The following is a 144,179-nucleotide window of genomic DNA, read 5'->3' on the forward strand; positions in this document are numbered from 1 at the left end:
AGAATGTGGTCTTTTCTTTGTCTGTCTCGTTCATCGGAATTTACCAATATCCTGATCGAAGATCAATGCTGGAGAAATGCTCCGCCCCTTGTAGTGTGTCCAAAGCGTCGTCAATTCGACGTACCGGATATACGTCCTTGCGTGTGATCCTATTGAGCGCTCGATATTCGACACAAAAGCAAACGGAGCCATCTTTTTTCTTTACCAGGACCACGGGATACGCCCATGGGCAAGATGAAGACCGTATTCCGCGCAAGCTTGTCAGCAACCTGTTGTTCAATGACCTTTCGTTCGGACGGCGATACAGGATAGGGGAGTCGTCGTATTATAGCGGAACCATCGGTTTCGATGCGGTGTGTAGCCGGAGGAGTTTGGCTCAACACAGGGGAACAGCTATCGAAACAGGCTGTGTGCTTTGCCAAGACCACCAGTAAGGCTTCGGACTGCGCGGCTGTTAGGTCAGAACCCAGAACGGCTGGGGGAGGGAGAGAATCATCCAAACCTGATGTTGGTGCTGGCGATGAAGAAGGGCAAGGTGTGACTATAGAGATAGGTTGAGTGTCGGTGAGGGTTGCCACAGTCATCCCTTTGGGCAGCATCACAGGATCTGGGGTCGTGTTGCAAGCAGACAGAAGGGCGCGGCCACGTGAAAAGCGGACGAGATAAGTAACAATGAGAATTCCGCCAGAAGTACAGCAGGATGAAGGGGCGACTAGGGCGTCTCCGTAGGCGATCTGACTGGATTTTACGGCTACAACGTCTTCGTGACCAGGATGCAGGACGTAGTCTGTAACGATGGCCAAGTTCACGCATGAAAGTGAAGAGTCCGTAACAGGTGCAAGCGCTGTATCCGTGATATGGACAACTTCTTCGCTACATGAAAGGACGGCTGAAGCAGAATGTAGGAAGTCCCAACCCAGTATAAGTTCATGGGTATACGTTGGAAGGATGATAAACTGAATGTGGTGGCGTATGCCGTCGATGAGAACACGAGCAGTACACTGTCCGTCGGTGTGAATGAATGTATTATTAGCACCACGCAAAATAGGTCCAAGATAAGGCGTTTTTACATTCTGGAGCCGTGAACAGAGATCATTAAGAAGAACAGAAACGGCAGCGCCGGTATCGATAAGAGCTGACGCGGGAACACCTTCAACAGTTACAGAAAGCATGCTAGCCGGGCAAACATAAGGAATTTTTGAAGACTTATAGGAAGCAGTTTCCCCTCCAAAAACGGCAACAGTTAGTTTTCCGAGTGCTGGTCGACAATATATAGGTGATGTAGAGCGCCGGTAAGGCAAAGGAGAACGATGTCTGGCCAAACGGGAACTATGAGGCAGATTGGGAGCAGCTGGAGGAGACGGAGAACACTGTTGAGGGAACGAGTACGATCCGGGATTGTAGGCGTCTGGTCGGTGAGCGCGGTCTGTCTTGTGCTCAACATAGCCTGGTCTTTCATCCTGCTGGTGACGGCGGCAGAAGCGAGATACATGGCCGCGTAAACCACAGTAAAAACAAACCGGACGAGGTGGACGCTACTGAGGGTAGGATGGCGCAGCAAGTGCTCTGGTTCCTATCGAAGCCAAATGGTCATAGGAAATGTCAGTAGGCACGGAGGTCACGGTAGGGGTGGGTAGCAAAGCAACATCTTCGTAGGTAGGTGTGGGGCGCGCTACCGGAGGAAGATGCATCGTGGGTGTAGTCATCGCGGTCAACTCTTGCTTTACGACCGCGCGCCAGTCAAAGGTGGGGGTTGCGGCGCATGCAGCAGGTGGACTCCTTAGGTCTTGTATTTGAAGCTCTTCGCGAATGATGGTTCGTATAAGAGCACGTAGATCTGGAGAATGGGGAACCTGAGGATCGCTGCTGTCATATTGAAGACATAGACTGCAGCTACTCTAGGCGTTGACACGTCAAAGTGGTGTCTTGGACAGAAGCCGGATTTTGCACTATTCAGGCGTTAAACGTGACAGACCCAATGCCTTTTAATATGCGGCGAACGCGTTCGGCTTCCATCATGCTAGGGTTAGCACGGCGGCACAGAGCCAAGACATCCGCTTAGTACGAGGTGCAAGACTCTTGTGGAAGTTGGAGGCGTGTTCCCAGCTACTGTTTGGCGACTTCTGCACGGCCAGACGATGAAGCGAAGATTTGCCCCAGCTTGAAACTAAACGTGGACCAAGCCGCGATGTCGGATTCGTGGTTGAAATACCACGTCTTTTCAACACCGGTCAAGTAGAATGCGAAAGGCCTCAATTTCTGGTACGGTTCCACTTATGTCAAGAACTCACGCAGTCGTAGTGGTCGATCCGTTCGTCGACGTAATCACCGCGGAGTCCCGCAAAGACAGGGTGATCGCGCTGAGGGCTCTTCACAGTCCAAGAGGGCGCCGCAGGCGAGGTCGTCTGTGTGGTAGGGTTACAGGCACCGGAAGGGCCGGGGTTGGAAGTGTCCATCGTTGTGGGGGTAGCCGGGCTCAGGCGGCGACCGGTACGTAGCTCCAGGGAGGATGGGAAAGCGAGAGTACGTCGGGGTCTTGACGTATTTCCACCACTTTATACTACCGAGACCGACCAAGTTGTCCAGCGCTGTTTATACCAAAATAGGCAGCGCTCCAGCTCATATCCGAAGAAGTAGAAGAACAGGGCAGATGAAGATCGGTATGTACAAATGAAAACGACGAAATACGTTAATAGTGCTTACAATATATATATATATATAAGAATGTTGGCCTGTGTCAGTACGCCATCATTGTCCTTTCAAGATCAAGGTATAAAGGTGAAGGTAGAAAGACCTAAGCTTTCTCTAGGACACCTAAATTTCTTCAAATAGTAGATGTAGATGTACATAAACATGAGGCAATACGCGCATACATTTATCAAGAGTCTTGAATTGTGCTATAAAGTCGTCTTTCCTGTGCGAAATACAATCGGTGGGAATTGAGCCCCCCTCTTGTTTTTTGCGTTCTTCGTCCTCGTTGCAATGCGCTGAAAAGTTGGCTTTATTCAAGAATATAGATTGACCTTTTTTTTCTAATAACTACGGCTTACAATCGACCTTCGTCTTAAACGCCGGTGATTTTTCACCGGTTTATACTGTTTCTTTTTTCATTCTTTTTGAATTAGGTATTATAGGGTCAAGGTATATTCCGGTACGGCCTATAATCTGGTATTTACGGCAAATTAGATCTTCAGACAAGGAGTCAATGGCGCATAATTAATATCTTCATAGAGGCACTATGAATATGAGTGCTGCGTTTCAAACAAAATGTAGCGATATGTCACCACTTCTATTTAAATATGAAATCATGGACACACCATTTGCTACTGTATGGCTACATCCTCATACAAAAAATATGCATCAAGATATGCAATTTCCGTCTCTGCCTCTGAATGTTTCATATATTGAAGAGCTGGGTGCACTAATACGCAGGGGGCGTAATAAATATGAGATATTTTATCATTTCCGGTAATGAGTTCCAGCCACCTCAACAAAAAAAAAATCTGCAGTTCAACACTAAAAAAAGTGGGAATTTGTCAGCGCTAAGCACTAACAATATCGTTGCCTAATGTTGGTGTGGATTCAACAGTCAAGGATTATTTCTTCAAAAGGCTTTAAATAAACAAGGCTGAAAGCTTACGTGTAAAAATGTCACTAAACAAGCTTCTTGACGATCTTTGCGCTGTAGTAAATTCAGGCTAAAGCAACCCACATAGCGTAGAATAATGAGCCAAAATGCTTGCCACTGAGTACATTTTGTCATGCGGGACAAAATATATTTATATATATGTAATATCTTAATGTAATAAAATAATAAAATACATGTAATACAATATTGTATACAGTGTCGCGCGGGGCTCCTAATTTGAACTTCACACTATAATGAGTGACAATAAAATTTCAAATATGTAAAATACCTTAACGTCTGCAACACAAGCAAAGTGTGACAGATCAGTGCGAGTGTTTAAAAATAAACATTACCCTACAGCCGTGGCTATGGTTCGGAGACATGTTCCTCAAGCAATTTGCACATTCGGGGAGCAGACAATAACCAGTGCACAGTCGCGCCTTCATCGCAAATAGTGTTTTAAAGAAGGTGTATTTGAAATCATGAAGAAAATAAATTTTGTGATAGGTTGGTTTTTGGAATCAAATACGTGTTTGGGTACAGTTTCGCATCACATCACCAAGAAATCAAAGCAAGACTTAGAATACCAACTGCCCGGCTACCCAATCAAAAATTCCATCAGGCTATCGGCTTATACGTGAGTGGCTAGCCATAATGTGGGACCTTGATGGTCTACAAGCTTGTCGGCATACAAGACTATCGGTCTACAAGTCAATGGGCGTATAAGTCTATCGGCATACAAGTCTATCGGCTTAAAAGACTATCGGTCTATGGCCTACAAGCCTACTAGTCTGACGTAATAACCTGCTGTTCTGCTCTTTGTCGTTATGCCATTGTAGCGGCAAGACCACTGTTCACAAATGTGTATTGTATATTGAATTGATGAATCTTCATTTTGACTGTCATTACCGTAATTCAGTCTTAACTAGAATACATTCAGTGGCTTTGAACACATTAGTATGCCAGTCGGTACTTACGATGGCTCACTTCATAATAAGTACGCTCAGCATTCCGTTAAAAATTTTAGCCATGGTATCTGACACCTATCTTCATTACATTGACAACATACTTATATTATGGGAACACGACAGAAGCGCGTTATGCGACTTAATTAGCTATTTCAGTCGCTTGCACCCGAGTATTAAGATTACTGCTCACCACTCTCTTAGTGAGATCAACTTCCTCGACACGACGGTCTCATAGAAAGCGGAAAACTGAGAATCACACTTTGCCGGAAGCCTACGGATAGCCAGCAATATTTAGACTACAACAGTCATCACCCGTGACACTGCACGCAAGGAATTTTCATTGGAAAAGCACAACGAATAAGAAGAATCTTCAGCGAAGACCGCGATTATATCCACCACCTAAATGACCTTAAAACAACGCTAGCAGAAAGAAACTATCCGCAAGTTGCTCTCGATAGAGTTTATGATGTCACGTCAAGATTGTAGAGACAATAGGAATTAGCGAACAAACAGCCTACACCAGAATCTGACAGACCGCCAGCCTTTATAACAAAATATTCTAATGCACTCCCAAACAAAAACAACATCCTACGAAAATACCACCCAATATTATAAAGTAACGAGCGTCTGAGAAAAGCGTTCCCAGATGTACCAAGGGTTACCTACCGCCACAACATGAACTTTAAAGACATGTTAGTGCACGCAAAAGTCAGCCAATATCATTCACCCGTAAAAAGAGCATGTTGTCACCCTAGGTGCAAAACTTGCAAGCACCTTGAAAGGGACATTAAAATTAAAAGCACGACAAATAGGTATACACACGAACTCAAATCTAGCTGCACATGTATAAATTCGCATGTGCTTTATATGCTTCAATGTTCTTTCTGTGAGAAACAATATGTCGGTGAAACAGGACAATCAATGAACCAAGGTTTGGGTGCGGGCTAGTTGATATTCAAAGAGTCAAAGAGTCAAAGAGTTTATTCAGACAACGTATGGTACAGTTGCCTAGGGCGCAGACCAAAATGCAAGTGGATGCCTGACAAGGAGTCTGCGCCCTTCTTGCTCCCATTCGAGAGCACAAGACATTCAGCGCATAAAATGAACGCTAAACGAGATGGAAATACAAAGTAGTTGGTCAACATTGAAACGGGAGGTATTTCATATTGAAGTTGTAGTAAACCGGCAGGAGGGGATGCCGAGCGGTTGCGGTGCTGACATGACGCATAAGAGGCAATCTATTTGGTCACAGTTGTGGATAGGCCAGGCTAGAAGCAGCGGGTTTTTATGCGGTCGTAAGTGTTGTGGAAGCCTAAGTGTCCAGCCGATATCTCGTCCTGAAATGCCTCTAATACTCGCAGGCAAAGGCAGCGAGGTAAAACTGGGACCCACCGGTGACCTGTTGGGTGGTAAACGTAGCGGTGTGGCACGCCACCTTGAAGGCGGAATTGTTGAAGTTCGCGTCGCAAGCGGCTGTTGCGTGGTTCGGCAAACACACTAAGGCGATCAATGAGAGCTCGACAGTAGGATTCAGCCCGCTGAAGCACGACGAAGTCAGAGCATTATGAAAGCGTAACTTGGTCCAGGGGCGCTATCGAGAGCTGGTGTGAGCCAGGCGTAGCATCGGAACGGCGTGGTGGGGAAGAGGACAGCGCGTTACCGGGAGAGATCGAGAGTGGGCAGCGAGACAATGCGTCATGGTGACTTTTTCCAGACTTGTACAATATAGCACAGTCACATTCCTGCAAGCGGAGTATCCAGCGTGCTAAGCATCCTGACATGTTTTTCATTGATGGCAGCCAACACAGAGCATGATGGTCGGTGACGATGGTGAAGTCGCGGCCGTAAAGGTATGGGCGGAACTTCCGAATCGATCAAACGATAGACAGGCATTCGTGCTCTGTAATGGTGTAGTTCCACTCAGCTGGAGAAAGTGTTCGGCTGACGTATGCTATGACTTGCTCTTTAGAGGCTGCATTACGCTGCAGAAGTACTGCGCCAATAACTCGTGCGCTTGCGTCAGTAAGGGGTATGGTGGGGGCTCGTTTATCGAAGTGGCGAAGCACTGGTCCGGAAGTAAGATGCCGCTTAAGAGCTTCAAAAGCCTACTCGCAGTCGCTGGTCCATGTGAAAGATGCACCGGTAACCAGTAGCTTGTGTGGAGGAGCTGCTTTTACAGCGAAGTTGCGTATAAATCGACGAAAATATGGCGCCAAGCTGAGGAAACTGCGTAGATCTTTATGTTGCAGGGAGCGAGCGAACTGGAGAACAGCACTAATCTTTTTGGGGTGTGGCTGGATGCCATCTTTTTAGACGACGTGGCCCAAGACTTTTATTGTCTTGCTTGCAAATTTGCATTTTTTTTGTAATAATATGGGGACCAGCATTTGCAAGGCAATTGAGAACTTCGTCTAATCGATGAAGATGTTGGCTGAAGTCAGACGAAAAGATGACAATATGGTCCAGAGGTGAGAGGCAGGCCTTCCATTTTAGACCACGAAGTACGTTCTCTAACATGCGCTCAAATGTGGCAGGAGCGTTACAAAGGCCAAAAGGCATCACGTTAAATTCATTAAGTCCGTCTGGTGTAGAGAATGTGGTCTTTTCTTTGTCTGTCTCGTTCATCGGAATTTACCAATATCCTGATCGAAGATCAATGCTGGAGAAATGCTCCGCCCCTTGTAGTGTGTCCAAAGCGTCGTCAATTCGACGTACCGGATATACGTCCTTGCGTGTGATCCTATTGAGCGCTCGATATTCGACACAAAAGCAAACGGAGCCATCTTTTTTCTTTACCAGGACCACGGGATACGCCCATGGGCAAGATGAAGACCGTATTCCGCGCAAGCTTGTCAGCAACCTGTTGTTCAATGACCTTTCGTTCGGACGGCGATACAGGATAGGGGAGTCGTCGTATTATAGCGGAACCATCGGTTTCGATGCGGTGTGTAGCCGGAGGAGTTTGGCTCAACACAGGGGAACAGCTATCGAAACAGGCTGTGTGCTTTGCCAAGACCACCAGTAAGGCTTCGGACTGCGCGGCTGTTAGGTCAGAACCCAGAACGGCTGGGGGAGGGAGAGAATCATCCAAACCTGATGTTGGTGCTGGCGATGAAGAAGGGCAAGGTGTGACTATAGAGATAGGTTGAGTGTCGGTGAGGGTTGCCACAGTCATCCCTTTGGGCAGCATCACAGGATCTGGGGTCGTGTTGCAAGCAGACAGAAGGGCGCGGCCACGTGAAAAGCGGACGAGATAAGTAACAATGAGAATTCCGCCAGAAGTACAGCAGGATGAAGGGGCGACTAGGGCGTCTCCGTAGGCGATCTGACTGGATTTTACGGCTACAACGTCTTCGTGACCAGGATGCAGGACGTAGTCTGTAACGATGGCCAAGTTCACGCATGAAAGTGAAGAGTCCGTAACAGGTGCAAGCGCTGTATCCGTGATATGGACAACTTCTTCGCTACATGAAAGGACGGCTGAAGCAGAATGTAGGAAGTCCCAACCCAGTATAAGTTCATGGGTATACGTTGGAAGGATGATAAACTGAATGTGGTGGCGTATGCCGTCGATGAGAACACGAGCAGTACACTGTCCGTCGGTGTGAATGAATGTATTATTAGCACCACGCAAAATAGGTCCAAGATAAGGCGTTTTTACATTCTGGAGCCGTGAACAGAGATCATTAAGAAGAACAGAAACGGCAGCGCCGGTATCGATAAGAGCTGACGCGGGAACACCTTCAACAGTTACAGAAAGCATGCTAGCCGGGCAAACATAAGGAATTTTTGAAGACTTATAGGAAGCAGTTTCCCCTCCAAAAACGGCAACAGTTAGTTTTCCGAGTGCTGGTCGACAATATATAGGTGATGTAGAGCGCCGGTAAGGCAAAGGAGAACGATGTCTGGCCAAACGGGAACTATGAGGCAGATTGGGAGCAGCTGGAGGAGACGGAGAACACTGTTGAGGGAACGAGTACGATCCGGGATTGTAGGCGTCTGGTCGGTGAGCGCGGTCTGTCTTGTGCTCAACATAGCCTGGTCTTTCATCCTGCTGGTGACGGCGGCAGAAGCGAGATACATGGCCGCGTAAACCACAGTAAAAACAAACCGGACGAGGTGGACGCTACTGAGGGTAGGATGGCGCAGCAAGTGCTCTGGTTCCTATCGAAGCCAAATGGTCATAGGAAATGTCAGTAGGCACGGAGGTCACGGTAGGGGTGGGTAGCAAAGCAACATCTTCGTAGGTAGGTGTGGGGCGCGCTACCGGAGGAAGATGCATCGTGGGTGTAGTCATCGCGGTCAACTCTTGCTTTACGACCGCGCGCCAGTCAAAGGTGGGGGTTGCGGCGCATGCAGCAGGTGGACTCCTTAGGTCTTGTATTTGAAGCTCTTCGCGAATGATGGTTCGTATAAGAGCACGTAGATCTGGAGAATGGGGAACCTGAGGATCGCTGCTGTCATATTGAAGACATAGACTGCAGCTACTCTAGGCGTTGACACGTCAAAGTGGTGTCTTGGACAGAAGCCGGATTTTGCACTATTCAGGCGTTAAACGTGACAGACCCAATGCCTTTTAATATGCGGCGAACGCGTTCGGCTTCCATCATGCTAGGGTTAGCACGGCGGCACAGAGCCAAGACATCCGCTTAGTACGAGGTGCAAGACTCTTGTGGAAGTTGGAGGCGTGTTCCCAGCTACTGTTTGGCGACTTCTGCACGGCCAGACGATGAAGCGAAGATTTGCCCCAGCTTGAAACTAAACGTGGACCAAGCCGCGATGTCGGATTCGTGGTTGAAATACCACGTCTTTTCAACACCGGTCAAGTAGAATGCGAAAGGCCTCAATTTCTGGTACGGTTCCACTTATGTCAAGAACTCACGCAGTCGTAGTGGTCGATCCGTTCGTCGACGTAATCACCGCGGAGTCCCGCAAAGACAGGGTGATCGCGCTGAGGGCTCTTCACAGTCCAAGAGGGCGCCGCAGGCGAGGTCGTCTGTGTGGTAGGGTTACAGGCACCGGAAGGGCCGGGGTTGGAAGTGTCCATCTTTGTGGGGGTAGCCGGGCTCAGGCGGCGACCGGTACGTAGCTCCAGGGAGGACGGGAAAGCGAGAGTACGTCGGGGTCTTGACGTATTTCCACCACTTTATACTACCGAGACCGACCAAGTTGTCCAGCGCTGTTTATACCAAAATAGGCAGCGCTCCAGCTCATATCCGAAGAAGTAGAAGAACAGGGCAGATGAAGATCGGTATGTACAAATGAAAACGACGAAATACGTTAATAGTGCTTACAATATATATATATATATATAAGAATGTTGGCCTGTGTCAGTACGCCATCATTGTCCTTTCAAGATCAAGGTATAAAGGTGAAGGTAGAAAGACCTAAGCTTTCTCTAGGACACCTAAATTTCTTCAAATAGTAGATGTAGATGTACATAAACATGAGGCAATACGCGCATACATTTATCAAGAGTCTTGAATTGTGCTATAAAGTCGTCTTTCCTGTGCGAAATACAATCGGTGGGAATTGAGCCCCCCTCTTGTTTTTTGCGTTCTTCGTCCTCGTTGCAATGCGCTGAAAAGTTGGCTTTATTCAAGAATATAGATTGACCTTTTTTTTCTAATAACTACGGCTTACAATCGACCTTCGTCTTAAACGCCGGTGATTTTTCACCGGTTTATACTGTTTCTTTTTTCATTCTTTTTGAATTAGGTATTATAGGGTCAAGGTATATTCCGCTACGGCCTATAATCTGGTATTTACGGCAAATTAGATCTTCAGACAAGGAGTCAATGGCGCATAATTAATATCTTCATAGAGGCACTATGAATATGAGTGCTGCGTTTCAAACAAAATGTAGCGATATGTCACCACTTCTATTTAAATATGAAATCATGGACACACCATTTGCTACTGTATGGCTACATCCTCATACAAAAAATATGCATCAAGATATGCAATTTCCGTCTCTGCCTCTGAATGTTTCATATATTGAAGAGCTGGGTGCACTAATACGCAGGGGGCGTAATAAATATGAGATATTTTATCATTTCCGGTAATGAGTTCCAGCCACCTCAACAAAAAAAAAATCTGCAGTTCAACACTAAAAAAAGTGGGAATTTGTCAGCGCTAAGCACTAACAATATCGTTGCCTAATGTTGGTGTGGATTCAACAGTCAAGGATTATTTCTTCAAAAGGCTTTAAATAAACAAGGCTGAAAGCTTACGTGTAAAAATGTCACTAAACAAGCTTCTTGACGATCTTTGCGCTGTAGTAAATTCAGGCTAAAGCAACCCACATAGCGTAGAATAATGAGCCAAAATGCTTGCCACTGAGTACATTTTGTCATGCGGGACAAAATATATTTATATATATGTAATATCTTAATGTAATAAAATAATAAAATACATGTAATACAATATTGTATACAGTGTCGCGCGGGGCTCCTAATTTGAACTTCACACTATAATGAGTGACAATAAAATTTCAAATATGTAAAATACCTTAACGTCTGCAACACAAGCAAAGTGTGACAGATCAGTGCGAGTGTTTAAAAATAAACATTACCCTACAGCCGTGGCTATGGTTCGGAGACATGTTCCTCAAGCAATTTGCACATTCGGGGAGCAGACAATAACCAGTGCACAGTCGCGCCTTCATCGCAAATAGTGTTTTAAAGAAGGTGTATTTGAAATCATGAAGAAAATAAATTTTGTGATAGGTTGGTTTTTGGAATCAAATACGTGTTTGGGTACAGTTTCGCATCACATCACCAAGAAATCAAAGCAAGACTTAGAATACCAACTGCCCGGCTACCCAATCAAAAATTCCATCAGGCTATCGGCTTATACGTGAGTGGCTAGCCATAATGTGGGACCTTGATGGTCTACAAGCTTGTCGGCATACAAGACTATCGGTCTACAAGTCAATGGGCGTATAAGTCTATCGGCATACAAGTCTATCGGCTTAAAAGACTATCGGTCTATGGCCTACAAGCCTACTAGTCTGACGTAATAACCTGCTGTTCTGCTCTTTGTCGTTATGCCATTGTAGCGGCAAGACCACTGTTCACAAATGTGTATTGTATATTGAATTGATGAATCTTCATTTTGACTGTCATTACCGTAATTCAGTCTTAACTAGAATACATTCAGTGGCTTTGAACACATTAGTATGCCAGTCGGTACTTACGATGGCTCACTTCATAATAAGTACGCTCAGCATTCCGTTAAAAATTTTAGCCATGGTATCTGACACCTATCTTCATTACATTGACAACATACTTATATTATGGGAACACGACAGAAGCGCGTTATGCGACTTAATTAGCTATTTCAGTCGCTTGCACCCGAGTATTAAGATTACTGCTCACCACTCTCTTAGTGAGATCAACTTCCTCGACACGACGGTCTCATAGAAAGCGGAAAACTGAGAATCACACTTTGCCGGAAGCCTACGGATAGCCAGCAATATTTAGACTACAACAGTCATCACCCGTGACACTGCACGCAAGGAATTTTCATTGGAAAAGCACAACGAATAAGAAGAATCTTCAGCGAAGACCGCGATTATATCCACCACCTAAATGACCTTAAAACAACGCTAGCAGAAAGAAACTATCCGCAAGTTGCTCTCGATAGAGTTTATGATGTCACGTCAAGATTGTAGAGACAATAGGAATTAGCGAACAAACAGCCTACACCAGAATCTGACAGACCGCCAGCCTTTATAACAAAATATTCTAATGCACTCCCAAACAAAAACAACATCCTACGAAAATACCACCCAATATTATAAAGTAACGAGCGTCTGAGAAAAGCGTTCCCAGATGTACCAAGGGTTACCTACCGCCACAACATGAACTTTAAAGACATGTTAGTGCACGCAAAAGTCAGCCAATATCATTCACCCGTAAAAAGAGCATGTTGTCACCCTAGGTGCAAAACTTGCAAGCACCTTGAAAGGGACATTAAAATTAAAAGCACGACAAATAGGTATACACACGAACTCAAATCTAGCTGCACATGTATAAATTCGCATGTGCTTTATATGCTTCAATGTTCTTTCTGTGAGAAACAATATGTCGGTGAAACAGGACAATCAATGAACCAAGGTTTGGGTGCGGGCTAGTTGATATTCAAAGAGTCAAAGAGTCAAAGAGTTTATTCAGACAACGTATGGTACAGTTGCCTAGGGCGCAGACCAAAATGCAAGTGGATGCCTGACAAGGAGTCTGCGCCCTTCTTGCTCCCATTCGAGAGCACAAGACATTCAGCGCATAAAATGAACGCTAAACGAGATGGAAATACAAAGTAGTTGGTCAACATTGAAACGGGAGGTATTTCATATTGAAGTTGTAGTAAACCGGCAGGAGGGGATGCCGAGCGGTTGCGGTGCTGACATGACGCATAAGAGGCAATCTATTTGGTCACAGTTGTGGATAGGCCAGGCTAGAAGCAGCGGGTTTTTATGCGGTCGTAAGTGTTGTGGAAGCCTAAGTGTCCAGCCGATATCTCGTCCTGAAATGCCTCTAATACTCGCAGGCAAAGGCAGCGAGGTAAAACTGGGACCCACCGGTGACCTGTTGGGTGGTAAACGTAGCGGTGTAGCACGCCACCTTGAAGGCGGAATTGTTGAAGTTCGCGTCGCAAGCGGCTGTTGCGTGGTTCGGCAAACACACTAAGGCGATCAATGAGAGCTCGACAGTAGGATTCAGCCCGCTGAAGCACGACGAAGTCAGAGCATTATGAAAGCGTAACTTGGTCCAGGGGCGCTATCGAGAGCTGGTGTGAGCCAGGCGTAGCATCGGAACGGCGTGGTGGGGAAGAGGACAGCGCGTTACCGGGAGAGATCGAGAGTGGGCAGCGAGACAATGCGTCATGGTGACTTTTTCCAGACTTGTACAATATAGCACAGTCACATTCCTGCAAGCGGAGTATCCAGCGTGCTAAGCATCCTGACATGTTTTTCATTGATGGCAGCCAACACAGAGCATGATGGTCGGTGACGATGGTGAAGTCGCGGCCGTAAAGGTATGGGCGGAACTTCCGAATCGATCAAACGATAGACAGGCATTCGTGCTCTGTAATGGTGTAGTTCCACTCAGCTGGAGAAAGTGTTCGGCTGACGTATGCTATGACTTGCTCTTTAGAGGCTGCATTACGCTGCAGAAGTACTGCGCCAATAACTCGTGCGCTTGCGTCAGTAAGGGGTATGGTGGGGGCTCGTTTATCGAAGTGGCGAAGCACTGGTCCGGAAGTAAGATGCCGCTTAAGAGCTTCAAAAGCCTACTCGCAGTCGCTGGTCCATGTGAAAGATGCACCGGTAACCAGTAGCTTGTGTGGAGGAGCTGCTTTTACAGCGAAGTTGCGTATAAATCGACGAAAATATGGCGCCAAGCTGAGGAAACTGCGTAGATCTTTATGTTGCAGGGAGCGAGCGAACTGGAGAACAGCACTAATCTTTTTGGGGTGTGGCTGGATGCCATCTTTTTAGACGACGTGGCCCAAGACTTTTATTGTCTTGCTTGCAAATTTGCATTTTTTTTGTAATAATATGGGGACCAGCATTTGCAAGGCAATTGAGAACTTCGTCTAATCGATGAAGATGTTGGCTGAAGTCAGACGAAAAGATGACAATATGGTCCAGAGGTGAGAGGCAGGCCTTCCATTTTAGACCACGAAGTACGTTCTCTAACATGCGCTCAAATGTGGCAGGAGCGTTACAAAGGCCAAAAGGCATCACGTTAAATTCATTAAGTCCGTCTGGTGTAGAGAATGTGGTCTTTTCTTTGTCTGTCTCGTTCATCGGAATTTACCAATATCCTGATCGAAGATCAATGCTGGAGAAATGCTCCGCCCCTTGTAGTGTGTCCAAAGCGTCGTCAATTCGACGTACCGGATATACGTCCTTGCGTGTGATCCTATTGAGCGCTCGATATTCGACACAAAAGCAAACGGAGCCATCTTTTTTCTTTACCAGGACCACGGGATACGCCCATGGGCAAGATGAAGACCGTATTCCGCGCAAGCTTGTCAGCAACCTGTTGTTCAATGACCTTTCGTTCGGACGGCGATACAGGATAGGGGAGTCGTCGTATTATAGCGGAACCATCGGTTTCGATGCGGTGTGTAGCCGGAGGAGTTTGGCTCAACACAGGGGAACAGCTATCGAAACAGGCTGTGTGCTTTGCCAAGACCACCAGTAAGGCTTCGGACTGCGCGGCTGTTAGGTCAGAACCCAGAACGGCTGGGGGAGGGAGAGAATCATCCAAACCTGATGTTGGTGCTGGCGATGAAGAAGGGCAAGGTGTGACTATAGAGATAGGTTGAGTGTCGGTGAGGGTTGCCACAGTCATCCCTTTGGGCAGCATCACAGGATCTGGGGTCGTGTTGCAAGCAGACAGAAGGGCGCGGCCACGTGAAAAGCGGACGAGATAAGTAACAATGAGAATTCCGCCAGAAGTACAGCAGGATGAAGGGGCGACTAGGGCGTCTCCGTAGGCGATCTGACTGGATTTTACGGCTACAACGTCTTCGTGACCAGGATGCAGGACGTAGTCTGTAACGATGGCCAAGTTCACGCATGAAAGTGAAGAGTCCGTAACAGGTGCAAGCGCTGTATCCGTGATATGGACAACTTCTTCGCTACATGAAAGGACGGCTGAAGCAGAATGTAGGAAGTCCCAACCCAGTATAAGTTCATGGGTATACGTTGGAAGGATGATAAACTGAATGTGGTGGCGTATGCCGTCGATGAGAACACGAGCAGTACACTGTCCGTCGGTGTGAATGAATGTATTATTAGCACCACGCAAAATAGGTCCAAGATAAGGCGTTTTTACATTCTGGAGCCGTGAACAGAGATCATTAAGAAGAACAGAAACGGCAGCGCCGGTATCGATAAGAGCTGACGCGGGAACACCTTCAACAGTTACAGAAAGCATGCTAGCCGGGCAAACATAAGGAATTTTTGAAGACTTATAGGAAGCAGTTTCCCCTCCAAAAACGGCAACAGTTAGTTTTCCGAGTGCTGGTCGACAATATATAGGTGATGTAGAGCGCCGGTAAGGCAAAGGAGAACGATGTCTGGCCAAACGGGAACTATGAGGCAGATTGGGAGCAGCTGGAGGAGACGGAGAACACTGTTGAGGGAACGAGTACGATCCGGGATTGTAGGCGTCTGGTCGGTGAGCGCGGTCTGTCTTGTGCTCAACATAGCCTGGTCTTTCATCCTGCTGGTGACGGCGGCAGAAGCGAGATACATGGCCGCGTAAACCACAGTAAAAACAAACCGGACGAGGTGGACGCTACTGAGGGTAGGATGGCGCAGCAAGTGCTCTGGTTCCTATCGAAGCCAAATGGTCATAGGAAATGTCAGTAGGCACGGAGGTCACGGTAGGGGTGGGTAGCAAAGCAACATCTTCGTAGGTAGGTGTGGGGCGCGCTACCGGAGGAAGATGCATCGTGGGTGTAGTCATCGCGGTCAACTCTTGCTTTACGACCGCGCGCCAGTCAAAGGTGGGGGTTGCGGCGCATGCAGCAGGTGGACTCCTTAGGTCTTGTATTTGAAGCTCTTCGCGAATGATGGTTCGTATAAGAGCACGTAGATCTGGAGAATGGGGAACCTGAGGATCGCTGCTGTCATATTGAAGACATAGACTGCAGCTACTCTAGGCGTTGACACGTCAAAGTGGTGTCTTGGACAGAAGCCGGATTTTGCACTATTCAGGCGTTAAACGTGACAGACCCAATGCCTTTTAATATGCGGCGAACGCGTTCGGCTTCCATCATGCTAGGGTTAGCACGGCGGCACAGAGCCAAGACATCCGCTTAGTACGAGGTGCAAGACTCTTGTGGAAGTTGGAGGCGTGTTCCCAGCTACTGTTTGGCGACTTCTGCACGGCCAGACGATGAAGCGAAGATTTGCCCCAGCTTGAAACTAAACGTGGACCAAGCCGCGATGTCGGATTCGTGGTTGAAATACCACGTCTTTTCAACACCGGTCAAGTAGAATGCGAAAGGCCTCAATTTCTGGTACGGTTCCACTTATGTCAAGAACTCACGCAGTCGTAGTGGTCGATCCGTTCGTCGACGTAATCACCGCGGAGTCCCGCAAAGACAGGGTGATCGCGCTGAGGGCTCTTCACAGTCCAAGAGGGCGCCGCAGGCGAGGTCGTCTGTGTGGTAGGGTTACAGGCACCGGAAGGGCCGGGGTTGGAAGTGTCCATCGTTGTGGGGGTAGCCGGGCTCAGGCGGCGACCGGTACGTAGCTCCAGGGAGGACGGGAAAGCGAGAGTACGTCGGGGTCTTGACGTATTTCCACCACTTTATACTACCGAGACCGACCAAGTTGTCCAGCGCTGTTTATACCAAAATAGGCAGCGCTCCAGCTCATATCCGAAGAAGTAGAAGAACAGGGCAGATGAAGATCGGTATGTACAAATGAAAACGACGAAATACGTTAATAGTGCTTACAATATATATATATATATAAGAATGTTGGCCTGTGTCAGTACGCCATCATTGTCCTTTCAAGATCAAGGTATAAAGGTGAAGGTAGAAAGACCTAAGCTTTCTCTAGGACACCTAAATTTCTTCAAATAGTAGATGTAGATGTACATAAACATGAGGCAATACGCGCATACATTTATCAAGAGTCTTGAATTGTGCTATAAAGTCGTCTTTCCTGTGCGAAATACAATCGGTGGGAATTGAGCCCCCCTCTTGTTTTTTGCGTTCTTCGTCCTCGTTGCAATGCGCTGAAAAGTAGGCTTTATTCAAGAATATAGATTGACCTTTTTTTTCTAATAACTACGGCTTACAATCGACCTTCGTCTTAAACGCCGGTGATTTTTCACCGGTTTATACTGTTTCTTTTTTCATTCTTTTTGAATTAGGTATTATAGGGTCAAGGTATATTCCGGTACGGCCTATAATCTGGTATTTACGGCAAATTAGATCTTCAGACAAGGAGTCAATGGCGCATAATTAATATCTTCATAGAGGCACTATGAATATGAGTGCTGCGTTTCAAACAAAATGTAGCGATATGTCACCACTTCTATTTAAATATGAAATCATGGACACACCATTTGCTACTGTATGGCTACATCCTCATACAAAAAATATGCATCAAGATATGCAATTTCCGTCTCTGCCTCTGAATGTTTCATATATTGAAGAGCTGGGTGCACTAATACGCAGGGGGCGTAATAAATATGAGATATTTTATCATTTCCGGTAATGAGTTCCAGCCACCTCAACAAAAAAAAAATCTGCAGTTCAACACTAAAAAAAGTGGGAATTTGTCAGCGCTAAGCACTAACAATATCGTTGCCTAATGTTGGTGTGGATTCAACAGTCAAGGATTATTTCTTCAAAAGGCTTTAAATAAACAAGGCTGAAAGCTTACGTGTAAAAATGTCACTAAACAAGCTTCTTGACGATCTTTGCGCTGTAGTAAATTCAGGCTAAAGCAACCCACATAGCGTAGAATAATGAGCCAAAATGCTTGCCACTGAGTACATTTTGTCATGCGGGACAAAATATATTTATATATATGTAATATCTTAATGTAATAAAATAATAAAATACATGTAATACAATATTGTATACAGTGTCGCGCGGGGCTCCTAATTTGAACTTCACACTATAATGAGTGACAATAAAATTTCAAATATGTAAAATACCTTAACGTCTGCAACACAAGCAAAGTGTGACAGATCAGTGCGAGTGTTTAAAAATAAACATTACCCTACAGCCGTGGCTATGGTTCGGAGACATGTTCCTCAAGCAATTTGCACATTCGGGGAGCAGACAATAACCAGTGCACAGTCGCGCCTTCATCGCAAATAGTGTTTTAAAGAAGGTGTATTTGAAATCATGAAGAAAATAAATTTTGTGATAGGTTGGTTTTTGGAATCAAATACGTGTTTGGGTACAGTTTCGCATCACATCACCAAGAAATCAAAGCAAGACTTAGAATACCAACTGCCCGGCTACCCAATCAAAAATTCCATCAGGCTATCGGCTTATACGTGAGTGGCTAGCCATAATGTGGGACCTTGATGGTCTACAAGCTTGTCGGCATACAAGACTATCGGTCTACAAGTCAATGGGCGTATAAGTCTATCGGCATACAAGTCTATCGGCTTAAAAGACTATCGGTCTATGGCCTACAAGCCTACTAGTCTGACGTAATAACGTGCTGTTCTGCTCTTTGTCGTTATGCCATTGTAGCGGCAAGACCACTGTTCACAAATGTGTATTGTATATTGAATTGATGAATCTTCATTTTGACTGTCATTACCGTAATTCAGTCTTAACTAGAATACATTCAGTGGCTTTGAACACATTAGTATGCCAGTCGGTACTTACGATGGCTCACTTCATAATAAGTACGCTCAGCATTCCGTTAAAAATTTTAGCCATGGTATCTGACACCTATCTTCATTACATTGACAACATACTTATATTATGGGAACATGACAGAAGCGCGTTATGCGACTTAATTAGCTATTTCAGTCGCTTGCACCCGAGTATTAAGATTACTGCTCACCACTCTCTTAGTGAGATCAACTTCCTCGACACGACGGTCTCATAGAAAGCGGAAAACTGAGAATCACACTTTGCCGGAAGCCTACGGATAGCCAGCAATATTTAGACTACAACAGTCATCACCCGTGACACTGCACGCAAGGAATTTTCATTGGAAAAGCACAACGAATAAGAAGAATCTTCAGCGAAGACCGCGATTATATCCACCACCTAAATGACCTTAAAACAACGCTAGCAGAAAGAAACTATCCGCAAGTTGCTCTCGATAGAGTTTATGATGTCACGTCAAGATTGTAGAGACAATAGGAATTAGCGAACAAACAGCCTACACCAGAATCTGACAGACCGCCAGCCTTTATAACAAAATATTCTAATGCACTCCCAAACAAAAACAACATCCTACGAAAATACCACCCAATATTATAAAGTAACGAGCGTCTGAGAAAAGCGTTCCCAGATGTACCAAGGGTTACCTACCGCCACAACATGAACTTTAAAGACATGTTAGTGCACGCAAAAGTCAGCCAATATCATTCACCCAAAAAAAGAGCATGTTGTCACCCTAGGTGCAAAACTTGCAAGCACCTTGAAAGGGACATTAAAATTAAAAGCACGACAAATAGGTATACACACGAACTCAAATCTAGCTGCACATGTATAAATTCGCATGTGCTTTATATGCTTCAATGTTCTTTCTGTGAGAAACAATGTGTCGGTGAAACAGGACAATCAATGAACCAAGGTTTGGGTGCGGGCTAGTTGATATTCAAAGAGTCAAAGAGTCAAAGAGTTTATTCAGACAACGTATGGTACAGTTGCCTAGGGCGCAGACCAAAATGCAAGTGGATGCCTGACAAGGAGTCTGCGCCCTTCTTGCTCCCATTCGAGAGCACAAGACATTCAGCGCATAAAATGAACGCTAAACGAGATGGAAATACAAAGTAGTTGGTCAACATTGAAACGGGAGGTATTTCATATTGAACATTTATGTACAATTAGGAAAATGCTGTTAGAAACAACAGAAAAAAAAGGAGTGGTCATGCCTGCAGTGACAATCGGTACATAGTGATGTTATTTTTGAAAGCTTTGAATGATTTACTTTCCTGGATAATGTTTACAGCAGGATGGTGATCGTTTAAATAACTGTAAATTCTGTAGCTAAGTTTCTGGGTGCCGTAGCTCGTACGTATTTTTTTCCTTATTGTAACATATGTGCCGGGAGTTGTAGGTGTGTGTTTTTGTTAGATACTGATGAAAAAAAGCCGTAGGATCGCAATGCATTTGTAGGTAACTAGCTAACGCTATCTTTTTCTTTACAACATTCCACAGTGTAAGCAGCTAATGTTTTCTAAACAATGGGGCAGTGTGGCTAAGGTATGATGCATTATCTATTAGGTGCAAAAATTTCTTTTGTAATGAATTTATGTTTTCTATGCTTGTTTTAGGTGCTGTGCCCCAGACAAGAAGGCAATAGTGGAAACGCGAATGTACCAGTGTGTAGTATAGTTCTTTCTTTGGCCAGGTAGGCAAAAGGTTCTTTATTTTATACATGATACCAATGGAACTAGATATACCAGTGCGAACTTTTTCAATGTGAGGTGGCCAGTCAAGAAGCTCGTGAAATATGACACCAAGATATTGATGTGTTGCTGCACGTTCGATAGATTCATCGCGAAATTGGATAAGTATTTGTTGTTTTATACACTTGTTACGAGCGCGGAATATAATGTACTTAGTTCTTTTAGTGTTTAACTCTAGTTCATTACCGTGGAGCCACGTCGACAAATTTTCCAGCCATACATTGGTTTCTACTTGGACGGCTTCTAGGTTTTGTCCGCAGATGAATAGAATGGTATCATCAGCGTACAGTATTATTTATGGTGTAGAAGGCACGGTAATTATATCATTTGTATAAAGCAGAAATAACAGCGTCCAAAGGATTGATCCTTGTGGAACTCCATAATGTATCTGACCTAAGCTGGACTTTGCATTCGTAATATTTGTGTACTGGTGACGATTTAAGAGGTAATTCTTTAGTAATGTGAGAGCCGTTCCTCTAATGCCGTATTTATATAACTTGTACAATAATATAGGGTGCTTAATTGAGTCGAATGCCTTTTTAAAGCCTAGAAAAGCACCTACTGTATATATATTCTGCTCAAAGTTGTCTATTATCTTGTCCTTAATTTTTATTAGCGCCATTTCAGTGGATTTCTCTTTCTGGAATCCGTGTTGCTACTCGGCGATGATATCGCTTCGCTTGCAGAAGTTTAGTAGCCTGATCTTTATAACTTGTTCAACTACTTTCGAGAGGATTGGTGGGACTGAAATTGGCCTATAATTATTTGCGTCATTTCTATCACCTCCCTTGTGTATGACAGAGATTTTAACAATATTTAATTTGTCTGGAAATTTTCCTGTACTCAAAATCAGGTTACATATATGCGTAGGGGCTGACTAATCATGTGACTGATGGATTTTATAGGTTAAACTTTAATGTCATCACCACCCCATGCACTGTTATTTTTTAGCTTTTTCATTACTGTGCAGATTTCTAATTCTGTAGTTGGAAACATGAAGATTGAGTTTGGGATGTTTGACGTGATAGACGTTGTAAATTCACAATTACTTGCCTGAGATTTACTTGAAGCCCCTGGTATATGCCCTTGTGTAAGGCACTCCATTTATAACGAGTTCAGAGATGCCGTCTCTTTTGTTGTTGGAGATTAGCTTGTTTACTCGTAAGCGCCCCCTACAAAGCACGCTTAAATTGTAGGGGGCGCTTTTGTCTTCGTGTCCCACTATATATATGTATGTTTCTCATAATAAAAATCAGTTGGAAGTCGGCACTTGTCTTCGTCATCCTTTTTGGTCCCTCGTCTATGTATGCGCTGTAAGTGACGATTGATACCAATCAATGAACATCACATTAAACGAACATCGCGCAGACGCCTTTAAAAAGTTTCCCAAAGGCGTCGCCGAGCATTTCAACCAACCAGGTCCTAACTTTGATGAACTTAATCTCTACATCTTGCAGTCAAATTTCTGTTCTGAACGAGAAAGAAAATACAGAGAATCATGCCTTATCCATAAGTTCAAAACGTTGCAACCAATTGGCGTAAAAGTTTGAAAGGGAGCGTTAGAATCTATTAGTTATGCTCAACTGCAAGGTACAGGCAACAACACTTAGTTTGGTTTCCTAGCGTTTTTTTTTTGTCTCCTTCTTGTTTCTGTTTTCTCCCCTTTTATTTATTTATTTATTATAAATTAATTTATTCCATTTCAGTATTTCCTTTCTTTCTTTTCTTTACGAGCACCTGCTTCTACCGCTCATTCTATCATCTGTGTCAGAGACACCATAGCCCACAACAACCAGCGAAACAGATACACTGTAAAAAAAAAAAATTGCCTTACTTTACATAAAATCGGCTGGTAATTTGTGACCGAACACTCTTCCGTAAATAAAGAACGGTCATTTCCGTAGAACGGACATCTGTTAAAGAGAGACCGTAATACAAGATACGTGTGCTTCTGTATCTAGAAAACGGAAGACTCTGTAGTCTGGATCTGTACTAAAACCTAAAGTACAGTGTTTCTCGTATTCAGAAAACAGAACACACCGTATGCTGAATCTTCTATAACCGTTAAAATACAGGTGCTTGCCGTATTTAGACAACGAAAGACTCCGTATGCTGAATCTGTACTATATCGGTTAAAGTACGGGTGGTTCCCGTTGTTCGTCCTGCAGAGCACATCCATTGTTCGGAGAATGTGCCATCGGGGAGAAAATCGCCCTGGACGCGCGAGAGTCGACCGAGATTTATTCGTGCACTATTCACTGGGATCAGCCGTGCTAACATCTACGTTCGGAATGTGCATACGTGACCCACTGTTTTCAGTGGTCTTGAACAGAAATGCAATTTGGTCGATGCTCGCACTTCCAGGGTACTTGCTCCTAATGTATTTAGTAAAGCTCTTAAGACGTGCAAGGAAAAGTTTCTATCCTATCAATTGCCCATCGGATTCCTTGAAGGGAAGGGTTTAATAATATTAATATGGGATACTTTTGTAGCTGCAGACGCTTTTCTTATTCCCTTCCATGACGATAAATTTCTTTGTTGTGAAGTATTATGACATGGAAATTACTTGTAGCAAGTACACACTCCCATGCTAGTCATGCTGTCCTGTATACGTAATGCAAGGGGCTGCAATATGTCAACAATGAAAACAATCTTATCATGGCTAAAGCTAAAGAGATTAGAATTTTAAAACAGTGCAAAAACAAATGCAGTCTGAGGGGCAGAGAAATGAACACGACTGTGTCAAGCGCTCCATTGACTGTGTTTTTCCATGCTGCTTTCAATCTTTCAATATTTCGGTGTTCTTGGATGCTAATGCGGTGTGAGATCGTCGACACTGAACATTTCAACTGCATAAATCCACCGCCGAGGTGGTGTAGCGCTAGAGCATGTGCCTTGTATAGGAGAAGTACTGAGTTCAAATTCTGGAACCGCCAGAAACCATCCGTTTCTTTCTAATGGGTAGAGATGTTCCCCGGCCTGGTCTTCAGCTTCTTGTGTGGCTTCAGATCTCATAAGGGGGCCCAAATGGAGATTTCATGCGTCGTGTCTGGGCACCTCTTGCCCAACCACAGATGGCCTTGTTGAAGAGCATCCGCTGCGTCTGTGGGAGGGAAGTGCTGCCACCAGGTACCTACCGATGAAATACCGAGAAAAAAGCGTGCTCCCAGCCTGGTGCTCGGCCATTATGGCACCTCGGTGCTTGGAAAGGGGTCTTTGTCCGCAATGTTAAAGTGTCCTCATCTGAATAAGTGCATTTGGGGCGCCACGTGGAAAATTGCTGCAGTGGAGGTGGCCCAAATCTACTTTTTGTGCTCACAAGCGTTTTTACTGCAACTCAGAGCGCAGGCTCCTTTCTCAAGCATATCACGCCTAATATAATGTTTCACTAGGCTGATACAAGCCATTCTATTCAATAGAATAGAAAAAATGCCGCAATGCACTCAAGAGGATATTTCTCTGCCATTTTAGCTTAGCCCCAATGTGCACCCTCGAAGAACGGGATCCGTTTTGCATCTGTAAGGTCCCACTCTTTTAGCCAATCAGCACGCTCGCCTAGCGAGTTGCGAACTCTATTGTTTTAACAACAAGAAAATTTGCTACACAACTTTTCCGAAAAAATGTGTCTCCCTGAAAGACCAGTTGCAACTTTCATCGTTACCTAGACGGAATAGGATTCCAGGTGCAGTTCTTGTTCTTCATTGATTTTATGAACTATTTGGACCTGAAGAAGGACATTACTTGAACTATGAATATTTCTTCAACTTTGTCAGGCCAGTTGCATTTTCGGTGGTTCTCATTAGTTGGCGGCAGCAGCTTCCTTATAGGGGGCTTACTTCCGGAATCTATAGCGTGACACCTAACCAGGTCGTCCCTACCGTTTCGAGTGTTTGTCAGACCCGGTGGATATTTGTGACAAAAAGATGGACACCAGACGCCAGAGCGTGCATGCGTGACTAACATGATTGAGTAACGAAAACAGTATTGTTCGCTCTTTTGCTACCCAGGGATCATTATAATTGGACGAAAACTGCTCGTTCCTATGCAAGAATGGCACGTCGCCAAGATCAAAAAATACTGCGGCCCTTCTTTATGTATATACCGTATCGCTCAGGCGTTCTTGTTATGGCGCGGATGAGTGCACTGGAATGGTAGCAGTAAAGCCAGTGAGAAAGAAAGCGCTCTCAGTCACGTTCCACAGCTGCAGAGCATTTGAGAGTTGCAAAGTTGCACAGCTGCAAAGGATTCAGTGCACAAACACGCACAACTGCTCACATTCAGGCGAAGCTGTATTGCATAATGTGTCCAAGTTTACCGGAATGCTGCAAGTACTGCTCTCAGGAAAGGAAGGCTTTAGGCATCATCGCAGGCTTCCGAAATAAAAAAAAAAGAAGCTAGGATAATTATTCATTACAATTTCTGTATAAAACGTGAACTGCAGCAAAACACTCAAGTTCAGGACCCCGAAGAAAGCATCAAGTTTCAGGTAGATACAGAATAAACTCTATGCTGGATTTTATATTTGAAATACCAGTGGATGAGTCACGAATGGCTTGCGAATATATAGGCTTTTCATATCAAAAATGAAAAACAATATCGCCAACAATATTACGCACCGGAAGTAACGCTTGACTGAGAACGTGGCGCGCATCCGCAAGACCGCAGACATGAGGAGGAAAAAAATGTATACATTTAATTTATATTACTGTATATTTGTGTGCCTTTTGTGTACTTATACTATTTTGCTTCAATGAACTTCAATTGTTAGTATTGCTCTTGGCCGTTTCTCAAACCATGAATCTGCGTCTTCTTTTTCTCGCTTTTTATGTTTTCAAATATACGGAGTCTCGGGAAACTATGACCACCTCGTATTGCAGCTATAACTGATTCTTCTCGTTGCAAGTCAGTCGCAGAAGAATAATCGCGCTTTATGTCTCTAATAGGATGCCTTTCGTATTTGTTATGATGAACAAACGGTCTGCCTTCTGCAACGCCTTTGACCACTGTATTTATTTTGCAATATCATTGACATCCTAAAAAAAGCACCACTAAGATTAGTAGAAGGCGGAATGAAGCGTGTTGCATCAAATTGATGCGTGTGGCTTAATTAACCTGTTTATAAGGTCTTCTAAATGTATTGAACATTTCCTCTAAGATAAAGTGTGCTCTATGTGAAATACATAAACAGTGTCTCATGAACAACAGGTCATGACTTTGCTTATTTTCTGTGGTTTAAGTGAGAGCGCTGGTACCTCGAACACCATACCCGCCGAAAATTTGTTCTATATGGAGTGTAAAGCTCACACAAGAAGTCGGCTACGATCGAAAACGAAAAAATAATATTACTTGCACCAGGAATAACATGCTCTGTGCATCACGTAACCGCAAAGAAAATTAGAAGCATGAGGCAAGCGATCTAAGCTGCAGTGGTGCGCGAAAGGTGGAACGCAACAATAAAAACCAGCCTATTCAGAGGATGACATACGGCAACCCATTGTTACACCAGAACAACGGAGGTAACGGACAAGCGCGAAGCAGCGTTTCCTTGCGCTAGCGCATTTCTTGCACTTACGGGAACACGACGAAGAAGTCAAACTTCAACACCATGAAGCTCCTTCGCAGCATAGCGCTAATTTTCTGCATAACCACGGTAACGCATGCAAATTGGGAGAGAGTGAGGCGTGTGAAGCCTCAATTAGTGGGAGGATGGAGGGAGCACAAATTTCCGTCGGCATCGAACAAGTTTATCAAGCTTGCCTATCAAGCCTTCTCTGCCGCTCTTGGAGAACCTCACCTTCACGGAGTAAATTTAAGAGTTTCGAAAGCTGCCACACAGGTAATTACATTTATTTCTTGCTTGTGAAACAGTGCTAACTATTTCGTTTCAACAGAAGTACTGCTTGTTTGCCTGCGTTGTGTGGCAATAGTAGAAGCAGTAGCAGTAAACGACCTTATTGGGGTCTTGAGGAGCTAGGCCTGCTAGGTCGGTCCCTACCCAGCCATTGGCTAGCCCGATGTCAGAACAAAGAGGCCATACCTCTCGGCTCGTTCACGGGCCCTGTGGACAGCCAGGTGCTTGACGTCTTGTTTCGAGCCTGTGATGGCCTTCGTCCAGTCTCCATCTAGGTTAAAATCCTGCAACACATATTTTTTTTTTCATAATGCAGAGTGTCTCAGATAACTTCGGCCAAGTATAAAAAAAAATATACATAGGTGCTACCCATGTCGCATTCCCGCAGTACGGTTCTGCACCATACGAAGCACGTCGTGATAACTTTTTCAATCTGACAAGTTGGGTAAGTAACAAAAATTGTTTATTTAACTTTTGAAAAATTAACTCTAGCGAAAGGTCTTCTATACAAAAGTTGTAGCTCATGTCGAGAAACATCAGATAATTTCATTTATGCTTAAATAACTGCATTGTTTAATTTTTCTCATGCCTTGCCTTTATAAAAGTGCGCAAAATATTAAAGAATACCACGTGACTGTGGGTTAACACGCCGCGCTTTTAATGCCCTCAAATGTAAGTTGAACGTATTGAACTCATCACCACTATCAAGAGCTATTGCATATTGGAACAGTCTCTCGGGTCACATTGCATCCATCTCCAATCGTGAATGATTCCGTGATAACCTGAATCTGTTGCCTATTAATATTGTATAAGGATGCTGCACTTCGCTATGTTTGTCATGTAAGTACTGTTGCCCCCTTTACTCAATGCCCTTCTATGGGCCTGTAAGGAAATGTGAATAAATAAATAAATAAATTAGCAGAGGCTGCTCCACACACTAAGATCGATGCAACAGGCTGTCGATGAGTGCGATGTACTGCGATGAGCCTTAGACTGCATGAATTTTATCTCCGTCTGTCATCAGACTATCACCAACGCCTATCTCCATCGTCTTTGTTCGCTGATCGGAAAAGAACAGAAAAAATGCCTGGGTGGCGTCAGATGCCGCGTCCTGTACCATATCGTATCGCATTCGCATGTGTTGGCTGCTGTTTCGTTGATTAATTTTTTTTTGAACGGTATGCCAGTTTTGTCGCTTATCGTCCATTGTAGTCACCAACAGCTTGTTAAGTCGATCTCTCTGCATGGAGCAAGTTTGTTAATCCATTCAACTAACATTTGAGCGCATTAAAAGCGAGACACGTTAGCCGGCAGTCACGTGGTATTTCTAAAATTTAGCGCATAATATTGAAAGGAGAAAAAATTAAGCAGTGTAGTTATCTTACTTAGCATCCGACGTCTGTTAACAAGCGCTATAACTCTTGTATTGATCTTTCACTAGAGTTCAAGTTTAAACAGTTTTTTAAGCAATCTTTATTAGTTTCCTGGCTTGGCGGATTTAAAAATCTATGGCGTGCTCCGTATCACTGCGAACAATAATGTGGCAATTCGACATGCTTAGCGCCAATGTTCCTTCTTTTAATGCTTTGCCTAAGATGAAACACTCGATGAGCTCTCATTGGACTGCATTGATGGCGTGGTTGCAGAGACGTGTGCTTTAAGGAATGTGGGGGGGAGGCGACGACGGGGCGGAGCCAAGCACTCAAATCCGGAGAAAGAATCCACCCACGTTTGGCCGGTTTTGTAAGGTTCAGTGGCGCCACTTTCGACAAATGCTCGAACTGACGTGAAACAGGTTGATATATTCCTCCGCAGATGGCGCCACCGGCAACAAGCGCCTGTGAGATTTATTATTTATTGGAAATCATTTCTTTAAAGCCCTGTTTAGTAAAACTAGTGAGTGGTAGCAATTACAAGGCGTTGTATAGCTCTACTAATGTGCAGCACTCATTGTGAATCGGCATGAACATGAACAAAAAAAGTCAATTTGAAGAAGTCAAAATTTCAGAGTTCCAGCTGCAATTGGTTTGCATATTCCTCAGTAGTAATACGTGACCAAGTATAGCCGTAAATTGCGGATTTTAAGTAATTATAACTCGCGAACTGTTTATCAGAGCATACAACAACTTTCTACACATGATAGGTGCAGTGATGCCTAGAAAACCAAAATATTGTTGTTCGGCGTTGAAGAGAAGAAACGGTATAAATTCATAAACTTTTATAGTTTTCTTTTTCATTTTTATTAGTGCCCATATAAAGGTTTTACGCGTAATAGCTCTTCATAAAAATCTTCTACAACATTTCATTTACTGGTATAGCAAACTTTATTTTGTTATCTTGAACAGTTCTGCCGGAAACGCAATACAAAGAAGGCTAGTGCAGCAAGAACGCAGTTTTTTGCTCACACTGTTTCGATTGCGATCAGGTAACGCGTCAGGCTATGCGATTATACTCAGTGTCATTGAAAAGCACAGAGAGTAAGCTTCATAATTAAATGTAATTAAAATTTGTACAATGGACGCAGAAACCACAGTGCGTCCGCAAAGAATGACGAAAATTCGGAGCGCGTGCTGCCGCAGTAGAACTGCCACCTTAACGCCTAGGCTCAAAGAATTTTTTCAAGCAGGGTGCTATATGATCATTTGGACGGGATAGGTTATTCGTAATTTGCACTAAGTATCTGTCCGCCATGCACACTACGCACAGCGGCTACTCAGCATGAGGACCAAGTTACAGAGGTCGCCTGCGATCTGAAAACCGTGCGTAGCTTGAGCGTCCTTTGGACATGGGTCTTCGAACATGTCCGCAGCACTTCTCATTGATGGTAGTATTTGTTCTTGTGAGACTAGTAGAAAAAGCGCGTTGCTTAGGTTGCAAATTTAACACCACGATTTTACAACGACTGAAAACATCATATCTAAGGGCGTAGTGCAGCAACGTAATACATGTAAGTTAGCGAACAGATCTGCACGAGCATGAAAAATACCAATCTGTCTTTTGCCACTTAGCGAAGCAATGTAGGGTGTGACAACTATGTAAGCTTAATAGACTATGGAGTAAAAAAAATTACAGTTGAAATTACCTGTTTTGGTGAGTTACTGAAATCAGGGTGCAACAAAGTTAAATATTCTGTTAGGGGGAAAGCCTTAGATGGCTCGTTGCAATCGTTGATACCAGTAAACAGCGACGTCTAATCCCGTGAGACAAAAATATCATCATCAGGAATGGCTCCGACCCCCGTAAGCAAGCAAAGATGTGTAGCGACCATCCGTCACTGTGATTCGTCCCTCGTTTCTGTGAAATTAAATTACCTCGCCTGGCCTCTCCGCGCCCATGGGCGTCACTGCCCCCCGATCTTTCTTGGGATGTGAGGTGGCTGCCCGACAGGGGCGCCACCACTACCACATGGCAGACCTGTTTTACTGCGTCTACCCTTCCTTCTCAACATGTCAGAAAGTGCATTACTTGCCTCCGCTGAACCGAGCGCCCAACAAGGGGTGACCCAAGACATTTACGCTTTTTTTTTTAACACTGCCATGGACGAGGCTGCTCCTACTCCTGCTAATCAAAAAGACGCCACGATTACGTCTCCTGTTATCGCCGCAAAGCGTCAGCTTCCCAAATTTTGGCAGAAGAAACCTAGAGTTTGGTTTATACAAGCAGAGGCCCCTTTTCAACTCTGGCGCATTAGTTAGCAGACAGTAAGGTACCTACAAGTCGTCGCCGCGCTACCGTCCGACATTTCCGATGCCATAGACGACTTGCTAAGAAAGACGACTTCGGCCACAGCATACGACGACCCAAAGCACATGGTCCTGCAGCGCCTCGATCCATTGCAACAGAGTAGGCTTCAACAGCTCCTCTCCGAGGAACTCGGCGACCAACGACTGTCACAACTCCGGCAGCGGTTGCGTCAGCTGCTGGGTGGCCAATCCGTAAACGAAAACCAGCCTCGACCTACACCCCCACGTATCGCACGTTGACAGCTCGTCTGTAGCTTTTCGACAATGGAAACAACAACGCATGTCTTTGTGCGGGACGCCTCCATAAAGCCAACGTTGACTCCTTCCTATGAAGGTCCCAACCACGTGTTTTCGCATTCAGAGCATTCAGAGAAAACTTTGAAGATTGACGTACGCGGCAAAGAAGAGACAATGTCGTGCGACCGAGTGAAACTAGCCAATTTTACACATAACGCTTCATTCCTCCTGCCATTCACACCCAAGCCTCCGGAATTCTAGGGGGAGGGGGGGAGCCCTTGCAGCGGCCATCTGTCACCCTGCTCTCTCTTGGGATGGGAGGTGGCTGCCCGCAGGGGCGCCGTCACTGCCACTCGGCAAACCTGTTTCACTGTGGAATAAAGCCAATATAATCTTCGTTCTCAACCTGTCAAAACGCGTATTAGTGGCTTCCGCTGAACTTAGCTCCCAACAAATGCAATGACTGATTTTCAATTAGCAATCTTAGCTACTCGCATGTCCTGTTGAGAACGTAAACCTACGACGCCATACGTTCGCTTCACACTGCGGCTAGTTATGACTTGAAAGAAGTCTTACCCATTCAGTTGTATAAATAAATGCATTACTAAGTTGCAAGAGGCTTTCGCCATCACGTGTTATAGGCGTGTAACATGCTGCCGAACTTTTTTCATGTGCTTATTAAAAAAGTGAAACGAAAATAAAATAAGATTCAGCTTGCTTCCAGAGCTTCATGAACGGTTAACCACGCAGGCGCTGCTCTGGCGATTGAGCTACGGCGCCGGCTGAGGCGCTAGCCCCTAAGTGCCGCTAAATAAGAACTCAACAGTCGTCTGTGAGGAGTTTGAATACAAGAAATTTTAAGTTCTTAATGGTAAAACTGGCCTCAAAACTTTCGGAACGTGTGTATAGTGAAAATGCCAAATTTCAGCTCAGGTCTTACGCAGTGCCTATAAAATGACAAAAGTAGATATTTGAAACTTTACATTACAAGGAACCCATTCGAATATAAAGACAGGTGTCGAAGCTCAGACCATATATTTTGTCAATATTCGCGTTCTATAAACACATGCTAGGGAAGAGTTATTCGACTGGTTACTTTGAGCGCTTTGGCGACCGAACTTTACATATGTCTACACAGAACCGGACGCACCATACGTATTAGCCAGGCTCAGTCAGATCGCTTAGTGGAAGTTCCGTTGTATAGACGCTTCGTAGCAGCCAGTCTTTGCAAGTGAAATGCAGTGGGACCAGCGGCGCGCCGCGCAATAGGAATATACGTGGCCTTGGATGCGAAAACAAAAGTATCATCGCTGCATGGTGAAACCGTAGCCAATGGTGACTGGCATGCGTCGTTTGCTGAACGCAGTGTGCTGTCCTGCTACGTGGAACTTTATTCTGAACAATGTGGGGATTTAGAGAAAAAAACTTGACCCCTTGATCAGGTGCGAAAACCGTGATAGAGACACCAATCAGTGGAATACATCAGTGTGTGCAATGCACAGGCCGCTGCTGCATCAAGACTGCCCTTGCCCGAGCATGTTTCTGAATGGGCTTTCGATGTAGTTGCATTGCCTTGATCATTTTTTGCAGACCACTGAAACAAGGCACAAACATTTCCGTGCGCTGTGGTAATGAAAAGAAGTGCAATTACGCAAGAGAATCCTTATTTACTCCTCGAAATATTGGCGGATGTTCCAAAGGACTAGAATAACATGCAAGGTACAGTCAAATATGAAACTGATCATTTCAATTACTTAATTATAGTTTTACGGAGACAATATTTCATAAATACTGAATGGCTTACTAAGCTAGTTCTCATCTCCTATGAAGACTTTGAATGGTCGAAACAGGAGCTCTTATTTACTAGGCGCTTCAGTTGGAGCCAAAGTTATGCCCCTGTCACATAGTTACTTTAAATCGTGATCAAGCCTCGATAGGGCTCATATTTTTGATCGCGATCAAAAATGATCGCTACTTCACAGTCCAAGGATCGGTGTCGTGTTGGTTGGGCTCTAACGCTTAATGTGTAAATTTTAAAGTCGGAAGGAAATAATAAACCTACCCAATAGGTAGTAAGGGTAGTCAGAAAACTGAGTTTCTCATTCGTTGTATAAGGTGAAAGACGTGCTAGGCGTACCGGTTCTGATAATCTGGAATTCTCAGAACTACGTGGATGGTGTCAACTCTAAAAACAGAGATTTGCAACATGGACGTAAATATAAGTGCTTAGGTCTTGCACTGTTGGCCAAAGAAGGCTTTTGACCCTGTTATTTCTGCGGTTCACTTTCTTTCTCGTTGTACCTTGTTGACTGACACACCGGGCTCTAAGCTGCTTACCTCGCTCTCCAATTGCAATTGGGCAGTTGCCTGACGCGGCGCATATCACCACCGACTGGATTCAGATCGACGTGCTATCGCGATCGAAGGCTACTGTGTAGCAGCACTCAATCTGTATCGGTTCGATAGTTATTGTGACAGAAGTATTACTCTGAAACACCCCCCGTTTGGTGGCATTTAGTCAGTACATCAAAAAAAAAAAACTGCAGCTTTGAAGTCAACACCGCGAAACTAATGCGTCCCCAACACACTGGTGAATTCCGCAAAGATAACTGCACAAATTCAGGCAAATGCTTACCATAACGTATGCGGTAATCTAAAATGCAAGCGAGCGAGATAGGAATACACAAGCAGACATGATTTCTGACTCGGCGGTCAAGCACGCACATTTGTGGCCATCAACAAAAAACGAATGGTAGGGCAACAACTTCAAGTCAATCTTTGTGTAAATAAACCGCACTAAGCATACCCACAAAAAAAGAAATGTAAGTGATGAGGGAAATGTCGTGAACGGAGCGCGACACACCTTCATGAGCTTGAATCGCTTGGCACGGAAAAGGGACGCGTGTGTCTATGATCGAGTGCCTGAATACTCCAGCGTAGGCGCATGCAACGGTGAAACACCAAAAATGGTTCACTTCCATGTTTCTTGGACCATGGTGCAGCGCTTTGCGTCGCGGATCCAGCCGCTGTCCATCCCTACAGCGCGTACGGCCGCTTCACTGGCCTTCTGTTCAAACTTAAATCACACGACGCGATCACGTGGTCAAACATTGCAGCATCCGTGCGCCGCTGCTGAAAACTTTCTATATAAAACTTGGCGGTACTCTCACCATGGTCATGGGTGCGCTACCAATACCTATGCAATTTTCTTTCACGCGGATAGTCAAACTTCTGTTTTGGGTTGTTCCCTTATGAGGGCCACTGCAGGTGGAGTCCTGTGTGAACTGTTCTTGGCGTCCCGGGAGCAGGATCAGTGCTGATGTGATTCAATTCCTGGACCTCCAAATATCGGCGTATGTCTAAACATTACGCTGAGGCTTGCTTTCGGTCGCCTCAATTACTAGCGCACTCGCATCGTTGCAATACGAGTTAAAATGGGGTAGGAACCAACCTTATGGTATCAAAAGATTGTTGCAGGTGTTTGTTCCGACACAGTCCTCAATACTTTGGTAAATTATACCGGAATATATATTATTGCACAATTAAAAGCCAGTGGGCCGCACTGTACAATGAACTGTACAGTGCGGCCTGTACAACCCCATTGTACAGAACCGTACAATGGGGCTAACAAGAAATGTGAACTTGGTGAGCGTTTGCACGCTTTAGTTAAGATTTTTAGCAATATGTTGAGGTGACTGAACGTTGCAGAAAATTTGGCTTTGAATAAACATCTAAACTGGCCATTCACTCCTGTATTTCGGCCTTCCTGCCTACTCTTTGTTGTGTAAATGTTGCAAAATGAACATTTTTATCTCGAACACACGGTAACCACGCACCTTTAGTCATGAAGCCCTAAAGTGCGTAAACAATACCTTATGCAAACTCACGTAAAACTGTCTACAGTACTTGAACCTTCAATTATTATACAATTGGGGAACATGGTCTAAAGAAATTACTGCAACTGTCATAACAAAATTAAAGAAGCAGTTCTGGTAATGTGTTTTCAGATAAATAGATTGTAAGTGTCCTTATTGAGACAAAGCTGGACTTTGTTATGAAACGAATGAAAGGTTACTTCACAATAATCGTTTCTTAATTATGGCTAAAGCAGAGCAAGATGCAGTTCTGTGATGAGAATACCATTAGCTCAATAACAATGATATGTATCCGACATGCTGTGCGAAAAATTAAAGAAAGTTTCCCGAGTTATTGATTAGCTGCAGTGGCGCTAGCACTCACTCAGCACAGTGTTAGTACATCACCCCCCTACCGCCCCACTACGCGTGTCATCTACACTCCACCAGCAGGCCCACAATTACTTCGCTGTTGGCGTCAACCAGTTGCTAGTAGTAGTTCTCCTGTCTTCCTCCTCGTTTCGCCGCCACTAATTTCTCCTCAACACGCTCACCCTTCTTTGGAATGTTCGGTTATCAGCACCCAATTCCACCAGTCCACAGCCTCAAAACCTGTCGGAGGCCACAAATAAAGCCCATCAGGACTTTAGCAGTAACAAAGTTCAAACCGGTACCATCACCGTCAATAGCCGTTGAATGCTGGGGTTGCGTGGCAAAATCGTGATTTGATTATTAGGCATAGGATAGTGGGGGACTCCGGATAGATTTTGATCATTGGGGTATCTTTAAGATGCCCCTAATGCACTGGACACGCTTGTTTTAATAGTTCTATGTTGAGCCTTCGCGGCCCGGTGTCGCGCAGGAGGGCAAGTTCCAGAGCTCACCACCAAAGGGTGCGCCAAGCACGGTAGCGGCAAAGCCCCTGAATAAGAAAGTGACAACTTCTTCTGAACTTTGTCACTTTTTCTGTCGCCTGCCGCGCCTCCGGAGAGTGGACCCTCCTGTTGGTCGAAGCGGCGAGGTCACGTGCTAGCGCGCGCTTTTTTGGTGCGTAGCACTAATTTTTGGTCTCGGTATCGAAATCGTGCTTCGGTTGGTTTCGGGCGGGGGAGCTTTGGCGGGCAGCGTTACGCTAGCGCTGGCACCGTTAGCGTATTGCGGCACTGCCTAGCCTATGTTGTGCTTATGGGTGTCAAAACCGAGGAGGAGAGGAGAAAACATTTTTCGTTATTCCATCCGCAATGCGCCGAAAGGTTTGGCTGCGCAGGATCGCCAGAGCAAACTTTGAAAATGCGCGGGGCCCATGCCTTTGTGAGGGAAGTGGCCGTTCATCAGAAGCTATTCGTATTGTTTCGGACGATCTGGTGAGAAGTGCGAGCGCCTGCAGCCTTCGTTTGCACTAAATAACGTTCGGCACGGATGCATTTGTAAACGTTCACTAACTGCTGCGAAAGCCGTGCTTCATGTTGTCTGAGCCTCGCCGTTAACGCTTCTGGCTTCGAAGGCTTCATTATGATGTTGCGTACATTCCTTGGCGCACTCGTTTCGTTGTAGTTGAAACCGTTGCTGGGCTCACAGATGAAAGTTGCGCTTCATGCGTTACTTCGGCCTGTCGTTCAGTGGCACGTATTGCATACTGATGTGACGCGCATTGCTTGACGTATCTTCTTTTTTTTTTGAGTGGGACTCCACTGAGTAATTCGAGACTAAAACGGCCGTTCTCACCGCTTGAGCCCCCGCTGTTCATGCTACTCATGCGGCAGGTCTAGCTTTTATGCAACGCGCATTGGTTCATGTATTTGTATTTGCGGGGTTGTTCACAGACATCGCTAAACACAGCCGAAATTCGATTGGGGTCAAAGATGTCGTGCAAATCTCAGCTGGTTAAAATATTTTTAACGCCGATAGGTCGGGTAAAAGAAACCTCTAAAGTAGAGCGCACAATGACCCACCCCATTTCCGACGTTCAGCGTTGATAAAATTGTTATGGCCACACACACGTCTGGTTGACATAGCAATAGTTCTTATTTTCTAAATAATTTGTGAAGTATTGCAGAATATATTTTGTTCCGTGCCTTGTATCATTTTTCTAGAAGTTGTACCATATCAAATCTTAGCTTATTCATCTTAGGATCACTTCAATAGAGAACAATATGAAAGTCAAATCCTTCGGAATCAGGGCATCAAGAAATCAAATTCCTATGGATTACCAAGCCTTTGTGTATTACGGGCAAACGCTCCTTTGCCAGAACATATTATGGAAGTCTACACCACCATCGGCTCATATAAAGCCTGGACCCCACGTCTGTGTTTTGTAGAAGTAAAAGGTAAACAACCACATACAAAGTGCTTGATGTTCCAATTTCTCTTGGCGGCGTTGAAGTTCAAATGAAGCTGATCAAAAGGCGCCATTCGAGAAAAAAAAAAGACACTCCTTTAGCTCGCTTGCGCACACCACCTCCACCGTTGACACCACAATCGAAGTGATCACAGTGGAAGGAACTTCGATAAAGCAGTACAATGTGGATACCGACAGTTATTGTAATAACACATTTATGAACCTGTCCTGTCATAAGCTCACAATCAAATCCTTCAGGCGCACAGCGCGCTGCGCGCCAAAGGAGCGAACGTTGGGAGCGTCTGGTAGCTTTACCCGGCCTAGGTGCCGCCAGTGTTGACGCCCGGGAGGAGTCGAGAGAAACAACACCGGCATAGGAGAAGGAGAGAGGAGATGTCGTTACTTTAAGATCACTAAGGGGCTTTAAGGAGCGGGCGCCGCGGGGCCAGGAGTGGACCAATCAGACGGCGCGCCGGGGTGCGGGGAGGAGCCGACCAATCAGAGCGTGTGCGAGGGGAGGGGGAAGAGATGGCTATAGGAGTAGGTGTATCGCCGTTGCGCGCCCTTTCGGCCTACGAGTTCCGCTAGGCGCGAGCGGCACCGCGTGCTCTCACGAGAGCGGCAGTGCCGACGTAGCGCAAATCCCGAGGTTCGAGATCGAAAAGCGCAAGCAAAGCGCTTGCAGAGGGAAGCCGCTATCGCCGCTTTAACCCACCACTTTAAAGAAAAGGCAACCCAAGCCAAGCGCCAACAGAGGCAAGCTAACGCCCAACTTCGACAGTAGGAGGCCGAGCAGACGTGGGCGCAGTGAGATTCCTCCCACGCAGCTTGCGGATGGACAGTACAAGTGGGAAGTTCTTGACCGCGGTTGCGGCCACAGCTGCAAGGTATGTGATAGACTGTGGTTTGATCACAAGCTCACACAACTGAAGTGTGTGCGCAATCCGGAACCGAAACTCGAATATAGCAAAATAACGACAACTAGAGAAAAGACTCATGAAAATCGCGCTGAACAAGGGCGCTATAACGTAAACTTATTCCAAACATTTCTATTCCAATTCTGCAGTCAGACCTCCGCCACTGGTCACAAAATTTTCTGAACCACGCCCCAATCCGCGTGTGTGTCACATGGCGTCACGAAAACCGCGATAGCTCCACATCTGATATGACGTGAACACACTCATTATGCATGACTGAAAAGAACAAAATAAGCATATTTGTTTATTTTTCGACGCCTTTTTGCCATTAGCGCTCGGCTATTCACCAAAAGTTTTAAGGCGACACCGACTTCACCTGCCTGTCGCGCGATGTCACAAACCGCAAGAACTCACTACGTCAAAGTGACATGTACGCCTTAAAGATACATTATGGTGCCGAAAAAAACCCTGCCCCGTTCCGAAAGGAATAAAAGATGGCTGCCGCCGATGGCTCAGGCACTGGCTACTCGCACCAGCCGGAGAGCATGGGATTATTTGCATACAATAAAGCTTTTTGCGTGGCCACCTAAAGTTTTAAAACACTTTCGCCATGTTTACAACCTCGCCCTGCCAGCTGTTCTTTGCTGAGGATCTGTTTTAGCGGCATTCTTAACCTTGCGCTGCATGGCGTCGCGATTTTCGACTAGCCACCGCAAATAAGTAAGGGAAAGCGGACCAATCACACACGTCGGCACCACCATCTTCATCCGGTTATTTTCAGTGCAGTGACTCGGCCCCATTGAATCCCTCTCCACTTGAGCGTGCTCCTCGCCTCTTATCAGCCAATTAGATGAGAGAAGCCGCTCTGTGTAGGCAATGTTATTCGTTTTTATAGCAAACAATAGGCACCTCCTATAAACGAAGAGAGCGTTCGATTGGTGTATTCAGAAAACCCTGTGGGTCAACGCCCGATGCTTGCGCCTGCGGTTGCGCAAATTTGACGTCAGGAGTTTGGAACAAAAACATATTGGAGTAGTTATTGGATTGACCACTACGACCGCGTGAGTTCGCGCAATAAGTGGAACGACACCCAGAAAATGAGGCACGTCGCCTTCTACTTGACCGGTGTTGCAAAGACGGTATTTCAACCACGAATCCGACATCGCGGATTGGCCCACATTTACCTCCAAGCAGCGGCAAATCTTCGCTTCCTCGTCTGGCCGTGCAGAAGTCACCAAACAGAAGCTGGGAACGCGCCGCCAACTTCCACAAGAGTCTTACACATCATACATAGAGGATGTCTTGGCTCTATGTCGCCGTGCGAATCCTAGCATGACGGAAGCCGAACGCGTTCACCACATCTTAAAAGGCATTGGGTCTGTCGCGTTCAACGCCTTAATCGTGCAAAATCCGGCTTCTGTCCAAGACATCACTTCAACGTGTCAACGCCTAGACGAGCTGCAGTCTATTCGTCTTCCTCATGACAGCAGCGATCCTCAGGTTCCTCATTCTCCAGACCTACGTGCTCTTATCCGCACCATCATCCGCGAAGAGCTTCAACTACAAAACCTAAGGCGTCCACCTGCTGCCTGCGCCCCAACCCCCACCTTCGACTTGCGCGAGGTTGTAAAGCAAGAGTTGACAGCGATGACTACACCTACGACGCATGTTGCTCCGGTAGCGCGCCCAACACCTACCTACGCGGATGTTGCTTCGCTACCCCCCCCTATCGTGACCTCCGTGCCTACTGACGTTTCCTATGACCATTTGGCTTCGATGGGAACCAGAGCACTTGCTGCACCATCGTACCCTCAGTGGCGTCCACCTCATCCGGTTTGTTTTTACTGTGGTATACGCGGCCATATATCTCGCTTCTGGCGCCGTCGCCAGAAGGATGAAAGACGAGGCTATGCTGAGCACGAGAGAGACCGCACTCGTCGATTAGACGCCTACTATCCCGGATCGTACTCGTTCCCTCAACAGCGTTCTCTGTCTTCTCCAGCTGCTCCCAATCTGCCTCATAGTTCCCGTTCGGCCAGACGTCGTTCTCCATCGCCTTACCGGCGCTCTACATCACCATTTCGCCCCACTTCCCATCTTGTCGACCAGCACTCGGAAAACTAACTGTTGCAGTTTTTGGAGGGGAAACTGTTTCTGATCTGTCTTCACAAATTCCTCCTGTTCGCCCGGCCAACATGCTTTCTGTAACTGTCGAAGGTGTTCCCGCGTCAGCTCTCATCGATACCAGTGCCGCCGTTTCTGTTCTTCGTAGTGATCTGTGTTCCCGGCTCCGGAAAGTAAAAACGCCTTATCTTGGACCTATTTTGCGTGGTGCTAATAATGCATTCATTTACCACGACGGACAGTGTACTGCTCGTGTTCTCATCGACGGCATACGCCACCACATTGAGTTTATCATCCTTCCAACGTGTATCCATGAACCTATACTGGGTTGGGTCTTCCTACATTCTGCTTCAGCCGTCATTTCATGTAGAGAGGAAGTTGTCCATATCACGGATACAGCGCTTGCACCTGTTAGGCAATCTTCACTTTCGTGTGCGAACTTGGCCATCGCTGCAGACTACGTCCTGCGTCCTGGTCACGAAGACGCTGTAGCCGTAACATCCAGTCAGGTCGCCGACGGAGACGCCCTAGTCGCCCCTTCTTCCCGCTGTACTTCTCGCGGAATTCTCATTGCCACCTGTCTCGTCCGGTTTTGACGTGGCCGCTCCCTTCTGTCTGCTTGCAACACGACCCCAGATCCTGTGATGCTGCCCAAAGGGATGACTGTGGCAACCCTCGCCGACACTCAACCTATCTCTGTAGTCACGCTTTGCCCTTCTTCATCGCCAGCACCAACCTCAGGTTTGGATGATTCTTTCCATACTCCAGCCGTTCTTGGCTCTGACCTAACAGCCGCGCAGTCCGAAGCCTTAATGGTGGTCTTGGCAAAGCACAAAGCCTGTTTCGATAGCTGTTCCCCTGTGTTGAGCCAAACTCCTGCGGCTACACACAGCATCGAAACTGATGGTTCCGCTAGAATACGACGACGCCCCTATCGTGTATCACCATCCGAACGGAAGGTCATTGAACAACAGGTTGCTGACATGCTTGCGCGGAAGATAATACGGCCTTCATCTAGCCCATGGGCTTCTCCGTGGTCCTGGTAAAGAAAAAAGATGGCTCTGTTCGCTTTTGCGTCGATTATCGAGCGCTCAATAAGATCACACGCAAGGACGTGTATCCAATGCCTCGAATTGACGACGCTTTGGACACACTACAAGGGGCGGAGCATTTCTCCAGCCTTGATCTTCGATCAGGATATTGGTAAACTCTGATGAACGAGACTGACAAAGAAAGACCGCATTCTTTACACCAGACGGACTTAATGAATTTAACGTGATGCCTTTTGGCCTTTGTAACGCTTCTGCCACATTTGAGCGCATGTTAGACAACGTACTTCGTGGTCGTAAATGGAAGGCCTGCCTCTCTTCTCTGAACGATATTGTCATCTTTTCGTCTGACTTCAACCAACATCTTCATCAATTAGACGAAGTTCTCAAGTGCCTTGCAGATGCTGGTCTCCAGATCAATGCAAAAAAATGCAAATTTGCAAGCAAGTCTATAAGAGTATTGGGTCACGTCGTCTCAAAAGGTGGCATACAGCCGGGCCCCGAAAAGATTGGTGCAGTTCTCCAGTTTCCTCGTCCCCAACAACAGAAATATCTCCGTAGTTTCCTCGGCTTGGTGTCGTATTTTCGTCGATTTATACGCAACTTCGCAGCAATAGCAGCTCCTCTACACAAGCTACTGGTTACCGGTGCCTCTTTCACATGGACTAGCGACTGCGAGTCGGCTTTTCAAGATCTTAAGCGGCATCTTACTTCCGCACCAGTGCTTCGCCACTTCGATAATCGAGCCCCCACCGTACTCCATACTGACGCAAGCGCACATGGTATTGGCGCAGTAATTCTGCAACGTATTGCAGCCGCTAAGAGCAAGTCATAGCATATGCCAGCCGCACACTTTCTCCAGCTGAGCGGAACTACACCATTAAAGAGCAAGAGTGTCTGGCTATCGTTTGGTCGATTCAGAAATTTCGTCCATACCTTTGCGGCCGCCACTTTACCATCGTCAGCGACCATCATGCTCTGTGTTGGCTGTCATCAATGAAAAACATGTCAGGACGCTTAGGACGCTGGTTACTCCACTTGCAGGAATATGACTTTACTATAACGTACAAGTCTGGAAAAAGTCATCATGATGCAGACGCATTGTCTCGCTGCCTACTCTCACTCCCTCCCGGTAACGCGCCGTCGTCTTCCCCACCAAGTCGTTCCGATGCTATGCCTGCCTCACACCAGCTCTCGATAACGCCCCTGGACCAAGTTACGCCTTCATCACGCTCTGATTTCGCCTCGCTACAGCGGCCCGACTCCTACTGTCGAGCTCTATGGATCGTCTTAGTGGGTTCGCCGAACCACCCAACAGCCGCTTGCGACGCCAACTTCGACAATTCCGCCTTCAAGGTGGCGTGCTTCACCGCTACGTTTACCACCCAACAGGTCACCGATGGGTCCCAGTTCTACCTCGCTGCCTTCGCCTGCGGGTATTAGAGGCCCTTCACGACGACGTATCGGCTGGCCACAAGACTTACCACCGCATAAAGACCCGCTGCTTCTGGCCTGGCCTATCCACAACGGTGGCCAAATGCATTGCCTCTTGTGCGTCATGTCAGCACCGCAAATGCTCGACATCCCCTCCTGCCGGTTTACTACAACCTCTCCCTTGCCCGGACGCACCTTTTGAATTTGTTGGTATTGATTTATATGGTCTCTTGCCGTTCACACCCTCCGGCCACCGTTGGATTGTCACTTCGGTCGACCATTTAACAAGATATGCTGAGACTGCCCCTCTGTCATCCGGTACCGCTTCTGAGGTGTCCGACTTTTTCTTGCCCTCCATCGTCTTGCGCCACGGGGCTCCTCGCGTTCTTCCCAGTGACCGTGGCAAGGCGTTCATTTCACAAGTTCTCGAGGAAGTTCTTCGGGCCACTAATACCGTCCACAAATCTACTTCTACCTATCATCCGCAAACCACACTGATTGGGATAAAATTCTTCCTTTTGTGACATTCGCATACAATACTGCTATTCAACGGACTACCGGCTACAGCCCTTTCTTCCTTGTATATGGCCGATCTCCTTCCCCCATATTAGACAGAGAACTCGTTTTCGCACCATTTTCGCCTAACGCGTCGCTTCCAGAAGATTTTGCTGCCCGAGTTGCACATTGCCGTCGAACCACCCAGCAAAGCACAGCAGCTACCCAAGCTGAGCGCAAGCGTCACTGCGACAACAAACGCCGTGACCTACGTTTTCGCCCTGGAGACCAAGTCCTGCTTTGGACTCCAGTCCGCACTCCAGGCCTCTGTGAAAAGTTCCTTCCACACTACATTGGCCCATACACCGTTGTGCAGCAAACATCTGCAGTGAACTACCTCGTCCGCCCAGTACACTCCGTCTTCGACCGCCGCCGCCGGAATGCCGAAATTGTTCACGTCTTGCGGATGAAGCCCTTCACTCCCCGTTTAGATAATCTCTAATCCGCGGCGAGGCTGGCCGCTTCCATGACGGGGCGAAGTTAGTGTAAGCACTATTAACGTACTTCGTCGTTTTCATTTGTACATAGCCATCATCATCTTCCCTATTCTTCTTCTTCTTCGCTCGTGAGCTGGGGCGTTGCCTTCTTTTGGAATAAACAGCGCTGGACAACTTGATCGGTCTCGGTATTATAATATTGATATATATATATATATATATATATATATATATATATATATATATATATATATATGTATAGAGATATTTGCTTTTCACCCGCGATGGAAGTTGGCCGCCGAGAACAGAATTTGGTCCCGCGATCTCGTGGTTAGCAGCGCAACAGCATAGGCGCTAAGCCACTGTGACGGGTGTGTCAGTACCCATTGCACTCTCGAAAGAAAGTTTTTCTGTAATAAATGCTGGCATCATTGGGTAAGTATGCTTTTATTTATTCATAAAGTTACTTCATAAGCAACACTACGGGGGTGCGTCGATAAAAAAAATGTTTTGTCGTAGTTTTTTTCGAAGGTATGAGCCACCGTGCACTTTTTGTGCTGCCGGGCCCACGGCGCTTTTGTTCCATTGTGTGTGATTGTGCGCATATGCTGTTAAAACTTCTCATGCTAGCTGGTGATATCGAATCTAACCCCGGCCCCGACAAAGAGATTCTTAATGCATTGAAAGAACTGCAATCTGGACAGACGGTAATGCTTGAACAGCTAAAGTCTATTGAAAAAAAAACTAGTCGATCATGATAAAACGTTCAGGGAAATGAAAACACGGCTAGACAAAATTGAGACAGCCTGTGCTGGTATCGATGACATGCAAAGTGAATTAGGCAGACTACATGAGATAAGCACTGAAAATACGGCACAGATAGGTGTACTGTCTGCCCGGATAAACGATGCTGAAAATAGATCTAGAAGAAATAACCTTGTTTTTTACAGCATCGCCGATAAACCTAAAGAATCGTGGTCTGATTCTGAGAAACTTATTATTGCACATTGTTCACAATATTTAGATGTACAAATAGAACCGCGGGATATTGAACGTGCACATCGCATTGGGTCTTTCCAAACTGGAAAGTCCAGGCCTATAATTGTGAGGTTCACTCACTTTAAAAGCAAAGATCTTGTCCTTTCTTCGGCTCGTAAATTCAAAGGTACGTGCTATGCCGTTGCGCAAGATCTCGCCCCAAGCACGCGCCTTGCCCAGAAACGCCTCATCGAGTTTGGAAGGACCCGTAAACTGCGGTTCAAGTTGCGACATGAAAAGCTTATAGTAGGTGACAAAACCTACTACTTCGACCACACTACTAACCAGGTCATTGAGGAACACCTTTAGCCATCATTGAGACCAAAATGTACACCGCAACCACAGAATAGTCAGCCTTTATCATTCCTGCTCGCTAACATTCGAAGTGTTGTTCCCAAGCGTGATGCACTGTGCAGTCTAATAGGCTCATCTTCTTGCGATGTCTTACTACTAACAGAAACATGGCTTAACACATCAATCGATGATACCGAAATTCTCCCTTACCTCTCGCATTTTGACATTTTTCGGAAAGATAGACCTGATAACTCACGCGGTGGGGGTGTATTAATCGCCACTAAGCGTAACCTACATTGTTCACTTGTAAACCTCTCTTCACAACTGGAAATGATTTGGATTCGATGCACTGCTACACACCCGCACATTCTGATTGGTATTTGCTATCGGTCTCCTAGTACCGACAGTTCTTTCACGCCTTCACTTCATGAAGCCTTAAATACGTTGACAAAAACATATCCTAACAGTCCTGTCCTTCTGTTTGGCGATTTTAATTTTCCAACTATTGATTGGTCCGATCCTGCCTCTACATTATCTAAAAGCAGCCCCGCTAGTGACTTCTTAAACACGTGTATAACATTCGGCTTAACGCAGCTTGTCACTGACTCAACACGCGTCACTGCTCACTCGTCCAACGTTTTAGATCTTGTATTAACGACTCACCCTGATAACTTTACCCCTGTCACCTTATTGCGCGGTTTGAGCGACCACCTGACAGTACATATTTCGTTTCGTTGCAACGTACTAAAGAAACAAAAAAATCGGAAAACACTTACACTCTATGATAAAGGGGACTATGTCAGCATGAACCGAGAATTATCTGAGTACTTCGATACGTTCGTCGCTAACTTTCAACTAAATTCTCTCGAGTCGAACTGGCTGCTTTTCAAAGCAGAGATGCATCGCCTTATACGTCTTTACATCCCCACCATTACAATAACAGAAAGAACAACATCGCCATGGTTTAATGTATCCCTCAAACGACTAAATAATAAGAAAAAACGGTTGTTTCGATCAGCCAAACGATCTAATTCTTCTTGCACATGGCAGAAGTATTACGCAGTCGAGAAAGAATATGACAAGTTAACCTCTCAAGCTAAACACAAGTTTCTTTCTACCACTTTACCAGCTATGCTACAAACTAACCCGAAGCGATTTTGGAAAACTATTAATCCTAATCAGCGGAATGAGATATCACTTATCAATAACTCCGGGCTTCCGATCCCCGAGACTGAGGCTGCGGATCTTCTTAACATAACATTTAGTTCAGTTTTTACTAATGAATTACTTGATGGCTTGCCCAATCCACCATACTTCGCATATCCGCTCATGCAAAATATCACATTCGATCCCATCGGCATTGTCAAAGTAATTGGATCATTGAAGAACTCGTCATCTACAGCAGTAGACGGTATCAATGCCAAAGTTCTAAAAAATACTAAACATGTGTGTAGCCTGTTTTTATCACTCACATTCCAGGAATCACTTAACAGCGCCTCAATTCCACATGACTGGCAGGTGGGCAAGGTCATCCCAGTCTTCAAGAAAGGAAGCCGATCATCACCGTGTAACTACCGCCCTATTTCCATAACAAGTGTGTCTTGTAAAATAATGGAACATATTTTATATTCGCATATTGCTAACTTCCTAACATCCGTCAATTTTTTTCACCCAAGTCAACACGGTTTCCGCAAAAATTATTCCTGTGACACTCAACTTGCTCTTTTCTTGCACGACTTACATTTAAACCTAGATCGTAACATCCCAACTGACACAATATTTTTAGATTTCGAAAAAGCATTCGATAAGGTCCCTCACGGTCGTCTCTTAATAAAGTTATCGCGTCTTAACATTCATCCTTGTGTTCTAAGCTGGATTCGAGGGTTTTTAACTAACCGTGAGCAATTCGTATACGCTAACTCACAGTCTTCATCCTTAACACCCGTGCTTTCAGGCGTACCTCAAAGTACCGTTCTTGGTCCCCTCCTTTTCTTAATATACATCAAAGACCTACCTTGTAATATTTCTTCTCATATCCGACTCTTCGCTGATGATTGTGTGATTTACCGAGCAGTTACTAACCCCAGCGACCATTTGGCGTTACAAAATGACCTATCGCTCATACAAAACTGGTGTACCACTTGGCTCATGTCATTAAATGTAGCTAAAACCGTGTTAATGTCTATTCATCGTCGTCGTAATTACGATATCCCTAATTATAGCATCAATAACACGCAGATTGCAACAACGGGTTCATTCAAATATCTTGGTGTGTACATCTCGCGTGACTTAACTTGGACCTGTCATGTTAACCACATAATAAACTCTGCTAATCGTACTCTAGGTTATCTACGCCGTAACCTTTACCTCGCTCCTCCCTCTATTAAACAACTTGCTTTTCTAACCTTTGTGCGGCCCAAGCTTGAGTATGCCGAAGCTATTTTTGACCCCCACCACAATAACCTTATTAATGCCCTCGAGTCGGTTCAGAACCGCGCGACACGATTTATCCTGTCAACTTATTCATATAATTCAAGTATCTCGGCACTAAAAGCCCAAATAAACCTACCCTCTCTAGCCTCACGCCGTAGAATAGCCCGTCTTAAGCTTTTTCATAAATTCTTTCATTCCTTGCCTTTTGACAACCCGTACATAAAAAGAGCACATCGCATTGCCCGCACCAGTCACTCTAATACAGTATATCCCCCACAAGCCCATACCGTTACTTTTCAGCAATCATTTTTTCTGCGCACAACACGAGACTGGAATGGCCTGCCTGCCGAAGTTGCCACTATCATCGACCCACTTGCATTCAAGCGACTCATCGAAAATATCCCTTTGTAATTTGTAGTATCTACCTTTGTCACTAACTCCCCACTCCCTCATGTAATGTCTCAACAGAGTCCTTTGAGGAAATGAATAAATAAATAAAAAAATAAATTTATTACCATATTTCCATTCAATATTAAAACATGCAAAATTTTCAGAAAAAGAAACAGCAGTAATTTCTACACTGGTCCAGTAGCACGAAACACAATTTTTGTTTGTTGACATCCAGGTAATTGGCATTTTATGTTGTGATTTTTATGATTGAACAGTATTCTTCAATTCATTTCAGCTTGTTTTGCCTAAATATCGCAAGAGCTAGTTCCTAAAGGAAATTTTTATAAGCGTGGGCAAGAGAACGGCATGTTTCGTTTTAATCGCACAGTGAATTACTGCGATGTTGGAGGTGTTTTACTTGTCGTTTAGGTAACACGAACATACCGTGCGCCTCAGCTACGTCAGACTATGGTTATGCTAATTCTTACCAGGTGACTGCAAGGGATGTTTATAGGTTAATAGCGGGACAAAATGGCGCAACGCAAACTGGATTATCTAACGGTCAACACTGGATTATCTAACGTTTTCCTTTAGCGGAGTTCAATTACGTCAGAGATTATCACGATAGTATAGCATTGATCTTGCACATTCTTCACCATGTTTGCCGCACCCACATGCAAAACATGCTGAGCTTTGTAACAGGGAATGTGACGACGGAAATGCACTCCTACACCTGCGACTTTCTGTTTTTGCAGGTGGTAGCGGGGCTGAACTATAAGCTCGAAGTAGAACAGGCTCAAGTGAGCTGCGGTTTTCAGCATCCGGTAAGTACAGCATCCGGTAAGGACCGTGGTTCGAATCCCGGTGCCGCGCAATTTCCTACCGGATTAAAAAAATTCGCGTGTTGAAAAAATTGCATCAACAAGGCCTGCAGCGCAGCCCGATCCTGGAGACCAGAACCGGTAACGCACTCCCTCACCAAAGCAGAATTGGCCACCCTGGTGCAGTACTTGGCCACAACCTCCTATAGGAATACCACAATCAAACCCCGGCCCTCAGTCCCCAGCAGCTGCGAAGCAACTGACCACGGCGGCGATCACACCTGTGACGCCGCAGAGAGTGCTAAGAATCTTTGGATCCGGACAGGCCACCATTGGAATCTGAACCTGACAACGTTTAACGCTAGAAAGTTATCTAGTGAGGCGAGTCTTGCAGTGCTATTGGAGGAATTAGAGGGCAGTAAATGGGATATGATAGGGCTCAGTGAAGCTAGGAGGCCCAAAGAAGCATATACAGTGCTAAAAAGCAGGCATGTCTTGTACTACCGAGGCTTAGCGGACAGACGAGAACTAGGAGTCGGATTCCTGATTAATAAGAATATTGCTGGTAGCACACAGCAATATTATAGTACTAACGAGAGGGTGGCATGTCGTGTTGTGAAACTTAATAAGAGCTACAAAATGAAGGTCGTACAGGTCTACGCCCCTAAATCCGGTCATGATGACCAAAACATCGAAAGCTTCTATGAAGGCGTGGAATCGGCGATGGGTAGAGTGAAAACAAAACACACTATACTGAGGGGCGACTTCCATGCCAAGGTAGGCAAGAAGCAGGCTGGAGACAAGTCAGTGGGGGAATATGGCGTAGGCACTAGGAATAGCAGGGGAGAGTTATTAGTAGAGCTTGCGGAACAGGATAATATGCGGATAATGACTACCTTGTTCCGCAAGCGGGATAGCCGAAAGAGGACGTGAAGGAGCCCGAACGGTGAGACTAGAAATTAAATAGACCTCATACCTTGGGCTAACCGTGGCATAATACAAGATGTGGACGTGCTTGGCAAGGTGCGCTGCAGTGACCATAGGATGGTAAGAACTCGAATTAGCCTAGACCTGAGGAGGGAACGGAAGAAACTGGTACATAAGAAGCCGATCAATGAGTTAGCGGTAAGAAAGAAAATAGAGGAATTCCAGATCAAGCTACAGGTCAGGTAGTCGGCTCCAACTCAGGAAGAGGACCCTATGGCTGAAGCAATGAACGACAATCTTGTGGGCACTAATAAGGAGTGTGCAATAGAAATCAGTGGTAACTCCGTTAGACTTGATACCAGTAAGCTATCGCAGGAGACGAAAGATCTGACCAAGAAACGCCAATGTATGAAAGCCTCTAACCCTACAGTTAGAATAGACGTCGCAGAACTTTCGAAGTTAATCAACAAGCGTACGACAGCTGACATAAGGAAGTATAATATGGATAGAATTGAACATGCTCTCAGGAACGGAGGAAGCCTAAAAGCAGTGAAGAAACTAGGAATTGGGAAGAATCAGATGTATGCGTTAAGAGACAAAGCCGGCAATATCTTTACTAGTATGGATAAGATCAAGTCGCTGAGGACTTCTATAGAGAATTATATAGTACCAGTGGCGCCCACGACGATAATGGTGGAGATAATAGTTATGAGGAATTCAAAATACCACAAGTAATGCCGGAAGAAGCAAAGGAAGCCTTGGGAGCTATGCAAAGGGGGAAGGCAGCTGGGGACGATCAGGTAACAACAGATTTGTTGAAGGATGGTAAGCAGATTGTTCTAGAGAAGTTGGCCACCCTGTATACGCAATGCCTCATAACCTCTAGCGTACCGGAATCTTGGAACAACGCTCAGATAATCCTAATCCATAAGAAAGGGGACGCCAAAGACTTGAAAAATTATAGACCGATCAGCTTACTGTCAGTTGCCTACGAACTACTTACTAAGGTAATCACAAACAGAATCAGGGACACCTTAGACTCCTGTCAAGCAAAGGACCAGGCATGATTCCGTAAGGGCTACTCGACAATAGACCAATAGGTGATAGAGAAATGTGCGCAATATAACCAACCCTTATATATAGCTTTCATTGATTAGGAGAAAGCGTTTGATTCAGTCGAAACCTGAGCAGTCATGGAGGCATTACGGAATCAGGGTGTAGACGAGCCGTATGTAAAAATACTGAAAGATATCTATGGTGGCTCCACAGCCACCGTAGTCCTCCATAAAGAAAGCAAAAAAAAATCCCAATAAAGAAAGGCATCAGACAGGGAGATACGATCTCTCTCATGCTATTCACAGCGTTTTTACAGGAGGTATTGAGAGACCTGGATTGGGAAGAATTGGGGATAAGAGTTAATGGAGAATACCTCAGTAACTTGCGATTCGCTGATGATATTGCGTTGCTCAGTAACTCACGGGACCAATTGTAATGCATGCTCACTGACCTGGAGAGGGAAAGCTGAAGAATGGGTGTAAAAATTTATCTGCAGAAAACTAAAGTACTGTTTCGGAAGAGAACAGCAATTTACAATAGGTAGCGAGGCACTGTAAGTGGTAAGGGAATACATCTGCTTCGGGCAGGTAGTGACCGCTGATCCGCATCGTGAGACAGAAATAAACAGAAGAATAAGAATGGGCTGGGGTGCGTTTGGCAGCCATTATCAGATCATTAACAGCAAGTTACCATTATCCCTCAAGAGAAAAGTGCATAACAGCGGTGTCTTACCAGTACTCACGTACGGGGCAGAAACCTGGAGGCTTACGAAAAGCGTTCTACTTAAATTGAGGACGACGCAACAAGCTATGGAAAGAAGAATGATTGGTGTACCGTTAAGGGATAAGAAAAGAGCAGATTGGGTGAGGGTAGAAACGCGAGTTAATTACATCTTAGTTGAAATCAAGAAAAAGAAATGGGCATAGGCAGGTCATGTAATGAGGAGGGAAGATAACCGATGCTCTTTAAGGGTTACGGACTGGATTCCAAGGGATTCGAAGGGAAAAGTGGGAGGGAACGTCTCGAGAAGTGGAGTTGTCTTTTTCACGCTTGAGGATCAGGTAAATGTAGTGATACAATCTTTAGCTCGATTGAAATTACATCCGACTACAACAAATAGCGCAACTTTCTGGTTTCTCTAAAGTTGTTAAACAAGGTAGCATTAAATGATATCTGTTGACCTAAAAAAAGTACGCCTTACTATACAGGTTTCATCGTGTATACCTACATTTATAGCTAGTTGGTTGTCAGGTTTTGTCTAATTCTCATTATTTCCTGCAGCAACCGCAAGGAACGTGGAATCATCCTCAAAGTCTCGTCTGTTTCACAGGAAAGGTAACATATATCGCGTTTACTAAACCTATAACAGAAATAGACAGCTAAAATGTTTTTTACGATGGTAAAAAAAATTGCTAAATACGCATTAATTTACACTACTCTTTTATATGTATGATCAATATATCAGACGGTACAAATGATGCTGGCGAACTACTTTCCTGGCTAGGATTCAGAAGTGGTTGCAGCTTGTTTCTGTGCTAAATGGGCGTGTACACTTTTGCTCATTCCTCTTATCTGCAGTTTGCAATCGCTGTCATTGGCATCTCTTCATATTTTGCACTAACTCACGTACTGTAATTTTGATGACCGAATGCAGTGAATATGCCCATGCCAAGTGGCTCAAATTTAAACGATCTTGCAATATATTTTCAGCATTTGTTTTACTGATAACTTCAGTCGTGCTTAAAAAGCGTCAATGAATATTTTGTAGAACAAGACACCAAAGTGAAAGCAACAAGACTTTGCTCGCTGTTCAGAGTGCACACCGGTTAAGGCAAAGATCAAATAAAAACCAATAAAGCTATGATACGAAATACACGAAAATATTATCTTTTTTACTTATAAAGAAAGAATACTGGATTGAGTAGTGCTGATCAGAAACGGGCAAACTTATTGTTGTGCAAAACGAAAATTAAAATAAATTATGCGTGTTTCAAACATCTCCAAACAATACATTAAAGCGGAATCTGCTTTGTTGACCATCATCATGGCATTACTTGAAAAATGAATGTATTACCGCCTCGTTATTTCTATTTTTGTAACGCCGATGCATTATAAGGCAAAAAATAAAACTATTTAACACAGTCATACATCTATATTTCTCGATCAAATGTGAGTATTAACGATTTTAAAGTAAGACAAATGCAAGTTGGGTTCTCTTTGAGGAATTATTTTATGATCGTTTATTAAGTAAGGTGCTTCTATTACTTTTGAATTTGTAGCAAATGTAAAAGTTCACACCAAAATATATTGTGCAATATTTTGTAATTTTGCGATCATAGGTGCATTTTTGCGGGAGCACAATTTTGAACCCTGTTCATGAATCCTTAAAAAAATGTTAAATTATGGGGTTTTACGTACCAAAACCACTTTCTGATTATGAGGCACGCCGTAGTGGAGGACACCGGAATTTTTGACCACCTGGGGTTCTTTAACGTGCACCTAAATCTAAGTACACGAGTATTTTCGCATTTCGCCCCCATCGAAATGCGGCCGCCGCGTCGGGATTCGATCCCGCGACCTCGTGCTCAGCAGCCTAACACCATAGCCACTGAGCAACCACGGCGGGTCTGTTAATGAATCCTATGCAAAACATTAATGTTTTTGAGATGTTAGAAAGGCGTCATTGCGATAAATGATAGAGGAGATGTTGCTAATACTCTTAAGTTGTGTTGTATAAGCTTTTTCGCCAAGGTGCGCACATTCTTTTGTGAAAACGTGTGTGATAGAGCTGTATAGTATGTGTGCTAAGCAGCCCTTACATCAAGAGTTCTTTAACTTTTTTTTGTGGTGGGCGCTGCTCAGCATCTATCTGGGGAAAGAAAAATAATATGGTAGGCAGTTTCCCTAAAACAACTGCAACATCTGTCTCTTAAATATACTGCAGTACTTACTCAGGTCCGAAATAAAGGAAAAATATTTTTTTATGTTAAACACTTCGACATGTATGTCTATGAAATTTGGCGTGACAAACAGTTTTTGACTATAATAAATATTTTAGACCTGCATGTGCATGGTTTCAAACATCGATGATCCATGCATTTCTTCTTGCGGTTGGTATCTCCTGACATCGAAACTAAACGTTCAATATAATTAACCTGGTACTTGTTGGCGAAAATACCACGCGGCAAGCATTCGAAGCGTTGTTTGTGGATAAAAGGAAATGTGCGCGTTTTGCAGTCACTGGAATGAGCGTCGCCTTATGACCTAGGTGATAGGATGTTTATTGGCGGTGCGTTCCTTCAAGGACGCGACGAGTTGGAAAGGCGAGGCAGAGTGAGGCGCCCTCTCGAGAGACACAAGTGACCAGCAGCGCGATCACAACGAGCCGAGCGTTGGTGAATCTGCTGGACGGAGGCGCATCTTCTCCTTGACATATGTTATAGTGCCATTTAATTCCAAAATGCTTGTGGCAAATGTGCACTACTATTTTTAGACTATGTTTTAAAACGTTAGCTTTGCTGGCTTACAACACATTGCCTTTTGCATCGCTCGTTTCTCCAGCTTTTTAACGAAGCTGGAGAGTGACATAGAGTGAAACGCTGAGTGTTGTTCAATATCATGGTCTGGATGAGAATTGGCGCATTGTCAGGCATTCAGTTGCCTTTTCGCCACCCCTTCCCGCTGTACCACTGGATAGGTATGCTTCACCGGATCATGAAATAAACCATTCAAACCAATATATATAAGTGTATATATATATATACATATATATATATATATATATATATATATATATATATATATATATATATATATATATATATATATATATATATGGCTACACAAGTTGTGATCTTGGCATTGTGAGCCACAGCTGTGTTGGCCCGAGGTACACTGGAAGCGAACTAAACTCACTCCAAGCCAGTTCCCGGAACGTGCACGGGTACGACGCCATGCCACAACATTCTTGCTAGCGGTGAGATCCCCGTCTAGTATTCTGGCTGGCGAAATAAGTGACGCGACAAACAGTCAGTGGAATGCATATTACGAAAACGGCAAGTAAAGCAATCTTTGTACAATGAGGAAGGCCCATACAAGATAATGAATGTAGTGAACAAGTGCGATTTAATATATTTAGTATTGTTCCTGCCAATTGCACCAACAGCAATACTTTATTCGTACGATCTTTGTGAACGACACCTTGTGCTACTAGGCGGGAAGCTGGATCCACGTAATTCTTTTTACCGAGGGCGTCTTCTAAATTGCGGGAATCAAAGCCACGTCACCGTTATCGCGATGCAAACAAGTCAATTATTTTAGTATGTTTAAAACCTACTATCAATCTTACTTTTATTTAAAAATTACGGGGTTTTACGTGCCAAAACCACTTTTTGATTATGAAGCACGCCGTAGGGGAGGACTCCGGAAATTTCGCCCACCGGGGGTTCTTTAACGTGCATCTCAATCTAAGTACACGGGTGTTCTCGCATTTTGCCCCTATCGAAATGTGGCTGCCGTGGCCGGGATTCGATCCCACGGCCTCATGCTCAGCAGACAAATACCATAGCCACTGAGCAACCATGGCGGGTTTTACCTTTATTTACAGAAACATAGTGAAATGATCGCCCATCTGCAGTCAGCTTTACAGCTCAACAAATATAGTTAAAAATGCACTTTTTTCCGGAATGTGTTCGTTATCTCTATCCAGTCATATAGGTCTAGTGAAAACACGTTTGCACTGCGATGTATATTATCGGGAGTATTTTGTTCGCCATGCTAAACCAAGCCTATGCTTTATATTGCTCAACTTTATGCACGTTGTCTTAATTCGACATGTATGCGTCTTGAACATATGTTGTTCCTTTTCTCCACAGGTTGTCGCTGTGTGCAACATTGAATTCTTTCATTCACTTAGAGCACCGGTGCCAAATATTACATCATTTGAGTGCAAGGAACCGTCGTTCGAAGAATAAATGCGATGCTCAGTGAATGCAGGTAAACTGTCAAAGCGGAATGTTGTTCTGGGCCGCAACAGGCACCTTTTGTCGATGCTACTTTGCTTCACTAAAATAAAACGAAACTATGCACCGTTTTAGATGCGCCCCTTGCGATGAACTTTCTCGATGTGGCGGCTTGGTGAAAAGTTCAAACTTTTCAGGCATTGGACATTTCGACGAAGCATGCTTAAAACAGTGTATACAGCTCATAGTTTCCAAGGTGAAGTATGCAGAAAGGTAGGCAAGACTTAAGTAAAAAAAGGTAAGCTTTTGTTTATCATACGGAATCAGCACCTTGAGTAGAACTATGTAGCATATATCGTTATTTTTAGCTGGTAAATTCAGTCATGCACTGCAGCGCAGGCGAACCGACTGATAATGCGTATGGTGGAAGGCTTCTGTGGTATCTCTGTCAGCATTTACCAGTGCACCAGAAGCCTGCACTGAAAAGTAGATAAAAATATATTGATACTTGAAGATTTACCTATATATACATTACACTGTCCCTCATGTTCCCTGTCCAGCTGGTTTCCGCGTGTGCTGCAACCAAGATGTCGATAACGGAAGCTTAATTAGGTAAAGCTCACAGCGGTGGAATCCATCTCAGGATGATTGCTGAGAGCAATGTGTTTGCCATTGACTCAGTATAGCGACACAACGTATTCAATTAAATTCAGTTTTTTTCAACATCTGCGAGATGTTCGGAGCACAGACAAAAAATCTGGAAAGGATTGAGTGGGTCCGTGCACCATTGCATAACATACAGTGGCATCAATTCCATACAAAACGTAGAGGAGAAAATCAACTTGCAGAAAATATACAAACTGCAGACAATACAGAAGCAATGCAAAGAACAGGCATGTATGTGCGTAAAGAAAATTCATGAATATACAAAAACATCGTGGGAAATACATTGGATCAGAAACGAGAAAAAAAAATTTACGGGCAATACAAGTAGTGTTTCAACAATATATAGAACAATGGAGAGTTCTACATATATGTTGCGTAGCTGATATAAAAAAAATAAATTCTATATCCGTGCCATTTTTGGCTAACTCGTTTAACCAGGTCGGTAATGTGTACTTTAACATTTGCTTGCCTTAGGTCGTGCGGCATCTATTAACTTTCCATTTTTCGGGATAGCGTGTGTTGTATGCAGATGAATTACCACGCCAGTGATTTCAGAAGGTAATTTTTCTTGTTTCTTTCCAGTTTATGTTGTCTAAGTGGTCTGCAATTGTTCATAGATTGTACGTTTACGAGCTCAAGCTTATTAAACATGTCCCGTGTATGACTCAGGTAAGGAGCTTTAAAAACAAGGCGTATTGCACGCTTCTGAAGTGACAGAAGTTTCTTAATATTATCTTTAATTGTTGTTCCCCAAACTAGCCTACCATATTTTAGCGTAGAAGAAAATAGAGCATTGTACAAAATATTGTTAATAGAAAGAGAGAACGTAAAGCAATGTGGACACATGAGACTTTGGACAGGCTGTTCGTTAGGTAATTGAAAAGACGGTAGTTTGTAAGATCATTCCTATAACTTTTTTGTAGATTGCTGTAAATTTCGCGCACTGCATTTGACGAGGAAATACCGCATATGAAAGACAATTGTTAATTATATGCGTTGAGCAATGTGCGATCAGGTCAATAACGAATTTTACCGGTTTTATCTGCAGATCTCTCATATGTGTGGCTGTTCTGTTTTTTAGACTCGTGTATGTCGTAATAACTTCGGATTCGGATACTCGCTGCAGAAATATTGTATGCTCGAAGCGCAGCTGCATGTAAGACAGGCTGTCAGCTCCAGATAATTATGTGAGATAAAAAGAAAAGAATCATTAAGTGCGTTTGCTAATTCTGCTCCAGAAATTTCCACGTTGTCTTTGAGTATTTTTGTAATAGGTTCAGTACTTTTGCCAAATATCGTATTTAGTTTGCGCGATATCTCCCCAGAGCGTTGGCTTGAAGAAATTAAGCGGTTATAACGGTACATGTTCTTAGTAGCACGAAGTTCTTTAGTGACATGATTTCTATGTTTTTTGAAAGCACTAAGCGTTTGAGGACATCTAGTTTGAATGAATGTTTTGCATAGCTGCTGTAGTTTTCTTATTAGATGCAAAATGTCAGTAGTTATCCATGCCTTACGAGCTTTCTTTGGTCGGGTAAATGTTTTTTGTGGAAACATGAATTGTCGATAGATGTAAGCTTTTCTAAGAAGCTGTCGTAGGTGATTTCCAGATTGCGTTCACTCAAAACATCATCGCAGCTTACCTGTGCGATATATTCACGAACAGTGGTTAATGTGAGAGAGTTAATTGATCTGTAAGAAATGTTCGCTAGCGGCGTAGAGTGGTCAATAATTTTAGAAGATTCATTTACAGAAATAAATATTGGAAGATGGTCGCTAACGCAGTAGTTTATAACACCAGAGTGCACACGGCCCAAATCAACATTTGTAATGAAGAGATCAAGAAGAGTTTCTGTTGTAGTTGTCAGCCTCGTTGGTGAAGATATTACATTGTGGCAACTGTGTATATCTAAGAGAGACCCGAAGGCAGCGTTATTATGGTTTTCTGCAAGTAAATGAATATTAAAGTGGCCGCCTAAAACTATTTCATATGTATGATAGTTAACAAATTCCAGGAGTGAATCTAAAAAGCTAAAAAAGGAGGAAATGTCACCGTGAGGTGGGCTAAAGCAGACACGGGATAAAAATTTCCGTGATTTGAGAACAAGTGTTTCATAGTGAGGAGTAGAACAACAATATTGAGATAGTAATTCGCAATGCACTTCATTTGGGGCCGAAATGGACATGCCTCTACCACGCTCCTGATAGCGGTTCCCAAAGTAGGACATATCCGTGCATTTCAAACACAACCTGTTCACAAAAACCACGTTTCCGAAAACATCACTACAACAAAAATAATTTTAACCTCGCTAAAGAAACATTCAACGTCGTCGTACTTATTGCGACCGGATCTAAAGTTGAAATGCACACAGCTACAGCATTGCTGAAATTGAGTCACTGTTGAGTCACTTAGCTGCATCAGTTTTGCAGTTTCATTTATCGACGAAGCCATCACGGACGAGAAAAACAACACTTTTGGTGTAGCATTTGCTCTATGAAAACACATATTGACCAAAATGTCCCGGCCACTACTAACGCGCATGAGCGACCATGCCATGTCTGCCGATTCATGAAAATGGTTATCTGCATTCTTGTCACGAAAAGGATAAAGAACATCGAATATCTGACTTCACAGTGCACTGATCCTATCAGTTTATTCAATGCAGCCGATACCAACAACATTACAGCTTGTGAAACTCTCCTCATGTTTGAATGCATCCACGATAACAGTCCTTTCCAAGTGCCGATATCATATCCATTAGAGAATGTTTCAACAAAAGTAAATGCAAAAATATTTCGAGGCTTACGTCTCTGTCTGCGCTTTCACGTTTGATTTAGTACTGCCTGACTGGTTTCAGCAGTTTCTGTTATAACTTTGCTTTTGTTACTAATGTGGTGCCGTAATCCGTTGTCATCGTATAGCTTCATTCTGAAGTGTACTCGATAAGCGTGCAGAGCTGTTCATTGGATCTTTTCCAGACCGTACCCATGCCTTATGGCAAGTTTCTCTGATCCGTCCGATTTTTCGGGAAGATCTTTCCGTGACGGCACCATGCGTATTTCCACCCATTCTCGCGCTTTTGAGGTGAATCCACTCCGAGGAGACGTTTCAGTGTTGGACATGAGTGTTCATTCACGTAGACAGGTGACATTGATTCACTGTCAAAGTCGCTGTTCTGAAGACGCAGTTTTCTTGCCTTCTCATGCAGGGCATCCCGCTTCTGTCGGCGCGTGAACTGTACAATAATGCAGCCTGACTTATTTCTAGCATGAACACGGTGACCAGCCTCAATGTCATCTGGTGCAACGCTCACTCCTGAAAGCTGTTCGAGTTTGCAAACAACAGCAGTTACGTCCTCGTTGAGGCTCTGCACGATATCTTTAATTTCAATATTTTTGTTCCTCGAATATTGCTCGAAGTGTTGTAAACGAGACTCTGCGTCGCCAAGGCGTTGCTTGATTCCATCAAGTTCAGCACGTAGTTTACTATTTTCATCCTTCAGCTCAGTGTTTTTCGCCTTGATGGCGTCGTGATTCTGTCGAATGTCTTCGAACACACCATTCATGTGATCCATACTGCGAACATCATCACGAAATTCTGTTCGCAGTGCTTTCATCTGCGCGCGGAACTCCCTCTCTACAGCCTCATGGGCTGTCTTTAGCTCCTGCCGTAGTTCCTCCATTAGATAATTGATTTACTTCTGCATGACTCAAGGCTGTATCAGCATCCACAAAAACACACTCAAAAGAAAGGTGCGAAGTAAACACTAAGCAAGGGCAGCAGTTACAACTACTGAGTAAAAAGAAACAACAAGGACCAAAAAATGGCACCTGTGCAGAAAACACCAACCTGTAAAATTGGCAAATGTAGATGCGTGAGGTGCTTTCAGCACTATGCTGCCACTGCTGCCAAGGAATTGTACGCCTGGTGGATAGCTCCATTTAAGCAGTTTTTAAAAGAGAGTGGACTCGAATCGCTGCCCTCTGCCAGTAATAATTTTGGTAGGGCATCCAAAGCGGGCAACTCATCTTGTGACAAAAGCTGTCGCGAAGGTTCAGCACAGCTGTCTTGAAGTGACGTCGCTTCTGGCCAACGGATAAACCTGTCGACTGAGGTGATTAGGTAGCAAAATTCTTCAGACAGTGGTAGTGGTTCAAAAGTCAATGTTATCAACATCGAAACGATGATCAGGCTGGACAAACTGGCGTGCTGGGGGAACAGGATAGCTATGAATTTTTTCCAGGTGGCAGGGTGTCCGAGCAGGAGCCCAGTAACGTGCATCGGCATTCATTCGAGGCAATATGTAGCGTAATAAGATAAGGCGTTGTGCGGAAAAAACACCGCTGTGAGCGAGCTGGTGCATTCTGTCGAAAAGCTGCTTGCATAACGTGCTGGGAAATAATGGTCTCGGAATCCCTGTAGAAGTGTCGCAGATGAATGTGACGCCATCAAGCAGGATATCGCCGAACGGCATAGTTGTTCTCGAAGAGGGCAGTTGAAGGAGCTGGGGTTCATTAACTTGAAGTGTGGCGAGTGTCTTCACATCGAGTGGCGCAGGACGTGCAGGTGATGTGGCGGCGTTCACACAGCTCAGGGTGTTAGCAGGTACATCCTGGTCGCTGATGATGTGTCGGATGTCAATAGAGAATCGTAATATAAACAAGAGATGCCGGATTTTCTGCGGCGCTTGTGTTGATGACACACTGCAAAGCGCATATGTCAAAGGCTTGTGATCCTTGAAGGTGGTAAAGGGTCGGACCTCGACAATATGGCGAAAATGACGTATGGCAAGGTGAATTCCAAGCAACTCTCGATCGAAAGTACTGTAGCTAGTTTGTGTTGTAGTTAGTTTCTTGGAGGAAAAGGCTAGCGGTTGCCGTGAATTATCGATGCGCTGCTTGATAACCGCTCCCATGACTCTGCGGGACGCGTCTGTCATGAGGGCCAGTGATGCCGTGGAACTAGGATGTGCAAGAAGTGCGGCGTTTGCGAGGGAACCCTCGATCTTGGTGAAGACGTCTTCAGCAGCGGCGTCCCAATGCAGCGAGGATGTCTTGTCCGTAGTGATAAGCAGGCAACCCAGAGGCGCTACTCTGGCAGCACAGTTCCTGAAAAATCGACGGTAAAATTTAGGCACGCCGACGAACTGTCGCAGCTTCGTGATCGTTATGGCCTAAGGGAAGCTCTGTACTGCTTCAATTTTTCATGAAAATAGCCGATTGCCACTGACAGAGGTTATGTCCTAAACACTCCAGGCTGTTAACACCAAACTTGCTTTTGTCGAAGTTGATGATGATACCGTGTTCAGATGATTTTTGATGGAAAAGGTGCAGACCACTAAAGAGTCGTCGACGCAGGTGAAGTCCAAGAGCAGTGCGCGCGTTACCGTGTTAATAAAACATTGGAATGAGTGGGTAGGCGTTCCTGAGACGGAATGGCATTCACAGAAACTCGAAGAGTCGGAATGGCGTTGCGACGGCCGTCATAGGTACGTCTTGCTCAGCCACAGGAATTCAATAGTAGGCGCGGACAAGGTGAACCTTCGAAAAGAAGTTGGTGCCGTGTAGAGCGACAGTAAACCTTGTATGTTGGGCAAAGGGTAACGATCCGGAACAGTCTTACTATTCAGACATTTGTAATCTCGACATGGCCTCCAGTCACCCGATTTCTTAGGCACCATGGGGAATGGAGCTGGCCACTTACATGCGGACGGCCGAATAATGCATAATTCCAACATGTGCGCGAGGTCTGCACGTGCTACTTTCAGCTTGTCCGGAGCAAGTGTAGGTGGCCGGAAGAATCCAGGAGGTCTGCAAGTGATGGTATAGTGTCACACGTCGTGACAGATGGTTTTTATCCAGTTGCGGCGTGCTGATAGTTCGGGAAATTTTCGTAGGAAAGCCGTGTACTGGAAACCATGGCACAAGAGAGCGCAAAATCTGTGGTGTCCGTCGCAGCAATGCCTTGCACAGAGACATACGTTGCCGCGTTCAGGAGATGTCATCCTTTGACGTCTACAATGAGGCCATGGCCGGTGAGGGAATCAGCTCTGATGGTGGCAGAACTGATGTTGGCAACCATTAAAAAACATCACAACGCTCTTCCCAGGCCCTGGTTAAATGTCATCGAGCGTTGTCAAAATGCCGGAATTTGAGTTCCATTGACAGTCTGCAAGTACAAAATGTTAGCAGCTGTGCGATCGGCTCATGTAGCAAGTAGAATACTGACCTGCGCACCCGTGTTGATCACGAAGCGTTGACCAGTCAGGTTATCGATGACGTAGAAGACGACACATGGAGTGGGGCCATAACTGTTCATCGTATTCAAGGACGGCTGGACAGTTTCACGATCAGGTGGCAGCGATGTGCTTCATCACTGAAACTGCTGTGGTACCAGCAGATGGCTGGCTGATCTACTGCACTGTAGCGGTGACTCTCGCTGGACGGACCTCGTCGACAAGATGGAGATCGGCGATGACTACGGCAACGAGCTGAAGCGTTCCTACGAACGGTCGTAACCAGGAGCTCGTCCAGTCTATCGCACATCTCAGAGACGGGGAATATTGTGGATGCTGTCTCTGGGTGGTTTGGAGGTGAAAAACGCGCAGTGTGCGACCCTGGCTCCGACATCATAGCTGCAACCAGTGGAAGTAGATTGGCAAGTTCCATCCCCTTGTCGGCCAATGCAGCGAGCTCCGACAGATCCTTGGTTGAAGCAGCGGCTAGCCCAAGGTGGGTAAGCGCTGAAGAAATAGCTCGCGTACGAGGGCGTTGTCCGTGGTGGTAGCCTCTGGGCCGAGAAGGTTGAGCATTCGGCGCAGTAACTGGCTTGGGCGTTGATTGCCTAGCTGTTCGAATGAAAGTAGCTGCTGTATTCGTGAGCATTCTAGCGTAACTGTAAGATACATTACAGCAGCCTTGATTGTACCATAAGGCGATGCGGGGCAGGAGCGGAACTCGACGGCGTGGTTCATCTATGAAGAGGAGCGTTTTGAACCCTCTCGTAAAACGTCCTTGTGGTCGACGTGCTTCCAGCGGCAGTCATCGCTGCGGCCGCCGCGGGGTCCGCCACGAGTCCACTGCCTAAGCGCCCGGCGGCTTGCTAAGGAGAACCGCGTTTGGCTTATGTTTAGCGCATCGTAGGCACCAAAAATGGAAGTCCGAGCGCCTACGTTGACATCCAAAATGAAACTTGAAGTACGCGGCACGGTGATCCTTAGAAGGCGGAGCGTTCTGGGCACGCCTCTCTTGCTGTACCCTTCGCAGTGCAAGACACTGAGGAAGGAACGGGAGCACCGCGAAGCCCGTGTTTGACTGCCAATAACTCCCTTCTGCTCAACGCATTGAAGTAGTTTTCCGGCAAAGTATTTCAGAAATAACGTATATTTATTTCCAATGGCTTTCTCCACTTGGACAAAAAGTGACTTTAAATGCTAATCGCATTAGTGTCGCCGGTAATCGTGAAAAGGGGTCAGCCGTAATCTTCTGCATATATATATATATATACACACACACACACACACACATATATATATATATATATATATATATATATATATATATATATATATATATATATATAGTTATCATCAGCCTGGTTACTCCCACTGCAGGGCAAAGGCCGGTCCCATACTTCTCCAACAACCCCGGTCATGTACTAATTGTGGCCATGTCGTCCCTGCAAAACTTCTTAATTTATTCCGCCCACCTAACTTTCTGACGCCCCCTGCTACGCTTCCCTTCCCTTTGAATCCAATCCCTAACCCTTAATGACCATCTGTTATCTTCCCTCCTCATTATATGTCCTGCCCATGCCCATTTTCTTTCTTGATTTCAACTAAGATGTCATTACCTCGCGCTTGTTCCCTCACCAACTCTTCTCTCTTCTGATCCCTTAACGTTACACCCATCATTCTTCTTTCCATAGCTCGTTGTGTCGTCCTCGATTTGAGTAGAACCATTTTCGTAAACCTCCAGGTTTCTGCCCCTTAGGTGAGTACTGGTAAGACGCAGCTATTATACACTTTTCTCTTGAGTGATAATGGCAACCTGCTGTTCATGATCTGAGAATGCCTGCCAAACGCACACCAGCCCATTCTTATTCTTCTGATTATGAAAAAGCACCTTATTGGTGCGGCTCATCGGTCTGAGAAAGGTAGGGTTTGAGGCGGCTGACGTGGATGATGTCAGAGAGAGGTGAAGGCACCGTGGCATCCAGCGGCGACACTTCATATGTGACAGGGGTCACCTGGCGAAGGATGCGGTAAGGGCCATAGTACCGCGAGAGGAATTTCTCCGAAAGAGCAACACGCCGAGTTGGATACCAGACTAGCACAGGAGCACCTGATTCGTAGTGCACGTCGTGATGGCGCTGGTCGTAACGGCACTTCTGGCGTGTCTCTGAGGCCGAAAGACGAATGCGGGCAATCTGGCGTGCTTGGGTCGCTGTGGCTATGACATCCCAAGTGTACTCTGTCGGCGAGTCGATTGTGGTCGAAAGGAGAGTCTCGAAAGGCAAAGTCGGCTCACGGCCGAAGAGGAGATAGAAAGGTGAATATCCAGCTGTGTCGTGGCGCGAGTAATTGTAGGCGAACGGGACAAATGGTAGAGCAATGTCCCAGTCGCGATGATCGGAGGAAACATACATTGCTAACATGTCAGTTAATGTGCGGTTCAGGCGTTCGGTGAGACCGATTGTTTGAAGATGGTAAGTGGTAGTAAGTTTGTGTTTAGTAGCACATGATCGACGTAGGTCGTCTATGACTTTGGAAAGAAAGTATCTGCCGCGATTGGTGAGAAGTTGATGAGGTGCACCGCGGTGCAAGATAACGTCGTGAAGCAAGAAATCAGCGACGTCTGTGGCACAGCTGGTCGGTAGGGCTCTAGTAATGGCATAGCGAGTTGTATAGTCCGTAGCGACGGCAATCCACCTATTTCCGTCATTTGATATAGGGAATGGTCCGACAAGGTCAACGCCAACGCGAAAAAAGGGTCGGCCGGTATGTCCAAAGGCTGCAGCAGTCCGGCGGGAGGCACAGCTGGTCTTTTCCGGCGTTGACACGACTCACACGCGGCAACATAACGCCGGACGGAGCGGTTGAGACGGGGCCAGTAAAACCGTCGCCGAATTCGGTCATACGTCCGCCTGACGCCAAGGTGTCCTGCGGTGCGAACGTCGTGCAATTGCTGCAGTACAAACTGTCGCAGATGAGACAGAATGACGGTTAGTAGCTCGGGCCCGTCGGGGTGCTTGTTGCGGTGATACAGGATGCCATTATGTAGTACGAACATGTGAAGGGATGGGTCAGACGGATCAGAGAGCAGGCGTTCGATAATGGGGCGTAACGACTCGTCGCGTCGTTGTTCAGCGCCAATGTCTTGCAAGGCAGAGAGCGAAAGAACGCCGATCGGTGCGACATCCACTAAACCATCCGGTACATCGACGGGATGACGAGACAGGCAGTCAGTGTCCTGATGTAGACGACCCGACTTGTAGACTGCAGTGTATGTGTATTCCTGTAGCCGTAGGGCCCAGCGACCTAGGCGTCCGGTGACATCTTTGAGGGAGGAAAGCCAACAAAGGGCGTGGTGGTCGGTTGTAACTGTAAATGGTCGACCATATATGTAGGGTCAGAACTTGCCCACCGCCCAAATGAGGGCGAGACACTCGCGCTCAGTAATCCAGTAATTGCGCTCTGCGGTAGAGAGGAGGCGGCTGGCGTAGGCGATGACGCGGTCGTGCCCACATTGGCGTTGAGCTAAAACTGCGCCGATGCCGTAGCCACTGGCGTCAGTGCGGATTTCTGTTGGAGCGAAGGCGTCAAAATGGGCGAGAACAGGAGGTGTGGTGAGCAGCGTGATGACCTGCGAGAAAGCAGACGCCTTTTCAGAGCCCCAACAGAAAGGAACGTCTTTCTTCAGGAGGTCAGTCAGGGGACGGGCAACATGGCGAAATTTTCCACAAACCTGCGGAAGTATAAGCAAAGGCCAATAAAGCTGCGAACATCTTTGGCACAAGTTGGTACGGGGAAATTCTGCACACCATGAACTTTAGCGGGGTCGGGGCGAATGCCTGACGAATCGACGAGGTGTCCGAGCATGGTTATTTGGCGGTGACCTCAGTGGCACTTGGAAGAATTGAGCTATAAGCCAGCGGTGCGAAAAACAGAAAGAACAGATGAAAGTCTTTCAAGATGCGTCGCAAAAGTTGAAGAGAATATGATGACGTCATCCAAGTAGCACAAACAGATGGATAATTTCAAAGCGCGTAAGACCATGTCCATCATCCGTTCAAAGGTCGCCGGGGCATTGCACAAGCCAAAAGGCATTACGCGGAACTGATATAGGCAGTCTGGTGTAGCGAATGCGGTCTTTTCACGGTCCATTTCATCCACGGCAATTTGCCAATATCCAGAGCGAAAGTCTATAGATGAAAAATAAGTGGCACCGTGGAGACAATCCAGAGCATCGCCAATGCGGGGAAGTGGATATACATCTTTCATGGTGATCGCGTTTAGATGGCGATAGCCACCGCAGAATCGCCAGCTGTTATCCTTCTTTTTGACGAGAACAACAGGGGACGCCCACGGGCTGGAAGAGTGTTCAATAATCCCTTTGGCAAGCATCTTGTCAAACTCGCTCTGGATAACTTGTCGCTCAGAAGGCGACACCCGGTATGGGCGTCGGCGAACAGGTGCTGCATCGCCGGTATTTATACGATGCTTCACGACCGTAGTTTGACACAAAGGGCGTTCGTTCAGGTCGAAAATGTCGGAGTACGACTCGAGGAGGCCACGGAGCTCTGCGGCTTGTTGGGTTGAGAAGTCTGGTGCAATCATCTTTGTAAAAACGTTGGTCGGGGTTGATGCAGAAGGCGCAGAATGAGCATTGGTCGAAGACGGCGCAACAGATAGAGCGGAAACGTGGCACTCGTGCGTCCGTGACAACGTGGCAAGAGACATGCCTCGAGGCACTACTTGTGGGCACTGTCCGAAATTTAGGATGGGAAGACATGTCTGATTGTCCGCAACAGAAACGATGGTGTGCGGGAAGGAGACATTGTGAGAAAGCAGGACTGAAGTCACGGGAGTAAGGACATAGTCTCCGTCAGGTACAGGTGGGCAGGCTAAGACAGGGATGCAGGTTGCTGCGAGAGATGGCAGGCGTATAAAATCTGCGGAACAAAGCTGAGTTGGAGCTTGAGCAGGAAGATCAACGGGCACAGGTAGTGGTAGGTCAAGTTGTACAACGCCGGCGGAACAGTCAATCAGAGCAGAATGGGCGGCCAAAACGTCGAGTCCGAGGATAACATTGTGAGGGCAACGTTCGACACACTAAACAAAACGGACGTGTGGCGACCGGCGACACTGACTCGAGCAGTACACATTCCAAGTAGAGCCGGAGTTCCACCGTCGGCGACCTGGAGCAGTCGAGTCGGAGCAGGAGTCAGTACTTTCTTCAAGCGCGTTCGAAGCTCCGCACTCATGATGGAAATTTGGGCTCCAGTGTCGATGAGTGCTGTAACGGGCAAACCATCCACGTCCAGAAGGTTCCGATTAGTAGGCAGGGTCAGCAGAGGAATTTCAGGCCGTAGTTCTAGTGCAGCAGCACCTCCAGGAGCTGCCCCAGTTAGTTTCCCGTCGGAGAGCGGCGACGGTAAGCTGGGGATGGAGAGCGACGCAGCTGGGGCGAACGGGAGCGGCGACTATGTGGTGATGGCGAGCGGCTGGTCGCGGTGGCTCGAGCGTTGTCAGTAGCGTCTTCAACCTCGGTGGAGAGTGATGGCGGGCGAGGATTCAGTGGGGAGCGACGGTAGGCGGAAAAGCTTGGTCGAGACTGGGATGGCTAGGAACTTCGACAGTGGCGAGAGATGTGGCCCACACGTCCACAATAAAAGCAGATGGGTCTATCGCCATGTGTGTGCCATTCGGACGGGTTGCGATAGCCCGGATATGGACCATATTCTCTCCGGTGAACAGGGGCAGAGGCAGCAGACGAAGCAAAGTCATCTGGCGGCGCAGATGGACGGAAGGCCCACATTGGCAAGTTCTTGGCGAATTACCGACTGAATGACGGACACAAGCGGCCGGGAATCGTCAAAGCACTGCGTCACTGGCGTGGCAGGAGACGCTGCTTCGATTTCTCGCCGAACGACACGTACGATGTTGTCGCAGGAGGTGGGCTCACGCGGTGGACAAACGTCTTCGCACGTCGATGAAGCTGCGGTATTAGGCAGACGCGTAAATTGTTGAACTATACGGCGACTCATCGCGTCTTCAAAGCGGCGACATTCGTTAATGATTTCATTGACCGTTGTTACGTTCTTGCAAACAATCAGGTTAAACGCGTCGTGCGCGATGCCTTTTAAAACGTGGCTTACCTTGTCTGCCTCTGCCATATTGTTATCCACTTTGCGGCAAAGGGCGAGGACGTCCTAGATATACGCCACGTAAGATTCAGTGGACGTCTGTACACGGGTCCCAAGGTCCTTCTTCGCAGCACGTTGGCGGCCTACGGGCTTGCCGAACAAATCTCTAAGCGTCTGATTGCACTGCTCCCAACTCGTAATCTCTTCTTCTTGTGTTTCGAACCAGACCCGTGCCGTTTTCTTGAGTTAGAATATTATATAGGCCAGCATAAGCATGTTATCCCACCTGTTGCGTGCGCTGACCCGTTCGTAATTCTGCAACCAGTCATCGAAATCAACGTTGTCGATCCCGGAAAACATGCCAGGGTCGCGAGGCTGGGCCAGGATGACCGTGGGTGGTGACAACGGGGCGGACTGCTTGAATTTTGGACCGGTATGTGAGAGTGCATAAGCTGTTAGAATAATTTAAATTTATATAAATAAAGTCTTAATAAATATTGATGAGAGCATGCTATTGAAAGTAGCTTCCAGGCTTTTAAACTACTCCGATGCCATAGGCAGATTTGTTTTCAAAATGTCTGTCCAACCGTTTTTGCTTACCTGGGTCACTGGGCAGTCCGTGTTCGAATGGGCAGCAGTGCATCGGGCTACGGCTCGGAGGGAACAGGGTTCGAAATCAACCATGTGACAACCTTGGGTGGATCAGTACGCGGCTGTGTGTACATACGTGTCGCTCTTCAACGCTTCTCTTTTGCGCCAACATGGGTCTCTGCAAGATGCGCTGGTGGCTAGATACCGCTGTTCGAAGAACCTTTTTGACGCCGACTCAGAGCCCTGGGTATTCCGCTGGTCTTCTACGAACCCCTTTGATGCCAACTTAGGCTACTGAGCATTTGTGAGTATTTGTGTGCCGCTCTTCAGTTAACGTCTGTGACGCCAACTTTTGTACCTACGCATGTGTCACAGGGACTGCGCCATCATACAATGAAAAAAAAAAGGATCCTTGAAATTCCTCTTATGTTGAGAGGAAACAAACCAACGGTACAATTGTTCCGTACCTACTTTCTTCGTAGGTACGGAGAGACTGCACGCAATGCCAAGCTGCGCCACAAATGCAGCCGCCATGTGGCGCCCTTGAAAGAGGGCCTTTTACGACAACGGTTTAGTGAGGTGAGCTAGGAATGCACTGGGTAAGTGTCGCTTTATAATGAAGCTCTCACAAAGTTGGGTCACTCAGTATATGGCGCTGACTGTGCGGCAAGTGAGGAATTTTTTCTCAGCGTCCGCAGGCACCGGCTCACCACGCTTCTCGTCTTGAAGGCAACGACTTGACTTCTTGGCAGCACAAGTAGATGTCGCAGCGTGTCCACAAAGAAGAGCGACAGAGGGGCCCCTGTGCCGCATAACGTGCTTCTCAGCGTTCGCACGGATCCGCGCCACGCACTTCAGAAGTTCGCGCAGGCTTCGTCGCCGCGGCGCTAAACGGTGCCCGATGTTATTCGGCAAGCGTGAATGAGCAGTCCCGCTGCAGCACACACCTCATACATAAGTGGTTTCTAGGGTGGCAGTTTGCTAGCATTGAATATCGTTAGCATTGATTAATGCAAACGCATTACCGTCGGCAGTCATCGCGAGATGGATTCTGTCGCAATTTTTTAAAGCTGTTACTCAAAGAGCGTAAGACATCTCGTTCTAGCTTTCTCTGTAGGTACGGTGAAATAATTCGTTAGTGTTTTTATGATCTATGTGTGACGTTTTTCTCTGCGTTTTTCTTGTTTAACCTTATGATATTTCGGTAATAAGCACGTAGAACAGCTAAATACGTGTTTCCCTCACGTCAGCGCTTATTTACTAGCTTGTGCTGCAACATGGCTGTTCTGGCGTAGCCCGTGCAGTTTGGTGTGCTCATCATTGCTGTAAAAGCTGACACCTCTGTTTCCATGCTTCGATTTGCTCTATAACAGCGAGAAAAGTGCATGCCATGCTGCCCCCCCCCCCCCGCTCTCCCAGATTTCATACTTTGACAATGCGTGCTCATTGTAAATATAAAGGAATGAGACAATTTTGCGTCGCTACCTATCCACTAACTAAATGAATGACATTTGTTTGTGTTGCAGCATTTCACAATTTTCCAAAGTGCCCAAGTGGAAACTGCATTCCAAAAAAAAAACGGAAACGTTAACAAACCAGAGCAGAGAAGCGCAACTCATCTCTGTATAGTAATCTCCGCTAGCCGCCATGCATTTCGCCGGAAGTTTTCTTAGCGAATGCACATGCGTGACGCTATTCGTACCAATAGCTTTGTTACTGAAAGCAGTTTATTCTTGACGCTTCTTGGGGAATCTACTTTATTCATACTATTAGGCAGACCACTAACAAAAACTTTTAAGAAATCCAACACTTAAGACTGCTTGGGTGTGGGAATGCGAAATCATGTTATCGTTTCTAGACCTCGGAACGTCATCAACATGTTCATTTTATGCACTCAAGACGTGGTGCCGCCTCGTCCTCATTGGCTGTACCGTGAGCTGCCCAATGACACACGCACTAAGCCACACGTTTAGTTATCCATCCAGACAGCTTTGACGTCAAGTTTGCGATGACGCACGCACTAGACACACACATTTAGCCAGTCAGAACTCTGGAGTCGCCGTCTCGTCGGGGAAACGTGCTCGTCTCGCACCACGGAGGACCGGGTTCAACCCCCACCCCGACCGAAGTGTGCCAAACTTCCTTTTCAAAGTCATTGATTTACTTTGTTCACAGGTACCTCCGTGAGAAATTTGCCGTCAATTCGAACATTTCTGGGCGTGTTTTTACCCTTTGTGCCTTCGCCCATTTTCGGTACTGTCTTTAGGTCCTGCCGGACGAAGAATTTTCGCTCAATGGGGCGTATAATGCCTAAGAATTAAAATTACGAGGGCGAGTTGCAGTGTGGTAAATGATGTAGTTGCTCTGCATATGTTTATAGATACTTTCAGTCGCTGGTCCTTGGGGCACAGTTATTTTTCGCGTGCGTCCTTGAAATCCACCTAAATGAGTGCCGAGCCATCCACTGGCGTGATCACTAAGATCTCCAGCACCACTCCGAGCACTGAATTCCCGGCTTCAGGTTTAGTTCTCCTGTTATAGCGCGCACTGAAACACAGTGACTGGAAGTGAAGTGCGACGGCCAGAGTTTTATGCCCGTACGTGCGTTATACAGTACATTAGTACTGCGAAGCAGTCTTTTCACAGGTCACATCGCTAGCAAGAGCTGAACAGCATCACAAGGACACCATGACTGGCTCTTGATGTCTCAGGAGTTGCTGGAAGTGGTTGCGCATGATGAGATAACGTGGGTGAATCGAGCGGAACGGGGAGAAAGAAACCCCGTTTAAATGAAGAAAGCGTATTCAATGTAACTACATTAATAAAAATATTGCCAAATTGAAGGGGAAGAAATTAGGTGCAGGGACGTAAACGCATAATTTAGGTCGTTTAACTACAAAAATGACAGCAGAGAGTAGTAGATACCAGTTGTGTTTTGCCGAATAAAAGACAGCAGAAGCTTTTGAGCAGTAAACTCAAACCAAGTGTTGCCAGGAATTGTTTCAGCTCCAAAATACAAAAGCGGCATTGTTATGAATTAGAATAGATGGAAGCATCTCAGCCAGCGTCGCTTGTGTGATGCTCGCAGGACGCTTGCGGCTAATGTCTGGCTTGGCCGGCCTGAAGGAGAAGCCCTGAAGTTCCGAGTCCTATACAAGAAACTTTCGGAAAGTACACTATATTCCTCTTGCCTGCATAAATTATCAACTGCCTGAATTCTTAAGAGGGAGTCATGACAGTTTCTCAGGAGTCCAGATATTATCGTCAAGAAGACGGAACTGTTACATCTTGCCCACTGCACTCGGACATACTTTATTTTAGGAATGTACGCCGTTTGCAGGTAAGATTTACTTCGAATTTGCTGCCCATCCTGTAGACTGATATTTTGTTCCGGCTTTACGCTGCTACAATTGCCAGAGTTTCTGACAAACCGCAAAGAACTACTGTTCTGCACGTCGATGCGAAATTCGCCCCGAATATCATCATCATTCGCAGCGTAACATAGTACAATTCAAGTTCGCTAACTTTAGTGGCAAGGAAACAGCTTCGTTTGCAGGGCGTCCGCTAAACAGAGCAGCCACGAAGATTCCCAAGCGCGAACTCTTTCACAGCATACCGCCTCGTCCTACCACGCGATCCTTTAATCCGAAGACGGTACGTGCAGCATACAGCAAGCCGCCACCATCCTCAAATACAAACCCGCCACCGCCTTGAGGCACAAATACATAAGCATCTGTGTTTCAGGCGTCTCTCACCATATTTCCGGAAGTCTGTGAAAAAAAAAAAAGGGATGAAATCCGAGTTTTCACAGAAATACTTTAGGCTCTACACAGTCGACATGCTGTTGTGCCAACGCTCTACGTGCTTCATGAAAAAGTTCGGAGATTCTTACTCCGTCAACATTACAGGCACCTAAATTGGCAGACGTATTTCCAGAAAACATAATAGCAGCCCTTTTTGCTACCAAGGGACACGTTAGGTATAAACAAAATTCTGAAGCAACAGTTCATGCAACAGTTTGATGTGTTTAATGAACATGTTCTACAGGGTGTGTATTGGTGCACTTTTTATATGACATCGCAATACATGCGAAGGAACCGGATTTTAGAATAAGGTGATAGCGGTGCCAAATATAATGTTTAAATATGCGGTTACGCGTCTAATTGGTGACCTAAATGAAATATCTTCTATATATTTTTATATATCCAGACACCCGATATTATGTAACCAGATAACGAGTTATCAACCGTAGATTCAATTCCCTCTGGTAAAACCTGAAAGCCTGTTTGATGGATATTTCAAGCTCTAGGTGGTGTGGCGAAAAACAGCCACGACCGTACATCCCCATTTTTGCAAGCACGGATTGCGCTGCAGGAAGTGTTCGCAAGAAACCCAAAAGCTGAACTCTGTGTTCATGCTTCATTCTTTCTAAGGCGCCCCTGTCGATTACACTGATTTCAAAACAAACATGAATCAGTTCGCAGCGGGGAACGCGCTTCATAGTCACACTAAAGTATTCTCGATTTTCTAAATAATCACTGCAAAATGACGATTTGTCGCTAGCATTAAATATGTTCGTAATGTGCGCCCCGGGATGAGCAATTTCCAAACTCGTGCCTTCGTTAAGATGAAAGTGTTCAAAAGAAAAATGATATGGAGCCATCAGAAACCTCTGCGATTCCAGCGGACAACCATTCAGAGCAGGGAAGTTTGGACTAAGTCATATTTTGTTTGTGACCACATTTTGTTTGCGACCAGTGTCGAACCCTGCGTTAGCAAATGTGATAGGAAACAAAACAAAAAAAAAAATATAGAGCATACCATGGTGTGATTGAACATAAGTTTACCAAAACTAATAGTCTTATTGCAAGACAGTCCAAAGAAAAATAAAAACCGAATGTGCAGTGGGGCGCAAGTCAACGACGTCCTCGATGACGTTTTAAGGATCTTCACGACGCTCGCTTCTTTTGTACTAATATTCGAACCAACACGATAGTGCTGCTTAACACATAATACCCGGTCGTTCGCTAGCGGCACAGCATGCGTGAAACTCAGGTGTTAGCTTTTTCCATGGCTACAGTTCGTAGGTTGCGCATGTCTCATGAGGCTACAGCTGCCGTCCAACTGTTTCCAACGATTGTGCGTTATACAATACTGTGAGCACAACATGAAAAATGTTTAATGTTCAGCCTGAGCGGATAGGAGAACAATTTCTCGAGCATATACAGCAAAGTAGCCTGTCACAGGACCAGTGCGAAAGCTTTCAGTGCTCCATTATTTGGCCAACAAAGTTCACTCCTTATGCGCAACAGCAGAAAATAATAAAACCCTTTTGCACTGCACATGTTCCCTAACTGAGCACGTGGCCCCTCAGTAGGTGAACTGCTCTGCTTCTTGGCGAAACATGAAGTCCTTTTTGACGTGCTTCCTAGTGATTTTAACAGCCACCGAGGGCTTTTCTTCCACAGATAATACCGGCTGGAGAATTCACGATCCCTTCAGTAATCCTAAGTTCATGCAGCTAGCGCATTACGCTTTGACTCGTCAGCCGAACGCAGGCGGTATTCCTGGCGTTGCAGTCCGACTACATCAAGTAGCGACAAAGGTAAGTTGCAGTCGTGTGGTGCAAATCCTATCCATGGCGTTTGTTTTTTAACATGGTTGTTAGTTTTCACCGGCGTTTCTCCAGGCAGTTATATGACATGCCGAGTCGTTCTAACGAAATGCGGAACATTATAATTTCGACACCCGTCCAAGCATACTTACTGTTTCTTGTACCACGTACTGCTCTATACAACGCAATTTTGAACCGTTAATGGGGTAAATACCTAAAATAAGTTGGAGGTAATCGTCTCAGGGCTGCTTATTTCTGACGCATGCTCTATAGCCCGTAAATAAAACTCAGAACAATCTGCATGACGTCAAGAGCAACAGTAATACGCCTTAAGAATGATTTCCAAATCTTGAAAACATGAGACTTGACGTACTCAGCATAATAAAAAAAATATTTTTCTATTTTCTTCACCAGCTCTTTAGACAACATACAATAGCTAAGCATGTGTATTCAACATGCGGTGCGGTACTTTAAGCAGGTTCATTTGGATAAATTATACTAAAGTAATACAACTCACAAATTCTTGCTAGTAAGTGCAACTATTTCGTATGAAGTGTAGCCATTTTATTTTTTCAGTGCCTAAGGATGCGGTGAGTATGTTATTAAATGTACCATGTAATTGACGATAGAAAAGCGCGCGAATAACTACCGTCATCGGAACCGCAAATGAGTAGTTTCTAAAGGGAATTCCGCTCCTCCAACAGTTCAGAAAGTTTAAATTAGTACTCTAAATTCGGCTTTTATCTCGACCTGAAGAATTAATGCCTTATGCAATGTACAGTCTTTAGATCTACCTCTCAAAAACATTGCTGGAAAAATACCTGTTTCAAACTTCACAACTTTAATACTACGGAGGGTAAAGAACCGGAGAAGGACGAATGGCATTTGTCGATGACAAGAATTTGTACCAGTGATATGTATCCTTGTGATGTATTAGAAACATTTCTTAAAGGCTCATCGGTGCGACAAATATTTAAAAAAATGTTTAAAAAGCCCTTGCATGAACAGTTCTATACATCGGGTCTAGTGGACATGTTGGGATATCGATATAGAAACATGTTTTGATGTTGATCACGCTTCAAGAAAGAGTCTGCATAATCACGCTATAGAATTTAACCAATAATCACTAATGCCACTTAATTTAAGTGAGGTGAAAAATACAAATCGTTATACTAACCGCAATCCGGCTCCAGAAAAAGCATCTTAACAACCGTACTATGAATTGACAATGTCCTGACACCACCAGCTATAATGAAATCGCGTGACACGTGCCTTGAAATAGCATTTTACGGCGTCACTGGTTGAAGGCTTAAAATCATCTTTGCCATTTCTAACGGTACATACTTCCTTTTGCGCCATCGTGTTCATAGTACAACGTTTTCCGATAGTACTTTGTAAATAACCCTCAGATATAACCGACCCCCTCGTAGCCCTGAAGGTCCCGGTCGTAGGATTGGTTCTAGTTGTATGGGTATGCTATAAGTTGGGAGCGGTACCCTGCACCGCTGCGCTGTCGTAAATTTTTGTCGTTTTATTGCTTCTACGCGCTTTCCGTCCTAATGCCACTCTGATAAAGGAGCCGTCTCTGCATTTATTTTGAAGGGAACTACACGCAGTGCTCTAACGGATGAGGGTAATATTTCCTGTGTAACAGATAAGCTGTCGAGAACGTCGTAGCTCTCGCTGTAAAGGTATAGTGCTGTCGCAGTAATTGATATCTGAGCTGCAGGAATTCTAGAAATGTGCTAATTTTATTAACAATTACTTTTAAGCATCTTCTGTATATACAGTTACTTTAAATTCTTTGACAAATGCTTGTCATTATGTTGAAAGTGCTGAAGATAGAAAGTCTGTGCGGCGTCTGTCAGGAGACAGATGCATTTCAGATTCGAGAACGCGGAAGAGGCGAGCTTACGCTCTACTAACGAAGCCATCAACGAATCGCGAAAGTGAAAAACAACAAATGATGGAAACATATCAGCGGAGAGTACAATTCCAACCATGAAAACTCTTGAATTGAAACTTGACGCACATGGTCTGTCCGGGAGCGCGACTTCTTGGCAGAATTTACACCGGGCTGTACTTATGTGAGAAAAACAACCAGTCCTCTATCAGGAACGGCTTCTGGTTAAACAATATATTTGGCGGTACGCTATATGGCTCTGCGACAGAAACCCTGCTGCTGTGGGCGGCTCTTGCGGACACCTCTCAGTACATTATTCAGTGCCCTCGGTGGGCCCTGAGAGCCGCGTATTTATATTCACGATCATCTTCATCTACAGCAGTAGCAACACGTGCAGCAGCAGCAACCTCTTTATGTCCACTACAGCACGAATGTCTCTTCCAGCGACCTCAAATGACCTCTGTCGCGTGTCGCTGACACTATCTATATATATGTGCTAGCAGAGCCGGATGCTCATAGCAGCAGAGCTGCAAATCGTATCAGAACGCCTAAGAAGGGTCAGTAACGGTTTAATTTTTCGATGTTTGTAGCGAAGCACGAACAAAATTGGGGAACTGCTTCGCATAACCTCCGAAATTATGCGCTGCCTGAGGCTTCCCGCAGCGCGAGGATCATTCTCGTAGACACCGTTCTGGGACTTATGTCATGGACGCCAACCGTAAGATATTCGCGTCATCTGCTTGGGTGCGATTATAATGCTGGCAAAAATAGACAAAATGCCGCCGGGCCTGTTTACCAATATGGCTTCAGCAGTGTGTACAGCGGATATGTTACTAATTTAGCCAAAGGGATCAACGTAGCAAGCTTGGCGTCTTCTTCAGGAGAGTTTGCCGACAGCGTAAGATTTGTTTATGATTTTACATTACGGGGCGTAGTTTATATCTATTCGCTGAGATGAAAGAAATATTTGCGTGATTTTGCTTGTATAATTACAAGCTTGACACATTGGGGACGTAGGGTTCCGTTTGTTAGTTATAAGGCCGTATGTTGCTTTCAGGCAACAAGCTGTTACACGGACGTACATAAGTTGAGCTGCATGTAAAGTAATTATTCGCCTTGTCGACCTAACTGCTTAACCAGCTGTCATGGAACAGAAAAAGGACGTACCCAGCATGCGTCTCAAAAAGCAATTACAAGCATGAACGCTTCAACGTTCACGCCACTTTAATAAGGTATACATGTCAACATCAACGCTGCGACTCATGCTGAATATGGCCTCCTATGTTTAAAATTGTGGCGCTGAAAATTTGTGATTCATGTCTACCTTATTACGAACAGCAATTTGGGATAAATCGGTTGAAGTCAATGTTAAAGGCTTCAATCACCTTGCTTATTCGACTAACGAAACTAATGAACCAGACAAAGAAAGTGCTCCAATGCCGCCCTCCTGAGAGAAAGACAGCATGTATCAGTGATCGAGAACTTCCAAAGCGGGGTTGCACAATATTGGCATAAATATTGGGCACCTCACTCCTGTGCGATTGCTTGGGGCTGACTGTTAGGTTTTGATACAGTAAGAAGGCGAAGCACTGAGCGCGTTAGCTTCTCTATAAGCCTTGAAGCACAAAACGAAGCATTTTCTTTTATGTCATTGCTTCTTAAACTGAAAGCGATGGAGCTTCTCACATTGAGAGTAAGTCAGCTGCGCAAACAATCTAAAGACTGTCCACCTAAAAATTGTGCCTTTCCTCGGATATATAAACAAGGGGGTTTGATTTTAGAAGCAGTTTGAGGCAATACTAGACAATAATCGGTTTTGATAACAGGTTTTGATAATTGAGGAGGTACTTGCAAGCAGAAGCAGCATGAGCTTTTGATAATCTGTAGACAAGCCAAGCATCCGACAAAAACGCGACTCAAATTCCATAAAGCTGATTTTTGGATTGCTTTCGCGTCGACCAGCAGCACCTTTACTGACTACGCTCTATACCAGCTGCTCAGTCCTCTAGAGACCTCTTTAGTTTGCCGCGCTTTTATGACGCATTTCCGAGTTACATGATAGACTAAGAAGCTTTGAACGTTATAACGACCTCAAGCACGTGAATTGTGAAGCAGATATTGCTGTGTTCTGCTCATAATGGCGTTGCCTATCATCCCCAACAATTAAACGGGATCACAATCACATCCACTGCGGATTAAGCATAGCAGCTGACACTATGCTTCAAACGTTCATGTACTTTATCCTATTCATTTACGGATGCTAAGAAAGAATGCAGCTCACATTCAATAGAGAACAAAAGCATGTCGGAATGTCTGCTTTCTGTAGCCAACATGTACATTGTCGAGACCTAACATCAGCGATCAAACTCTTTCGAAACATCGAACCTCAGCCTTTTCAATTCTGCTGCATTCGTATAAAGTAACATATTACACTTCCGAAGAATTATCAGATAAAGGATTCGTTCTAGCGAAGTCCCCTGACTTTCCTGCACTATTCATGGTTGGGACATCGTTCAATGGTATGTCGTCGACACATTACTTGTCGGTCCTACGAAAAAGACATGCATGTTCTGTTATTATTCAGGCAGCTACCAAAGGGTCGTTGTCATCTTTCAACAGAAAAAAGCGTAGTAGGCTGCTGTATTGGGTTAACATTGAGTTATTGGCGCCTTCTTTTCTCTTTTCTGTTTTCATTGACTACAAGCACGAAGTGTCCCTGACAATGAAATGAAATAAATGACAATGACGTGAGGCGGCCCCGGCCTGAGCGAACTAAAGTTCATTGTTGCTGTCAGCAACTATTCATCATCTGAATTAAATATTCTCAGACGAAAAGATGATCGCAATTAGTTGAAATTACTGTTATATGCGAACGCTTGGCGTTTGGCTCTAACTGCAAATACCACGCCTTGTAGCATCAACTATCGAGCTAACACAATTATATCTCAGACTGGATTGACGTAAAGGAAACAGTCGATGCCATTTGTTTCCCCGCTAGAATGTTTATTAAAGCAGATAAATTGCTAGCATCCCTTCTGAACCAGCCTAGGGCCGTATTCTGTAGCGGTTCGCTTTGGAACCGGTTCGGGCTGATTGTTGCCATTGGTCGGCGCTTCGTTGTCGTCATCACTGGTGGGCGGGACGACAAACTTTGTTGACGTCACACAGGTTGTCAATCATCTGGAAAGGAACCGGTTCTCTGCTACGAGACGAACCGCGGAGAAGTGGTTCACTCGAGGGTCGCGCGCGGTGGCGAGCATGATGTCGAGGGTTGCTAGGGCAACCGTGGCGGCCGGCTAGTCCCGCTCCAGCTGACGAGCCGGCACCTAGACAAGACGAGACGAGACAGAGATGGCAACGGCGGCTCCTTTGGTTGTGCTGCTGGCAAGCGCCGAAAGACAACGACGCGACGAGAGGCAACGCCGCGACGCGTTCGGCATGGCCAAAGAAGAGTTTCGAAGGCATTTTAGGCGCTCCAAAGACATAGTGCGACATGCTTGCGATGAGCTGGAAGAACATGTCGGACCTCAAAGATTTCGTGGTGTCGATACTACGATGAAAGTGCTGTGCGCGCTGCGGTTTTTTGCCACCGGGAGCTTTCAACAGTGCGTCGACAATGAAGAAGCGATTGCACTGTCGCAGCCTTCGGTCAGCCGGATCATTACAACCGTCGCCAAGGCCATTACGGTTGTAGGCAAAGAAAAAGGATGGGTTAGATTCCCATCCACGGCGCAACAGAAAGCCGCCGTCAGCTGCTGGCCCAACACACACGACGCCTTTGCTAGGTAGGGGTGCTCCTCGACGAAGGAAACGAGTATTTCGCGCTGCCTCGCTGAAACACGAGGACCCAGCCGCCTATCCTTGTGTGACGACATCGTTTCGGTTTCGGTGCGCGAACAAGTCCAAAACGTAAAGAAAGCGAGGCAAGTTGTTTGCATAACGTATGGCACACCACCTAGCGACTAAATAAGAAAACAACACAAATAAAATTACAACTCCCAGTAGCCGTCTGCGCCGCAAGCTTGCATTTATTACTGAAAATTATATTTGCAAGTGTTCTATACAAACCAATGTGTTTTTTATCAAACCAGCAACATCCTTCAGTTGCTATACCGTCCCCCAAGTACAAAAAAAAAATGATGAAGTGATCTTCCAGCAGACCGCCGCTCCTTGATTGGTTCCCCTTACGCCGCCACGTTCCACTCTTTCTCCGAATGACGTAATCCAGACGTAAGAGCCAGACCGAAGCGGTTCCAAAGCGAACCGCTACTGAATACGGCCCCAGGATGCAATACCGCTGCCTTAAAATCGGAAAGCATTTGGCATAGCACTAACCTAAGAAGAAATCTTGGGCGTGAATATTTATTCTGTGATATGAGCTTTGAGTAAACACGGATCGCTTCAGGAATTTATCGGTGGCGATGAAGAAATAACACCCCGTTGCGAATTATTATTTTTTCCACGCTAAAAGAACCTCAATTATCCTGTTGTATAAACACTAAAAAATTCTGCGACGGAGTTCATTTCCAAGGCTGCTCACAGGAAATTTCCAAAATACAGTGCACAAGAGGAATCAGTTTAAAGGGAAAGATTCTGTATCCTGAAGGCACCGCGATATGTGAAGAACAGAATATTCTTCTCCGCAGTATGCCGAAGGTGCAAAGCGTCATCTCATTTGGCAGATAATGTACCATTTCGCACCGACAGGCTTTGGCAATCAAACCCTTAATGTCATTGGTCTAGAATTCACCGGATACATATTACTCATGACAAATCAAAACTACGGATTTATTTTTAACCTGCGCTGCTTAGGCAAATTAGGAAGTGGGCTACTGACTAGTTAAGGCAGGCCCTCAAGTGGTTTATGGCAGAAAGATGAGCACCCAGCTCAGTCACGTACTCAGTGTTTTTTGTTTTTTTCAGGGGGGGGGGGGGGGCACCTTTACTGGTACCAAAGTGAATAATGCTCACCATTCATCATAAAGATGCGTAAACCCACAAATTATCAATGAAATATAGTGTACGTCACAGGAACGCGGTGAGATACACCACATAAAAAGAACCACATCAAATGCACTTGCGCAGGAAGAACACTGCCAAGAACACGTAAACAAGCGAAAGGGCAAAACAAAGATTTCTAGTAGTCCGTTCTTAATTAGCTCTGGAAGATGGAAAAATATATATTTTCAGAACAATCACAACTTTTTTGTATTCCTCGTTTACTGCTCTACCATTCAAGTGCCAATACCGACTGGTGCTGTTACTTGGTAAGTTGCGTAATGATGCGTCGCCACCCGTCCCATACAACCGCGTAATCGCGGGACACGCGGTTCTAGACGTACTACACCCACCGCGGAAGGTTAGAAAAGCACCCACAATTGCACAGCAGAGACGTGGCTACATCAGGCGGCTGGACTCATAACTGTAGAAGCGTCATTGAAAACAGAAGGAATTATTTTCCGCTTTCGGCAGCATTTTCTCTACACACTTTTTAAATAAAAGATGTTGATCCATGAATATTTTCCCGAACAGGAACGGTTAAATTGGTTACTTTTCGCTTTTCCTTCGTATCTAGCTATTGCTTTGGCTCGCTCCTTAAGTAGATTGCTTAATTTCTCCACCTCCTTTGGACCCTGTTTTCTAGTTGCCAATTTCGCACAAAAAGTGCTGTACAATTAGAGTAATATCGGACGAAGCAACGGGTGACATTCATATTGCTTATGGGTTTAAGGGTTACTGCAGGGTTTGACGACGGACGTTATTTCGCATCATTATATTTTCCACCTTAACTAGCCCATATCGTGTGTATATGGGTCCGAGGATCTGCCAGGATCGCGGAGCCGTCACTCAAGGAAACAATGAAGCAAAAGAAAAAGTTAAGCGCAATTTGCGTTTTATCCGGCCGCAACTCGTTCCACGAGTACACAGAGCAGCTAAACGCGAACCGAATCCTTTTCCTGGTCCCTGGATCAGCCTAAACAAAGAAGGTTGAACTAACGAAGCAACAGCGATGCGCGTGACCGTTGAATAGATAGTGACAACTGAACGCATCTCGAGTTAATCGCGCGTGCACCGAATCGATGGGAAAGCTTGCCTTCCCATCCCAGGAGATGCCGAGAACTACAACCATTCAAAAGGAGTGAAAAAGGCAGCAAGAGGTTGACCGCCGAATAGCTGTCAAGTCCAGAGACTGATTTGACGGCACTTTCGGAATGTGTGTGAGTAGTGGTGGCGTGGGCGGAGAGGGGGGATATGCCGCTTAATTACAGAGGTGGGGGGCGGGAACGCCCGCCCTCTCCCCTTTGTACGTGCCGGTCCAGCATCATTTATTCGGCCAAAGTCTTACGTTCAAGTTCCCCACAAAGAACTTTAGCTACTGCAAAAGCTTTGTTGTTTACATGAACAAAGGAACTTTTCTCCTGAGGATGGCCTCAACTGTGTGTTTAAGGTTCAAGCTGAACTGTGGTGTTTCACTGGGAGCTGGGGACTGTGTGAAAGAAGCCTTCGGTAGCACTTGAGGAAACGCGTCTGTAGCTTCACTGCGAGTCGACAAAGTACTGCGTGAAATCAAAGTCATAATTACCTGGACGCCACTCACCCTCGTTGATAGCACATGTACCAATAAACCATTCGTTAACACTAGCCCTCTTTTAATTCAGCAGAAGGCTTACTACGTTGTCCACCTGTAACATGAAGACTGCTGCTTCCTTGTCTGATGGGAACAACCAGAAATGGTAGTACACAGCGACTTTACGAAATGCATTATGCGCCAGAAGAGAAGAAAGTTGTTCTTCAGCTTGCATCATTTCGTGACATCACACCTAAAAAGACTGAACACCCGAAACGAGGGGACGTTCGGTTGGTCGAATGCAATACCAAGTAAGGAGGACTTTAAAGAAAAGCGGTTGCCAAAAAAAGTATACTTCGGACCTGTGAATATTCTTCTCTGCCAAGTTCGATTACTTCACAAAATGTTATTCACCTCCAGTGCAGAAAATTATCTCTCTGGAAGTCATCACCTGTTCCGGGGGGAATGTCGTGTGAAAAAAAGAAGAGGAACCTAATGCATATCTCGATGAGCAATTAAGAGCAAGAAAGCTTATCATTTGCGGCTGCAGTTTGCCATGGCTGCGGTATCCTTTATATTATAAAGCGGCGCACCTATGCGTAAATGTATTTCCTAATTTGTAACACGAGACCTTCATTTCGCTCAATAGCTTGCTCTGGAAAACTCAATGATGTGGCGTAAGGAAATACTTTCTTTTTTTTTTCAGGGGACTGCCCTGCAAGGCATCAGTTACCTTCTCAGCTTTGACCTTGTGCCGCTAACCTGCTCATCTCACCAGGTATACCGATTCACGTAATCAAAAATCTCAAGTTTTCCCTGTTTGTACCTGCCCCTTAAAGCTAAAGTAGGGACGAGAGTTTTAACGTATTGTATACAATGAGGATAAATACAGTTATGTTCGGTACCTTCCATGCTTCATCATTGAAGTCAAATCATTGGCTTCCTTGTTAAGCATAATCAGGCGGGAACAGCGTTATTGGCATGGACCCACGGGAAGATACATAGAAAGCGCAATGCAACGCCAAGTGCAGCATACCGTTTTCCATGTGACTTCGCCCGTCTCTGTGGGTTTCGCGCTGTGCCCGCCGTATTAGTTCACAGCTTAAATTTGCTCTGGGAACTGTGTTAAAATATAGCGTCTTCTCATGGACAAAAAAAACACTTGTGATGACTGCAGCTATAACTATCAGGACAAGAAACACCTCCGGGTGTTAATATCATCGTCTGTAAAAATTTAGGCGACGCTACAGAACAAGGCCTCTCTGAGGACACTATCGTCACACCCTGCCCCATACATACACTATCAGCTCGCATCTATCGCCTCAATAACAGGTATGAAAGTTTTCACATCAACATTAACCTTAATTTTTATCATCCTTCAGTATGTAAGCTGAACCTTCGCAGCGGCTGTGCTAAAGCATATGGGTTTTAAAAATCCATACATAACGATACTGCCTATGACATGAGTTCCGGTACTCCACTTCTCTCGCTTGATATCATCTAGACTAAGGCCACCTATCGTCCTTTATTGGCCGAACCCCACTATTTCAATGCTATGCCTGTCATTTTAGTTTTACCGGAACGTTCTTGAATACATTGCTTACATGGAGAACTGCTTGCCATCCTGCATGCGTATGAGAAATTTGTACTCTCAAAATACATTATCTGTTGTTCCGAAAGGTCACATTAGGCCATACAAGCATTTACAAAGTCTTCCAAATATGTGGTGTCCTTTCTTTATCGTGCGATGGGTTTCCCCCTTTTACGGTTGCGTTACAAGGAAATATGGTACGTCAGTGTAAAATACTTTCGATAATTTTTCCAGTTTCATGCGGTTTCTAATTGGCAATGCAAATTAGAATTTAAGTTTGCAAGAAGAGTTCCATATTTTGTTTTCTCAAACTGCCTTGTGTATCATATCTGACCTGCAAGTTGCTGATGCAATTCTCGCACATTCTTCAAATTTCAATGTCCCCATAGTTCTCATAAGTATAAGACATGTTACACTGCCTATGCAAGTAACATAAAAATTTGTTTAATATCCGCTATTGCGCAGATGTGCTTCTAATATTACCAAGGTCGCTTCAGACAGTAACCTGTTTGAATTCTATTGCACATATCTTGCCGTTCCTGTAGGTGGTGTTCTTACTGCTTTCAAGCTTTCCATGTGCTTTGTGCTACCTGAACCTTTCGCATGCATGTTACTTACTCTTCACTGCACTCCTCCTATTGCCTATTTCAGCTAACTGGGCCTGATTTGCAGGGCACAAAGTATTCTCTGTGCGGCGGTTTTCTTTATTTCATGGCCTTCTGGTGGTTCTAGAGCTAGGCCATGTTGTTTCGTTGTACATCGCCCTGACTTTATTTGAAACGCATGACGATATATTAAATATGTGTCTTATCATTTTTACAGGTGCCAAGTTATGGCAATGGCACGACAGCTGCCTTGTACTCTTCAGTCTTTTGCATCATGGGGGAGGTAAGGAAAGCTTTCTCAAAAAGCAAAGATTTTCTTCCCCTAATATGTTAACCAAATGCGAAGGTCAACACTCACGTTCAGAGTAAGCATATTGACATACGCAGACGGTCTATTTAATGCAAATGTACTTCATATTCGCGGCAAGGTTTGTAGTTTTTCTTCGCATTGCATGAGCGATATGACAAGGTAGCTGGTACTTCAGTGAATAAAGCTTTTTGTGTGTTTTAAGAATAAATTCAGGCAGGCGCTCTAACGTTAAGCGGAAGCTTTACATATTGACACGTTGAGTTTTTTTTTTTTTTTTCGTGTGAGCGCTTTTCGCTGTCTAACAAATGTTATCGCTTTGCGCGGGATGCGCCCACATTTATCGAAAGTTTCTCGAATGTTATCAATGGTTGTGTTGCCACCGAAGCTGGTGTAATCTGATTGCATGTGCTACGCGAATCGTGTAGAACTTTCTGGAAGTCGCGCGGGCACCATCAGTTACCCTGGGACCTTAGATGACTCGTGTATAAATGTAGATGCGCTTGACCGGCAGATCAGATTTCGACGATCGCTGACTGTGTTCGCCGCAATCCTTGTGCTTTAAGTGTCGTTTGCAAGGTAAATATACCTGGTAGCGAAGCTTCCATAGGAGCCCATACGCTCAAGACATGGCGGTCTATCGGCGGCTCATGGGGCTTAGCGCCATCTGTATGCGGTGGGAACACTTCCGGCGGAAGAAAAAATAATCTGACGCCATGTCCGTTAAAAGCAGAAGTGACGTAATTTTGTTTTGGGAGGCGCGAAATTTGTTTTGTTGGCCTGCTTTTGGAGCTATATATATTCAAATGACCCGCCATTCGACTTGATGGGCGTTTCGAGCTTTGAGCGCGGACAGCGATGCAGGAAAAGCCAGCCATACGGTTGTCGAAATCGCACCCCTGCACAGAACATACTTTATTTGGAGGCCGACGAAAGCTTAAGGTGTAGAGTGCTGATCCTATCGTCGGACGCCAAGCTCGTCGGCCGGCGCAGTCGCACGAAAACGACTACACAATTATCTGGCGGTCGTAACTCAATACTTTTGACTGAACATATTAAGAAGCGATGAAGCTACCCGCGTCACCAAATTCAGACAAACTTCGACAAGCAAGAAAGCACAAAATGTGAGGGGGGCGTATTACCACAGGTGAGCTTTACGAGTGCGCCTTTCTGCCCATTTCAAGACGTGCATTGCATTGCGAGTGATAGTGGCGTCAACGCCCCCTGTAACGATGGGCGCCGAAAATAAATGCATTTATTACTAATAATAAAATTGAGTAAACTTGTATTTTCTTAACTCGTCACGAATGTATAAAATTGACCAGGAATATTATTTTGATCGAATGAATTTAACTGTGTCTCGCTTGAATTAAAAAACGCTTTTTTCTTTCCCAATGTTTGTTCCCTCCAAACATAGTCGCGCTTCAATCGCTGCTCCCATAACCCTCCTTGCTGATGTCGGTGACAATCTGTACTGAACCGCATTTCGCACGAAGATTCGCGACCTATTTGGATCGACCTTGTCGCTTGTCTTTGTTGCCACAGGTTCGCCCAATAAAATTTAGTTTCGCCAAGCACAGTATTCCTACTGTGCTCTTTACCGCCAATATTACGTGGCAATATAAATATATGAGAATTAAAAAATGTTCACCTCGCTTATCATCGCACCAATTTTTATTAGTCTTGTAGCGCAAGCTAAAGGTAGGTAAAAACAAACTAGTATAGAAAATGAAGTTCGTTCTTATCTGCGCATGTAATTTTGATGTAAAATGTTGTTATTGATATTTTCTTTTATTTTACTATAAGGTTAACAACTGTAACTCAACAAAAGAAAACACTAATAAAGAGCTACTAAACTATGCCTAATGATACACCTAAGCTCAGAAATTTGCCAGGATGTATGACTTCAAGAGGAGCATCTTAAGCATTGTAGGAAGCTCAAATGAGTTGCAAACTCAGACATCAAATTCAACTGTTCTAACAGAATGAGTATAGAGAATTGCGTTTTCTGGGTTCGCTGCATGCTCACGAAATTCTGAACTTCAAGTTTTAAGCTTGCTATAAATTACCCAATATTTCAACTTGTTTGAAAAAAATTTTAGGCCATACATAAAAAAAATTCGACTCTTTTGAGCCCAAAGAATCTACGTTCTTTGTAAAATGCTGAAAAAGCCATTCAAGTAAGCCCAGAGGCTGTCTTGTGAAATAATTTCTCTGATTTGCATGCGCTTGAATTTGCAATTCCTTTTTGACACCGAGCTTAAGGTACCTAGGAATCTCTCTTCTGACTTCTTTAAAACGATAATTTCTCGAATTTAATTTTGATAGATTCTTAGTACCAGTTTGCGAATCTAAAGCAAGATGCGAAAACTTGACGTTGCTTCGCGGTCTCCTCGTAATATATAATAATCACAAAAATACATCGTACGACCAAGGTGTCATGACGTATAGACCACATTGCACTCGTCCGCAAAAGCTATTTTCAAGGGGGCAGCATTTCCAGCCCTCGTAAAGAATGTTGCCCTTGTGTGCACCGTGCGTTAAATAAACCGAACAGCTGGAGTGAAAAAGGATTGTCTAGCACACTTGTGGCATTGCGCATGGGCACTCACAGCTGTTCGGAAAACAGTTCGCGAAGTGTGCCGGCTAACCGTTGTGCTGGAGCTTTGAGAACACAAGAGAGCGTTTGCGCTCCTCACACGGTTTAAGAAATAATAAAAAAAGCTTCTGCTTAAGGAACACTAGGAGGCTTAGTTTCAGTATTGGCGAATCGTGCTTGGTAGCGCGGTCGGTGAAGCACTAAGGAATGTCGTTGTCAGCCTACCGCGTTAGCCCATCGGGCTCTTCGCCCACCTGCATTGTGCACTGTGTATAGATTCTGTAGAAAAGAAATGCGTATATACTAACCAATGCATCGCTTGTTGGGAACCAGGGTAACTGCGGCTCAGCGCCTCTCTTTTCTACATATGGACGTATTTGCCACGATAGAAAACTATTGCAACAACAGGGAGGTCACTCTTTCAGCACAAAGGGTACCGGTTTATGACTCCGTAGTTACCCCACCTTCAGTGTGTAGTGGGAACGCTACACCTACCGTGATATGTTTGTACAGCTTCACACTCGTGTTCAATGAGACTCGCGAACTTTGAATAAAGCGCCTGCTTTGTTCTTTATCTATTAGGTGTGAGGTTAGAAAACGCTTTCACGCCCCGTTGCCACTGAAGATCAGCCAACGTAGACAACATTTCTTGTTCCTCTTACAGCGCTAGAGCGATATGTGGCAGCTTCTCTTGTTATTTCTCTGCTAGTCGCATGAAAGGAGTAAACCAAATTTTTTTATTTTTTTTCTGTGGAAATTGGACGCAGAGGATAATTCATGTTTTGGAATGTACTGCTACAAGAAAAGCGTTCAAGACAGCATCTGTAACTCAAAAAGAATCATTAAAACGACCGGCAGCTAAGGAGCATGCTATTGCAGAGAGATTAGCATAAACTCACTGACCTTGGCTTACACTGTCGAACCGGGTTATAACGAATTCGCATCGGCCACAACAACAGTTTCGACGCATTTAATGATCGTTATAGGCGCCCACAGACGTATTAGCTAAAAATAGTATCGCAATAACATTTATTCAGAATAAACCCAGGCGGGGGTGCATTCGACTGGCCAGCAAGAGGCCTCCTGCTGGTTTTAATCACCGGTCCGCATATTGCCAAGCCTATAGTAGGCACTGCAGCAAAGATAAATGTTTATTTTACCGTGCACAACACACATCCTTGTATAGTTCAATTATAAGATCTAAAAAAACGTGTCTACAACCCGCAGTTATAGCTGCGCGGAACAAAGTTCGAATATTTATGATAATGGGTGTGTAGGGGGGTGCGAATAGTGATTTCTGAAACCTAATCGAACGCGAATCGAATAGTTTTCGAATAGTTTTCGAATTATGAATAGTCGTTACCGCGATTACAAATAACGAAGGTCTCATCCTAGAATTCTTAAAGATAGCAAGCTTCTGTCATTACGTAGCGCATTACGAAGCGTTGTACCATACCAAGCCCGCGGGTTGTACATTTATCGTACTTTTGCTCCAGTGTTATGTTTAAATGGGCGCACTTGACGTTTTGAAATATTCCAAAAGTATTGGAAAAAATATACGCATTTTAGAATATTGGTTGCTGGATTCGAAGACCCAATCGAAAAGTATTGTATTCAATTCGTTATTTGAAAGTTTCGAACATTTGCACACCCCTGCACTTTCGACAGTGTCGTCGATGCAGGACTCTTCCACGTCGTACTTTCGGCATGAGACTTTGTTTCCCACCTCTTCGGCAGCAATCATTGTCTTCTGCTACACTGCTGGGCACTGCTGTCGAGCGCAGCTCTCCTGATCAGACTGACGGCTCGTCGGTACCACGTGCACTATTCGCCAACTGCTACTAACCCAACCAAAATGCAATATGGCGCTCAAAAAGGAAGAGGACAGTGGGCGCCCATGAAAGAGAAGGAGAGGAGCATCAACATGCGGTGATAGGGTGCGATAAAATAGATAAAACTTCATATGACGGAAAGCTTTAGGTGTGGCTTCACCTCAGTGCGGATTGTGCTGCCGTGAAGCCAAGCAACAATATGTAATTTGCATATAATTACCGCGTCAAAAAAACAAAAACTATTTACGGGGTTTTGCAGGCCAGAACCATGATGTGATTAGAGGTACACGCCGTAGTGGTGGTCTCCGAATTCTTGCGACCACCTGGGCTTCTTTAACGTGCACCCAACACACGGTACACATTGCATTTCGCCCCCATCGAAATGCATCTGCAGCGGCCGAGATTTGATCCCGCAACCTCGTGCTTAGCAGCGCAATGCCAAAGCCGTAAAACAGCCACGGCAAGTCAATAATTTGCACCTCAACTTAATTTTTATAATTTTTGGTGAGCCTACGCGCCCACAAATACGGTACATGTGAGCGCTCTGCTTTGACCCGAATACGAATCCAAGCGAGTGGTGTTATCAGGCCGGATTAACAGGCTGTCCAACCAACGGCGGTCAAAGCAGCGAAGCCGCCGGCCAGAACACACACGCATGTCCAATGCGGGTGATTCGAAGTTACTATTGCTCAGGTGAGCCGCTAGCAGATATTACGCACGTGGGGATGGGGGGGGGGGGTGCACGTGAAACTGTGCTCCTCTACTAGGGCCATCATTCCAGCCTGTGCGTCTGACTTCCTGCTCCATAGCCGGTAATAATTAGAACCACTCGTGAACACTTACTGAAGGCGAGCAAGCTACAATGGTTTTTTAACAGCCGCTCTGTCACACTGCTTTGTCGTCCAGGCCTAACCAGCCTCCGTTTCTTGCAGAGTCGGCAAAAAATTTGAGCTTTTATGCAAGTCGGGATGATTGCAACAATGTTCAAGACCGTCGTATTTGCGGCTGTGCGCGCATGGTTTTCGCACGAACATTCGTATGGCGTCCGAGATGTCGGCTAACGTTATTCTAAAGAATCGGGAGCGAATTAATCGGGAGCGTCGCCGAAAATGTTGATTCCGTGGTGCACCTAACAATGTTTTCGGCCGCTGAACACACCTGGCATGGCCGACTTCAGAAGGGCAAGCGTCTCTGACGTTGTAGACGTAGTTACCAACAACATATTCATCGTCTATGCATGTTCGTGCACACAACGCAACTTGCGAGTTGTAATAATCTGCGACTAGATTGTGCCGATTCAAGTAGTTGCGATGCGATCAATCGTGCAAAGTATTGAGTACCCATTTGTGACTTATATGCTTCAATTCTAGCGTGCTGAACCTGTAGCAATTACCATTTCATTCCGTTGAGGTTCGGGTGGGCTTCAGAAACCTTCCAAAATATCGGTTATGATTCGGGTTTACTTCCGCCCTAAATTTACTTCGGCTATAGTTATTGGTTCGCGTTGTGTTCGTCACCATGGTTATAAGGGACGTCGTGGAGATATGTTCTGGACTATTCTGACAACCTCGCGATTTTAATTAAGCATCCATGGCAAAAGGTCGCATTTAAGCATTATAATATGGAATATATTTCTGTGTATTACAATACAATAGAAACATGGAGGAAACGTAAATAAAACCATTCCTACAAGCGAAAACGCGGTGCACGGCCAGCCCTTCCATTTCACCACCATTGCAATGCCACCGCAGCAGCTGGGAATAGCGACAGCCACCTCCTGCTCAACTGCGCATGGTTTTGTTACTTGAAATATTCCGGTAATTTTGACCAGATTGTCGTCCAACTTGTATAACCTTGAGTGAAATTGTGAAAAAGAATATTTAGGTTACTTATCACGTTAACGGAAAAATCAAACTTTGATTTTTCTCGTGTATTCACCTAGGACTGCGAGACACCTAACCGGACGCGTCGGTTTTATACCACTTACTTTTTCATTCTTGGGAGATCAGAACTGGCGCACAAAGGTGTTTTTAATACACGGTTGGTACCCACCAAGTGTAAGGAATGTCAGCTGCGTGGTTATAATTGTACTTGTCGAGCATGCGGGAAAGTTTACAGAAATCGTACACCCAAGAAACCTGAAGCATCGTCTGCAATCAAAGCAGTTTTTAAGCTTTATGAACGTTCGTGGGCTTGGAAAAATAACATAAAACGATGCTGTGCACCGGATTTCTCACGAGGTGTTCTCTAAATTCCTTAAAATGTTGGAGAAGCTTAGATATTTTATTGATCTTCTCTGAAGACCCAGTAACATTGAGACATTCATTTGAAAAATTGTACAGTAATTATACGAGTAATTACGCAAATTCCAGCGGTTAACTTAGTAAACAAAGTAGTCATGCGACTGGTCCCAATGGAAAATTCTAAGGGCTTCAACCAAGCATCTCATAGACATTTCCACACCCTAAAAAAAAGAAAAGTTGTCCCAATGTCCTAGTGAAAAGTCCTAATTTTACATTGTAAGCATTTCCGACAGATTTAGCACATAATACTGAAATGAAACATCTACAGCACGCAACCGTCACCCCCTTAGCGGACGCTCAGTTATGAGTGTCGTGAAGTGCCACCGGGCGAGCATAAAACTGTCCAGGTGGCTATTTCATAACGATGGTACTTGGATACTCGGCTGATGATGTGGCGGGAACAGTCCTGCTACTCATTACGAGAACATAACAGTGCCACTTGGCGGCTGTTGAGTCTCGATTTTGTGTGTGAAGCTGCACGAAATTATGCAACTCGGAAAAATAAGCAGCGTCATCATTATCTGTATATAGAAACGGCTACGAGCTCCCTTGATGGAGTGGTTCAATATTTTCCTTTAGACCATGGCACACTTGTTAAGGAAGTTAAACAATTCAATTTAAATAATAACTTGCCCGAACGTCATTTTCAAATCTGTGCCTCTGGGGTGACACTAATTCAGTGCAAATCATTTCCTTATTCCAGCATTCCAAACATTAAGGCGTTTCATGAAACCCCGGCAGGTGTATACTGCCAGGCTGTACATTAATACTTTTTACAGATACTCCCATGCGTAGATGGCTATAAGTTTTATTAAATATAATTATTTAATGCTGCTTTCTTTCAGTCTTGCGGCGGGGCAGTATAATTTATAACGTTGGTATGCGGAATCAGTAAATTGTTGGTAATTCTTCTCATATACATAGTTGCAGCACTGTGTAACGCAAGGAGTGATACTCTGGGACGTCATGCAAGTGGCTGTCGCTGCATAAGATGATGCGTCTGCCACGAAAATGAGGCGTTGTTACCTAAAACTCATTTTTAATCACCTTATGGCATTTATAAACAGTCTTCCTTATAAACAAACTAAAAACATGGACAAGCTGTCTTATAATTATGAATTGGAACAGCTTGTTTCTGTCATGCACGCAATACAAGAGTCCCGACCGACCAGAATTCGTTAAGCAATACCTTCTGCTAACAGAATATGCTGACTATCAGCGACTAACGTTTCCATTGGTTATGTTACTTTCAGTGTCTTGAGCTGGAATGCTGGCATTGATTTTCTTGAATTACCAGTACTTTAGCACTAAATAATAAACATTAAATTAGCAAAAAAATATCTAATAATGAAATATTTGTAGTAAGTTATCCTCGCAGCTAACCACGATCACCACAATCGTCTCTTTTTTTTCATTTCAGTCGATGAACTCTTGTTCAGCGCTGGTGTACGAGGAGCCGTCGGCTAACGCTATTCACGTTCTAGGAATAGAGTGCCTTCACTGAAACCACCGTTCACTTCTCAACGGAAAGCAGCGCCGAAGCAAATAAATATTTTAAGTGTACAAAAATGATCTTGCAGCACAAGATTGTGCATTGCCTTTTGTAAACTGAGTAGTGCGTAATATGACTGAGGTACCTTGTATTTTGAAAGGTGTACAAAGTTTGTCGTTTAGGAAAAGAGTTCCTTTCAGCACTTAAATTATATCAGAACCTAATTATAGAAGAAGTGGAGCTCGTAAAATAAATTCTGTTAGGGCATATAATGTGCGCTTTATAAAACGTGGCAGAAACAATAGCAGGTAATTCTCAAAATGACGGATAGCTCTCTTGTGCAACAAGTCATCCGAGAACCACGAAAGCTTTTTTTGGCATATCAGCAGGCACATGGCAGTCTCGCTGTCCAACAAAATGAAATGCCGGAGAGATAGTATATTTTGCGATCCCGGCATCCCAATTGATGCTTCGCAGCAACTCCCAGTATCCCAAATGCCCCACTCCAACTTCTTTGCATTGTCTTTCCGTAATGTGGCTGCGACCGACTCAAAGGTACGCATGGGGTCGCTAGTATTTGGTGCACATCCCCCTTGCCTTTTACTCTCCTAGCGTGTGACATCGCCCACGGGTGCCGCCAACTAACCAGCTGTCTTGCTCTCCTGGGGTATTGACCAAGAAAGGACACACAGCAATATCACATATGCAGTGCCGAATTCGTGTGTTCGGGCACACAGCGAATGGTTCGTGCTAAGCGACCTATTTTCACTCAGCAAAGTAGCAGCCATCGCCAAGATAGTGCTGCAAGTAAATTATACTCACGGTTTAAATGACATTACCATATTACACCAAAAGTGTTTATGGGGACCCTGCGCCGTCCTTGTCGGACTTCGCTAAAAAAAGGGCCACATGACCTAGCGGCAATAGAAAAGAAGAGTTCAACAGGAGAAAAGGGGTTGGAGCGACCTCTTTCCCCCTGTGCGAATGCTATCTTATACGTGTATCTTATACGGTCGTCACATGGTGCATTTTAAGCGATCGAACCAGACTGGCATCAAATTTATCGACGATTGATTCCACGCTGCCGTAGGTTATGCTGGCGGTTTGCGGCCAATGAACATTGCCCAGCCAGTGAAACGCGATACTAGGAGCGCGTGGATACCAGCGCTTCTTGCAGGAGTAAGAAGTGCTAGCAACCACGTCAGTCTTCAAAACAATTCCAGCGCCCTCATCTCTATTGGGGGGCCTTGCGCCCAATATGCGGAGCTTAGGATTGGTGGTTGCGCATATTCCATCCCAGCTACAACTATGGGAAGACCACGAGTAGTGCGTACTCCTGAGGAAGAAGCTGCCTACTGCGAGCGTCAGCGTTAAAAAGGGTCGGAGAAACTTGCCCGAAAAAATAAGCACGGCAAAACACACACACCAACGTCATGCACAAAAAACGAAGAAACAAACACTGTGAGAACCGCAAAAAAAAGCTATCATAAATCATGCCCACCACGTGAAGCACGCAGTGAAAATGAGGTGAAAGAATCGTGAAACAAAAGATTTACAATATAGACTACGTGCGAACCTTGAAGGACATGGCTTCGCTATTCGACCATCTTCACGGACAGGAAAGTGCAGTTATTTTTTGGAAACTTCGCGTAGTTAGTGGTAGACAGAAGCATTGATCTTGGGTACGCTAGCTTTTCGCTGTGATTTTGGTCATGATGCTCTACAAATCGGGGCAGTTCAATAAGTATTTATAGCGGCAATGCACACTACGTCTACAGCACAGCAGCACTTTACCCCTTCTTTACAATATCTACTTTATCTTCTGTTTTTATCCCTGTACAGCAAACATTGACCTAATCCTGAAATTGAGGCATGCGGCCATATGATTTCAACATCTGCTTTAATGCATGCCCAAGATGTGCACCCTGTGACTGATCGGTTTTGTAGTGCTTTGAAAATACTTAAAGCGGCGTTCATTAAAAAAAGGCCACTGAGGCAATACATTGCACATTGTACTATCTTCCAATTTCACCCATTTTTTGTGTTCCTTATCTCCATGGTAACAGTGCGAGACAACGTTATTGTGTAGTTTGGGCATAGTTTCGTGAGGTTACAAATCTAACGTAGCAAAAGCTTTACTAATAACGTTTGCGTTCTATCATTCCATTGGTGTATACTGATTTCTTTGAGAGAGCCTCACAGCTTGTGTAGTATTTGTTTGGTTAGGCATGTACTGTTGGAGGTAAATGAGGCTGATTGCAGATTTATTTCTTTATTAGAACATGGCGATCTGTACATTCCTCCAGTACGGAAGACGACAAGCGTTCAACTATACACTCAGAAATATGCAGACAAGTCGATCAAGGAAAGTGGCGGGTAAATCACCACTCAATATGAGAGGAACTAGAGATATACACAACTGTATGCGGTCATTTTCAAGCGAATCTTGTATTGCCTCAATCGTGTCGGCGTCGGTGTCTTAGTACAAAAATATTCAAGCCGCGCGAAAATAGAAATTCCTTGCCGGGCTGTAGTTTCGAAGCACCGACCTCCGGATTACGAGACCGATACGCGAATATATTCAGCCATTTCCGCTTTCTTTTCTTGTTGACTTTCATTAGAATATCACGTAAACGCGTAAAATGAAGTCACATGGTGCATAAAAATAATATTAGATTATTTGGAGAGACTTTACTTTCTTAAAAGGCCCTCAAAGAGGCTATCACATACAGCAAACTGTCAAGCTCCTGAAACCACTCTAGCATTTCAATTACGTGATTCAGGACATCACACGTGTACTTAAGACTTTCATTTAGGCGGTCCCTCGCAGACATCGTGAGGCTTATAGCGCGTTAAAAAGACAAGGACGAAAGTGAGACGTGACACACACAGGCGCTAACTTGCAACAATATTTATTTCGAGCAAGGGACCCATACATATATACAACTTTTTCGCGTACATCATACATGCGCTGTTTCCAAAAAAACCCTTACAAACTATTGCGCAGGTACGGGTTTTTGTGTGTAAGGGTTTTTTTTTTTTTTGTAAACAGCGCATGTATGATGTACGCGAAAAAGTTGTATATATGTACGGGTCCCTTGCTCGAAATAAATATTGTTGCAAGTTAGCGCCTGTGTGTGTCACGTCTCACTTTCGTCCTTGTCTTTTTAACGCGCTATAAGCCTCACGATGTCTTACCAACAAACCCAAATCACTGCTTTACAACCCTCGCAGACCTTTCATCTATGCGAGCATTCCTGACATCCATACGCGTTTTCCACACGCTGCTCATACACAAAAACATTTTCGAGTCAGGCGGCACTCCCCTGTGTCTGTACACAGTAATAACCGAACACCCAAAGGGCTCATCGGCAGTTCTTCAGTGTTCTTTTGAGAACATTTCACAAGTAAACGGAGTTATGGAAATGTAAGAATATGTGCTAAATAGTTTTAGGCTTCTAATGTATGATCCTGTTAACAGACCATGGAACAAAGAAGCCCTTGCTTTGTAGTCATGGCTTCACAGGGAGAGTGCCAGAATGCAATTGAAAAAAGAAGGTTTTCGGTGAAGATCTAACCGGCATTTCTTTAACGCGTTTCAGCACATTGCGTTCAGGTCCTCAGTTATACATGGTGCGGTATACAGGAAGCGGCCAGAAAAGATCAACCAGATCACAATATAATTGCTTACACGTCATAGAAGCGAAAAATTCGTTCGAGCAATGTGCTTTGAGCAAAGAAGAAGACATAATTTTCCTTAAAAAACCTATTGGTGTTGTGTTCACGTAAGAACTCTATCTTACGTGAATAACAGTTCGCGGAAATATATCACTGTGATGCCTTAAAGGGAAGCTGAAGAGTCTGTCGCATTCAATAAGACGCTCATATACGGATGCGGGAACCTTATAAACTATGAAGGTAAAATTTTGGGGGGGATTTTTCATTTAGCAGCGACGCAATCGTCGGTTAAAATTGCGCTGTAGCTCCGCCCCCCGTCGAGCGCCGCGCGCTGCTGCTGACGCTAACGATGCGATCGGAGACCGGAAACCGCGGCGTAGTGACGTCAACACTGGTGTTCCGCTCCTTCGCAGTGTCCGCGACCGTGCCTGACTGGGCTTATTTCTGAGTGCGTGCCGTCCTAATCTGCTTCGCTCGACCCTACATTCCTTTGTTTGTGTGTATATAGGAGTGGTAGTTGACGTGCGCAGCATCAATTGAACTTGTAGGCCGAACATGCCGGCGTTCTGTGCAGCCTACGCTTTCACGAACACCAGCGGCCGCGACGATGTTTCGATGTTCCATTAGTTCCTTCAAGACAAGAAGCTTTCAGCTAAGTGGGAGGCTGCTGTGAAGCGAAACAACTTCAAGCGCTCAAGAACAACAGTGTTGTGCTCTAACCACTTCCGTGACGATTACTACCGGAGTTTATCAATAATGCGTGCTTTGGATTCTCGTAAAAAAATATATAGCACGCTGAACGGAAGGTGCATGTTTATCTCCCACCCTTGACGCAGGTTTCATCGCCAAGCGCCGCGAATTTTCTATTCGCACGTGTGTTGTGAAACAGCCTGCATGCTGCTACCATAACGCAGTGCAAGCGTAAAGTTTGCATGTGTTGGAAAGCCTGCTCACGCCAGGACGCTGCGCTCCCCCTTCTCTCGCACACATAGAGAAACCGACCATCTCACGTAGCTGACGGAATTCGCCGGTTAAGAGTAGCGTGCGGATGGCGCGCTGATGAAGGTTCTATACTACACGTGCTACGATAGCCAGTAAACTTTTCACGCGTTTAAACCGTCTGTGTAGATTGGCGACAGCTTTGGGGCAGTGCACAAATGCCGAAGATCGCATCACCGCTTACTTTCTACGAGGAGGCATGCAAGAACATAACACTACAGTTGTTTGCCCGGAAATGTACTCACTGGAACGCTGAATGCAGCTTAGCAAAAAACACATTCGCCAAAGAACATTTCGAACACAAGGAGATGCTAACACTTCGCCTTCGTTCACGTGGAAAGCAGTGCTCGCACCAGCATTTTTTTGGTTCTTGGAGAGGCCGGCTCTTCGCACTCGGCTCGTACAAGTAGGGAGTAAAGTATAAACCCCTCACAAGTGATCTTGCACGCGACAGCGACAGCGCGACAAGCGAGGCGATGTCTGTCGCGTTCACTCGTCGCTTGCAAGCCGAACTCCACGCGAGCGACGGCTTTGAGCGACGACTTCCCGGTATGAGGGCAGCAATATACGCGCCGATACAAGCATGACGCATGCTTTATCAATTTAAGTTGATGTATTTTACTGAAGAAGGAGCATAAAATATTTCTGAAGGTCTTGCACTAGGTTCTTATTTTTGCACGTGTAAAATTCAATAGTTCGCTCGTTCCGTGCGACAAACAGTAGTACTTGGGTTATGTACATTCAGTTTCAGCTTCGCACTATTGGCTAGTCGCTCATAGCATTTCCGGGCGACGAGTGACGAGTTCTAGATTTCTAGAAACGAGCGATCGAGCGACAACGCCGAGCGATCTGTTCAAGTGACGGCCCGTTTTGTCGCTCGAAGCCGTCGCCCGTCACCGTCGCGCGCAAAATCGCTCTCGTGGAGTTTGTACTTAACGCCGAACTCCTCAGAGAAACGCAAGAGAGAGAGAGAGAGTAAACTTTAATGAACACCAGCAGTTCTGTCGGCTGGGCCTAGGCCTCCCACGATGGGACGTCGAGGTCTTGCCTCTTCGCCGCTTCGTAGGCCTGCTGGGTCGCCCAGAGTTGGTCGTCGAGATGGGAGCTGCGCAGGGCGGCGCGCCATCTCGACGAGAGGGTCACGGGATTAAGCTCTTGGTATTGATCTTTGCACTCCCATAGCATGTGGGGGAATGTTGCCGATTAAGTTTTACAGACTTTGCACGTCTGGCTCGGGTAGATGTCGGGGTATATAGTGTGATAGCGTGTGAGGGAGGGGTATGTATTCGTCTGTAGCAGGCGAAGGGTGGTTGCCTGTGCCCTGTTTAACTTGCGGTGAGGGGTGGGGAAGGTTCTTCTTGCGAGGTAAAATGACTTTACAAGTTCGTTGTATCTTGTAAGGCGGTCGCGCCCTGCGGGTGCACCTGCACCGTCTCCGGCACGGTTGACTAGTCCTCGTGCTACGGAGTGTGTAACCTTGTTGAGGTTGGTGAGGTGCGGGTGGACAACGCCGGCGTGTGCTGGGATCCAGACGAGGGTGATTTGATTTTCAGACGAATGTGGGGCTTGTCGTAAGATACGGAGTGATTGATGAGAAATACGACCTTTGATGTAGTTGACTGCTGCGCGAGAATCGCTCAGTATGGTGTGACAGGATGGGTCAAAAGTGGCCAGGGCAATGGCCACTTCCTCGGCCGTCTCGGCATTTTTGGTAATGATGCTGGCAGCATGTCGGAGCAAGCCGCCTGCTGTGGTAACCGCCGCAAATCGCCGTCCATCTTGGTACTCAGCTGCGTCGACGAAGGTGACGCCCGCTGTGTTGGCGTAAGCTTCGATGAGGGAAGTAGCTCGTGCCTTCCTGCGTTCTTTGTTGTAGTCTGGGTGCATGTTTTTCGGAATAGGGCCGGCGTGTTTCCATTGCTGAATTTCGCGTGGTATTGGGTGTTTGTCTCCATGTTGACGGTGGTAGGTGATATTAAACTTGTTTAGAATGCTGCGGCCCGTTTCCGTGAGAGTAAGCCGCTCTATTTGAGATCGACGTTGGGCCTCGATTAACTCGTCTAGCGTGTTGTGGATACCTAATTGTAGTAGAAAATCCGTGCTGGTTTGGTTGGGTAGTCCTAAGGCCTGCTTATAGGCTCCTCTAATGATGATGTCCAGTTTAGTCTTTTCAGCTTTGTACCAGTTGAGAAAGGGCGCAACATAAGTAATGTGACAGACGATAAAAGATTGGACAAGGCGGATGAGGCTGTCTTCCTTCATACCCCCTCGCCGGTTGGTCACTCGTTTCAGCAGTCTTGATGTATTGGCGGTCTGTCGAAGGATCTTTGAGATAGCCGTAGAGTTAGCTCCGTTGGCTTCTATGGTCATACCAAGAACGCGGGTGCAAAAGACCACGGGTATAGGTCTGCCATCCCTCAGGTTGAGCTCTATTTCCTCCTATTGGCGTTTAGTCGTGGAGCCCCGCGGTAGGCGTCCACGGAGTGTGGGGCGGTATAGGAGCAGCTCCGACTTTTCAGGGGAACAGCGGAGTCCCGTGCCTTCAGGATAATTTTCTACGACGTCAATGGCGTCTTGTAGGGCAGTTTCGATTTGGCCGTCACTGTCCTTTGCAGCCCAGATTGTAATATCAACGGCGTATATGGTGTGTTCAATGCCGTCGAGTTTTTGTAGTTCTTGTGCTAATCCGAGCATAACCAGATTAAACAGTATTGGAGAAATGACAGAGCCTTGCGGTGTGCCCGTGCTGCCGAGGGAGAGTTCGTCTGATCGAATGTCTCCGACCGACAGGAAGGCCTTCCGATTGGATAGAAAGTCCCTTACATAGATATAAGTGCGTTCTCCAAGGTTGAGCAAGGAGACGCGCTCGAGGATGGTGGAGTGCCTTATATTATCGAAGGCGCGCTCGAGGTCGAGGCCCAAGATCGCCTTCGTGTGACGGGATTTGCCATCTAAGATTTGATGCTGAAGTTGGAGCATAGCGTCTTGGGTGGAAAGATGCTGTCTAAAGCCAATTATCGAGTGGGGGTAAGCACATGTGTCTTCGAGGTGAGTGTTTACACGGGTTAGGAGTGCGTGCTCCATGACCTTGCCTACACATGAAGTTAGCGATATGGGCCGGAGATTGGCGAGGCTAGATGGCTTACCGGGTTTCGGGATGAGAATTACTTTGGCCGTTTTCCATGTCGGGGGTATTGATCCCTGGCGCCAGCAGTTGTTGATGTATTCGGTGAGTTGTTGCATCGAGGGGTCATCTAGATTTCTTAGTGTTTTATTCGTAACCCCATCTGGGTCTGGCGCCGAACGGCTGTTCCGCTTATGTAGGGCAGCATGAATCTCTGCCACGCTGAAATCTTCATCAAGGGCAGGGTTGGAGGTCCCTGTGTATGGTCCGTGAGGTTGAGTGGGCCCAGATGGGATGTACTTTTCACATAAGCTATTCTTAACGTGGTCCTGGCCATGTGTCTTGCTTTCTGTGAATAAAAGCTTGGTGAGGCGATCTTGTTGATATGAGCGGGTGGTGGTGCTATCAATCAAATGTTTGAGGATTTTCCACGAGCGGGGATGGTGGAGTTGCCCGTCTAGAGAGTGACAGAGCTCTGTCCATTGTTGTTGACTTAGAACGCGGCAGTGTGCTTCGATTTTCTTGTTGAGAAGTGCGACCTTCCGTGTGTGTCTTCTATTGAGCCGTTGTCCCTTCCATCTAGAGAGGATGGATGATTTGGCCTCGATAAGGTGGGCGAGTCTACTGTCCATGCGCTCAGTCGGGGCGTCTGTTGTGATAATGCGGGTGGCCGATTTAGTATCGGACAGTAGATCGCATGACCATGATTCTATGTCGGTAATGGGAGTGTCCGTCGTTGCTGTTACACGGCGTTTACGGAACGCATCCCAGTCCGTCCAAGTAAAGTCCCTTGTTCTTCTCATAACGGCTGTTAGGTGTGGGAGAGTAATTTCGATGATAGAATGATCACTCCCGAATTCGTGTTGGGTGTTGCGCCAATGGGCGTTGTCTGCATTTTTGGTGAAAGTGAGGTCTGGCGTCGTGTCTCGTTCAGTAGAAGTGCCGAGGCGAGTGGGGAAGGCTGGGTCAGTAATGAGCGTAAGCCCGAGATCATGGGAGTCTTGCCATAAGTTACGACCTGCAGCAGAGCTGCGTCTGCAACCCCATCCTGTGTGCGGGAGATTGAAGTCACCTCCGATGATAAGGGGGCTGCTGCCTGCGATGTTAAGGGCCTTTTTGAAGAGGGTTAGAAATCGGCTATGGCGTTGAGATGGAGTAATGTAGATATTGAGGATAAATATTCCTTCCTTTCGTTTTCTGTGCGGGATGAGCTCAATGAAGAGGGGTTCGGTGCGCCGATCTTTGAGATCGTGTTCGATTGCGGTAATTCTTTTTCGAACGAGTGTGGAGACTCCGCGTGGAGCGTTGTTCGCAGTGAAAGAGTGATATCCTGGAAGGCTGACCGGAGTATTGTGCGTTTCCTGGAGCAAGATTACGTCGGGTTGACATGAAGTAGTACGGAGGTGTTGACGGATTACGGGTTGTTTATGGAGGTAGCCTCGGCAGTTCCACTGACACAATGTTGTGTCAGTTTTAGTGTGGGCCATTATGAAGGATAGGGGATGCCACAGGTGGCAGGGTGGCGGCGACGGTTCCTGTGGTGTCCATGGGTACGGTTTCAGCGGTGGAAGCGGGTTGTGTGAAAAGGGTTTGAATATTAGCTTCCATGGCGGTGACTCTGTGCATAAGGGCGATTAGAGAATTCTGTAATGTTTCCACCGTGCTTTGGAGTGTTACGAGCATATCCTTGACTTCGGAGCGTACTTGGCCCTGAGCTCCTTCTTGGAGGGCTCGCTTTTTTGGGGCTGGTCTTGAGAGTTCTTCGGTTTGGCTGTTGGTAGCGGGTTCTGGGGTGTTAGGTGTGGGTTGGGTTTTGGGTTGTTTGAGGCTCTGAACTTCCTGGGTAAGCTTTTGGAATAAATCACGCATAACTGCGTTTTCTTTCTTAGGGTGTTCGATGTCTGTGTTGTCTGTGTTGGGTTTAGCCAGTGGGGGGGATTTAACATGAGCCTCTCGCGAGACGCCCGTCAAGGCCTCTGCGAAGCTCACCTTTTCTGAGGTATATCTGGCTCCTGGAGTCGACGTGGATCTTGATCTGGACCGACCTCGACCCGACCTCGACCCGACCTCGGTTTGGAGACGGAGCAGGACCGGGACCGGTGCTTGGTCTCCATGGACGGGAAATCTTCTGAATGAAGGGCTGAATGCTGTGCTACTCGGCGTTCTCCGAGGCGTCTTCGTATAACGTACGGCGTTTTGTATCTGGCAGTACAAGCTTTGTCCGCTGTGGGGTGGGGTCCACCACACAACATGCACTTGGGTGTACACTGATGATCTTGATCTGGGTTGCGAGCACCGCAGCCCCGGCAGATCTTGTTATTAGGGAACGGGCAAACGTCCATGCGGGGCCCGAGGCGGCCGCAGTGGTAACATATATCGATCTGCTTGCGGTACAGGGAGCATGGGATTAGTGTTGCGCCAGACCGAACCATGTATGGTACGTAAGGTCCGTCGAAGGCAATGATGATGGTCGTGGTGGAACCGATTCGCTTTGCGGCCAGGGCTAGAGGATTACGATCATTTATGATGTTAGCATCGACTTTTCTGGCGTCATCGGTGAGAGGGATGCCTGTGATGACTCCTTTGGTGGTATTATCTGGGGCGGCTTCGTACGTGCTGACCTCGTGGGTCACCCCGTTGACTTGGATGGACTTGATTCTGACGTACCAGTCCGCATTTTGCGGGCTGGGCGTGCTGATCACCATGATGTTTTGCTAGTTGTTCGAGCATATTGTGTCGTTTTGACTGTCTTCTGAAGTTGCGCTGCTTGAAGGATAGCTGCAGTCACTGTAGGGCTGCCGACCTTGGAAATATTGAGTGCTCCTTTGGGTCTGACGATGATCTTGATCTCATTTGCTGGTAGTGGGAGCATGCGCCCGGCCTTGAGAACCTGAGTTCTAACTTGCTGCTTGGGTCCATAGCGAGAGCGAGAGTCTTGCGTCCTAGGTTGTTCTTTGGATAGTTTTCGGCCCCGCTGCTCGTCTGGGCGACAGGCGGTACACCGACGGGAACGGGCGGTACACCAGCCCATCTCGGCGGTTAACTCTTCTGGGGAAATATCTTTGCCACATACTTGGACTTCCATGCTTCGCAGATTTCGCCAGGGGCTTGTGCGTCGTAGCAGAGCTCGCACGGACACGCGCGGGAACGTGCCAGGTAGCCTGGTAGGCCGAGCACCTGGCGCACGCGCTTAGCCTTAGCGCGGCAACGACGTGATCGTAACACAAAAGTGGTCGCAGTACCGGAAAAATAAATGTCCCACCTGATAACTTGGTATCTACAGAGTCCTGGTGGTCTCACGATTCGAATGGTACAAAATCAGGGCTGGTATGCACAGAACATCGCGGCGAAAACATTTGGAGAAGATGGAGCCGATGTAAACACAAGCTATGGGCGCTGCACTTCTTCTTCTCGAAATTTTCCATGACCGTCTCTGCAAAACACCACCAAACTACCTTGAACCGTGCTACGTGTATAGCGGCAGCAGTCGGTTCGGACGAACACCATTGTTGACGTCGCGAGGCGCCCGACCAATCACAGGCGAAAACAAGGCGCGCGAGCTGGGCGTGTCCGCTACTGCACTTTTCGTCGAAATAAAGTATGTTTGCGCTTTCTTTCGCTCAATTTCGATGTGATATTCGAATTCAGAGAGTTGAAAACCACGACGTACAGCTCTTCACTCATTTTTTCTGAAAAAGCTTTCAGCTTCCCTTTAATAAAAAAAAAACCAACCAACAATCTGTTTTAAAAAGAAATGTATTAGCCCTAGTCCCCCATTCTTCACCGAATGAAACAAGTTACACCGGCTAGTTCTTTGCCAAGTGGATCCCACTATATATACCGCAAAAACTCTGTGAAATTTCTTCACCGAAATTCTTGCCATGCATAACACTTGTAGTATTAATACACTTTTGTAGCTAAAAACAAATTGCAAACACTAACTCTTGAAAACATCGAAAAATTATGTCCGCCCCACTTTTCTGTCGGATCTTTAACTCTTTTTACTTCTTCGATCCAATACGTTGCACTGCCACGATAATATTGCAACGGCACGCCTAGACATTTTCCAGGGGTAATGCTCCAGCTCATGTTGCAAAAATAATCTGCGGCCGGTGGCCAGCTACCGGCCATCGGTGGCCAGCTACCGGCCAGCTAGTTGCGGTGCAACAAGAAACAACCTCTTTCATTGTTTTATACGCGCTGTCTGCATCACAGCAAAATATTGCCACGTCATCTGCATAAGTCAAAGCTCTAGTCTCAATTCCACCATAGATAAACCCTCTTATAGATTGCCTTTTAATTATTTTATAAAAGAAACGGCTCTAAATACAAGGAAAATACAACAGGCGACAAACATCATCCTTGTTTTACTGATTCCGCTTTTATACTGGTGCAAAATCTCCTGTTAATTACTAACATTGCAGTGCAATCTTTGTACACCATTCTTGCTCCATCTGTTATCACTGCACCGGCTTTAACATGTTCTAAAAGCAAGAATATGAAATTGTCGATGACTCTATCAAAATGCCTTTCAAGGTTAATTTGTATCATGGTGACTGTGTCCTCCCTTTCATCTTAACACTCCAGTATGCCCCTTGCAGTTTGTACATTCATAAAGAGTAACTTGTCTTTGATACCGCGTGTCTGAAGGGGCTCATAAGTTTTTTTATAACAGCCTGCAACTGTCGCACCAGCACTTTAGCGTAAACCTAATAGTCCCTACTTGTCAACCTTATTGGTCTGTAGGGTCCAACCGCCAAACATTTTGCATGGTCTTTCGCTTTAGTAATTAAAATTACGTGCGATGTCCGAAAAGAAGGAGGCGCTCCTTGTTCTCATACATCTCTCTTATAACGCGGTGTAATGCAACTGCTATTCCATATTTAAAGCTCTTATAGAAAGCCCTTCCAAGACCATCAAGCCCCGGTGACTTGCCGTAGCTAAGTTCGTTAATCGTATCCTGAACTTCCGAAAGGCTTATTGGCCTGTCGAGCATTTAACAGACCTCCTCTGATAATGATACTATTAAAGGCAAGAAGTCACTTCTGAAACTTTCAATATCAATTGCCTTTTTTCTCCATCAAACTTTCATACGAAGGTTCAAATGCCTGCTCAATCAATCCAACATCGTTAGTGACTTCCCCTTAATACGTTATTTCTGTTATTTCTTTGGAAAGAGCGTGTGTCTCGTCGATTATTGGTCGCTTTGTAGGCGTCTCTCGCATCCATAAACTCCCTGCCCTTGCCCTTCATACCGCACCCGCGTACCTTCCTTCGTCCATGACTTCAAGCTTAGACTTTCATTTCTTTCGAAAATAATCGAGGCGAATACCTCTCTTCGCATAGCATGTATTTTAACATTAGGTGTTAAATCCTTTCCCGCTCTTTTTTAATATATATAACCCATGCTGTTTCAACTGCCGTGAATTTAACGTATCTTTTGAAGAGTTCCTATTCTGCAACGAAGAACGCTGACGCAGTTGTGCTGAGCGAATTTTCGAGGTCTTCTTGCTTGGCCCTTTGAAAAACATCTTGCGAAAGTTTATCATTTAGATTCCATAGGTCCCAGCAGAAATATGATGTTTTTTGTTTCCTTCCCATGCAAAACATAGCCGGGAAATGATCGCTAAAACTAACATGTAACATTTGGTAACTTGAAAATAAACGTAGAAAGGTTAACGGAGCATAAATTCTGTCTAGCCTTCTATGACAGTAAACTTCGTAGTGCGTATACATGGGACCCTATAGCATAACACTATTCCAATATGTTTTTATTCCAAAATGCTGACGTCAAATTTGCGTAACCTCCGACGCAAGCACCAGGCGGTCACCCGCAGGGTTGTCTGAACAGACCAATCAAACGCTCTCCTCGTTCATAGGAGGTCCCTTTTGTTTGCTTGAAAAACAAATAGCATTGCCTACTTTGAGCGGCTTGTGGTATCTAATTGGCTGACAAGATTGGCTGACAAGTGGGGGTGGTCCAAAAAAGCTTTTGACCAATCGCGGAGGGCTGATAGCGGAATTGGAATAGAAAAGTTTTAAATAGGGGCGCTATAACGTAAAACTATTCCAAACTTTTCTATTCCAATTGTGCAATCAGCCCACCGCGATTGGTCAAAAACTATTTGGACCCCCCCCCCTTCACCTGTCTGTCACGCGACGTCACAAAAACCGCGATAGCTCACCATTTGATATGACGTGTACACACTGATTAGGCATAATTTAACCCAACAAAAGAAATATAGTTAGTTCTGATTCGACGCCTTTTTGCCATTAGCCCTCGGATATTGGTCAAAAGTTTTCGGGCTGCACCCACTTCACCTGCCGCTCACGCGACGCCAAAAAACCGCAAGAACTGACCGCTTCAAAGTGACTCGTACGCGTTAAAGATGCATTAATGTGCTGAACAAAACTGAATTTTCTTCTGAATAGCCGCAGGCTGCCCCGCTCCGAAAGGAATAAAAGATAGCTGCCGCCGATCGCTCCGGCACTGGCTGCTCGCCCCTGCCGGAAGGCATGGGTTTATTTGCGCGTAATAAAACTTTTTGCGTGTCCGTGTAACGTTTCAGAGAACTTTCGGCACGTTTATGACCCCATTCTGCCAACTCTTCTTTGCTGAAGATCCGTTTTAGGATCATCCTTAAGCTTCTGTTGCATGCCGCTGCGATTGTCGACGAGCCACTGCAAGCAATGTAAGAGAAAGCGGACCAATCGCAGACGCCGGCACCACCCTCTTCATCTGGTTATCAATATTCAGTGCAGTGGCTCGGCCCCATCGAATCCCTCTCCACTTGAGCATGCCCCTCGCCTCTTGTGGGCCAATTAGATAAGATAAGCCTCAGTGCAGACAAAGTTATTCATTTTTCAAGCAAACAAAAGTGACCTCCTATGATTCAGGAGAGCATTTGATTGGTTTGTTCCGACAACCCTGCGGGTGACCGCCCGATGCTTCCGTCGGCGGTTACGCTAATTTGGCGCCAGGAGATTGGAATAAAAACCTATTGGAATAGTTTTACGGTATACGACCCTAATTTTACGTTATGACGCCCATGGTAAGGTTTTGCCTTGACAACACATAGCCTATGTCTTCAAGTTCTTCTTCCCTTACAATCTAACTTAAAAGCACAGCACACTTTTGTCACAAACACTAGTCCGCTTAGACTTATCTTCTGGAATGTAAATACAATTAAAATCACCCAGTAAAATGGCATGCCTTTCACTATTCAAGTACTGCTGAACATTCCCAAAAACGATGCCCCGCGGCCGTGCTACGTTCGGAGCATAAACACATGTTGTTCTCCAAGGCATCTCTGAAAAAATAAAATTTTAGAGGATCATTCTACAATCCTAGGATGACGTGACGGCTTCAACTCCATCAATGCTGCTACGCAAAATAAGGCAGCCCGGAAACCTACGCGTCGCGTGAAATAGACATACGGTATATCTGGGGCGCCATACGTTAACCATTTGCTCCGTGTATTCATGAGTCGCAAATTTTGTGTCTTAAACGGCCAATAAGTCAATATTATTCTCAACAAGAACATGGTTTGCTTGGTATTACCTTCTACGCATGCTTACTACACGCACGTTCAATCCCGTGATAGAAAGACCAATGGAAAAGTTAGCTATCATTTAACGAAAGGAAAATCTAAACCAATTACCGCACATCTGATACGAGGCCTCGACCGTCTCGAGAGGCGGACCATGGTTTTCAGGTCTTCAAATCACTATGACGACGGCTGGCGCAGGTCCTGCTCACAAACGCTGGGCCTCAGACCTCAACACTTATGCTATCTCAAGAACGCCTCTACTGACGCGGAGGCGTCTGGGTTGTACTACGGCGCTTGTCTGGAACGCCGAGCTTGGGAACGAATGCCGGGCGGCGTCCCGGGGTAGAAGGCGCGTCACTCCCTGTCCCTTGATCCTTTTCCTCCTGGTCATCCACCTCTTCGTAAAGCCCCTTAGCAGGCGCACTACTTGGCGTTGGCCTCACGGTATGGTCAGTGTCGTACTGTTCCCCGGTCGTCACTTCTGCTGAGGTGCAAGTTCCTTTGGCCTCTTTTATCTCGACCTCTATCAAGTTAGGTGGTTCTGCCGTGTCATCCAGCGGGTCTTTCCAGCCATCCGATGACTTGGCTTCATTAACAGGGGCAGTCTGCTTCAGGGGCGTCAACACCGAGGACTGGGCGTCTTTCCCTTCGGCGGCGGCTGCCGCTGCACGCTCATCACGTGATCTGTGACATCTTACCTCAAGACCGGGCTGGTCACTGTGGCATAGGTTTGGACGCACTGGGTCTCGTCATGGCCAAAACGACCACAAAGCCGACAGCGTGATACACGGCACTCGCGTCGTTATGTCCCCGATTCCGCGACATCGTAGGCAGAGGGGAGCTCCGCTTGGAACGTGCCCGAGCACATCTTCGGCTACTTACAGCTGGTGGGGCAAGTCCTCAGCGCTGATGCCCACCTTCTGCTTAATAGTGACAATACGGGTGGTTGACCCATTGTCAACCCATCCTTGCACCCGCAACATGTCCCTGGTGATCTCAGTCACCGTTCAAAAGGCGACAAAGAAGTGCGAACATCGTCGTCAGGTACACCGTAAAGAAACCAATGGAGCTTAATACGGACGCCTCGGCCACATGGGTTAAGGATCACACAGCGGTGGTCCTTCACATCAAAAGTGTCTGCAGCGAGAATTCCTTTCCTTCTACGTCCTTGAGAGTGCCCACAGATGGGTAATTTGATATGCATCCAGCGCAACCACTTCCGGCATGTGAGACAGTCGTATAAGAGCGTCTCGAAAATGTTCCACTCTGTAAGGCCTCGCCTTATCGTCACCATGTAAAAAAATCGTATACAGAACCGATGCACCAATCGGCAGCGATGGTATAATCAGTTGTTAGTCCTGGCCTGGTTTTTCAATTGACCTGATACCGCGGCCCAAGTGGGTCCCTAAAGCTATTCGTTAAGAGCCCGACGTTCCACGTGCGCTCACGCTGCCTTTAACGCGGGTTTCAAACGAGGCCGTGAGCTCGTTCGAGAAAGGGCTTGTTATCGACATGCCGACCTCACCGTGAGGGAGAGCGATGCTGAGGCGTTACGACCACGAAGAGCTGCGGATCCCGAGCTTCGCTTGCAGTCCTGTTCCCGATAGGGGAGGGGTTATCATTCCCGTACGTAATCGAGCCCAAACTGTAATTTGGTGTGACAAATTTGAATGCTAATGATCCAAAAAGTGCAGGTTTCAGTGTACGCCATATTTTGCAGAGCCGAGGAAAGAATTAACATTTTTTATCTGAGCTCAGGAATTCTATTATCTCTAATTCCTAGTAATCCATCATCATGGTCCGTCAATAAAATTGAAGGCCGACAAGTGCCAGCACGCATCTTTTTTCAACTTTCTGTGGAACCGCGTTTTGTGTTCCCTGAATACACTTGCTGATCCATATTCCGCTTCTGTTTGACATTATTTTAATTTTTTGTGGTATTTATCGCGCCAACTACATCGATTAAGAATATCTGTAAAAAAAAATGTTGCTGACAAGGGTTCATGTCCTGATCGTTTGGTAATTTCGCAATTCTGTTTGCGATCCACCTCGATGTTACACCTTACCAACTCGTTCAGTTGATGAACCTTTTGGACTAACAGTTTTCACGGCAAGAATTTCAGGAGGCCTGTAGAAAGTGTGACAGCGTGACTGCACCGAGTGCAACTAACCCAATAGTGTATTGTACAGTGTGTCCTCGCGAACTTCAGCGAGAGATTTAAAGATATGCAAACCCTCCGTAGCACGACCGAGCAAAGGTAATGTTGTTTGTCGTCACTTGGAGATATATAAATCATTTTGTTTTTCATTCGCCGTAAGTAGATTATTAGTCTTCAATAATTAATAAACTTGAATATTATAACTAGATGAAACGTCCCATGAGAAAATTGTAGAGCGACATAAAATACTCCCGATGCAGCTTTCTGTTCCTCAATACGTGCTATATTAAAGTATTTTTCCGAGCATCAAAGAAGCCAAATGCATGCAAAATAGTCGCCCGACTGGCCGCTCGAGGCACTTGGTGCGTATTCGCAGGCTGCTTTCACGCTCGGAAAAGATTTTTATGTAGCACCTATTGGCCAACAGAAAGCTGCAACGGCACTTTTTCAGGTCGCTCTACAATTTTATCTTTGAAACTTCATCAAATTATAATATTTTATAAGTATAGTCATTAATTGACTAATTATCGAATTAAGCGGAAACAAAAAAATAGTTTGAGTAGAGCCAATTTAAGCGATGGCAAGCAACCTCTCTTTTTTTCTGTCTTGTTTAGTGGCATTTGCGTATTTTAAGCTCTGGCTAAACTTGGCTGGGACACCCTGTATATGCCAGATTTATTTAAGATATACGCTTCGACAGGCAAATGCATGTCTCGATAATCAAGTGCACGTAGCTTTTTCAGGTTATCATTATTACCGGGGTCACTTTTATTTCTTTTCCACATCCCCCCTCACTCTATGCGGACGAGCGCGGTAGAGGTAGCTCCTCTGGCGGACCTCTCCTATTTTATTTTATTGATGATTCTTCTCAAGGAAAAAGTTAATATGCTTTATTATCGGCCAAAAGATAAATACATCAGCATAGTAAAATCATGCATAGTCATAATAGAGCATTAGAACAAAAAATTCGCAGTCTCGCCGGAAGCATCGATTGCGATAGAACATTAGTACACCGCTGTACGAACTAAGACTAATGGTTTTACCTGCGGCGTAAATTTGGACCCATTCACATTCAAGTGCGCCGCACGTGAACTTCGTTAACTGGAGTATATACTGGAGTTCACTACGGATGTCTAGCATATCAAAAGCATCAAAAATAAGGCAGCTGATGCACTCACCCGCATTAGCTCCCTCGGTACTGCTACATAAGCTGTGGCCTGGGAACGTCTCTAGCTAAGACGAGGATAGAAGACCGTGAGCTGCAAGCGCTATGACAGCATCCCCTTTCCCCCCGTCTACAACTCGTTCTTCCCCCGCTTGTCACTGGCTTTGTCTGGTGTGACACGTCAGTGGCTGCACCTCGCTCCTTCATTCCGGCTGCCTTTCGTGGTGGGGTGTACCGCCATCCCAGCATCAGAGGCACGCAGCGCATTGTTACACAGTGCTACGTCTGCACAAGAATTAATAGCAATGTTCTCCAGTGCCTAGCGTGCCGGGCCGCCAAAATGACCCGCCATAGGAAGACTCACACGTAGTCTTTCTTGGCACCTGGCGGTTGCTTTGACCACATCAGCATTGATTTTGTTAGACCACTTCCTCCCTGTCACGTCTGCTGGTACATTCTAATAATGATGGACGGCTTCACCAGTTCACCCGAAGCTATGCCCATGCCGGACATTACCGCGGGAACGGTCACCAAAGCCTTCGTTTCAGCGCAGGTTTCCCGCTGCGGCTGCCCCAGCATTGCGACCACTAATCACGGCCGGCAATTTGACTGTGCCCTCTTCATTTCCCTTAACCACCTACGTGGCGCTCAACACTGCCGTACCACTGTATATAATCCCTACGTCAACGGCATAGTTGTGTGGCTCCAGCGCCAACTCAATGCTCACCTTACTGCGCGCCTCCCGATCGGTAGCACTTCGTCGACCACCTCCCTATGTTGCTTCTTGACCTACGCGCTCTCCTTCGTCGCGACCTTGCGTGTGCTGCGGCCGAACTCGTCTATGGTACACCCCTGCGGCTTGCTGGAGAGTTGCTCTTTCCTACGGACTGCTCGCCCCATCCGCTGCAGTACCTTTGATGTCTACAGAGCTGCATTCAGCAAGTACGCCCCGTGCCGCCTCGATCTTCGGACCAGGCCATCCCTTTGCATCCGGACCTTGCGCCTTCGACCCACGTATTCCTCAGAAGAGACGCCGTAAAGGCACATCTTAAGCCCTCCTATCATAGGCTGTGCCGTGTCCTCCACAAGACGCCGAAGTCCGCGACCATCTCATTCAATGGTCACGAAGAGGTGGTTACATTAGGCTGCCTTAAACCGGCCTACCTCGAGACGCCTCTCACGGTGCTCCCTGCGGATGTCGCCGGCGTATACGCGGATACGCATGTAATCAAGACAGCATCGTCTCTACTTTGTCGACGTGTACATTTCGCCGTTCCTTCTGGGCGGAGGAACCTGTAGTGCCCGCCGACACCACTACTCGCAGACGCTGAAGGTCGCGCCCTCGGTCGGCACAGTCGAAAAATAAAGTATGCTGGCGCCTGCTGGCGGCACAAGCGTGGCGTTATAAAGGCCTGCTACGCTGGTCATCTGATCCTGACTCTGAATGCTGACCAGTACACTGAATGAATGCATGACGACTGTGAGACGATGTTGGCGTGATGATGACGGAATGACGTGAATTGGATAACACAGATGGAAAGAGCAAGATGCAACGACCAGGATGGCATTGTGCCCACGACTACAGTGCCCAAAGTTATTAGGTAATTAGGGCCACTGGATCGCGTACAAGACGCGAAGACCACTGCATGGTGATTTTCTGATCAGGAAGCTAGAGTAACGGTAATAGAACGGCCTCGATCACATTATAACCACGAGCACAAAGCGACCCCAGCTGGGAGGTAAGTTAGCCTGCTGGGTGAGCGTAGATATATAGATATATAGATAGATAGCACAAAAACGGCTTCAGTAGACCAAAGGCGCTAATGAGAATAAAAAATATCGCAGAGACACTTCACACTGCTTACGTGGGGGAATGCGAAAGCATCGTAGTCGCTTTAGTGGTTGAGTAACATAGTAAACAAAAATGGACACTCGAGATGTTTCGCGGCCGAGCTCAGTGGCTATGGTGTTGGGCTGCTGATCCCGAGGTCGCGGGATCTAATCCCGGCCACGGTGGCTGCATTTCCATAGGGGCGAAATGCGAAAACACCTGTGTACTTAGATTTGGGTGCACGTTAAAGAACCCCAGGTGGTCGAAACTTCCCGAGTCCTCCACTACGGCGTCCCTCATAATCATAGTGGTTATGGCACGTAAAACCACATTATTATTTTAATTTTTTGAGTTATTCAAGAAGATTGTGCGCAGCGGCTTTTCAAAAAGTATGGCGCGCCGGTTGTGCAAAAGCAATATTGCTATTTCTGTAGCAGTACACGTGTAAAATTTGCAGTGCAGCAATAATTCGCGCTCTCTGAACCTCTGTAGCAGCGCTCGAGCGCTGTTAGCTGTTTTGCATTGGTCTGAAGATACGTGTTTTCTTGTTTTAATTGTGCATGGAGTCCTTAACGCGCAAAGTTTCTGGTTTCTTAGCGTTTATAACAGGCCTTCCTACGCAGCCATTCTTTTTAGTGGCATGCATTCATAGCGGCGGCAGTCACTGTGTTAGGTCACACAAATATGCATTACACGAAAGAACGTACCATGTCCAATGAAAAGCTTTTGGGTGCCAGTATTCCTTCCCTTGTGCCTCTGTCCTTCTGCGTATTGCAGGAATCTCCACTATTTATTTATTTATTTATTTATTTATCATACCCTCAGGGCCATTACGGCATTATAGAGGGGAGTGGTTCCTCGAAGCGCATTTTACAGTCAAAGCAAATCATACATTTTCAAGGGCAAATTTCCAAGTACCAGAAGACGATCGCCAGGCTTCGCAGTTAGAAGGTGATGACCACGAACGCAGTCGAAGTGCTTAATTAGCTGAAGTTGAAATATCTTGCTGGATTACATATTCGACATGATGATCTTGATGCACGCCCAGTTTACGCAGCTATTTCAGTTTGGCACGAGACCATTCACGTAGTTCTGCAACCTCAGTTCACCCTCCTTCCTAGATGTAAAAAAAAGCTTCACATTTATTATTTCTAAAACTATGCTATGTTGAGTAAATTAATTGCTGGGCTGTCTTTGCAGTTCTTTTTTTCATTCTCTGTATAATTGCAATGCGTCTTGTGTGCGTCGTTATGCTTTCGCAAATTTTATTGGCATCACTCCATTATTTCCGTCTATTCTTCATAACTTGCATTTTGCGTATTCTTTCCGTTTTCATATCCTTTCCGTTTCCGTTTTCCGTGTTCTTAGCTGTCCAGCAAACTGACTGATACTGAAGGAACATGACATATTTACTTACGATATTCGTTTTTGCTTTGAGTCATTAGATGGACAATGTCACAAGTGATAAAATTCTAATTCCTCTTTAACACTTGGCTTGATTGTTGCCTTAAATTACAGGTTCAAAAATAACGAATATACATTTAAATAAAACTAACGTAAAGTGAAACAAGACCTTCGAGCGCTCGTCGTGGCAACATATAAACGGCCAAAGTCGGCTATGTTGGCTGGAGGGGCCTACGGGAATGTCAACTCTTTACGGTTACTGTATTCTACGCTTTGTTAAAATGTTTTATTTTTGTGTTCCTTTTCCGTTCAAGCTCGCGCGTGCGTTTTACCTGTGCCTGCGGAAGGCAAAATGAAAGCGCGCCAATCGTCTCAACGGGCTCGCTTTCCCGCGGGGAGTTCGCAATCCGCAAGACCGCTCAGCGGCGTTAAATTAGAGCTTAATCCTTTTTATCTTATACACCTATTTGATGCACTCTTGACATGGCCCCACCTTCTACCCTGTCCTATCCTACCCACCTCCTACCCATTGGCTGCGCCGCCACCTGCCGAAGGACGTAGGCTCTATCTAGCGCACAGTTGAGTCAGTCAGATGGCGGCGACGTAGCGTGCGCAGTGACGCACGCACTAGGCTGACATTTATTCAACGAGAAGCGTGCAGCCACCGTGGCGGCGAGAAGCGTGCTCATCTCTCACCCCGGAGGCCCGGGTTCGATTCCAATCGAGATCGAACTTTACCCAGCATTCTTTTCAAACCAGTAAGTTAGAGGAACCTCCAAGACAAATTTGACGCCAACTCGAGTATTTGTTGATGGGGTTGTGCTCCTTGCCCTCGGCAATTTTTGTCACCATCGTTCGGTCAGGCCACTGACTACAACAGCGTATTTTCGCGTAATGGGCCATATAATGTTTTCGCATGAAAATGCTACGTTTATTGAGGAATAATGCCTCATTCTGTTGCTATCAACACTGAAAGCACACATGCACGCTAAACATACAGGAATAACAATGAAGATAACTTGTGTGTGCTACACGGTAAACGTGTCCTGGTGGTTTCACATGAACCACAGCACAAATTCACAATATGCTGCCCGAATTAATCGGACAAATAGCGACACTGTCCATGCCGGCACCATTTGCAAAACGACTAAGCAGGTGTTTGCAATCACAAGCCACTTCCGCCCTTATCCCCTAGGTGCTCTCAAAAATCGCTTTTGGACCGATTGTCCCAACCACGGCGTTATTCGGTCATCCGACGTCGCAATGCGTCCATTGTTCGGTCGCAGATTGTTGCCGGCCGGAAATTTTCCGGTGTGAACTGGACATTAGACATGATGGGCCCATTGTTATTAGTGACGCATTTTATAGTTGGACCAACAACTTAGCTAGCGGCATGTTTTATTCCATGATTGTTGATTAAGGCGGAACATATGCAGTGACTAATACCGAGTGACCCTAGTTGGCCTCAAGGAGGTTTGATGAAGGGTAGTTCATACTTATTGGCAAAAATACACTGTGACTTTGTGTAACGAATACCGGACAACCCATCTAACGACGAATGTCCACGACAATGCTACATGTATTGAAGCATTGTAGCGACACACCGTGCTGCCATCGCCGAGACGCGTAGAACCTACGTAGGCAGGTTCTACGGCAGGCTCTTCCCCTCTTGGTGCCTTTGACGACGCTCAGGAGGTTGCCCGACTTGGCGGCGCTGCGGTGGCCGTGTTCCAAGACATCAACCTGCAACTATTTTGGCCCACCAGCCCCGGCACCTGGCTCCTGCAGGTCGAGGCGCACTTCCGTCTCCGGCAAATACGTTAACAGACTAAGTTCTTACATCTGGTGTCCTTCTTACCTACGGACGTCGAGGAGGACTTAGAGGATGTTATCACCTCGCCGGATACGATCCATCCTTGTGACATGTTTCGGGCGGCTATCATTTCCCGCAAGCAAGAGTCCGTGCACAGCGGACTCCAGCAGTTTTTCACAGCTACGGAGCTTGCTGACGGTCACCCTTCACAGCTCCTTCGACGCATTCACCTGCTTCTTGGCTGAGTCTCCACCTTTAAACAGGACAACTTAAGCTTCGGCGTGAGTTGTTGGTCGAGCGCCTCCCGAAGAAGATGGTCCCAGTTCTCGCTGTTGCGGGTGATGTGCCATTAGACAAGCTCGCTGAACTGGCTCACCGAGTTGCGCACTCCTCGTGGGCCCCAAGCCTTAGTGCCGTTACGATTCCGCCTCCCGCTGCTGCCTCAGCGCCTACACTCTCGAACATAGAGGGCTATCTGGACACCTTTGTCAGGCGCCTCGATGACTTCGCACCCTTCTCGTACCAATATTCGCCGAGATTCCGGTGCCGCAGTCGCTCGCCGGCGACCCCGCGCTCTCCGGAGCTTCAACAATGCGGCTCGCAACGCGGCTGGTCGTCGTCGGCTGTGTGCTGGTATCAGCGCGCATTTGGCACCTTTGCTTGCATGTGGACCCGTCCATGCTCCTGATCAGGAAAAGCTGCGACCGGCCACTGACGGCGGCAAGTGGCACTGGTCAAAGGACATGCTGCCTATTATACGTTTCTGAGAAGATCAGGGCCGCTTGCTTCTTTGTAGACACAGGAACGCAGGTTAGCGTCATACCGGCCTATTGTGTAGAGCCTACGCCCCTGGAGCTGGGTCTTCCTCGTGCTAGCTGCGGCAGGTTCGTTGAAGAGGCGCACGTACAATGTGGCACATACTCACCGACCAAAGTTGTCGCCAAAGAGGTTTACTGAAGCGCGAACGTACCCTGTGGAACATCCCTGTGACGCATTTTGGCGTCGAAGAGTTCATTGAAGACGGCAGATACTGTGCAATCCCCAATCACAATGGTGCATATACCGCTATGTTGCGTATACCAGTCAGCTGATTCCGCGGCATCACCTTTGCATTATGTATACGCAGTATACAACCACCTTTGATTCTGCAGTCACGTTCTAACATCGTAGAAGACGATTAAATCCATGGTCGAGAAGGTTCATGGGCTTAGTCTGACAATGAATGAAATAGGTGAAATTTCGTTGATGGAATCATAGCAGTGCCTGTGAAGTATTGGAAAGCGATACTGTCCACGGTCTCCGCATGGTGACTTCACATAGTATAAAAAGCAGCCATCAGTGCATGCTAACCACCCGCGTGGTCAGACTACTCGATGAAACAAGGAAGACTACATGACCCAGCACTACCCATAACCGGTGCAATCCCATGCTTCTTATCCTTAGCCTTATAACAGCCTAGTATGCATTATTTACAAACGATGGAAACAGCAGCACCACAATGTGCTGCTCTTCTTATTGTTCCGAAGCTTCGATCTCTTTATTTACTTGTGAGTTTGGTTTTCACTGCAGTATTTCTTCTGCGTTGGGATGTAAGTGTGCGGACATACACAAATAAATCTCAATACATAGGCAGGGTGTTTTCTACCGTCTCATACAGCGATTGCTAAATTGCATCGTTAGCCTACCGGCAACGCATTAGTATTTCGAGGTAACAAATTAGAGCTCCTAGCCTCCTGCCCGAAGAATCGATAGCTTGTTTTTAAGACGGCATCTTCGAGTTCCTTTAGAAATCGCTAAGGCTTGGCTTCATTATACTGTATTACTCACCACAATGCTTATCAGTATCATATATCTGAACGGTGCGGGAGTTGATATTGATTCTACCAGATATGGCGCGTCAAAAGCCTTTGAGTACTTAGGAAAATTGAGCAAACACGCGCCAATTTGTTTTCTATGCTTGTGTTTGTCTTTTTATACGACTTCCTGTATAAGAAGGAACTAACAGCTGAAAAACAGCGCAGAGAATAAGACAGTGGGATAATGACGACGGCACGTTGACAACTGTATGACGAATATGGCTCTTTGACTACGTATGTCAAAAATACAATGACGAAGCAGAAACGACGATGATGGACTGACCACGACGGCGATGCGAAGTCAGTACGACCATGAGATGGCGTTCCTGAAGTTAGCAAGAAGGTAGGACGACTGCTTAATCACCATGCCATAACAAAAATAGCCTAAACACGGCTGTATGACGACGATGGCGTGATTTCGACAGCATGATTAGAGGCGAATAACCACGATGAAACATCCAGGAAAGAATGAATGTGACGGCATCATGAACTCGAGCACATGCCTGGTGGCCCAAGACCCTGGACGGCTTTAGCCACTGGGTTCAAGTAAGAGGCAAAAAAGACTGAAGGTGCCTGCAGTACGCAAATATTGTCACCCAGCTATAACAACTAAAACAGTTTACCTCCCATAGATTGGCTAAAAAAAAACGTCTGCCTTTAGCGATGGCTGGTCCTCGGAGAGCGCGCGCGCAACCACGAACTTCGTCGTTCTCGCCTTAAGGGTCTCGTGTCATCACGTGCAAACTTATTTCGCGTCATTGCCCCCCTCTCAAAAGCGACCCGCCCGGTCGCTTCAAGGGCAGCGGGCGTGCAATATGGGCAAGAGTGCCAACATGAAATCACAAAAAAAAAATACAGGAATGTACACAGTGCTGAAGCGGTTTGTGAGGGTTGCTTATCCCTCGCGTGCGTAGTACGGCTTCATCCGTACTACGTGGACGACTTCAGCACGGGGACGGCGTCTGTTCGAACCAGGATCAGAGCTTTGAGGCACCACCTCGTAGTTCACATCACTGAGGCGGCGTACAACTTCATAGGGGCCGAAATAGTGGCGCAACAATTTCGCTGAGAGCCCACGGTGCCGGATAGGTGTCCACACCCACACGCGGTCACCTGGTAAGTACTGGACATTCCGTCGGGTCCGGTTGTAACGGTAGACGTCGGTATTCTGCTGGGTGCGGATGCGATTCCGAGCAATCTGGCAAGCTTCCACGGCTTTCTCGACGAAATCTTCAGTGGCGGCATTCCTTGTGGTTTCGTGGTCTACCGGGAGCATAGTGTCTAAGGGGGTTGTAACGCGACGTCCGTAAACAAGCTCGAATGGTGTAAACTTGGTGGTCTCCTGCACAGCGGTACTGCAAGCAAACGTGACGTATGGCAAAATTTCATCCCATGTTTTGTGTTGCACATCAATGTACATGGAGTGCATGTCGGGTAATGTTCTGTTTGGGCGCTCTGCTAAGCCGTTAGTTTGCGGATGATAGGCTGTGGTCTTTCAGTGGTCGGTGTGCGTCAGTCTGACGACTTGTTGCAATAACTCCGCTGTAAACGCTGCACCGCGGTCAGTAATGAGTACAGCGGGTGCACCGTGGCGAAGCACGATGTTGTGGACGAAGAAGCTGGCGACTTCCGCAGCAGTTCCCCGTGGCACAGCGTTCGTCTCCGCATAGCGAGTTAAATAGTCAGTTGCCACGATTACCCACTTATTTTGCAAGGATGACGTGGGGAACGGCCCAAGAAGGTCCATTCCAACTTGCTGGAACGGCGCCGGAGGCGGATCCAAAGGCTAAAGGAGGCCGGCAGGGTTGACGGGTGGAACTTTACGCCTCTGAACGTTCGCACATAGCGCTGAACCAACGAAAATAGGTATGGCCAATAGTATTTTTGCCGTATGCGCGCTAATGTCATCGCGAAGCCTAAGTGGCCAGCACAAGTATCGTTGTGACACGCCTGTAAAACTTCCTCGCGCAGTGCCGTCGCAACGACGAGAAGGAACGTGTCCTGGCTGTTTTCGAAATTTTTCTTGTACAGGACACCATCTCGCAGGCAGTATGGCGTCAATCCTCGTGAAAGTGGGCGTGGGACAACGTCAGCTCCCTCGATATATCGGATGACTGGAAGCAGCTCAGAGTCTGCACGTTGATAGTCACCCATGCGCACCACGTCGACGACACCAAGAAACGGCAAATCTAGCTCCAAGTCGGAGGATGTCAAGGGAATAGGAGAACGCGACAAGCAGTCAACGTCGCTATGCTTATGGCCGGATCTGTAGACAACAGTTACGTCGTATTCCTGGAGGCGGAGGCTGCAACGAGCGAGGCAGCCTGACGGGTCTCGTAGATTGGCAAGCCGGCAAAGCGAGTGCTGATCGCTGATCGCTCAAAATGACCGGCCGTATAAGTAGGGTCGGAACTTGCTGATGGCCCACACGACTGCTAAGCATTCTTTTTCGGGCGTTGAATAATTAGCTTCTGCTTTTGTCAGACTACGACTCGCGTACGCAATTACACGTTCTGCGCCATCTTGCCATTGAACCAGAATGGCCCCGAGTGCTACGATGCTGGCGTCGGTGTGTATTTCAGTTGCCGCGGTGTCATCAAAATATGCCAGCACTGGAGCGGATTGAAGGTGTTTACGCAATTCGCTGAAAGCCTGCTCTTGGTCTTTCATCCACGCAAAGGGCACATCTTGTCGCGTCAGTCTCGTGAGCGGTTCAGCAATCCTTGAGAAGCCTTCAACGAAATGACGGTAGTCGGCGCAGAGGCCCAGGAACCGCTGAACAGCCTTTTTGTCTTTAGGACGAGGAAACTCGGCAACGGCAGCGAGTTTTTCTGGGTCCTGTCGTACTCTTTGGGCAGTGACCACGTGGCCTAGAAACTTCAGTTCCTGGAAGCCAAAGTTACATTTTTCAGGCTTGGTGGTGAGGTTGGCCTTGCGTATTGCGGTAAGGACACTTCGTAGCCGGGCGAGATGTTCATCGAACGTGCTGGAAAACACAGTAACGTTGTATAGGTGCACTAGACACGTTTGCCACTTTAGTCCAACGAGTACAGTGTCCATCATTCGTTGGAACGTATCAGGAGCGGAACAGAGACCGAAAGGCTGCACTTTAAATTCGTACAGCCCATCGGGAGTCACGAAGGCGGTTTTTTCACGGTCACGCTCATCCACTTCGATTTGCCAGTAGCTTGACTTTAGGTCTAAGGAAGTAAAGAACTGAGCATGATGCAGACGGTCCAAAGCGTTATCGATCCGTGGCAGGGGATAAACGTCGCGTTTGGTGACTCGGTTAAGCCGTCTGTAGTCAACGCAGAAGCGGAGTGTGTTGTCTTTCTTTCTTACTAGTACGACAGGCGATGCCCACGGACTTGGCGACGGCTGGATGACGTCACCATTTAGCATTTCTTGAACTTGACGCTTAATCGCATCCTGCTCCATAGGTGACACGCGATACGGATGCTGACGAACAGGCCGCGCCGACTCCTCTGTAACGATCCGGTGTTGCGCAACGGAAGTGCGTTGGACTTTGGATTCCGTGGAAAAACAGCCGGAGAATTCTGTCAGTAGGCCCAGCAGCTGATCCTTCTGTACATCTGCTAAATCAGCATTATAGTGGACGCGGGTATTCAGGCTGGCGTGAGTTGTTGCATCCGGTGAAGTCACTTGCAACGTGCCGATATCGGAGAAGTCAGCAGTGTCGTTCAGGAATGCCACAGCTGTACCTTGCGGGACGTGCTGATACTCATGGCTGAAGTTTGTCAACAAAACATGCGAGCACTTATGCTGTATTCGAACAAGGCCCCGGGCGATGCAGATGTGTCTTTCGAGCAGCAGCGGGATATTTGCCCCGGCAATACCCTCATAGCCGTCGAATGCGTCGCAGGTGACGAGGGTCACTATGCTACGCTGCTCCTTGGCGGCACCGTGATGTTCTAGTCACAAAACCTCAAGGCGTTGACATACGTGTCATCAGTGCTGCTCTCTGCTAATGCCTGCGCCGTCGAAAACGTTACCCGCGACTTTTGTAAGTTAATAACAGCTCCATTAGCCTGCAGAAAGTCCATTCCCAGAATTAGGTGCCTCGAACAGCTTGGGAGGATAACGAAATCTCCGAGGTATGTAAACCCACGAATGTTGACTTGTGCTGTGCATCTCCATACCGGGGTTAGCAGATGACCTCCTGCAGTGCGAATCTGCGACCCAGTCCACTCGGTAGAAACTTTCTTCAGCTCGCAGGCAAGGTCCGTGCTCATAACTGAGGTGTCCGCTCCAGTGTCGATTAACGCCGTTATTTCTTCGTCGTCTATGGTGACGGCAATGTTCGATGTTACTACCTGCCGTAAGGTGTTTGACTCCGGCTGTACGTCTGCGTCGTTCTGTTTTCGTCGTTGTCATCTTAGTGTCGTCGTCAGCGGCCTCACCTCCGGAGGTCGCTGAACGCAGTTTTCCCGACCCGCCGGGCTAGGCGAGCGGCGTCTCAGAGCGCCGAGAATAAAGGCTTGGCTTGTTGATGGTGACCTGTAACGAGGAGGAGACGACGAATGGGGCTCCTGCCTTTGCTGATCAACATTGCGACGACTCGCGACGAAACTCTATTTCCGGCGGCCGCTCACCAGGTCGTGCACTATGTGCATTCGGCGAGAATCTACGGAGCCCCACTTTACGATAACGACACATTCTGTAGATGTGTCCGGCTTCGCCACAATGAAAACAAAGGGGCTTGTAGTCTGTGGTGCGCCAGACGTAGCTCTTCCTTGTCCTTGCTTCGGCGATGTGCGGTGGGCTGCGAGACGGCCTGAAGCTTACGTCCATTTGTTGAGTGGGGTGTACCATGCTGCACGCACTTGAGGGTGGCGGATGGCGTACTGCTTCAGCGCAACTCATTTCGGAGTGCGGTCCCTGCTGTGGTGCCTCGTACTGTCCAGGAATATGGACGGCCTGTCGGACCTCGGCGCGCACTATTTCCGGAATGGAAAGTTGTCCCACAGGGGTAGTGGTCATCTGCATCTTCTGCAGTTCCTCCTTGACGACAGCCCTGATGAGTTCTCGCAAGGCGCCAACGTCGTTACCGAGGGTAACGGCAGAGAGCTCCCTTGAAATCATGGCGTCGCGGTTGTTTTGCCTGGCCCGCTGTTGAAGGGCCTTTTCCATAGTAGTGGCTTCATCATGGAACTCTGCAAGTGTCGTCGGCGGATTTCGAATGAGGCCAGCAAAGATTTCCTCTTTGACGGCGCGCATGAGATGGCGCACCTTCTTTGTTTCAGTCATAGAAGGGTCCGCATGTGTGAAAAGCTGATTCATGTCTTCTACGTACGCCGTTACTCGCTCATTCGGGCCTTGAATTCTTGCCTCCAACGCTAACTCCGCCCTCTCCTTGCTGTCCGCCCAGGCGAAGGCATTGAGGAACTGCCTACGAAATTCTTCCCATGACGTCAGTGTCGCCTCGTGGCTCTCAGACCATGTTGTCGCGGAACCCTCAAAAGCGAAGTACACGTAGCGTAGCTTACGCTCAAGGTTCCAGTAGTTGATGGTTGCTACCCGGTCAAAATGGTCAAGCCAGTCGTCGGCGTCCTCTGAAGCACTTCCGTGGAACAGATTCGGCGTCCGGGTGTGATTGTCGACAACGTGCGATGCTGCAGGAGTGGCAGGAGGTGGTTGGTTTGTCATTCTAGTTCGCTCGGGTAGCAGACCGTACTGTGGCTGGAGTCCCTGGGGACGTCGGCTGGCACGTACGTGCACAGGGTTAAGCGCGGCTGAACTACTCGCGGGGCTTAGGTCTGGGGTACGCTCCGGAGATCTGAACATCGACGGTACCCCGCACCTCCACCAGAAATGTCACCCAGCTATTACAACTAAAACAGTTTGCCACCGACAAATTGGCAAAAAAACGTCTGCCTTTAGCGATGGCTGGTCCTCGGAGAGCGCGCGCGCAACCACGAACTCCGTCGTTCTCGCCTTAAGGGTCCCGTGTCATCACGTGCAAACTTATTTCGCGTCAATATTTGCAACTGCATTAAAAACGTCAATTCTTTTGAAGCAATGTTCTTGCTTAGAAGAAACCCTGTTAGCACTTACTTGAAATCTAAAAATTTCGCTTTCCTGGACCTGTTAAATTCAGGATATCGCTGTTATGCGTCCGGAGAGCAGGTTCGCTAATAAAATGAGAATGGCGACATGAAAGCATAAATTATGTCCTTCTGTAAAAAAGCTGCAAAGGAAAATAAAAGCACACTGTCACCATTCCTGTGTACTCGAAAGAAGGAACCGCATTCAAATAGGTAGCCTCTTTATTCTTCATGGTGTGAAAGAACCCCTTCTCGGCTAACGTATTACTCCATAAAGTCCAATATGCCACTGTAATTAGGGTATGAGACAGAACTCCTTGACGTTTATCTCATCGGTAACCCGAGTAAAGGCGTCTAGTTCTGCTCAGATACGGACACTGCAGCACTTGACTCGATGTATTCAACGACTGTTATCGCTCGTCTCCCCGAGTCATCAGCAGGTGCCTTCGAGCTTTGGCACATTATCAGTATGAGGACACTAGAGTGCGTCACCCTATTTCGTGTTGCTTCGTCGGTGTTCACTCAATAAAGTGTGGCGGTGCGCTTCTAGAAACGAGTTTCATGATAAAGACACTGTGGCAGGAAATATTTCTTCCATTTACCGCGTAATGAAACAACTTTAAATGTGAGTTAACTTAGACTGTTACTACTTAGCTGAGGAATAATTAGGGCGTATTTTTGTTTCTAACGCACTGCTTATATCTGAACTACTATGTCTTACCTTGCGACTGCATTGCTTGCCTCTAAATATGAGAAAAATGTTGAAAATGCATTACTCTGTCACTAAGGGCTGCGTTTAGTAGGCGCTCTACAATATCGCTACTTCGTGTATTTATGAATTGTTGCGCATACAGCAAATAACGTTTAGAATTTGAGTGCAGGTCGGAAGATGAAACTTTGTCGCCATATTGCGGTGTAAACAAGAGAATGTTCTCGCTTTGTGCGAATCAAGTTACCCTGCCGTAATTCGGTAATTAGCGCGATATGCGCCCAGCATATCCGCACGCGCTACTCGAGTATTTCCACTGCATTAGCGCAGCCAGTCCGCCTGGATTGCATGACAGTATCGGAGCGCCGAAACCACTTGCTTTTACTCGAAATCACCCCACCTCTTCTGAGTAGTTAAAGCAAGATATAAATGACAAAAACAGCCTACGGTTGCTCCCCAAATCTCACTGAGCACTTGGATTTCGCGATTATTGATCCTATTATTTAAATAGCAATAACGACTAATAATATACACTCCAACGAATTGCGAAAGTGTTTTGATTTCAATTTGTTGGTTGGCACCGAATAATTATTCTCCAATTCACGTTGACAATTCGAACCGCTCTGAAAGCCCAATGCTTGACAGTTTCAATTATTCACCTCTCCAGTGAACGGCGCTATCCGATCAAGCTGTACTAAAATATCGATGTCGAGCTATGTCTATGGTGGTTCTATAAGTTCGTGGCGCTTGCAGGCTGACCAAACACACCGCATACCACATAAATAAAGAACACTGCATCGCCGGTGCCTGTGCACTTGTCGCCGCCCCTGTATGTGTCCCAGAAACTCATCCTCCTTTACTGCATTTTTCATTTACTTCATTTTATTTCACTTATTTCATTTTAATCGCATTGCTTGCCACATGAGTGATATTGGAATGCAATAAAGGTAAGCATATCTGCATGTTTCCTGCAGATTCAGCAACGGTCATGCAATGAAATGTACCTCTGAACGGTACTTCGCAGCCTCACACCCATAAGTTCACTTTTTTTGTGGTTTTATTAGCATGTATGTTTCTTTTCAGGTGTTCATTTATTGTTATTGATGGGTGGTGTATTCCACAGACACAGCTTTTTCGGTACCTAAGGATAAATATCTCCGATTGGCTTCGCTTATCAGTGAGTGTGCGAACACTGAGATGTTTATAAATGCATCTTTACCGGTTTAAATATACTGTGGCTTAGTCATCGGATACGTCTAATGTAGATGGCGGTTATTCGCCCCTGACGCACGAGCCAGCACATAGCACAATGAACATTGCCTTCGTATGGTTGATCCAACTACAAGTAATTGGCTGGCGTAAGGGTTGGCCCGGCTCGATGCTTCCTGTGGGGAGATTTCTTTCGTCCAACGAAGATATTGGGGAAGGAAGCAGGCACGAGGTGGGACGAAGGCACGCCTTTTCTATTGCAGATTATATTCTCCGCAAATGAGAACTGAGCGGGGATTACAGGGAAAATAATTAAAGCGAGTTGCAAGTAGCAAGCAAGAATGTAAATTACGGGCCAAAAGTGTATTATTATGTTCACGACCATGTGCATTGACGGGGCTGGCGGCGATAATCACATGTGAGTACTGGTGATGTTTTCGAATTTCTTCACAACTACTCAGCTTACTTGTTACTTGTTTGAGCTGCTAACTGCATTGATGCTGTAAGTATATAGGGAAGAAAAGGCATGTGGCACATGGCAGTAGGTCATTTGGAGGCTTTTATATTGTTAAAATAGTTGTGCGAAGAAACAAGAAATAATGAGAGCAACAAGCAACACATTGACCCAAGGAATAAAACTGTAGGCCGCAATCAGCCACTGCACAATACATCCAATGAGCTTGTTTAGAACAGATATTCAGTAAAACGGGGAAAAGAGAAACAACAGCTGTTACAAATGAAACACGTTTAGAAGCTATCATGCCACACGAATGTTCACAGCTAACTGACGTAGGAACTATTCCTCTTATATTATGACTAACAATAGGGCCTGACGCACGCGCCCAGCCTTGTAACTACTCAAGCTCGCTTTGCGTTAGAACTATGCGCAAGTTCACTTGCCTAACCTACAGCGGCCATACAACGTTTCAAGAGATTGGCGCTGTTCGGCGCCTATACCCCTTTTCAAAGCTGGCAACGCGTTTCCTGGCCATTCTGGTGCGTGAAACAGCAATTCAAATTGAGACCTGTACCATTTCGAAAATTTTACTACGTATCATACAGTCATATGTCTCACAATGCCAACATGTCTATTATCTACGTACACTCCTGCGTACGTGTTTTAGGTAAGGGTTATCTTCCAATAAGAGGTAACTTTTATGCTTTCGTTTGTTGTTATGCATGGATGCCATATTCTAAGGACAAATATCTCGGGTGACCTTCCTTTATAGGAAAGTGTTGGAGCACTTAGATTATTTATTAACGCTTTTTCACATCCTTCGCATACTGTGTGATTTAATGTGTTAGCATGAACAATTATCATCCGCAGATTTCTCGTAAGACATAATCACTTAGAAGCTGCAGTGCCTAATATAGGTTTTGGTTTCAGAAACATGATGTTTTAAAATTTGAAATCCATATAGCCTTATCGTGCTATGCTGCGATGGGCAGAAGCACATGGGGCTAAAAGATTATGGCTAAAATTGAAAGGTTAGAACAAAGGCATCTTGTTATCTTGGGGTATGATTGCCTTGTTTTAAGCATCTGTGTCCTTGCCACATAAATATATATTGGCAGGAGTTTTCTGGAACACCAGATAAGGATGTTTTTCGCTCAGCGACATACTTCGGAATATGAGGGTTAGCGTAGTATTTAAAATCAATAGGAAGAAAGAATTTGCCATCACGCCTTTTAGGAAGACTTAAAAAAACGTTGAGATAATATGCACTGATACAAACGGAAAGCAAACTTTATATCGCAGCGTTGCTCCAGGTACGTTAATTTCAAAAGGGACCTGCGACATTAATTTATTATTAATAAACGTAGAAATTCGCAATAAGAATCTCATAAAATAACGCCCTCTTTCTTTCGTACAATTTATACAACTGGCAAACTCACGCTGGAAACATTTTACAGCAAGCCGGTCTAAACATATAGGGGTCCCATATAAAAAGAACTAAACTTACAAAAAGCAAATCAATCTAATCAAATGAATATTTGCTATTAGAGCCTCTTAAAGAAGTCACCAGTGTCTTACTGTTATTAGAGAACACTCTAGTGTTGCTATTATTAGATAAATAAGTACTGAATAACTAAGAAGCATTTTAACTACGCCTTTCACGGAAGCGACGTAAATGTAACATTTACAGATCAGATTAAAAAGATCCCTTGCAGGTGTTCGCGATGCACTACTATTTGAAAGGCTCAACTATTATTATTGCGGTAAATGTTTTACTTCATATTTATTATCTAATTGCCGGAATATTCTACATCATTCTTTGTATGCTAGAAGTTTTGAGTAGGGTATGGTTCAGTTAAGGTATTATTTATCATTTACCGTAATAGTTATTTACTTAATCTTTCATTCTGGTTTTGCTTCAACTTGTTCTTTATTTCGGGAAGATCAGGGGCAAAGCCTATGGAGAAGAAACAAAATCAAAACACAGTTGCGAACTCTGCATCGTGCAGACGCTTCAGCAATGCCTCCGCAAACGTGTCGCCTGTCGCCCAATAGATGTTGTTATCAGGGACGTCGGGCATCACTCTGGCTAATCTTAAAACCCTAGCCGAATGACAATCAGTAACCCTCAGAACGCCCTCAGTAATAGCGGCATTTGGCGACGAGTGCCGACGACATACATCATTTGAAATAAATCGCTGCCCATAAACTTGCTCAGAATAACTCCACTCGCTTCATTATTACTACAGTCGCACTGCTAGCATAATAACCATGAAAGCCAGCTATTCCCTTCGGTCTCTAGCAGCGTGTCCAAAAATTGGCCGATTGAACCTATTTCATACCGTATAATGCCGTACCGTTCTTCACGACAGATTTATTATGTCACCGCAATATATATCTCATCGCAGTTATCATCGCCATAAGATGGGTATTCCGTTTTGTAAAACAAAATATTTTCGGAAGCTTTTCTTCCTCGCACAGCAATAGACTAGAATCACCTTCCTGCTGAACATGCATCAATGCAATGCTCCCTTTTGTTTTTAACTCCTCATGGATAGGGTTTTAAGGGGTTGTGAAGCATTTGTCCTGCCCTACCTATATGACATCTCAGTCTTCTCAATTCTATTCAGTCTTTATTTTTCTCTTGGACAGAGAAGGAGACAGGACAAAAAGCTCGTAAGCTTGACAGACGTCCTGACCCTTTTATCAACTTGGCAGTACAGTACACATGCAGAGAATTTCAATTTTTCAGATGAACACTGAAACAAAATAAGAAAACACTTTGTGAAATTATTTGGTGCATCTTAGAGCGGTGGCCAGCCGTGTGTGTCAAGCCCGGCTGACCGTAAAGGCCGAGACGTGTTATCTAGCAAGGGCGACCATGGACTATCTAAGTCACAACATAGGTCACGGTTTTTTGGAATCCTAGAGAGGTCGAAATATCAGCGGTAGCATACTAGCCTCAACCAAAAAGTAAGACGGACATCGGGGATTTTTTGGGCTCAGTGAATATATTTATTATTAGATCCGGGAGTATTGAACTTTGGCAAGCCGCCCGACTGATGCTGTCCGCAACAAAGAGCCGACAGACGTAGTGTGTTATGAAAAGAAGCTGCCGTCTTAAGCCAGAATGCTGTATTGATTAGCCATCCGGTAATGCGAGCTCCCGATTTTGACCGAGAATTCGCGGTCCAATGTGATGCGAAAGATGGAGGGCTAGTTGCTGTTCCTTGCCATGTTGATCACGACGGTAACAAACATACCGTGCTCTATTTGAGCTGAAAAGTGAGCTCTCGTGAGATGGCTTACATCGCGTCGGAAAAAGAATTTGCTTGTATTGTGTGGGCCACTCCGCAATTGCAATTCTACCTCGGGGGCGATAAAGTTAGCGTAGCGTAGAGATGAACTATTGTCCGCTGGCATTGCTGAAAACCGCGACATCAAAGAATAGTCGCCTCCTGAGGTGCAGCTTCATACTACAGCAATATCATTTCGTCACAAAGTAAAACAAGGCCAAATTGAATGGAAAAGCAGATGCACTTTGTGGCTTTTTCTAAGCGGCGCGGGGTTGCTTTTAGCCATTACTCAAAATTGTTATTTGAGTTCTTTTGTGCGAATGTGTGTATTTATGCTTAAAGTAGCACGTCTTGTTTATCAGCATAAGCGAGTCCAGAGAGTTTTGAGCACGCGAATTTCGCGAACAGTTAAGTAAGATTGGTTGTCACAGCTCTTTCTACCTGGTTTGTTTAGAGGGGCTGAGTGTTTGCTTACTTGCTTATTTGATTTTAAGAAATAACTCGAAGAATCTGGTCGGCGGCATACCCGGCAATGTGGCAGTCGACAGGGAGTTTCTGACATTCATCTGCAGAAGATGTTGTCTCACCGTGCAGCAGCGGTGACTGCTACCCTCCGTGACTACTGGCGAGGGAGGAAGCTATTATGACTGCAGTAGACAATATGCTGCTGGTGAGGCGCCAGCTTACAATGCGTGAGGCACACTCCCAGCTCCCACGCGATGTGAGGCGCTGCTATTTTCCCGTAACGAGTTCACCTCGTCAAAGAAGCGCCACACACGGAAGAAGGTTTTGCCACTCCAGGAGAGGCCGAGACGACGCAAAGGGCACATGGAAGTTTCCGCAAGAAAGCTGCGCCGACCTGCCCTATACTGAAACGTAGTTGAGGATTTCAGTTGGGACTAATATATCTCCTCATCCATTCGCACGACAGGCCATCCCTCCGGCTTTGCACCCGCGGGAACTTGGTGCGGAGGCCGGTACGATATTCCGTCTCCAACAGTGTTATTTGTGCTCCTTGATTGGCTGTAATCCTGGTGGGTTATGGCCTGTATGTGATTTTCTACCTCCCCCAGGGAGGGTTGGAACAGATGTCTTGAAATTATGACGCAAAGAAAACAAGCAGCTGCGGGCCATAGAAACGAGGCCCACCCAGGCGCTCGTTGCTAAGTAGTTGACTTTACGTGTTTTTTTTTTTCCTATTGAGCGATGTGTATAGGCTTTGTTCAAGTGCCAGTAAACCTGTTGGTTTTCGATTTCCCAACTTTAGAGCGTCTGATTGCTGCAAGCCGAAGCCTTCACCAAGCTACCATATGGAGCTGGGTTTGAGAGACAACCTTGCGCCGCAACAGCGTAAGCATTGGGCCACTTGCTTATCTCCGCCGGCCCGGTGTCATTATCGATGTTATGGATCTTGAACCCACTAGTATTAACCCTTGTCAAACCTCATCGTTCGTTAACTTGTGTTCGATGGCGAACATTACAAGGCAGGTTTGGTTAGGACAGAGTTTATTACGGCACTTGAACTCAAGATCACTGGTGTTCATTAAGCTGAAATTAACCACAGTTCATTGTGATGGAGCTAATTAATGCACTCGAACTCTCGATGTTTGGCGGGAGTCGAACCCACGACCGGTGGTCTTAATTAAGGTGAATTCAGTTTAATTCCTCGAACCTATGGTAAAACCACCGCTACATTTGGAGAAAGGGATATGCAATGCTTTATTAATGGTTTGGTTGCTTGTTTTGAGTTTGCTCTTCATTGAAACGAGTAAAGTTATCTGTATTCCATACGTGGTTTCAATATATGTATACACATTTCGCTTCACTTTGCCGATTGCTTGTAGCCTCTACCAGAGGCTGATATAAGCAATTTCATTTTTTGTTTGATTACGGGGGTATGAGCCACTGCTTAAGGGGGCATGAGCCATTAATTATTTTTCCTGACGGACAAACTTCTCGTTAGGTAGGCACAACATGCCGAGCCAATGTTAAAACCTATGTTATTGTGTGTGTTGTATGGGTGACTTCAATGAATTGGAGCGTTGTTCGCTTCACTTCGCTGAGCGATTTTAGCCCATGCTTTACGTGGGTGTGAGCCAGACAGACAGACAGACAGACAACGAACTTTATTGAATCCTGAGGAGCTACTTTCGGGACCTCCTAACGGGAGGCCATTGTAGCCGCTGGCCGCGCCCACGTAAAGGACAGAACGCCGTGACGCTCCGCTCTTTCCTGGGCCCTCTGGATAGCCTGGGCTTGCTTTCGGAGTACCGTGCTTCTGATGGCCTCCTCCCATTCGGCTTCGCTGGAGAGGAAGTCGTTAGGCAACGCGGGACATCGCCAGAGCATGTGAGCCATTGAGCAAAAGGTTTCAGCGCAGTCGGGACAACTAGGGTTCACATCCGAGTACATCCTACTGAGGAATCCCCGCGACGGGAAAGATCCCGTCTGCAGCATTCTAAGTGAGCCAACTGAACCAATGCTTAAGCGAGTATGAGCCGTTCATCGTCTTGCTGGATGGACAACTTTCTCGTTGGGTAGGCATAGAAATGCTTACCCATATAATAACTGTTATCCTAGTACATGTGCTTTGGTAGCCACACATTGCTTTCTGCTTTACTACGCTACGTTGTCTTGCACGGCGCGAATGTAGGCGCGAATCCGCTAAACATATGTTATAATTGGTTTCAAAGTGGCAGCAAAACATCATTGGAAAGACTTATTCAAACTTTTGGTACTCCCCTTGGTGGGCCGGGAACCAGTCCGGGAGTGCGCATTGCCGAGTGGGCGCATCACAAACAGTATTGCGGTGAATAATGTATTTCACTTATATTCCTAGTGAACAAAACAATATAGAGGCTTCTTTGCCAACACACGCAAAAATTGAGGCAATCACACCAAACTTTGTCTATAGAGAGGATGTATTATCCACAGCCGAAACGGATTTTGTCTACCAGGGGAAATGAAAATGCAACTAAACAATACCATTGTCCAGGCCCTTTATCTTTCATGTCAAGCATGAATGCAATAGCTATTATCAGTTCATTATCTCAGCAAGCCATGGAGACAATACTGTTTTGTCTCTTGGTTACGATAGGTTCATGTCATCGCACGGGTGGTGTCATCAAAGAGCAAGATGAGGCACCAAAATATTCTATCGGTTGGGGGCGTACTCCACAAAGGAGACTGCTATAAATATAGCACACCTTTTCGCACTTTACCAGTGGTTGACGAAAAGAATAAAACATTTTCTGTATCACCACGATTCCTCCCGCTGTATCGTGATGAAGGCAACGGCCGTGGTTTTTCTTCTAGCCACGATCACTGCACAATGTTCTGCACGTCTGATAGGCGGCTGGACCGAGCACGATCCGTCCAGTGATCCAAAATATTTGAAGCTGGTCCACTTTGCGATATCTAAGCAGACAACTGGTCTCGTCCATTACCATACAATCTTGAAACTGCTGAAAGTAGAGACACAGGTAAGCAATTTTGTTTTCTATTTCGGGAAAAATAATTTCATATTGCCGACTTGTATGCTCTTTAGATTTACATCAGTGGGGAATTTCAAGTGTGCAAATCAGAACCTGCTGTATGGTATGTTATCTTGTTTTGGGGGCACTAAACAGAAGGTTGATATTTATGCGTTTAGCTGCTTATCTTTCTTCGGTGGTCGCTTAAGAGCGGCTAACACTTCTTAAATGTAATCGCTTGGCGTAGGACCACCTGCATATATCGGAAGTTTCTCGAATGGTATAGATAGCTCATTCCATTATCTGTTGTCACCAAAGCTTGCGTAATATGGATGTATGTGCCCCGACAATTGACTATTACTATCTGGAATGTACGTGGGCACGAGTGATTACGCTGGAACCTCCGACAAGTCGTGTATGAAAGCCGACCTCCTTGATCCGCTGATCACGTTTTCGACAATCGCCGACTTGGCTCGCTGTTATCGTTTTGCTCGAGGGTATAATTCTCTGCTGCGCACAAGTTCGACCAATAATGAGTTAAATCTGTAACTCTCCATTTTGACATTGCGTCGTTCTTCACTGTCACTACAACGTGACTACTGTGATTTTGACGTCATGAATCGAAACCGGGCCTTCAGGGTAAAAGCCAGATGTCCTAGTCACTAGACAGCGCCGGGTTACGCCGAACTGCGCCGTGCCTTTGCTAGATGTCACGTTGTAGTGAATGTGAAGAGCGACGCAGGGTCAAAGTATGGAGTTACAAATTTAATTCTTTATTCGGTGAATTTGTGCCCACTAAAACAAGTAACACTCGAGCACAACGTTAGCGGCGAGTGAAGTCGGCGATCGTCAATAATCTAATCAGCGGGTCAAGCGCGTAGGCTTTTATACACGACTCGTTGGAGGTTCTAGTGTCATCGCGGGTGCCCGCTTGCTTACCAGAAAGTAACATACAATTCCTGTGGCGCACATTGTCGCATTACACAAGGATTGGTGACAATAGAAAATGGGTAGAACTATCCATAACATTATAGAAACTTCGAATACATGGAAGTGTGTCCCTACGCCTGGCAGTTGCGTTTAAGATGTGTTAGGCGGTGAGAAGCAGTCAACGAAGCAAGATAAACAACTGCAGTTGTCAATACTATTTACGTATGTCTGCCTTTCATTTTCCTGATTATTATTCGTAATCCTTTAGTTTTTCAACGTTGAGCAATTAATCTGTAACTGAGAGATGATTGCACCTTTACATTACACAAAAATTCCCTTTTGCAACGCCAATTTTGAAATATCTCCCTTATTATCTGTCTGCTGTCTCTTGCGAAGGATGCGTGGCCTATAGTTCCGCGTTTCTTTGTTCACGCCGAAAAAAGCACTGAATACGCAATGCCAATAAAAGCACCGAAACACTTTGCATACCAAGCTTACAAAAGAAGTACTAAACTAACAGTAGACCTCATCTTCAAAAAATAATAGGCACATTTTATTTGCTTATATTTACGGTGTTCACGACTGTTTTGTGAGTGCGAGAACGGCGAGATCGTGTACGGATAACAATGACGCCAATTTACGTGTTTTTGAAAACGTCGGACAGTGTAGATATGTGTCACTACAAAAAAATGCCTGTATAGCTTAAAATACGCAGCTCTGGTAACTAAGAAACATATATTTTATTTACCCGCCACAGGTTGTCTCAGGAGTCAACTACAAATTGATATTCGAGACTGCTCCATCGAATTGTACGATCGCTGATGGTCCATACTCTAGCGAGCACTGCAAGCCTACCACTAATCAAGTGAGTAATCTTGGCTGTTAGGAGGCAGTGAACACTTCTCATCTTCGCGTTTATCTAATTACTTATGTGATATAACTAAATGTTTTACTGCCAGCTGCTCTGTGACTTTCTAGAAATCAAATTTCTTGCTTTATTTCAAAGAAATATTGTCTTTGCAAAAAAATTTTGCATTTTCACGCTCCTACACATTGGCGGAAATTAGGATAAGAACGATAGCGTGCGATACGGATAATTTAAGTTGGGTGTAAAATGAGAGAACCCAGAAACTTAACGCACAAAGGCTCTTCTAATTTCTGGTGCTACAAACAGCGCCTCTCCACAGTCATTTGAACTACATGTGTTGGCGCTTCAAGAGAACAAATCCACACAGAACGAACCTTGTAATCTGTAATCGACCACTTGCTGTGTTGTACTACTCGTAAATTCACATGCTTTTCAACATCTGAATCCTGCTTACCGTTGTAGAAACGACGTTCGGCCTCCGCATGGCGCTGTTCACGCTGTTCCAGATCCGTGGGAGAGTCCTCCTTCGGGCGACTTACAGAAGAGGACTTGTGTCGCGCTTATTTTAGCTATAATTTCCGCTATGCTGTACTTGGTGCAACTGTTTCTGGGCACCATATGATTAGACAAATAATAACCGGGCCCTTCCGCTTCACTTCTCTTTCACTACGTAGTGAGAGTCTCAAATCTGGCAGCTTTGATGCCTTCAGGAAGCATATTTAGGCTTAATGGCAATTTGGCCGCACCCAATAGGTTCAGGTACTGTATGAAGCGTGCTGTTGATACAATTTTCTATATCCACTGTCGTGACCGTGATTCCTGAACGTGACTCACACTCGCAGGCTTAGTTGTACACACGTGTATACATCAGAAACTTGGCGGGAAAACAACAACTGGCGAGAGCGTCGCATGCGTAATGCGAAAATGTGGGTTCCGAACCCATATGCGGTCAGCTGTTTTTTCATCCACTTTCATTTCATATGTCATTGTAATTCAGTTACGAATTACAACAACGTCGTTCCTGTCTGTCACGCTTCTCCCATCCATATGCAGGTTCTAAACCGTAACTCGATGAGGCGTGGAAGACAGTTGCTGCTGGGGGAGCATCAGTAGAAAAGTGGAACAGGCGAAGAAAGCTTCGTTTTATAAGCGAGGGGGCATTGGGTGTTAAAGAATTCAATTTTCCTTTTAAAGAACTTCCTGTAAGGCACTAAAGAAAAGCAACTAATAAACTTTTCGTAATTAAGTCTATCGAAGGTCACGTCATGTATGGCGAGGTGCACTCACCCCATCTAAGAATTCCTCTGCGGAAAGGCCATGTCCGCTAGCTTATAGCATCTTCTTAAAAAAGCATTATGGTCTAAATATCCTCCTGAGACCCCGCTATGGGGATTTGTCCAATATATTGGACATTCAGAAGTGCGACAGTACTCCTGTGACAAGGCTTTCATCCTCCTAAAACCGCGCTGTCCAACTAATTGGACGCCTGCTTGCGCCATCTATGCAGCATTTATGAAAATACATCGTTCAAATTCCCACCGAAACAGTTCCACAATGGCGGCATTCAGCAGCGCGGCGTTTTACGGCAGCTGCCGGAGAAGTAAGCACTATTTCTCGTATTTCTACCCGCTTTCAGGGCATATCTTTGATTTTATTATAAAGTTAATACAACAGCGTACGCGCAGAATACGAAATTTAAACTGTTCCCGCGCTTACTTTTTTTTACGCTTCCTTTGATTTCGCGTGTCCATTACGTTGGACGCTAGGACTCAACCCGGTTATTTTGACCGCGTTTTTGCGATGGCCTTGTTATGAACAGCAGGCGAGTACTGTTGGTATTTAGCGGCTTGTCCATGAAATCGCGTCTCTTTTTTTCTTTGGGGGACCGGCCTCGCGTGTTTGATGAATTAAGCCGATAACTTTTTTTTTTTTCAGTCTACCGCTAGGACCCGCAAGGCAGCTGTGGCAGGCGGTCTCGTAAGAGAAAAAAAACATAACGATATCCCTCAATCAAATATTGTGCACATGTACAACGTCAAGATGGGTGGTGTCGACAAGGCAGACCGAATGATAAGTTACTACACGATAAAGCACGCGTTAACAAGTGGACAATCAGAGCCATCTTTCACCTCTTCGACATTGCCCTCAGCAACTCCTGGGTGCAGTACACGCGGGACATACGCTCCCTAAAGAAATAACGGAAAGAAATACTCTGTTCTCAGTTCCGCCAATCTGTTACTGAGACTCTCGTGGCTCAAGGGAAGCAGGATGAAACGGAGAGTGAGAACGAAACCGAGTGGCATCCGCCATCAAAGCAGGCTCGACTGTCTCCTCGAGTACCCCAAGAAAAGAGCACTACCCACTGCTCAATGCAGGCAGACACTGCAAACGCTGCCCGTTGCAGACTACAGGGCTGCGACATGAAAACAAAGTTCTTTTGCACCAAATGTCGGCTCTTCTTCTGCATCACCAAGGAAAAAAAGGTGTTTTGAAATTACCCACAGGAAGTGAACACAAGAGAAACATTTTTGTTGAGCAGAGGAATGATCTTTTTATGTACTTCATTCACTACTTTCTCTTTCAAGTTATTAAAATATTTTTGCACGCGACTTTGAGCGCAATATCTGCGGTGCGCCATTACGTGCGCGCTGGGTGAAAAAAGACCGGGTAGCATCCCAGTGTCCAATATATTGGACATCGCGCTATGCTGAAACTATCAGGGCTATTGAAAAAACATTTAACACTTTTCACCTTCATAACCCTGGTGACTTATTCTGAAAGTTTGGGAAAAATCTGTGCACCTAAATACATCCCGGGTCTCAGGAGGATATAACACTCTGTGTATAGTAAAACCTTTACTGAAGAGCTTGTTCATTATTTACTTATATACCCGAGTGGAAAAGCATCTGTAAATCTTACAATAACAGTGCGATAAATAACACAATGAATAGCACAATATTAAACGCATTACAAGGGTTATGAGGGCCTTGAGGGATAAACATCTCACTTTTTCCACGAAGACTGTATTTTTTTTATGTCTGAAGACTGCAAAAAGATGGGAAATATAAAAACGTCGACGTTCAGTAGCCACTCGCTAGAAGACAAATCAGTGGCCTCAATGATCATTCGGTCAAATTGTATTTGCTGTTGTTAGACAGGGTGTGGGAACTGCCAGGAAGCAACGTAGATAGATTGCTGGCAATGTTCTTGGCTTATGCTTTTCTAAAAATATTTTGTCTTTTTAAGGAATGGAACCAATTAAGCATCGCAGTATATCAATGAAGAGCGCATGTGCACGTTTCAAGCTCTGTAACTATTATGCCTAATGACCGACTGAGTGAAGGTCGAGCAGGTTTTGGGAATGCGTGATGATGCACCCCACGCGACGCTCACAGATATGGCGGCTCAATGTGATTTCTTATAGTAAAGGTGAATAATACTTTCTGCATGTATGCAGCACGACGTTCAATATCATTAAAACAATGGATCGTTTATTTTCACGCATATAGATGCTGAAAAGTAGTTGCAGGCAAGTACGCCAAGCCATGTTTTGCCGATGTCCGAAACATGCTCAATGTGGTTATCTTCGTGTGATAAAATCTGTTTGCTCCTTCTCATTCTGTTCTTTATTCTTTCACGGGGAGGGTTCTAGGTTCAAAATAATATTCACATGCTGCTGTATGAATTTTCTATTCTGACCTATTGTCACAGCGAAAGTTTTTGATTTCCTCGGAAAATTCTTCAACAATGCAGTTGTCTTCAATGGTTTAGCACGTACCAGGTTGTTAAGCCTTTACTGCAGGTAGCTAAAAGAGCCTGTAGGCCAATTGCTCAAAAGCAGTTCAGTGTTTCTGGCCGTAAAAAATAAACACCGGGAAGCCCTGGCTAACAATACTAAATCTATTCTTGTCGAGATTAAACGCATATTTAGCTAGAAACATACTGCAGGATGATATATGAGATATTGATGCATTTGTGTGCAAGTTCTCTATGGAACCTGTCTCTTCCCAAGATAGCGCTCCGATGTCTGTGAATGAAAACTTCATTGTATGTACAATTTGTTGCACACAAATATTCCACGATAGTTATAAAGTGTATTTTTGGAATATCACCTGTGCGCTGTCCTTGTCATTTCAGGCTTCAGCAGCCTGCACTGCAATCATTTACGAGCGTCCGTGGGAAAACTACAGGGAGGTTACATCCTTCAGGTGCCACAAGTGAAATCTCAATGCCTGCCTGTGAGACACAAGGTCGATTCGATGAAATTCGAATCCATGTTATCCGTAGTGTGAAATGACTTGAATATGAGAGCAAAAATATTTTGCGCGACCTGCTGTGCTCCAATGAGCTGCGCTACAACATTACGTTGTCTGCGCAGCCCAACTTCCGATTAAAAAATATATGATGTTTTACGTGTCAAAAACCCTTTCTGATTATGAGGCACGCCGTAGTGGGGGACCCCTGGACATTTCTACTACCTGGGGTTCTTCAACGTGCAGCTAAATCTAAGTATACGGGTGTTTCCGTATTTCGCGCCCATCTAAATGTGGCTGCCGCGGCCGGGATCTTATCCTGCGAAATTCCTGATCCGACATGAATGGCATCCCCACGCAATAGACACCCTTTTGAGCTGCATGCACCAGTCAATCTACGGTGTTTTTTTTTTTTTTTGCTTAAGTAGTGCATAGTATTGAAAACACAACTTCGAACAGGAACACCACATTCGAAGTAACATATATGACCAGGCCACAAAGCTCAAAATTAAACATACCATTATAGATCAAGATTGGAAGGCAGGAGAGGCCCATTGAAGGTGCCCCGCTACAATTCTTTTTTAAGGACATTTTCAAGCGTTTGCATATTGCAAATGCATCGGCGAGTTTTGCGCAATAAATAAGCTTTTTTCTAAACTGTTTATACCACTGTAAAGCACAGCTAATTCTAGTTTCTTGTTTACCAATGACCTATTCGTTTAACTGAACCGAAGCGTCATTGTTTATGGTGGAAAATAACTTATTCTTTTATACCTGGCGAAAAGCATCTGGAAGAGTGAGATCTCGAATTCAATTGTTGCGAGTAAATATTGCACAGCGAGGCTTCGGAAATTCACTTTGCAATACATTTTTTTCTTCTTCGTTACGAAGACGATCATCTATAAAACAAGCAGCATTTCTCACACATTTTCCATAATTATTTCTTTAGTTATTATTAATAAGTAATTCTTTCAGAAATATGTCTTTTCTTCTGGATAAATGTTTTCTTCTGTTTTATAGCGAAGCTGCTAGCTACGAGTTGGTAAGAATTTTTCGCGTCCGTCTGGAAAAATGCGGGCTGATAGCGGCGGCATTGCAAGGCCAGGAGCAGTGGCTCGTATCCTAGTAAAGCAGAAGCTAGAAGTAGTCCGCAAAAAGAAGCGAACAGTGCATACATTCTCTGGAAACACGTATACAACATACAGAATAGCATACGTTTGAATAAAGACAAGAACAAAACAAGAGTCCGCACCATATAATTGATGATACGGCGCTCGTGATAACAAAGCGAAGCAGTTAGTGCTCCCGGCGAATATTTCCCGCTAAAGGTTACGTTGCGCGACCTGCCGCATTGATTGCAGCCTTTCGTATATACAAAAGCCAGCCTAACAGACTTCAATGTTGTTGCAGCACTGCTATGGGCGCGGCAGGTTGTGAAAATTACTATTACTCCCACTACAGCCATTACTTTAAATTACAATTACTATCAATACAAGCACTGCTTACCAGTCGTATCACATACGGCACACCGTATCTTGCTTTAAGAAATGCTGAAACAGATAAGCTTTACATCATGATAAGGAAGGCAATCCAAGTCTCCCTGGGCCCCCTTCCGAACACCTGCCCCCCTCCCCCCAAATAGCGTCCAATTCACGTCTCCTGAAGATGGGCGTCCACAACACGCGGCAAGTGCTCGCCGAAGCGCACAAGAGCCAACTGGAATAACTCAAGCTCACGCCCACCGGGAGGTCAGCACACCGACACCTGGAATACAGAGAGACGTACACCGCAGACACGGACAAGAAAAAGCGAATCCCATGCGCATCGCATCTATCCAGTCCAAGATGGATCGCATATGCCACAAAAGTAGAAGACACGCTAGAGCCAACATCTTTAAACGAAGGTTCAAGCAAGACCTGGACGCCCGCTACACCGACGCGGCCAGGTATCCGCACCGAAACGCATACAATCTCACCGTCGCAGACTCTCGAGGCGGCGAGGTAGTATCGGCCGCCAACAGTGCACGGAATTCGGAAACGGCCGATGAAGCGACAATCGCTCGCGCCACCACCACATTCACAGACACGAGTGGTTATATTCACCAGCTCTCAGGACGCCTCTAGAAACTGCTCGAGGGGCCGCATCTCGGACTATGCAAGGGTCTATAGGGGAACGACGCGCCCCACACCACTGCCCCCAGACATGTCATTAGGGGTCACCTCGACCCACGAGATCACCAACCCGAAGCAGAAGTGGCGGAGGCCGTGCCCACCAACTACTCGGTCATATTACAACAATACACGCTTGAGGGCTGGATGACCCGCTACCGCACCAAAACGCGGCACAGAAGAGAGCATTATCATCAGACGCCTGCAAAGTGACACGTACACTTACGGAACGATAATGCTTCGCCTTTACCCGAAGTTGCACGGTGGCAATGTACACGACACCCCGGTACACTTGTTCCTGAGATGCCCGTGGCCGGAATGCAGTGAAATGCAACTGCGAACGGATGCTAAATGAGTACAACAAGCAAACTAAGAATACCTTTTCGAAATGTGGGACGCCAAGCTCACCCTCAGATACCTGGAAGACCAACGACAACTCGGCGCCGGACCGAGAGGGCAGTCGAAACCAGAAGGTTGCTGGCTTCGATGTGGCTTCCAGGTGGGAGCTGTATCACCCTTGTGACCTCAGGGTGATACCGGGCCTTGCTCGGAATAGTATTTCGAACAATAAACATTTCTTTCTCTTTCTCTCTGTCTCTCTCTATCAATAGCCCAAAGCAATAAAGCGGTACATGTGCCCCTTATACAGTTGTAGTGGTGGTTTTCAAAAGCTCCGTTGTACATATACTTTCGCAAAGCCTGAATGGTGAGTAATTTTTTTTTATATTTACGATAAAATCATTCATTCTTTTAGACAATGCCTGTTATCGTATGGGCAACACTAGATTTTAGCCAACCAAGTGAACAGACCGGCTTCAGGAAGTGATACTTTACAATGAATCACATCCGGGTCATTATTCAGAAAATAGAGATATCGACAGAGTACAATCGGCCTCTCTATATGGCTTTTGTAGATTACGAAAAGGCATTTGATTCAATAGAGATGCCAGCAGTCATGGAGGCATTACGTAATCAAGGAGTACAGACCGCTTACGTAAATATCTTGGAAAATACCTACAGAAATTGCGTAGCTACCTTATTGCTGCAAAAGCAAAGTAGGAAGATATCTATAAAGAAGGGGTCAGACAAGGAGAAACAATCCAATCCATTCCAAAGTTATTCAGTGGGTGCTTGGAAGAAGTATTCAAGGTATTAAACTGGGAAGGCTGAGTAGTATGAATCGACGTCGAATATCTCAGCAACCTTTGGTTTGCGATGACATTGTTGTATTCGGCAACACTACAGACGAGTTAAAACGAATGATTGAAGACCTTAACAAAGAGAGTGTAACACTGGGGTTGAAGTTTATTGTGCAGAAGACTAAAATAATGATGAATAGCCGGGCAAGGAAACACGAGTTCTAGATCACCAGCCAACCTCTAGAGTGTCTAAAGGAGTACGTTTACCTAGGTCACTTCATCACAGGGAACCCTGATCATGAGACGGAAATTCATAGAATAGAAATCGGTTGGATCGCATACTTCAGACATTGTCAGCTCCTGACTGGAAGCTCACCACTATCATTGAAAAGGAA

At 45.8% G+C, this 144,179-nt stretch overlaps 2 long non-coding RNA genes across 2 annotated transcripts; both read left to right on the forward strand.

Moving 5' to 3' along the window:
* The first annotated feature begins 26,243 nt into the window (after positions 1-26,243).
* Positions 26,244-55,334, forward strand: LOC126534429 (uncharacterized). The gene is made up of 4 exons (XR_011895396.1): positions 26,244-26,577; positions 48,191-48,259; positions 51,521-51,574; positions 55,114-55,334. It is a non-coding gene; the product is annotated as an uncharacterized lncRNA (long non-coding RNA).
* An 18,777-nt stretch (positions 55,335-74,111) lies between these two features.
* LOC126534430 (uncharacterized) lies at positions 74,112-93,718 on the forward strand. The gene is made up of 4 exons (XR_011895397.1): positions 74,112-74,429; positions 83,616-83,687; positions 85,323-85,388; positions 93,567-93,718. It is a non-coding gene; the product is annotated as an uncharacterized lncRNA (long non-coding RNA).
* The last annotated feature ends 50,461 nt before the right edge of the window (positions 93,719-144,179 follow it).

The sequence above is a fragment of the Dermacentor andersoni genome, chromosome 7 (assembly GCF_023375885.2).
Source record: "Dermacentor andersoni chromosome 7, qqDerAnde1_hic_scaffold, whole genome shotgun sequence".
NCBI lineage: Eukaryota > Metazoa > Arthropoda > Arachnida > Ixodida > Ixodidae > Dermacentor > Dermacentor andersoni.